Source organism: Lampetra planeri, chromosome 10, assembly GCF_965212315.1.
Source record: "Lampetra planeri chromosome 10, kcLamPlan1.2.h2, whole genome shotgun sequence".
In the NCBI taxonomy this organism is placed as follows: domain Eukaryota; kingdom Metazoa; phylum Chordata; class Hyperoartia; order Petromyzontiformes; family Petromyzontidae; genus Lampetra; species Lampetra planeri.
Genome location: NC_136116.1, coordinates 13,799,740 through 13,943,918, shown reverse-complemented (window position 1 = coordinate 13,943,918; position 144,179 = coordinate 13,799,740). Strand labels below are relative to the sequence as shown.

The window sequence follows — 144,179 nt, the reverse complement described above, 5'->3', positions numbered from 1 at the left end:
GGGGGGAGGGTTTGAGGACGTTAAACACCCTGTGACATTGTCCACTGAAGCAGAGGTCATTTCCGGTGTTACGAACGGGAGATTTGAAAAATCTGCGTCAGAAGAGAGAGAGAGAAGAAAGAAAAAGCCACCAACCAACAACACCGATGATCGTCGCCAAATAAAAGAACGTTTCATTGAACGCACATTGTACGCGGAGGGCGGTCAAACCGCGTTGGGAACGACTGCGCTGACCCAACGCTGAGCTTATTTGACGGCCTCGTCTTTACGTGCCAGTCTTAAAATAAGTGCACTGATTGTCTCGGGGTGCTGACTGTATATTAAAACAAAAATAGGAATAAAGAAAGATGTGTGGGTGTTTCTCTTTTTTGCTTCTGGCCTGCAGCACTCACGGGTTGTATCGCATGTCCGACGTTTCGCTCCCAGGAGCTGGAAGCTTCAATTCACTTTCACGATTCAGTTCCTGAAGAAGCTCCGAGCACTTGGATCGAAGTGTCGGACATCGTGCCGAACAACACGCAGCATCAACCCAACACATCTGCGCACATTCATGACATATCATGGGAAGAATATGTCTCAATATCTTCTGGCAGAGAGGGGAGTTGCGTGTAAATTAATTGACTTAGCAGTGCATTATGACTGTGCCGACATCAGCAAGGACGTTCAATGTTCCGGGAAGATTTACAGATTTCACAGCCACAGCACAACAAGAGGACGGTGCAGGGAAACAAGGACAGGTGGCAACCGTAGTCCTAGACCCTGTCACAACAATTTTCAAGAAAAAGCAATTGCGTGTGGCAGTGTTGTTAGCGACCAAACTATAACATAATTGTCCTTGTCAGTGGCTGCAATCACCGCATTAGAGGAATAAATGAGATGTATAGAATCAGTCAATGACCTATGAGCCATTTGGTTCTTATTCAAAACTTCAATCATGTTTTGGTCCCCCCCCGCCCCCCCAATGTATTCCAATTGCGCTATCACCAGCAATGTCATGGGACAGATAATCCATTTTGAGACCTTACAGGGCAGAGGCACCCTACGTGTTGGGGAAAGGCTATGGGAGACATTTGTTTGAGGGATTCTGAAATTATCTTCAAGTGACCCCCCTCCCCGATCGACAGCATGGCCGGCCCTCTCCCCCACACTCTGCTCTGAGAAGGTCACGTGACGCTTACGCCGAATTTCGTTCTCAGCTGGAGTTCCACCGGAGAAAGTTTAAGACGGAAAGTATTTTTATTTTGCCATCGCTGGCGACTGAGCTGAGACAATGGACTCACCACACCTGACCAGCCGGTTCAGTTGTGGGTGCCTGACCAGGTTTAAACCGAGGTTCTCCCAGCTGTTTGTTTTTATATCATCTGAAACGAAAGCACATTTATACTTTTGGTTGTCTTGTACATATCTTAATTGTTGTTTTACGCTGCCCATGTGACACATTAAGAAACACGCTTCATGCTCGAACATGTTACCTCAGAGGACGTTGATGTAACATTCACAATGCACTTTTAGACAATGCGTGTAGGCCATCCACCATCTTGCATAGTCATCTTCAACACAAAGTTGTTTTTTTATGAACGTCATGCCAGTATTTTTGTAACCATATTTCATATGTGAGCAAATGTTTGTTGTGCTTTTCGTTGGAATGTTTACCAAGTTTACACATTTTCTCTTGTAAACTACAGCCTCAGACTTGTTTTTAATCCCCTTGCTTCACAATGCAATATTCATGTCGTGTGTTGTAAAAACAGTTTGGGTTTTAATACAAATAGGCACGCAAGTGATCTTATTTGTTCTGGAGCATTCAATTCTTTTTTATTGATTAAAGTTCGCATTCGGGTTTCTTGAAACTTGATGATGAAAAACATAATATTCGCCACACAATATTTGCCACGTCTGCAAATGCATGATTTTAATCGGTTTTTCCATTTCTCAATTCAGAGATGACACCATTAGAATTAATGGTTTTCCTATCAGAATGTCTGAGATTGTATGTACATACACGGACAAACCTGTTTTAATGACCCCGTTATAAGCAGAAACTAATGCGAATTTCACGTGCATATGGAGCTTTGTATTGTGAAAGGTTGATTTAAAAAAAAACACATTGGAATGCGTGCAGATATATCAAGGCAATTCCATGGCATGGGTTGCACGTTCTCCCACGATGTTACTGACGCACACTTAACACAACAACAACAACAACGACGCTTGTGTGTGATGTTCCAATCATCATACCTCCATGTGTGTGTCTTGTTTTGCACAACGCTGTTCTAATTGTGCCAGCGGTGTCACGTCACGACATGAAGTGTCCATTCCGAACTCTCATAAAGCACAGGGTCACCCCGGGCCCTGTGGAAGAAGTCACCATAGAACTACTTCTGAGGTCCCATCAAGTGACCCTTTTGACCCATACACTTCCCCCCAGGCGCTGCTGTAGACAAATTCCTTGCGAAGAGGCAGCGCAATTTTTTTATTCTCAGCGATGGAATTTTTGTCAGAGTCAACTAAACATCGACACGATAGTGCGTTGTTTTTGTGCTGTACGCCTTTTGGCGTCCTCTGGTCTAACACCCTTTGAGACTAGGCTCCAAAAAAAGCTGTCTCTGTTGTGGACTAATTCGTTTCAAAAACTGCATATATTATCGGAGTATGTGTTTTGTTTGCATTCTGACCACAAGTATTGTGGTTAATGCAGACATGATTCCTTGTAAAATGTTTCAGTTTGGTGTTTTAACATCTTAACACCTGTTTTGTTGCCAGAGACTATACACTCGATATTATCGTGGCATCAGAGTTGGCTATCGGAGTTAGAACTCAGGATCTCGGCAGTATTGGCGAAGTGCCTTTGCCCCTTTCAGTTGGATTAAGGCATCGTTGATATTAAAAAAATAAACGTGTCTCCGAATTTGCACATCATCTATATTTAAACCGAAGCTCATTCGCAACAATGAGCTCATACGATTACTTAAATGTCTACGTATCAATTATCGTCGGTGGAAAGAAAGTAATTTCATCTCCCTTTAAATGATTCCCTCTTAACGAAACATTTTCCAGGCTCGTGTCGACATATTCAAAAAACGCCCAACTGTTGAATAATACGTATTCCGCAGGCCCGATTGACACTGCCCACCTCATCCATCACTTGGCCGCGTCTTATTTATTAATATTTCCATGTGAGGACAGCACTGTCTGGTTCTCTAATTGCCATTCCCAACACGTGCTGCTTGTAACACAGTGGCGGGCCGAGGTCACGTGCTGGCATTCTCCTGGATGAGAGCACCACGTGGGACCGTGGGAGGAAAGGGTTAGGGTCGGATGGGAACACGTGTTTGGGTGAAGAACTGCCGTGCCTTAGGGACGTCCTCTTCAAGTCTACTTCGCTGCGTGCATCTGCAATCGTGAACCGACTCCCACACTCATAAATCCATCAGCCCACCTCCCGGCATACGAGAAGGAGGAATTCCTCTGTCGGTCGGTGGAGGGAGCGGGGCATCGGCGTCGGTTCGAGTCCGCCAATCATTGTTGGGGAGAAAGATGTCACGCGCAACCCATTGTAGTCGATGGAATTGTCAAAAAGCACGATTATTCATTAATCCAGCCGTTCCTGAAGAAGCTCCCCCTCCCCACCTTTAGCACGTGGAGTGAAACGTCGGACAATCGTGTCAAACAACGCACGGGACGACCCGACATCGCATTGGGCAGCTGTGGAGCGCCACCGCAAGGAGACGCAGACGCAGTTCCATTCGCAGCGCACCGTCGCCTTTCTGATGCTGGGCTAATCGCAGGTTGACCACACGAGTGTGCCTACTGTCCTATCATTAAACAATGAAACAATTTAAATACAAAAACACTGGACATTTTATTTGGTGGGTTGAGGCAGCAGCAGAAACCGCTCAGAGTTCACGCTATACATGACCAGCAATCACAGTGCTGCCGTATTCAAGTTTAAAGCAGCATAACTGATGTGATTTGGAACAAGTAATCATCGCGTGCTCGAGTGATCAGATTACATCGCCTTGAAAATGCAAAAATACGTTCATGCCGCTTCCTTTTTACAACTTCAAGCAGTAGTCAGACTTACGTGTAAACGCAACAGGAGCCCGTTGTGATGTCTACACACATAGTCACAATTAAATTGCACGGCCCTTTGCCAATCCACTGCTGGATGAACCCCCGCCTCCCTCCCTCTGTGCTGTGTCGATCATGAGGAGGTTTAATTTTCGATTTAAAGCTTTCGTGACTGCATGAATTCATCTTCTGAAGAACAGGTCTGTCGGAAAGACAGCGTCCAATGCAGATGCAGATTCAGACGCCGTCTTTCCGACAGACCTGTTCTTCACCTGAGGACGGCTGCTTGCGTTGTGGCCGAAACACCGTGAGAATTGTATTTTATTATGTTTTTTTTTATTTCCCTTCTACGTGACTTTACCGAAAGAACCAAGAAGATGAGGAGGTTTGTTTGACCTTCACACTTCACGTCGGTCAGAGGTCAAGTTGATGAGGATGGGCGGCTCCGCATCATCGCCATCGCTGCAGCCCAGCTACACGCATGTGTACTCGGTGATCGCTGAGTCCCGCTATCAATAAGAAACTATTTAAAACTATGAACGAAACAATGTTTAGTTTTTTTTATACCTGGTTAGACCCATTGAGCTATATAGCTCTTTTTCAGAAGCGACCTGGTCACCACAAGTGATAGTTCAATTAAGTCGCTTACCGTGTGAGAAAAATAATCTCAACGCGTGTTTCTGAATGTGGAGGGAAAACCGGGAGGACCCGGAGAAAAATTCCACGTGACCACGGGGAGAGAGAGGCATGCAAACTCCAAATATACAGCAGGTGTCAGGGTCGGGATCTAATCCACGATCTCCTATATACCTGGCGAGGGAGTTAACATCTCCTAGCCACCATGATGAGAGAGAGACACGCCACCATGATGAGAGAGAGAGAGACACGCAAACTCCAAATAGACGGCAGCAGGTGTCAGGGTCTGGATCTTATCCACGATCTCCTGTATACCTGGCGAGGGAGTTAACATCTCCTAGCCACCATGATGAGAGAGAGAGACACGCAAACTCCAAATAGACAGCAGCAGGCGTCAGGGTCGGGATCTAATCCACGACCCCCTGTATACCTGGCGAGGTAGTCAACATCTCACCAAGCCCTACGCCACGGATCTTCGACTCTCACCCCACCGCGTGGCTTGCCGCACCTGCGGTCAGCATGGTTGGCTATGTGCGGTTGCGAAAGAAGTTCAGACATAACAAGCGTTGTTTTCTAAACGTCTGAGCATGCATAAGAGCCGGCCGTATTATCAGTATTAAAAATACGAGTGGACAACAAGAGGATATCACTGCATATCATGGTTTGCCCCCCTCCCCCTCCTGATGTGTGACAACAGTGACGTGTCTGTTAACAATGCAATCCTCTCCCGCTGTTCTTACCGCAAGCAAATTTATTTAGGGAGATTTTCACCAGCCGAGCCATGAAAGGAATTCCTTGTCAGAGTCGGTGCACATCCAGCGAGCGATCTGACAGAGCGACTTTGTCCTCTGATATATGGGTAACATTGAGGAGCGAATGAGCGCCCGGCTTGTCGAGAACAAACGTTGTCCTTCGTAGCTGCGTGACACCGCTGAGAATCTACAACAAAAGGCCTTTATTTTTCTTTATTTTTTTTTATTTTTTTTTATTTTATTTTATTTCCCACAGTAGGGAGTCCCGCACTCCACTGCACTGGCCTGCGCTGCCAGTTCCATAAAAAAACAAATTATCTACCAAACAAAGTCTGGGTTTTGCAAACGGAAAGAACAAGGCATATCGCCATACGAAGCCCCACTCTATTGTTAGGTTCTGATATGTGTGTGCGTGTTTTTAAAGGGTCAGGCTCATGCCAAATGTCAGAGGAGTTCCCTGCTCAAGCTCACGTGGGGCGATGCCAATCTTGTGTTGGAGGCCCTCAGCAAGTGTTGGAAATTCCACAATCCCACGGCGGTTGTAAAGTCAGTCCGTAGTACAACAGCTGTTGACGACCCCCCAAAGAAATACTCATTTTGTCAACAACCCAGAGGCATGGAAGGACTGAGAGCCCTGACCACAGCATCGCTTAGCTCCGGGATTTTGGCAAAATCTTAAGGACCCCCTGGTCAGCTCTTGGCATTATCCACCGAATATAATTACTTCTCTATAAACAGTGGAGGTCATCGGTTTAAATTGCAGTGGAGTTTCCACTCAACCCATAATTTCTCCTGGATTGATACAATGAAATGAGTATCGCCTTGAGATAAGTCAGGAGAGGTGATCATATGGAGAAAGTGATCCCTGACATGAAACTGTGGGATTTCCACAACAAACTTGGGACCATAAATGCTACCCCGATGAAAGTAATACTTGTAATCACGAACCAACGTAGATTATGAATAGTCGTAAAATGTTTTTATTTACATTTGGCCTATATACAAATGTGGGACGAACGTTGCATCATCAAAAGTAACTGTTAACTCCCTGAGAAAATTGCGTTTTAGATTGAAAAATAAAACACTTCTAAAACATTAGGAAATGAAAATGACGATGCTTAATTCGCAAAAATAAGGCATTGCGAATCTGCCATGAAGAGCGCGACAGATCTACACTCAAGAGCAAACTTGTACATGGGATACAAAACCTCAATTAGCTCCCTGCTGATTCGATTCCTGAGGCAGACTCATCAGCTGAAATGTTGACACCTTCAAGTCCCTCCCCAGTGATAGGATTTTAAATACATTTATTATTTTTAATTCATCTCGTGCATTTGCAATTGAGTTTCAGAATCACTGGGGTCGCGGTGTGTGTGTGTGAGGGGTAGGATTGGTGCAGTTGTTAGCATGCTGCATGATGAGTTCAATTCCAGGGTGCGGTCAACATCATGAATGAGTGATAACTGAACTGATTCTGGGCCACCCTCCACCAACCTAACTTGACCAGCGTGGTGAAGTATGGTCAAACAACCCCCATGGTTGACGCCGAGTGGCGATGCCTTTAATCAGCAGTCAATGCTGACCCAGTGCCTTATTGTTGCACTATAAAACATGTTTCGCTGGATTACCAAGGAGAGCCTCACTGAGTCTCAATACTTGTTTTTGCAGGAGGGCCCTGCCAAGTTTGCGCAGGAGGAGGGGCTGTTGCTGTTGTACTCCCAACTGAGTTGCAGGCGATTTTTCAGCATTTGGATGTTTTGGCCACTACGAGTTACACCACGTGATCTCGTAGAGGTGGAAGGAGACCGGACAACCTGCAGCAGGAACACCAAGCAGAGCAGGCGAGAGCATTCACACTGGACGAGGAAAGGTGCCCGAGTCAGGCATCGAACCCAGGTTCTTCTTCCTGTGAGGTACAAGTGTCAGCGCCCTGCCCTGCCCCCCCCCCCCCCCCACCAAATGATGAGCACCCTGAGATGTGGGTATCGCTATCCCTGACAGCCACCGGCTCAGTGAGCATTCGTGTCAAATTCATTAAACTCTCCACTTGATGGGCTGACTGCTTGTTGTGCTTGGCGGCCTGCTAACGAGTCGTTGTCACTCACTTGTTACACATTGGTTTGGCACAAAGTGCCAATGTTGACAACTGACGTGCATTGATGAGGATTGCCAGTATTACATTTTTACATCACACCTATATAGCACAACCAATAGTTTGTGATTGATTTAGAAATGCAAATTCTAGCAATATTCTTGATGAGGTAAAGTCACAAATGTTATACTCAGGGTTTTGCTTTGCAGAATAATGTTAGAAATTATAACTAATCCTCAGAGGTAAACACATTGTGACTCATGTCAAGAAGGGATCGCATTCATCCAGCAGTGGATCGATAAATGGCCGATGATGATATGGGTAAGATGCAGCATTGAGCTTTGGGAATTGATTATCTACACGGGTGACCTTGGGCCAATTCCACATTCCTCGGGCAAGATCTCATCTTTACCGTACGATGACATGGCACTGTCCTCACTTAATTGACCCTTGGGCTGAGTTAAACTTCCTCTCAAATTGAAATTCAGTCCAATGGTCACCCAACTTACGCTAACCACAGCAACACCTGAGCAGATGGTGTTTCGTACATTATGTCATATTTTCAGTGTCAAGTGTACAAATGCAGCCCTGTGCAACGACTTGCTCATGCCACTGCTTTGTGGGAAGGCCTCCAGGGACTATTTGGCAAACTCTTCCACTGGCGACAACTCAACAAGGGGGAGCAGAGCCGTCGCTCAGGGTAAAGGCAAATCGGAGCGACCGCCCCGGGCCCCGCGCTTTGGGGGGCTCCCCGCGCTTCGGTTTAGTTTGAAGGCATCCGGGGGGGGGGGCACATGGTGTGAGTCGCCTCCTCTGGACGGCCCTGAGAGAGAGTACCCTCACTTTACACCGCCGCACGTGACCTGCCCATCGACTGGCTGCGGTGAAGCCGTCTCTGTACTGCTGCTGGGTGGACAGAGGTGCGGTGAGAGGAGCAAATTTCAGAAACTCGTCCCGGTCTTTACACTGCCACGCCGGGAGATTGAATCGGAGGTCTCTGGATTGTGAGTCCAACGTGTCATCCATTTACACCCCAGTAACATCCCAGTGTTATATAATGTGTAGTCAAAAGATGATGACTGATATACGAGCACCCTAGGAAACACGTACCAGCTGATCAAGTATTAAACTTCTGCGCCAAGAGTGTATGGGTTCTGAAAAAGGTTTTAGAAACGCGGGTTTATTTCACATTCGGCGTGTGTGTATGTATGTGTGTATATATATATCTGTGGTGAATGAACACACTGTTATACTTTTTACATTTACAGACAAGCCTAATTTCTTAGCCAATATACTGGCTGTGAAATTAATCACGTAAAAATTTGCAAAGATTTTTTGCTTACTCAGAATATTTTTTTTTTGGTACGCGCGCAAAGAGAAAAACACGGCTCGAAAAACCCACGTATGGCACACACGCGCACACACAACGTCTCTTTGGTGTTTTATTAATGCTGAAAAATCCCAAACGACACGTTAAATTATGGTGTTCGAGCTGAGCAGATGTTTGTGTTAACATAGAGCCAGTTGAGTTTCGCTTGAACAGAGAAAAGAAAAACATTCAGACGAGAAGTCTGCAACAGCGCCGTTTGTGAGCAGCGGCTTTTGTGGTATGTTTTTACCGTGCAGGTTATTGTGCATCCCTGCATGCACCTTGAATTAGTTTCCCATAACGTTTCTTTTTATTAATTCTTTTTTTTTACTTCCAGAAAATACTGCATGACGTTTGCAAATAGAAAAAAAATCTAAGTGGGATTACATTTTGTTTGGTTTGTTTATTATGAAGGTAAACCATTACGGAATATTTTCATTGAGAAAATAAAAAGGAGGAAATATCCTGAACAAATGTGTACCTTTTCAAGCATTCTCAGAGTGGAAAGTTAACATTTAAAAATATTTTCAAATCGCTTCACTGCCGTGAATTATTTACAATATTTATATTGATGTAGGCAACAGAAAGAAAAACACACCTCGAATATTTTTGCCAGAATGTTAAAACCACGTTTCAAAACCAACGAAAATTACTTTTTAAAATATATATATTCGGCAAAAAAAAATACAGAGAAAAGTAATAAATACAAAAATAAATTATGCCCGCTTGGGTAAAGTAAACAACTCATACGTTCAGGACAAAAAGGAAAAGAACAAGCACTGCAGATGTCATCCATGAGACTCTTTAGTGATGGGTAGGTCACGTGGGACAGCTGAGTGACACACCAGCACTCGCGTGACAGTCAGAGGTTGTAGTTGTAGTACGGAGTTAGACTCATAATATAGGTTTTTGGGTCAGATCGCGTTATTTATAAATGTGTCGTAACCCTCCACCATCCGACACGGCCAAACAGTAAAAAATGTGTCACGTTTTTCAAAGGACAAAATAATTCACTTCTTTAGCCCACCGGTGTGCTGAAGAGAGAATTATGTTGTCCTTAGGAAAACGTGACACATTTTTTACTGTTTGGCCGTGTCGGGTGGTGGAGGGTTGCGACACATTTATTAATCTCGCGATCTGACCCAAAAACCTATATTATGAATAATATTGGTCGCGAAAGCCTGCCACGTGTTAAATTGACGGAGCTAGACTGATGGCCTTAATCTAAGTTGTCTTGTGGTTCTTGGTGTTGTTGTTTGACTTGCATCCCACTCGGATATTTGCACACAGCGTTGGTGTACGGTGCTTCTTCTGCAATATTTTGCTGTCTTTTCTTGGATTTTCTGTTTGCACTCAGTCACATAGTCACTTTAAGATGTTTTCTTGTTCATGTTTTTGTTTTTTGTTTGTTGCGGTTGCACCCGATTCAAGAGCCAAATGGCTCACAGGGCTATACCAAATAAATTAAACTGAAACTGACCCAATGGGTGGTGGGTGGCGAGGCTGGAGGAGCCAGAGCCGGTGTGGTTGAGGGTCACGCAGAGAGGTGTCTGACACCGTCGGACGTGAACCGGAACGACTGACCGCGTTCACGCATTTTGCGAACACCGCAGACACTTGTCTCCACGTGGACCCTTCGTCCCGAAGTGTCAAAAGGAGCGGCTCTTCACCAGCTCAACTGGCCACTTTTACCATGGGTAGTTTTCTTTTTTACATGAACAGTAATAAAGTATGATAACAGCTTTCGGTCTTATTTCGTAATTTGTTATCTTGTTCAGTCGTTTGTTGTCGTACTCTTTAGCAATTTGGTCAGCTCGAATGATTGCGTCTTGCGTTATTTCCCCGAATGCTGCAGGTTTGCTCTAAAGCAGACTCTTTTATTGCCAGCAACATTGGCTCGTTAATTGTGTTTGAACAGTTTTAGGTTGAGATGCAATATCGATCAATCTTTATTTGACGTGCCAATTTCGCCCTCAATAAAGTCGTCAAGAGTGCACGGCAGAACGGCAGAACGGGAGCGGTGCAGGGGCCACAGAGCAACCGGCATGAGGCGATTAAACGGGCCACGGCCTCAGCGGTTGGCACCGGCTGAGCAACGTAAATTAAAACCGTGAGCAAAATAAAGTTCAACCGTGGTGGACGAATAGCGTAAAGAGGTACGTAGTACAAACAAACAAATACATGCAACAAATCGCGATTAAAGAAACTGTTTTCGTTTTTTTAAATTTTACGGGATGGCAAGTTTGAATGGATGTGTCTTTTGCGCAGATTATTTTCAACAATCCGTTGTACTGTGTCGAGATTTGGTCTGCGGTGAGAAGTGTCCAATCGCCACCGCATCTATCGTGCAGAGCCCGGAGCAGCAGTGAGCACCTCTCAGGGTGCATTTGCTCCCGCCCAGGGCACTTAGATTTTTTCAAAGCATGGTAGTAGTCGTAGTAAAAATAATAAATGACATATTTAATGTGCCCCTCTATGATGTGTATACGATGAGATGGGTTGAATAAAGACATACTTGGAAACACGGCAAAAACAAGATATTTTCCACTGCACGTTACACAATGCATATAAATTGGACTCGATTTGACATTGATCTAAAATCTATTTTCGTGTATTAATAAGCGAAATAAGTCGGGTGGGACTCGGCATCCCGTCTCGTAAAATAAGTGTATTAATACACCGGCAGTAACAGTGCTTTCACCTTGCTGAATATTTTATCTGACAGGTACAGGTGCAGCATAGCTTACTTTTTAATGTAATGAATGTACTTTTTATTAACCTGATTTTATTGAGATGTAAAAGGTAAGACTTGCACGCCACAATGTATTAGTAACATACATTTCGCTTGTTTTTCACTTACACATGTCAACGGCGACTGTCTTTACAAACAGAACGGCCCCCTGCCAGAGAAATGTGGAATATGTTGCACTGACTCACTGCGGCCAATGGAGATGAGCAATATCCATTGATTGTTTGTGTATGGATACCCTTCGTCTTCGTTTTTTGTTTTGAATGATTGAGTCATTATTCATATTTATTTTAAATCCCTCTTAAAATGCAATTCCTCCGCACGGTATTTCTGAACAAAGCTCATTGTTCTAAATCGATTGCAACAATCGTGGACAGCGGCTCACCGGAGTTCAGCGGAGTCAGCGAGCCCACGAGAACGATCGTGGACTGATGCGATGGAATTCGTGCTCAGGAGGGAGATGGATCGTGACATCGCGTGATGGTGAAGGATGTGGTTATGGAGTGGGGGAGGTTTTCAACCAGACAGTGGCTGCTGCTGCTGATGATGATTACGATGATGATGTTGATGATGATGAATCGTGGGAATCACAAGAACAGGTCTCCTCGGCTCGGAGCAGCAGTAGAGGCCACAATCCACCGCCACAACGCACAACACCGGCAAAGCTGCAGGAAATAAGTTAAATTACTCCTTGGGAGCAGGGATCAATGGAGAATATTGTTCAAATAAATGTTATAACTGCGGCACACACACACACACACGTGCGTGTAGAACGGTGCAAACGGTGCCTCGTTTCAGTTTTCTTAACGAGTATGTATTTTACCATTTCTCGTTAAGCGGTTCAAGCAGCACTCCACCTATTTTCAGTGCCGGATTATCCCAGAAGCACGAGGAGCATTTGCTACGGGCCCCGCACTTTCAAGGGCCCCGCGCTAAACGCTTCCAAGCTATAAATTCCGGTTCAGTGATTCTGCACTTGCTCTATTACTATAGTACTATACCACCTTCAACTTTTATGAACGACAGGGTGTTTAAGGTTAGCGATTTGTCGTATTATCTGGCTGTATAGAAAATGAAAAATACAATTACTTTACTATGCAAGTAAAAAAAAAATGTGTTTTAATATTTACGTGTTTTTATTTAGGGCCCCTTGATAACATCATGCTACAGGCCCCGCACTAGCTTAATCCGGCACCGCCTATCTTGCACATTTTTTTGTTTTAAATTAGCCGCTTTTCCGCTTGCGTTGCTCGCTCCCAAGTAATGTTACAATGAAAACGTTGAACACGTGCGCGAGAATAAGGCCAAAATAAAACAAACCAAGAAAAGGCCCACACCGTTCAATAGTACACATAATTTCAGAGTATTAAATTATGCGCATACATATGCAACAATAACAAACAAAAAAACTCGACGACAAATCTTAGCCCCGGTTTTTTTTTGTACGTAGCTTCGCGAACAATAGTTACTGTGTGTGTTTTTTTTTTGCAAACGGAATGTAATTTGGTGCAAGGAGGGGTGGGGGCCCACAATTGTGCGTACTCATTCGAGTTGTGGAGAATTTTCAAATTGCATTCACACGGCGGTGCATTCCTTGCTCGATGGCGGCAGTCGTGGCCGCGTGACTGCCATCTGAGCTGCGGGCACTTTTCCTCAAATGATTTCCCAACAACGGTCGATTTTGTTGCGCGTCAAAAGGAACAAAAATGCCCGGATGATGGTCGTGCAAGTGTCGACGATTTAAAGAAAAATTAAATCAACAGACGCATTTCACGGCGATGAGATGGACGGTGAAAAAGTTGCTCAACACCTTTTTGCGGATAACGCTGCGTAAATGACGTGCGCATGAGGCCAAGGCTTCGGGCAACGGTTCCTGTTCAGAGCGGAAAGGGTGACTTACAGCGGCAGAGTAAAATAATTTACAGCGGCGGTGTCTTGCAATTCTAAGTTTTGCTGTAGAAACTATTCCTCAAAGTGCCCTTCACGATTGCTGTAAACTTCGAAGACGTGGTGGAAATTCCATATTTTGATGGCGGCATTCGGTCTTTATCGGACAAATGCTAAGAGAAACATTGGTCAATTGTTGGCCAACGCTGATAAAAGCCATGAAGATCGCTGCCAATATAATTTTCGTTATTGTTTCATTGAAACATCGCTCTTTAATCGTTTAAATACGATTCTAGCTATGCTTTTGAATCCAATACGCATCATGATTGGTGTCATCTTTATTTAACACCTACCAACATCGTACCAAGGTCAAGAGGTCATCAGTCAATTGTGTTGATGCCACCACCGCTTGCCGTGGCTTCCTTCCTTCTGCTGTATCCCGTCGCTGTTGCACAGCTGACTCCTGACCCCCCAGGCTCGCCGTGACGGCGTCTCACCATCTGGCGTCGGGCCTCCCCCGAGGAGACCGACCTGTGGGTGAAACTCTGTCGGCTGCCCACCTCCACCCTGCCCAGGTGCCCCCATCACATCCTCCTCCTCCTCCTGTTCACCTCGACGATGCTTGATTGCTACATCCTGTGATAATTGGTTTTTTACCCTATTAAATGGCAACAAAACTGACAACTTTTTTTTACAAGGAGTCATGTTTGCATTGACCACATACCTGCATTCCGACTGCAGGTATTGTGGTCAATGCAAACATGACTCCTTGTAAAAAAAAGTGTCAGTTTTGTTGCCAGTTAAAAGGGTAAAAAAACAATTATCATATTTTGTTACTGGCAAATGAGGTTCCAATGGTGCTACATCCTAGTTGATGCCCCCAACGTGTTAATGCCGTCATGAAATTCCCTCCGTGCCATCAGACATGGCTCCGGATCGCCGTGTGTGTGTGCGCGCGTCGGGCTGATTATTATACATCAAGATAATTAAAGGCATGTTGGGATTCATCTATCCATTCGTTGTATGTATGTTGAACCTCTTTCGCACCGTACGTAGGCAATCGCGCTAATCAAAGGTGCGGGGGAAGGACAACAAACTAAATACAAAATGCAGTTCTAAAAAAATTAGTTTTCAATGTAGATATTAAAGCGCATAGCTCCAATGGCTTACTGATATCGGAAGGAAGAGCATTCCAGACTGCCGCAGAAGCGCATCTGAAAGCGCGCGCGATGCGGTGACCGTATTTGTTCGACGGCAGTAGCCAAAAGCCGATGCTGCGAGAAGGACCGGAGTCCGCGTGATGCTTTATACTCCCTGACGAGATCAACGAGCTATCGTGGTTCATTTGTGGCAAGCACTTAGTGTGCAGTGAGTGCGACCTTTGAATGCATTCGTTATTTAAATCATTCATCCATCCATTCATTGCATTCACACAGCAAAGGCGAAAAGTGTTTGTGAGACGGGCGTTTGAAAGAAAGGGGATGTGTTCAGTTGTGTCGAGCGTGGAAACCCCAGCCGTGACACCACGCGAAGCACTCCGACCCTTCGCCACGAACGGTTTGTCACTTTCAATTAAAGCCGGCGGAACATTTCTGAAGGTGACAGGGTCTGGACAGTGCCGTCATTGTGTTTGGCACGTGGTCTAACGAGGCCGTGTTCGTGGCGAGCGACGTGGCTGGTGCACACAGTGCTTACTGGTGTTACACGCGCGCACGCTCGCAACGCACATGTGGGGCGCGTTAGAATGTTTTTCCTACAACATCAGCTCAATTCATTTTTTCATTACGAAGGTTAATCTATTGCAGAAGCACATTTTTGTTTCTACTTGCTCCCAAAGTCACTTTGGTAAACAACGCGATTATGCGCTCGTGTGTGTGTGTGCAACGACTGTTGGGTGTGTCAACACGGGCATGTGTGTGTGTGGACTGCGGGGATCATGGGTATATAACGGAGTGTTATGTAACCGGGTGTGCATTTTCATATGTTAACCAATATCTATGTTTTTCGCTGCAACATAATAATAATAACAACGAGGAGAAATTGTCACAGCAAATGAAGGTGTGCCTTGCAGAGGCATTGCAACCCTTGCCATGGAAATGTAAAAGTCAAACGTCAGCGTCTCGGTGCCGAAACTCTTCCCGTTGGCAGCCCTGGAGGCCCATTGGCGGCGGGGGAGGGGGGAAGGGGGGAAGGGGGGGAGGGGGGGAGGGGGGAAGGGGGGGGAGGGGTTCCATGTTCTCATCGTGTGTGTCAGTCACGCCGCACGAACTGCCACAACGTCGACCCCTTTAAGAATTCACGGAGGTCGCCGAATCAGCACCCTGCCGCGGCAGTTGAAACAATGGAGGGCCAAGTTTCTACAGTCTCCCCCCCCCCTCGCCTCCTCCACCTCTGTTCACACAGCAGTACAAATGGGTATGTAGCAGATAATCTATCGGCAGCTCACGTGATGGTGGGGTAAGGCGTGGGTACTCTCACTTCTTTGTGAATATTTGGCCACCGTGGAAGCATAGGTCACAATACCCTCGAGAGAGAGGGCTCTCTGGAGATCAGAATCTTGATTTAGACTGGAGGAATCCGATGAGCTATGAAGCTCTTTTTCACAGATGTCCAGATCCCTCTATGGGACGGAGGACCCCCACATGGGATCGAACTTGCACTCTTCCTGGCTGAGAGTCGAGTGCTCGACAACTACCGCGCGACCACCACCTGTAACGCCCGGCAGAAAACATCAACGCGCGTTCATAAATCGAATTGTCAGAAATGGCTGCCGACCCAGGTGCAAAGAGCAATCGTGGGGCATTTGGCCTGCCGAGTGAAATATTCCTTCCCCCGATTTATGCACTTGAGCTGCTTTCCCCCAGGGAAGCGTCACAGGTGAACCAGAGAGGGGGGCAGGGGGGGCAAGGGGGGGGCAGGGGGGGGGGCATGACTCAACGTGCCGCTGTGGGAACGCAGTCCCCCCCCCCCCCGTGCCTCGCTGCGGCGGGGAGCCCTCGCCGGAGGCTTGGAGGTGAGGGCTATCAATCAGTCCTCCTCCTCAACCTCAGCCTCCGATAATGGAGCAATTACCATTCCGCAATTAGTCAAGCAAGGAAAACAAAATAAAACGGGGCCATTACTCATTGCGCTCTTGCGAACCGGGGGCCGCTTTTAGAATCCCTTTTTTAGTTGTTGGGTGGTTGCGTTACCTTGTTTCGCTTGTGTTTGTTTGTCCAGGACGGCCTCTCGAAAAGACGAGCATCGTCGGCTTGAGTGACTTCCGTCGGCCATCGCTACGATAACAAACCATGCATGGCTCACGCGACGTTGCTCACCCCAGCAACACGTGCTCTTGGTCTAGCGAGGCTGCGGTCATTTAGATCCAATATAGGAATCCCCTCCCCGCACCAAAATAAAACCAGACGTAACTTTTGTGTTTGTTTGTTTTTAATCCGTGGAACATCCGTCGGTTGGCGCTTTGGGTGCATGTCCAGTCCGCTTTGTCAATGCAGTTGCTGGGATTGAGGGCCTCCCCACGCCTACGTGAAGGGTGTTCAACCATACTTCACCACTCTGGTCAGTGCGACTTAGTGTATGTTGCTTCACTGCCCTCTACTGCCCACAGCGCCTACCACACCTGTGTTTGCCACATGGTGGTTACCCATCCGAGCACTCTCCAGGCTGAATTTTGCCTATTTCCGAGATATGCATTCTGGGTGATTTGTTCAGGGGCTGCTTATTTACGTGTGGATATATGGAAGGGGGGCAGGTTACTGAGACAGATATAATGAGCGGCACCCAGAGGTGATCTTCTGCTTTCATTGAGCAAACTTGACGAGCAACATTTCAATTTCCCGATTTGGCCACGTGGAGGGTCCCCTATGCGATTTCACCGCCAAGTGACGGTTTCGTGACATGTAGCCACGTGGTCTGGTCTGTATTGTCTGTGGTCAGCTCGTGAGTCTCCCCACAGTCTCCGCCGCTCGCCCTTTCTTTCTTTGCCGAGAGTCGTGATGTCTCTTTTGAGCGCTCCCCTCTTTTAATTGCACGGCGCGTTGCGAGACGATGGCCTCAGCACTCCCGCGACGATTCCAAAAAGGTCCCCGGCGCTGATCCCACGCCGGAGAGATTCGTCAGTTGCACGACGCCGCCCACGTGACCACGTAATATTCACCTGCCGAGAAGATAGTAATCCAAGGCGGCTCTTGCTTTCTCTGATGGATTTCCGTTCCCAAGTCGATGCCTTGGCAGCGGTCTTCATCGGATGTTGGCTGAGGAAGATGGAAACCTTCACGCGGCACGCCATCGCTGATTGATGCGCTTCCCGGTCCAAGCACCGGCAAAGGTGACGTCCTCAAGTCAAACAGCAGAGAAACACAGGCCCTCCCTTGCTGATGTGTTCACCAAGAAGCGAAGGGAAAACCTAGAGCAGGGTAGTAGAGGGAACCAAAGCCCCTGCACTTAAACTCAAGTATTCACGGTTTAAACTACTTGTTTTATTTGACCAGTTAAGGCCACACTGAGCTGTACAGCTCTTGTTTCAGAAGCGACCTGGCTATCACAAATGATAGCTCAACGAAGTGGCTTATCACGTGGACATTTATAGCAGCCAAATACTCTAAACAGGAGTCATGGTCGGGATCGAACCCACAACCTGCTGAATACCAGGCGAGGGAGTTAACATCTCGCCACCGTGGCACCCCTTAATGCCACCACACTTTGCCCACCCCTTCCATTCATCACGTTCAATATTTAACCTTCAAACTCCGCGTTCAAGGTGTTCCACCATCTGACTTTAAGAGTTATGACAATAAGGATACATATGTGCAGCGCTCTGGCACACGTGCCACTACTGGGTATTCAATGAATTAGGCACATGGTCTCACCCGGTTAAGTCAACGGTGACGATTGCAATTAATTCAGAAAGCCATGAATACGTATGCAGTACTCAAATACAACGGGTTAATGTGAAAGTGTCTGCATGCCCACGCGAATATTTGTATCAGTGGCAATGAGCCTTGCACTGTAAATGTCACAATCCCATGGCAGGAGCCAGACTTATCAGTCGAAACAACCACTCTTGATTTGCATATAAATTTGGAACTTATTTTTTTATCAAGCCCCAGAGGAGCGATTGGCTGAGTTGACCCTTAACTGGAATTTAAACTCAGAAGCACTTTACCACAGCAGCACACCCGACTGCTACAAATGTACTGCGTACATACACTGCCACATACATTATTAATTTCGTACTGATTTACAAACTACCAACGGTTAAGCCGACGCAGTTGGCAGCGGAATTTGGGAATGACGCCTATGCACTGGTGCTGCCAGAGGCCACCCGAGCGTACACACGTGGGGCTTCGATCTACAGGAATAGCATCTAGGCCAGCAAGATTCGGAATAGAGGCCTGATTTGCAACGACAATACCGCAAGAAAGAATTTGTTTTATTCAGTCTGACTAGGTGGTGCAGTGGCAGAGTGATCGACTCACAATCAGAAGGGTCATGAGTTACATTCCCGGCTCGAGGTCAACTTGTCCCCGTCGTACCCTGCGTTGTTCTGCTGCCGTGACGTCACGGGCGGTGGCGCGCTGGAGTTGCAATCCAAGGTTCGCCACTTCCATCTCCCGGCGCGGTGGCTGAAACAATCGGCGAGTTTCTTAAATCCCTCTGGCGTCTCTCCACCCAACAACAGCATTCATGTGAACACCGCCAGTTCGTCGGTTGACAGGCCACGCGTGGTTGTGGAGGGGCCTTTACGGAAATGCAGCGCAGTGAGCAAAAACAATACAGGGCTGCACATTTTCCACCTTTAGCACCCACTCGATGGGCAGTCAACACGGGGTTTGTCCTGTGGAGAATATGATCCACGCAATAGGAATGTGCAAGGCACGCGACCCGATCGGGGTCACTGACAGAGACGAGAAGCTACCTCGCGCTTTGTTGGGGTATGCGAACACGTTCACATTGTAACGAATACGGTCCCGTATATGGTACGAGAAACCAGCAACGGAGTGGCGCTCTTTAACAGGGAAGCCGCCAAAATGATCGGAAATGTAATTCACTCGTTGATTTTGCCGTTCTTCATCCAGCACTTCCAGCTGGAGATGCTTTGAAGGAATAACTTCAAAGCAAAAAAAATGTTGAAAAAATTCTGCCAACATTTTGGAGAGCTCACATTAAAATTATCTGGGATTTAGTTTTTTATGTCCTTCCCCAGCACCTCCGATGAGCACGGTTGGCTACGTACGGTGTGAAAGAAGATCAACATACGTCCAATTTCAGTTTTCTGTACCTTCTAGAACATCGCTACAATGCACGGTAGCCACCCCGTTATGATTGTCTACATCAGATACCGTTCAACCATTCACTGCTATTAATCCTTTTCTGGAAGCATGGCCATCAATCCGTGCAGAGCCTCCCACTCCTCCCTCCGTCCGTCTGTCTAATGCAACTTGCATGGGAATGCAGTAGCCTCAATGCCCCTTAATTAAAGAAGGTATTCCCAATCCCATCGGGGACGCATTGTGTCTTTGGGAACGTAAACGCGAGGACCTCGTATCCGTCGGCATGTTTTGTTCCTGATTAGTTAGCGGCTAATTTGTTTGTCGTTGGTAATGCAACGTTTTGAGTTGTGGCTATGGAACACAACGAGACGGACTCCTGCGCATGATATCGCAGGAATCCCTTAACAAGCCACTGCACAGCAGACGGCACACTTTCAGTCGAAATTATTGTTCTAAGGAATGTTGCTACGTGCAGTAATTATACTCAGTCCCAGGTTTCCTTTGCAAAATAATAAAAACAAAATATAAAAAAAAGAAAGAACATGAAATTAAGTAAGTGGAGTGAATGGTAAAAACTGTTAATGGTACATCTGGACTAAATCAATCAGTGTCATTGTGTTTGAGCTGATTTCTAATTGCTGCTATTATTTCATACTTATTAACATGTGTTCTAAATGAGTTGCCCTTTTCAGATTAACAATGGTTGGCTAAGCTGGCTATAAAACACAATGTGCAGCTGTATAGCAATTATTCCGTGGTACAATCTATGGAATAATTACAATCAAACTCACAGCTCCATTTCTTGCCCCCCCCCCCCAAAGCGTGTAAAACGCCGTGCACGCACTTCGGATAACAAAGTAATGCACTTCGACAAAAAAAAAGCCGTTAAAGTCAATGTCATTATATGCCCTCTATTTAAACAGGTGAGGGACCACTGCGTTCATTGTACAGGTGACCCAGGAAACAATAGTTACTTGAGGGCCATTCGTTCATTCAATCATTCGATTGTTCATAAAACAGGTGGATGCAAAAGGAGCAGCCCTGCAACCGCTTGCTCACGCCACTGCTGCCGGAAGGGCCTCGACGAGATGGAGCTCTCAGAGAGAGCCCCTCTAGATGGTGCTTTGGCCTACTCTTCCACTCTGGCCAGAAATCTTGAAAGGGGTGGGAAACACCCACATTTTTCACCACCCACACGTGACTGGCGATTGGCTAATTGTAATATACCCCAATCGAGTTTTTTTTTTGGTTTAGATCTCGTAAATATATTAATGTTGTGTCGTTAAAAACCCGCCACCACCCGACACAGCCAACTAGTAAGGGTTGTCACGTGACACATTTACATATTTACGCGATCTAACCACAAAAAAGCCCTCTTATGGATGATATTGGTCGCGAAAGCCGACTAGGTGTTAAACCGTGATGTGTACCCATTTATAATGCTGGGCGAACAGAGGGAGGCAGATGAGAACTGGGGGGAGGATCGGGAGTGAAGAAACTCGCATCGTCGCTTTAACTGCCACGCCAGGGGAATGAAGTGGAAAACCTCTGGGGTAAAAGTCCAGCGTGCACACTATCACAACCACATCAGCACCCCTGTCATTCGCATATCTCTGATTGATCGAAATCCAGCATGTACGCATGTGTGTTGAATTTCTTTTTCCACTAACATAGCCAACCGTGTTAATCAGAGGTGTGGGGGAAGGACAACGAACTAAACACATTAAAACAGTTCTACGGAAATGCCATTAGCTTCCTAATATCGGAAGGAAGAGCGTTCCAGACGGCCACAAAAGCGCATCTGAAAGCGGCGCGCGATGCGGTGACCGCCGCCTTTGTTCGATGCTGTTAGAGCACTCCACTCCTTCGCATGAATTCAAACCCTGGTCCGAGTCTACTCGACTCATCCATTGGGATCAATACAATAAGTGCGAGGGGTGGGTTGGCCCCTGACACGGCAATGTGGAATGTCCGTCGCTACCTCGGTTGCTGCGCGTGCGTGAGCGTGGTTTGGTGGCGACTGTTAAAGACGTCTTCGGTCAACTTAGACCCGGTGTGCATCCTGTCCACTACAGTGGACTGCTCAGACCTATAGGACTGCTCAAACCTATAGGACTGCTCAGACCTATAGGACTGCTCAAACCTATAGGACTGCTCAGACCTATAGGACTGCTCAAACCTATAGGACTGCTCAGACCTATAGGACTGCTCAAACCTATAGGACTGCTCAGACCTATAGAACTGCTCAAACCTATAGGACTGCTCAAACATATAGGACTGCTGAAACCTATAGGACTGCTCAAACCTATAGGATTGCTCAGACCTATAGGACTGCTCAGACCTATAGGATTGCTCAGACATTGCTCAGACCTATAGGACTGCTCAGACCTATAGGACTGCTCAAACATATAGGATTGCTCAGACCCACAGGAATGTTCAGACCTATAGGACTGATCTGACCTATAGTTGTGGGTGGAATGGGGGGGTTGGGGGTGGGGGGTGGGGTGGGGATTGCGTCGCCCCTTGGCTGTGGTCTTCCCCAAGTCGCCAGCGGAGGCGTCGTGGTGCCCGAGACGGTCTGTTTTGTTGCCGCCAGGGAGACGCCATGGCGCCGACTCCGACGCGGCGGCGTTGAAGACGTCTCTCTCTGGTGGTGCGTTTGACTTCACGCTCGCTCCGCCACCTGCCTAGCGCACAGGTGTAGCACACAACACCTGTACATGTCGCCTCGTGTTTGTTCAGGTGTAGCGCACAACACGTGTTCATGTCGCCTTGTGTTTGTCCAGGTGTAGTGCACAGCGCCTGTTCATGTCGCATTGTGTTTGTCCAGGTGTAGCACACAACACCTGTTCATGTCGCCTTGTGTTTGTCCAGGTGTAGCGCACAACACCTGCTCATGTCGCCTTGTGTTTGTCCAGGTGTAGCACACAACACCTGTTCATGTCGCCTTGTGTTTGTCCAGGTGTAGCGCACAACACCTGCCCATGTCGCCTTGTGTTTGTCCAGGTGTAGCACACAACACCTGTTCATGTCGCCTTGTGTTTGTCCAGGTGTAGCACACAACACCTGTTCATGTCGCCTTGTGTTTGTCCAGGTGTAGTGCACAACACCTGTTCATGTCGCCTTGTGTTTGTCCAGGTGTAGTGCACAACACCTGTTCAGGTCGCCTTGTGTTTGTCCAGGTGTAGCGCACAACACCTGCCCATGTCGCCTTGTGTTTGCCCAGGTGTTGCGCACAACACCTGTTCATGTTGCCTCGTGGTTGTCCAGGTGTAGCGCACAACACCTGTTCATGTCGCATTGTGTTTGTCCAGGTGTAACGCACAACGCCTGTGCATGTCGCCTTGTGTTTGTTCAGGTGTAGCACACAACACCTGAACATGTCACCTCGTGTTTGTTCTGGTGTAGCTCACAACACCTGTGCATGTCGCCTTGTGTTTGTCCAGGTGTAGTGCACAGCGCCTGTTCATGTCACCTTGTGTTTGTCCAGGTGTAGCGCACAACACCTGCCCATGTCGCCTTGTGTTTGCCCAGGTGTAGCACACAACACCTGTTCATGTTGCCTCGTGGTTGTCCAGGTGTAGCGCACAACACCTGTTCATGTCGCCTTGTGTTTGTCCAGGTGTAGTGACCACTATGTGTGCGTATGTCTCCCCCCCCCCATTTCTCTCCCTCTGGTACGAAGTGTGTTTGTCTTGCCGAAGCGGAATTATGGTCCCAAGCGTCTGCACGACTGGGTTATCCTGGGTTTTATAAACAAACTTTGAGTAATCATAATGAACCGGCAGCGCTATTTCTGTATGTCCTCACTTTGCGATCAATACATCTATTTTTTCTTTTTTACAAAATAACGTTTTACCCTTCCAAATTGTGTTCCTATTTGTCCTATCGGTATCGTGTCATGTGGTGAAGAAATTTCCATTCCTCATTTGAGCAGAGAGGCTATTTGTCTTAACTTGGCCAAACGGAGCATTCTCTCTGAATCGCATGAAACATAAGTCCCGAGAGAAAGCCTACGCAAGACAAGGGGATAGCAGTTCAACTTTATACGACTTGTATATTTGCTCTACTACCACCTCTGAGCACAGTTTGGGAGTCTCACAAACACAATAAAAAACACACATTACCTCTATAATTCTAATAATTCATGTCCATATTTCCATTACAATGTTGTCATTCTGGTTATAATTAACACCGAAACACTGCACGTCACAGACAGACGTATTCGCCTGATTGTGCGCCATGTGATTTGACACAATAAGTCACACAATTGGAATGCTGTGTTTTTCTTAAAGCATTTAATTTTCATTAGTATCCTTCCATTTCATTACGCAGACATGGAAAATGCCCAACAGTGAAACGTTCAAAAACAGATCTATTTTTTTTTGTTCAGCTCAACTGCGAATGCAGTTAAATCCTCCCGTTTCTCTATCTGGCCAAGCGCTGCTGTGGTTAAAACCGAGTTTGGGTTCACTCCTTTTATTAGCCCCAGACCACAAGATATGCTTCACGAGCCCGGACCAGATATTTCACTTGTCGGTCCCAACGAAGGTGGCACAACTTTCGTGATTGCAATTTCTATATGTGGCCAATAACAGTGAATTGTGCGATAATCGTTTGGAATGAATGGAATATCAAATAATTAGCCTCGCAAATAAATCAGCGTGACTAAAGTCGTAACAATTTCTGCGCTGGCCCATGGACTAATAGCCTGAGTACCTCTTTGTTGGATGTCATCATTAGTTGTTGTTGTTTTTGTTTAGAGGGTCTTACCCCAGCCATAGAAATGTGGAATTTACTATTGCTGGCTCAGGGCTGAAAGTGGGAGGTTCGCATCGCCTCACGTTCGCTTGAGCGTGATGACAGACAGTCACCCTTCCTGCTTTCCTGACTCTCGAAACCAAATGCCGCGGGCAATCCGTTGCCAATGTGCAAAAGACCAGGTTTGAATTCACAGCGGTAGTCCTGGCTCTTAACGGCCCATGAAAGCCCAGTAAATGTTATTGGGCACTTACCAAGAATGTGAGACAGCCGTTCAAACAGCCCAGAGGAGAGCCATTCCAAAGCACACGGGCATGAACAAAATTTCCACTAAGCCACCGTGAACTTCCAGCAAAGCACTGGCATAGACCATTGCGGAATATTTTCCATTTTCTGTAAATTCGTTTGTCTGCTAATCCAGTCGCTGTTCCGCTTAATGTCTTTTCTACAAGATACGTAAAAAAAATATCCACGGAGTTGTCAAAGGCAGGGCCTTATTTATCTTCAGTAAGATTACCAACTTCTCTTTCATAGACATATTTGCACCTATGCTGATTGGTAAGAATAATTTGACCATTGAGAAGCACGTGGCTATGGCAATCGTTCGTCGACAACAAAAACACAACTATTTCATTAATCGGTAAAAACAATCATGGGACACTGCTAATCTCTGCTGCAGGCCCTGAGTCGGCGTTGGAAAGTCTACGATATTATGTCAGGGGAGGGGGGGGGAGTCTCTCCATGAAATAACTACCGTTGACTTTCCATAAAGTGGTACCTATTTTATCTGAGGTATGATTGGCTTTCCCAGGATTCGAACCTCTAACCTTCTGGCCGTGAGTTGGGCACTCAAAGCACAGTGACACCGAGCGTTACGTAGCATTGCTCCTCTGAGCCAACTAATGCACTGGCATTGAGACGTATCATGGCATTTACACACACGACCCAGGTCCGTGGTTACACTTCAAATTTAAACCGCTTGCAAGGACCAACTATTGTTTACAGACGTTCATCATGTCAAAGTGTTATTGAAGAGCACAGCTCCACTCTGTCTCCATACTCAAATGCGCTTAAGGCACTGAGCCAAAGAGCTGCAAGTCCACTTTGCCGGAGTGGAAGTGACCTTGTTAGAGAACGACGATAACATTCACACTTTAAAGTGATGAAGATTCACACTTTAAGTGTGAATCTTTAAGTGTGAATCTGCATCATTTTAAAGGCACATCAGTTGCCCTTTGTACCCCTTCTCGTGACAGATCCACACATTTGTCAGTTCAGGTGTTTTGCATTGGCGTTCAGACATCATCTTCCGATGTTGTGTTCTTCTACACAGCGCTTTGGCAACCCACTGATTGATGAAGAGTTCCAAAATGTCGTGCCGGTCACGTGGTTGTTTGACCATACTTCACCGCGCTGGTCAGTGCTGGATTGTGAAAAATCGATCATTCGAGCCAATAAATAAAGCAATTTATCCGTGTATCTGACATCTCAGTGTGAGGATTTGGTCACAATATTTGGATCCTATGCCAGAGGGGATTTAGAGGATGTGGAGACACGATCTTGTTGTTGTGGGAAGACGGATCCTTGCATGATGTCAGACGTACACCTGGATTATCACTTAGAGGTCATGCCCCAATGTCATATGTGGCTCATTTGTAAATGATACATTTCTAAATAACAAGCCTGCAACAAGGTGATGCGAAGTGCAGCCCTTTGTATATCCACTGCTGGATGAAGGCCTCCCCCCCCCCGCCCCATGTCTTGTTGGTCAAGGGGACCATACTTCACCACGCTGGTCGGCGTGGCTTGTTGAAGTGGGAGGTGCTCAGGATCGGGAACGGTTCAGATGTCGTTAGCCATGGCTGGGAATTGAACTCATGTGGCCTGGTTCACTGTGCGGCGTGCTAACCATCGCGTGCGCAGTCACCGCTGAACCCAAATTCGTAAATCACATCACTGCATGAAATCATACCACCTTCATTCGTTTACACTGCAATTACAATTGTACGTTTGGTGTCATGTCATGACACGCATAAACTTTTATAAGGCCGGCGAGCAGTGTAATAACCACCCTGTGTCGGGGAACAGCAACTGAAGATGACTTCAGAGGACTGCTTCTGCATGCCAGTACACCTCGTAAATGCCCCCACAAAATGTGGTTTGACGTATGGCAATAAAACCAAAATAACAAGTCCTCGGTGCGGGAACCGGCCAAGTTATGTGATCAGTCAAACTTATCCAGATGGATTATTTCTTGTTTGTTTGTTTGTGAGGTCATTGGTGACTGGACTGAGACCATCAACCCACGGCAGTCGCGAAGCTGTACAATCACTCGTGGCTGATACCCCAGCGTAGAACCGATGATTTTAGCGGATCCGACTCGGGGAACTGACATCGTAATATGAGCGTCCCCCACCCCCCTGCCCCCCCCCCCCCCCCCAGCAGCCACCTCAAAGAAAAAAAACACATCTTCGTTTCCCCTACACATTCTCATTCCAGAAATATACACAGCAGACTACAGGTTCGGCAGACAATCCCACGGCACCACTTAAAACTATATTCCATTGCTTCGGCAATAGAATGCAATGCGTAAGAGACTCTGTGCATGTTTTTTTTTTAAATGTGCCGTACACATTCCAACGCAATGACTGCTCAAACATCCCATTAGCGTCTGCCTGCCTTCAAGTGACGGGGACAAAGGCAGTATCTGTGTAATGGGGCGACGCGAAATATTATTCATTTCCTTAAACGGGATAATTTAACTTTCCGTTTTTTTTTCCTTCACCGTGCCTAAATCTCAGCTAATATTTATCAAGTGAGTAATCTCGTAACAGATGTGATGCGTTTCGCAGAGAAAGGAGCCTAAATGAGAGTCAGACTTTCCAGACCTGTGTTTTGTAAAAGGGATTGACCATTGCCAATGCAGATGTCAGAGTTTTCCATCTGTGAAACATGCGAATTGTGTTTTAAAGATGCTCAAAGGAAACTTGAGAGCTCAGAGAAAAAATCTAATAAGTGCTAACCGTGTAGCGAGCCTGAAACCTCCGCTATATTACAGCATTAATATGCAATTCAAAAACGAACGTTTCAATTTGAGTGAAGGTACAATGCGGGCTCTCTCCGATTCTGCAAAGGCCAAAGTGAGGTGGAAACAAATCACTCACCTCACGATCTGAAGGAAAAGAGTGAGTGAGTGAATGAATGAATGAATGAAAGAGTGAGTGAATGAATGAGTGAATGAGTGAGTAAGTGAACGAATGAGTGAATACATGAGTGAATGAATGAACGAATGAGTGAATGAGTGAGTGAATGAATGAATGAGTGAATGAATGAGTGAATCAGTGAGTGTATTAATGAGTGAATGAGTGAGTGAGTGAATTAATGAGTGAATACATGAGTGAATGAATGACTGAGTGAGTGAATGAGTGAATAAATGAGTGAATAAATGAGTGAATGAATGTGTTAATTAATGAGTGAGTGAGTGAATAAATGAATGAATGAGTGAATGAATGAGTGAATGAGTGAGTGAATGAGTGGCCCACCGTTGCTATTCGGGCTGCCTGGCGTTGCTGTGACGCAGAACTTTGAGCCTTGCCCCGTGTGTCGAGAGGTCTATTTTAATCTGCAATTCTATTCGGGCACTTTAGTGCGCGTTGTCTTGGTGTGGTCTGGGACTGTTGTTGCTGTTGTTTTGCTGCTTTGCCCCAAGCTTGCATTTAGCGTTGAAACATCAGCAGGCATGTCTGTACTTACGCTATTTGGATTTATATTCTGTATTAGCTTTATTTATTTAGTTTTCGTAACTTGCTTACATCTTCTCTATTTTGCATTCCTCTCGGTTTTTCTTTCCGGCATTGTTTGTTGTTGCAACTTGCTGCCCCCCACCCTTACTGGTCAGCTGTTAAAGAGAAACAAGCTTTAGAGCTCATAGGATTCCTCCAGTACGAATAAAGAGTCTGATTCTGACGTCCGGCATGGTGTCCGACGTTTCGGCCCATGTGCTCGTGAGCTTGTTCCTGCAAAGGCGCGTGACACCGGGACACGTGTGACGCACGTGCCGAACAACGCGCGGCGCAACCCGAAATCACACGGCAGAGGCGCGCAGCACAGCGGCGAAAACCGACGCAGCAAAACCAAAAAGGGCACGAGTTCAAATTCCAGCCAGGGGTCGACAAAGTTCAACATCAGTCTGGCGTAGATAAAAACATTCGTCACATATTGGAAAGGCACCAAGAGGTTGGGGTAAAATGGGCCCCTGGCATAGAAATGTGGAATTTCTACCCCTGCATGACGGTCGCTAACGCCAAATGAGAACTCTGCTGCCGTATTCCTATAATCTATGGTTCACGTAGGTATAAAATAAAATAGATCACCTGCGTGACTTTACCGAAAGAACCAAAGAGTATGGATTCCTGCAGTCGCCAAAGCTTCAAATCAAGATTGCCGTATTCCTGTTTGAGCGTGGAGAGATTTTAAAGGTTTGGCAACTTTATTTTTGCGCAGGCATTGGTGGCTCTCAGAATCGGCATCTTTATCCTGGCTGAATCCAACGGGGCTGTGAAGTTCTTTCCCACAGACGTCCAGGAGGCGAGGCCGAGACCACCGACTCAGCACACGAGGGAACGAGAGTCTCTGCTGGTTGTCTACGTTTAAATACAGGATCTCAGTGGTGCTGACTTACATACCCAGGCACGTTTAGAAGTACGTCTGTGAATCACAAACGTGGTACATTATAGGCTATATGGTGCCGATGGTGCTATATTGTCTACAATAGCTAATTTGAAGTCCTTAAAGATCTTCATACGAAGAAACTGACAAAACCCCGTGCAAACCTGCAGGCAAGTCACTAAGAGACATGTTTCCACTCAGCCGCTACTGACAATGAGAATAAGCAAAAGCACATGGCAGTGCCTTTAACGAGCTCTCTGTAAACTTTGTGAAACGTTACTGCTATTATCTTTGGCCCAAGGTGTACGTGTGTGTGTTTTTTTTCTCTCTTCCTAAGCTATGTCATTATTTATTCCAAACAATAATGCCCTTGTGAAAGTGACTCCAAACTCCAATGAATGTGCTGCATCGTTTGCCTTCCTGAGCCAGCCGTGGAAATTCCCCGTGTCAGTGGCAGGGACGGTCTGTGCCGGGCCATCATCGGGATTATCACACGGAAAAACTGCGAATTTTCCAGTTGGAGATCATATCATGATTCAATTATACATGGAATAATCTTAATACGATTTTCAACATGTAACGCACACCAGTAGAGAGAATGACTCAGAGCCGCGAGGAACCACGGTCAAAGTGGGAACCCATGTACACAGTGTACGGTATGCCTATAGATTAACTTGCTGTTGGAACCCATGTACACAGGGTATGGTCTACCTATAGATACACTTACCGTTGGAACCCATGTACACAGTGTACAATAAAGCTATATATACACTTACTGATAGATACACTTACCGTTGGAACCCATGTACACAGGGTACAATAAACCTATAGATACACTTACTGATAGATACACTTACCGTTGGAACCCATGTACACAGGGTACAATAAACCTATAGATACACTTACTGTTGGAAGCCATGTACACAATGTACGGCATACTTATTGATACACTTACTTTTGGAACCCATGTACACAGGGTACAATACACCTATAGATACACTTACTGTTGGAAGCCATGTGCACAATGTACGGTACACTTATTCATACACTTAATTTTGGAACCCATGGCCAAAGAAAAGAGGGAATGCTTCCGCAAGGATGTCCACAGTGGAGGCAGAGCGATGCAATGAGCTCGTGCGCAGCCCATGGCACAGGGCGATGGCTGGGGGAGGCCTTCATTCAGCAGTAGATTGAACATGGCTGATGCTGATGACGACGACGGAACTCCATTGGAATCAGTTACACAATCTGTGGGCGTTGAATCAGTGACTTCACCGATGACTACGATCGCGTATCATAATTCGATGCCCACAATTTCAAAATAGGATTTCACTTTAGTTATGAGCATAGATTTCACTACATTTGTTGCCAAATGTTAAGTTTGCGGTTTACCATCATTATCAACAGCCTTGACCAATGACCGCTGATTAGCGGCACTCCACATCTCAATGCTCCACGTTTTCCACCTGTGTCTCTGTCTAGCGGTGTCTCTAGCGGTGTCTCTAGCGGTGTCTCTCTCATTTGAGACCGAGTCGAGTTTCAGATAATCATCGCCGGGTATTGGCCGTGAGTGGGATTCGAACTCGGGTTAGCGGGTTCCTAGCGCAGCGTAGCGCTAACCGCCGCACCACCGCTCCCCACACTCGTGCAGACACGCATCCACATGAGCCGTGAATGTAAATAACTAAAATGACGCATGCAGTGCAAGGAGCAGTGGGAGATACGGAGCACAACGCCGCGATGAGCGAGCGGCCCGCCGTTCCCTGCGTGCGCCACACGAACTCACGAAGCCCCTCGGCGGCTCCGCGTCCCCCGCTCGACTCCGACACGCGCAGCCCCCATGACAGAGCGTCTCTTCGGCCATTTCCAGACTGCAGCTTCCTGCCACGTTCACATCTTGCTTCAATAACCGCTGCGCACGTCACGGGCCAAGTGACTTTAATTTTGACAGATCGGGAACATTACGGAGGGCTGGTGTCAGAAACACAAACGTAACGTGCAGACAACAGATTATGCCTGCCTCGGCGCTTTCTTTTTTTCCGAAGAAGCGTCAAGTGCGGTGCAGGCCACGGGGTTTGGTGGTCGAAAGCTTTGGCTGCGTCGGAGCGCTGAGCAAGTGAGGTTTGAAGGTCTGGGCTGGGTGCGAATCCCAGGCATCCACCCATGTGAATCAACCTGCTGCTCTTGACTCTGCCAAGTGGCACTGTGGCTCGTGTGCTCGACTCACAGTCGGAAGGTTGAGAGTTCAAATCCCAGTCGGCGGTGGTCTCTGGCCGAACCATTCCCCGGGGACCAATAAAATTCGTCACACTCTGTGAGGAGTGAAGATGGATCTCGTGTTCGGAGTCGGTGGGAAAGTGTTGCTCACTATTGAGTGGAATGAGGGTCACTTAAATAGGTCTGAGAGGTAGCTCTGCAATATCCACTTCTGTGGGCTGTTCACAAACACAAAGGGTTGCACTGCTCCGTGAGAGATCCGACTGCATTATTCGTAGCACAGTGAGAAGGAAATTGGGAACATGTATTGTCAATGAAAGAAGAAACACGTTGAATGATTGAGCTGTGGCGGGCCACTCTTTATGAGAAGCCGATTGAATCGACTTCAGCGGCGGTTATGCGGTGTGGTTCTCCGGAGGCATTCCCTGACGCCATGTGGTGCTCTGCTGACTGAAGAAGTTCCAGAATGACATTTCATCTCCCTGCATTAGTACTGCGATCACACAACAGGGAGATGTTTGGATGCGGTGTGATCTGTGATCTCGTAGCGCAGGAGGCCAATGCGGTGGCTGGCTGTGTCAAGGCAGAACGCCAACTCCGTTGGGTTCCTCGGTTTAAAGTCAAGTCAGCTGTCAAGAGATGAAAATAAAATCGAGTTACAATGTGCAGTTAGTTGGTGGTCTAGGTCAGATCGCCAGTGTCTACGCAGCCATCACCCAGTGGCTATCAAATGTGGCTCTGGTGAATGTTACCGATTGTTCAACGTGTCTATATTTGAAAGGCAGATTCTTTGACAAATAACAGCAATTGTTACACTGCACTGTAGCTGTTTTCCCCATAACAAATGTGTCCGTAGAATCCAAGCATCACTCGGCGTGGCTTTTGAAAAGCAAAGCAGTCAACTGCTTCGTAGTCCCAACTATTTGAAGATAGTTTTTTCGATGTCGTTAACAGGAGTGGTCGTTTGGAGGGGTTCAACTGCACGGTGTTTAACCTTGCCATTGTTGACGGGTAAAACGCAGACAACATTCGCCCATCGAGTTCTAGGTGTGTTGGTGTCAGCAGAGTTTTGGAAGATTACTTAAATTGTTGATTCAGGTAGGGAGAAAACGTGTACTTTTAAATGTAATTATGATGAGTGAAATATGCTTTGCACCATGTATATGTTACTAATATAATTAGTAATTAAAAACAATAGTTTTATTGCTATTACTACAGGTAAATATTGTTAATGTCACGTATAATCACCGTAGAAAATAGGAAATGTTGGCTCAAATTATATCTGTAAATATAGAGGTATTTTATTTATTTATTCAAGTATGATTAATGTGTTATGTTCAGAGCTTGCAAAAGTGAAGACTGGGGCATTGAGTAGCAGGGCGGTGTTGTGGGGGTTTGTGCTGCCGCAGTGCCTCTTCGTCCCTTTCGCAGAGTTACGACAGCCGCCCAGGAGAGCACTTTTCAAGAGTCTTGCCGTCACGTGACTGGGTTGCCAACTCTGACTGAAGCTATTCCGGGAGACGTATTTTTTTCCCCACTGCTTTTCGTGTTTAGTTTGTTGTCCTTCCCCCCCACCACACCTCCGATTAGCACGGTTGGCTACGTACGGTAAGAAAGAAGTTCAACACGCACGCATACACGTAGGATTCCGCGAACAATATTGTCCATAATAAATGTTTTGTTGGGTTAAATCATCAGGCAACAATCGCCCGATGATGCTGGATGGAGTTACCAGCGAAACGTCACGGTGATACTCAAATGATAAATGTTGTGGGTTTACTCTCCAACACACAAGCGGTGTGTTGAAGTAGTAACTAATTGGCAAGTATTGTTTACGTAAGAAACCTTACTAATTGGCTGTGTCGGGTGGTGGTGGTGGGTTAACGACACATTTATATTTCCGCGATCTATCCCAAAAATCCTTCATTATGAATACATGCTAACATTAACATCTCTAGGATTGCTTTCAATAGTCACCGGAAAATCGATGCCAATGCCGGTAAAGATTCCCAGCCAATCAAGGCAGGTTGTCAACCCTACACGTGCCTCGCTTGTGTTCATGCTTTGTCGTGCAGTCATCTCAACCAGCCGTGTGATACGGAAAGGCACTGAAAAACAAAATGCTACTTTGCATCAAAAGTCCATCGAATGTTTTTTTTTTTGCCGGCTTGTTCTCTCATTCTGATCATGGCGGGAGAGAGACAGGTAAGGCCGGCTAATTCTCGGACCTGGTATCTGGGCTTCTCAACCGCACTCACGCCGGAACCTCTTGACCTCCACGGGTCATTCAACCACCAACTTGCTCCTCAAAACCTCGCTCTTTGTCCATGTGGCCTACTGCACATCACCTGACCTCGTGCCCAGGCCTCCTGGTTCTCCTTGGGCCTCAAAACTCCCTCCAACGAACCTCCTTAACACGATTGCTTTCAAACCTTTGGCCTAGGTTTCAAGGGCAGGCTTCTTGTACTTGAGTATGGTCTCCCCAACAACCTCAAGTCTCTTGACCTCGTGCCTTGGCCTACTACGAGGCAGTTCCTCGTAGGGGCAGCGTTTTAAACTCTTGCCAATGTCTGCGAAATGCCTCAATCCAGCCTCACGGGCAATAGTGTCTCAAGGGTTAGCTCCTGTTTCCTCAAATTGAGCACTTTTAATTTGCGATTAACCGCTGCACCTGCAAAACCCTGGAGAGAGCGAGAGAGAGATGACGTGAGGTTAGGAAGTGGCCACCTTATTGCTGCACCCACCTCCACCCACCTATGACGTTCCAGTGCTGTACTTGTGAGACCCAGAACTCGCGCTGTGCAACTGACCCCAAAGCGCCGTAATGTCTCGCACACGCGCACGTTGCAAACGGTGTGTCTGTGCACAGTCAACAAGCACTGCCTTTTCTCAATTGAAATGCGGTGTGAAGGGAAACAACTCCAATGCAATGGAGGGGGGGGGGGGGGTGGTGAAGAAATTAGCTTTTTGTTTGTTTTCAAGTAAAAACAATTAATATTGTGCTTCAGAACCCAAGGAAGGAAACACGCAACCTTGCATTTGTTTAAAAAAATATGTACACGTTCTTTAAGTTCCAATTGTAATTAGCAGTTAATTTTAGAATGAGTAACGTCATAATATTCGCATGCAAGCCTGTAAAAATATATATTTAATGGAGTGCGTCATTCATTCCTGCGAGTGCTTGCAAGAAGCAAATGGGAAATTGTATAAATATAGAATTGAAGAAAATGACTTCAACTTCTTTTCTAATTTTCATATCAAATATATATTTACCACCTTTAATTTCAGAATATATAACACGTATTTTACAAATAAATACATAACCGTGGGAATTTCAACAAAGTATCAATATTAAGTCTAAATATCAGTCTCCCTCTCAATCTCTGTGGTGATGAGTTGGAGACAATTCCACATTCCTATGCCAGGGACTATTTCATGAAAAGAGAACCAATATTGAATTCGAATAATCTGGTGCTCATCTTTAGAACCCCAGAGTGATGATGGGTTGAACTATCCACCAACATGATTTAGGTTTAGTATCAATACTGTTGAGGCTATGGGTTAGTGTTGAGTGTGTGGGTTAGTGTTTAGTGTGTGGGTTAGTGATGAGTGTGTGGGTTAGTGTTGAGTGTGTGGGTTAGTGATGAGTGCGTGGGTTAGTGTTGAGTTTGTGGGTTAGTGTTGAGTGTGTGGGTTAGTGTTGAGTGTGTGGGTTAGTGTTGAGGCTGTGGGTTAGTGTTGAGTGTGTGGGTTAGCAGAGGTGGGACAAAGTCATTGTTATGCAAGTCCAAGTCGAGTCGCAAGTCATCAAATTCATGACTCGAGTCTGACTCGAGTCCAAGTCACATGACTCGAGTCCACATCTCATAGGTGGGACAAAGTCATTGTTATGCAAGTCCAAGTCGAGTCGCAAGTCATCAAATTCATGACTCGAGTCTGACTCGAATCCAAGTCACATGACTCGAGTCCACACCTCTGTGGGTTAGTGTTGAGGCTGTGGGTTAGTGTTGAGTGTGTGGGTTAGTGATGAGTGTGTGGGTTAGTGTTGAATGTGTGGGTTAGTGTTGAGTGTGTGGGTTAGTGTTGAGTGTGTGGGTTAGTGTTCAGGCTGTGGGTTAGTGTTGAGTGTGTGGGTTAGTGTTCAGGCTGTGGGTTAGTGTTGAGTGTGTGGGTTAGTGTTGAGTGTGTGGGTTAGTGTTGAATGTGTGGGTTAGTGTTGAGTGTGTGGGTTAGTGTTGAGGCTGTGGGTTAGTGTTGAATGTGTGGGTTAGTGTTGAGTGTGTGGGTTAGTGTTGAGTGTGTGGGTTAGTGTTGAGTGTGTGGGTTAGTGTTGAGTGTGTGGGTTAGTGTTGAGGCTGTGGGTTAGTGTTGAGGCTGTGGGTTAGTGTTGAGTGTGTGGGTTAGTGTTGAGTGTGTGGGTTAGTGATGAGTGTGTGGGTTAGTGTTGAATGTGTGGGTTAGTGTTGAGTGTGTGGGTTAGTGTTGAGTGTGTGGGTTAGTGTTGAGTGTGTGGGTTAGTGTTCAGGCTGTGGGTTAGTGTTGAGTGTGTGGGTTAGTGTTGAATGTGTGGGTTAGTGTTGAGTGTGTGGGTTAGTGTTGAGTGTGTGGGTTAGTGTTCAGGCTGTGGGTTAGTGTTGAGTGTGTGGGTTAGTGTTGAGTGTGTGGGTTAGTGTTGAGTGTGTGGGTTAGTGTTGAGGCTGTGGGTTAGTGTTGAGTGTGTGGGTTAGTGTTGAGTGTGTGGGTTAGTGATGAGTGTGTGGGTTAGTGTTGAATGTGTGGGTTAGTGTTGAGTGTGTGGGTTAGTGTTGAGTGTGTGGGTTAGTGTTCAGGCTGTGGGTTAGTGTTGAGTGTGTGGGTTAGTGTTGAGTGTGTGGGTTAGTGTTGAGTGTGTGGGTTAGTGTTGAGTGTGTGGGTTAGTGTTGAGTGTGTGGGCTAGTGTTGAGTGTGTGGGTTAGTGTTGAGTGTGTGGGTTAGGGATGAGTGTGTGGGTTAGTGTTGAGGCTGTGGATGGAGACCGGGACATAAGCAAGTCTAAGGTTATCATCCGGAGGGACGGTTTACAGCGTCATCAGTACGCCGATGACACCCAGACACAAGCCCTCTTCTCAGGTGACCCAGATGCAGCTCTCGCCTGCTTAGCAGACTGCCTGGCAGAGCGAGCCTGCGTGGATGCAACAGAACTGGCTGAGGCTGAATCCTGACAAGACGGAGCTGACGGTTGAGGATGGGTTAGGGGGAGCTTGAGCCTCCATTAATTAATTGAGTTACGCCCTCTCATCTGTAACAGTGGCGCACTACCTGGGTGTGATTGTTCAATCGTAGCTTGACCATGCCCCCTTGCGTTGCAGCTGTGGCCAGAGCGAGGTTCTCTCGCCGAAGAGTGCTCCTAGGGCTGCGGCTCTTCTTACGAGTGATCTCGTCTTTGTGTCAACGCGTCCGGATTGCGGGAATGTTTTGTGTGCCGAGCTGCCTCGTGGACTGGTCCTGAAACTGCGGCTGGTGCAGAATGCGGCAGCCCCGCATGCGGAGACGCGTTCGCCGTCTCGAGCGCATAAAACCCATCCTCTGTGATATGCACTGGCTACCAGTCAGATATCGCGTGCAATTTAAGCTTGCTGATAATGACTTAAAAAGCTCAAAACGGCCTTGGTCCTCAGTACCTGCAGTCCTGTCTGTCCCCCACCCAAGCGTCTGGTAGATAGATACACACCTTGCACTGCTCAGGCCAGGCCCTGCTAGCTCAACCTCGACGTCTGCATTCTACGCCGGGTGGTGGTAGTAGGGGCCGTCTCCAGTGTGGTGCCGAAGATCTGCAACTCTCATCCACAGGCCCTCAGATTGCCTCCGAGCACCGAACAGTTCAGGAAACTTTGCAAGTTTATTTTAGTTTTTCCTTTTAGCTTTTCCTCGAGTATGTCCCCTTTATTTTGATATTTTTATATGTGTCTTGATTTCAGAGGTAGGATTACCTTGCTTTAATTCACACTTTAGGGGGGGTGAGTTTTTACTCAAAAAGTAATTTGAATGAATGAATGGCACGAGAAAAAATATGGCAATGATCCTGGGAGTCAAAATTTCATGAAAGAAATATATTTCCTCATTAACAAAGACTAATATTTATGTTGGATAGCATCTTGATGCTCAGCTTAGGTACATAACCACAGCATAACAGATGTTTATTCTTTGGACTAAGTCTTCGTTGGCAGTTGTGTGGTGTGCACTTAAGTGCAGACTATACACAGCATTACATTCGGTGATTAACCACTTTTACAGGACAGCATTAAAAAAAAGTTTTTAACTTCTTTAGGATATATCGCTCATGGCGGAGATATGTCATCCCGTTAGAATCGAGAGACAATATTATATTCTGGCATTTAAAATACACGAGTTTGCCTCTTAGAACTGCCAGTCAGGTGCAGTGCCAACTTTCCAGGTTTTGCGTATCATGCCTGGCCAAATGTGTACGAATGAAGCATCTGGCAGCCCTTGATGACAACTCCCACTTCAAATATCATAGATGCACCTGTGCACACAGTCAAAGCGGAACGTGTGCATGGTCGTTTGGAATTTAAAAGATGCTGGTTATGCCTGCAATCTGCCAAATCAAAGACAACGTGTCTTTACGCTCCAAACGAGCGTTTGTTGTTGTTAAGTTCCACCGACGGTCCTGAGCCAGTGATGGAAATTCCACATTAATTTGGCAGAGTCCAGGCCCTTCGTAGGACTGCGCTACAACGTGAGCTCACTACCAGACTGAGTCAGCCTCTCCCCACATGTCAGCGGACGCCACGGTGGCGAGATGTTGCCTACCTCGCCTGGTATATAGGAAGTCGTGGGTTCGACCCCGACCCTGACACCTGCTGTATATTTGGAGTTTGTATGCTCTCCCCGTGGTCGCGTGGATTTTTCTCCGGGTCCTTCGGGTTTTTCCCTCCACATTTAGAAACATGCGTTCAGAGTGTTTGGCTGCAATATATTTCCACGTGATAAGCCACTTAGTTGAGCCATCATTTTTTGCCAGGTCGCTTCTGAAAAGAGCTACATAGTTCAGTGGACCTTACCTGATAAAATAAGATATAGTTTTAGTTTAATTTAATCGTCATTGTGGTGGCAGTTACCATCATCAACGTTGGCCCCCTTGAGCCAGCTGCAGAAATCAAACATTTCCGAAGGCACAAGCATTGTTGCTTTTCCACAAAGTGGTACTCACTTTAATCATCCACCCCACAAGGATGATGAGCAGAGTTGACCGAGGAACAGGATTTCAACTCGTGACTTTCTCGATCTTGGTCGCGTGCACGAACTGCAGCCGCCTCCAGGCTGAGAGAACCGCAATGCAAGGCTCTGACTTCCAGAGTGAGGAGAGCCTCGTGAAACAAAAACATTACATCATCGTCCAGGCCCGCACATGTCTACCGCTGTCGGGAGCGAATAGACATCAACGCGACCCCCTCGGTCACAAACTGGAAATGATGTCACACCGCACGACGACAACACAAGTTTTCCGTCCAAAATATCCCAGCAGCGCCGGAGAAATGGGCACACGCGCACGCATGCATTGCGTAAAGGTAAGGCGGTATTGGTCACGGAGCTCGAATTTCTTTTAAAAAAACGATCTCCGATAAGTAGCAGCTGGTAAGGATACGTGTTGCGTATTCCTCTTGTTACAACGCTGGCAAACGGCTCGGCTATTACAGCATAGAGTCCCAGTTCTAATCCCATGCAAGGGAACTATGAAAATAAGTAATATTTTGTGAGAAGTCAACGGTGATTGCCATGTGGAGATATTGGTCCCCGTTATGAGAATGTGGAAATCCCATAAATGTCTCCAATGACCATTGACAATTGTGTGCACAAAGGAGACGGTACAATGTCATCATCATGGCTGTCCACTGCTGGATGAAGACATCCCAATGTCATAACTACCCCTCCTGGTGCATCAAAGTGTAATGGGTATATAGTTGTACAAGGGTGTCTGGGCTAAAATGATCTCATCACACCAACCAAAGAATCTGATTCTAATTATCTAGGAGTTGCGACCACTTATTCAAAAAATTACGTCCGTGTCTGTGCTATGCTGAAAAAAAAGATTTCACTTAAAAATTCCCAAAAATGACAACCACACTCGAAACATCAATAGGCATATACCGGTGCTTCATTTTCACTGGCACACAATTTTTCCCTCCCAGTAGTTACAGTAGCAGCGATATTTCAACTTGGCAGTCGTGCACCTATTTTGTGGAAACAAATAATTTCGGAAATATTCACAGCCGCAACAGAAAAAAAAGGTAGGCGGAATAAATGTCACAATTTTGAACTGTCGTCTCAGAATAATTTTGGCTGAAAAGTAATACCTTAATGAAAACTAAATATACTCACAAAGAACGACGTGGTTGTGTTTGCTTAAATTAATGTGGGCATTTGGAGAATAGTGACATTTTACACATGCATGGCAAGTACATATATATATACACTATGTATAATGCTACCATGGTGTAATGGTTTGCATACTGGACTTGCAACCGAAAGGTCCCAGGTTTGCTCTCCACGTAGAGCAGTCGAAACAATGGGGCAAGTTCCTGTAACCATTTGCAGAACCACTGGGTACAGCAGTTAGTCGATCGACACGTTTCGCGTGGCGGGGTAAACCGCGGAAACTTCCAACTCTTCCAACTTGTGGAAGAGTCGGAGATATCTCGTCTCGGCAAGTAAGTCAGAACACGTGTTATCGGGCACGCTTGTGAGGTCCAGTCCATCACGAAATGCGCCGTGATGCTCAACTTGCAGTGAGCTCATCTTCTTGGTTCTTTCGGTAAAGTCACGTAGAAGGGAAATAATAAAATAATACAAATAAAACAGACCTGGTCTTCACCTGAGGACGGCTGCTTGCGTTGTGGCCGAAACGTCGTGAGAATTATTTTATAATGTTTTATTTTTATTATTTTATTATTTCCCTTCTACGTGACTTTACCGAAAGAACCAAGAAGATGAATCCCTGCAGTCACGAAAGCTTTAAATCGAAATCACAGTGAGCTCTTTGAAACAGCACTGCTTTAAAGTCCGTTGCAAAACTGGCTCAGACTCGAGGATGGACCACGAGTATCTGCCGCCGGTAAGCGGCTGCAGGTCTTACGGCTGGAGAAGCCTCCACCCCGGTGAACTCTGTGCTGGCCGTATGGCCACACGAGGTTGCACTGTGCTTCTATGCTCCCGTGTCTATGTTCACACGCAGGCTTATGTACAAGGGTAAAACAGTCTATTGATTGAGATAAGGAGTAGTGCTTGCCAGCAAGGGACAGTCTGTACACTTAAAAACATGTGTTTGAATAACAATGACCAAATTTCATAGCAACGGATTAAGGCGTTGAATACATTTATTTTGAATGGGTACAAAAAAGAATGATGATTGTGTGTTAACTAAAACATGGATACACGAAATAAACAGAAGAAGTCTGGGCGTCAATAACCACACTCTGCAGCTCCCACGTGTTTCCACATTTAAAGAGCAGCACTTGTGGCGAAAGGAACAGCGTTCTGAGTGATAACGAAGGCGAGCGATGATGGGGGCTCTGAGCAGGGGGTTTGAGAAGCGAAACAGAATTCTTCTGGGCCAGAGAACAAGAGCCGGCAGCATGAAAGGGTCCCGATGCACTGGCATGGGACTCCGTAGACAAGCATCGCATTCCTCGCGGTCCCCCAGTGCTTTCCATCTCAGTCCGCAGACTTGTCAATGACCCCTTGGATATAGATGTACACATACCGTGTTACCCGAAATAATAACAGACCTTTATTTACCCAGGAAAGCCTCAAAATAGTTTTTTTTCCTACATTGGTGTTTTGGGCAGCTGCATTGTTATGGAATTGTTTTTTTTTTATATGTGGGAGGAACGTGGAGTGCCAGGGGAAACCCGAAGCTTTCTGAGAGGGGATAACGACAGATGGGTCATCGACCCATTTGGTGTGCCGCCACCACCTGGCCACCTTGCAGCGGAGACGGCTTGGTGTGGGGCCACAGATGGATGCAGGAAGATTCAACAGCCACGTTTCTACATTGGTAGGACATCTCTCCCGTGCGTTGTTCGGGTTGAACCGCGTGTTGCTCGGGCACGAAGTCCAACGTTCCACTCGCAGCATGACACCTCGCGTCACGTTCTGGGACCCTTCCTGAAGCTCCCGGCACGTGGGGCAAAACGTCGGACATCGTGCCGAACAACACCCCCCCCCCCCCCAACCTAACAACACGAAAAGGCACATCGGAGCGCTGCACAGCACAACTACGCAAACCGCCGCTGTGCTGCAGTAGAAATAGTCGACGTTTTAAAACAGATCGTACGCAGGAAGTGCAGGGGAAACTTACTGCAGTCCAAAGTTCCAAACCACGTCGGGCACAATTCTTAAAGTGAAAATATTTTTTGGAAATTTCTTGAAATTTGTGGAGTTTTTTTTCTCCCACCGCCACCACCGCCGCACGCCCCCCGTAAGTTAACGTGGACGCGGGGAGCGCTCCGATCGCGACCGGCTCCAAATGTTCTGCAAGCTGGGATAACAAAACCCAGTCGCGCCAGCCGGCGCACACACAAACTAAAAACCCATAAAGTTGAATCCCCACTCGGAGAAAACACATATCAGGTAAATCAATTTAGGAGTAATAAGATAATTTTTTGAGGCCCGAATTCTGATGAAACGGGTAAATTTGCAGAAAATTCCACTCGCGTCTCTTGCCATTTGTATCACAGCTGGAATGCTAAGTGGAACTTTCTTAAAGGAAACCTGAACAGCAACTACTTAATACAATAATGCATTTCTGTCTGACATCCTTCAAGGTTGTATTGTACCAAAACCCACACAGTTCAGATGAGTAATGAGTTACAAATAATGAGTTGCTACAGTTGGGTTATTAAAAGCAGGAGCTAGGAATCTGTGATGCTTTCAGGATTACGGCTCGCTTTTAGATGTGTAAGTATTCATAGTACATTGGCCATGTATCAGTTGATAATATTTATGGATTTAAATGTGAAAAGGATGTTTTTTTTTGTTTTCATAAGTGTGGTAAACGACAGTGTTGGGAGCTCAGCTTGTGTGGCAGCACAGTCGTGACACTTGTGCCTCACAGCAATACTCTCCTGGGTTCGATCCCTGACTCCTTCATGTGTGGAGTGTGTGTGTTCTCTCCCTGGTTTCCTCTCGGACAGTGTTCTTCACTCATTTTCAGAAGTGGGGGCCACTTTCGCCAATAGGACATCACGGTGTGAGGGCCGCCACACTGCCTGCAGATGGTTGTTTTCACATGTGGTGTCTTGTCGGGGGCCGCATTAAAGTTTTGACCAGAAGTTTATGATCTGAGAGAGACCTGGGTTATTAATAAGTAAAGCAAAACAGCAGATTCCAATTTGTAAGCAACACACAATCTATGTAAATGTAAATATATGTGAATATTTAATAGCATTGCGATTAGAAAGCATGAAGCACTGTAAACAATCATTACTGTAAACTGTAACAATAATGACTGTAAACGGTCCTGTAAACAGTAATTAATTAGTAATATAATACACGTAAAAAATATACAAACCTGTGTGCCTCTCATGTCGAATTGTTCATGCTGCAGAGCAATGCACCACGGCACAGGTTGACATTGATGCCTTCAGTCCCAAGGACAAATTGACTCCATCAGTGCAAAATTTAAGACGCATAAAAGTAATGAAGACATCACATTACAGTATTTAACGTTTACATACCTAACATGAAATGTATTTATTTCCATATATGTTTTCATGAATAAGTAGTCAGGCTGATAACTATTCATATTAAACATTGGTAATACGCGGTACTACCTTCCTCCTGCTGGTCTTCAGAGCATTATAAACATCTTGTTATTTTAGACCCACTAAACTATATAATAGGGGTTTTCCCGATTTTTTCTGGCAACAAAACTGAAACCTTGTTACAAGGAATCATGTCTGCATTAACCACAATGCTTGTGGTCAAAATGCAAACAAGAAACACACTCTGATAATATATGGTTAATGCAGTAACATGATTCCTTGTAAAAATGTTTAAGTTTTGTTGCCAGAAAAAAGGGGGAAAACCCTATTATTATATTTCGGTACTGGCAAAGGAGTTCTAATGATATATAGCTCTTTTTTAGAAGCGACCTGGTCACAAATGATAGCTCACCGAAGTGGCTTATCATGTGTAGATGTAAAGCAGCCAAATACTCTAAACGCGTTTATAAATGTTGAGGGGAAAACTGGAGGACCCGGGTAAAAATCCACACGACCACGGGGAGAGAGAGAGACATGCAAACTCCAAATATACAGCAGCAGGCGTCAGGGTTGGTATCGAACCCACGACCTCCTGTGTACCAGGTGAGGTAGTTAACATCTCCTAGCCACCGTGATGATGATGACAGAGAGACACGCAAACTCCAAATATACAGCAGCAGGCGTCAGGGTTGGGATCGAACCCACGACCTCCTGTGTACCAGGCGAGGTAGTCAACATCTCCTAGCCACCGTGGAGCCCCTGGCTTCCCCGTCGTTCAGCCAGGTGGCTCCGCGCTTGGATCGGAAGGTCGCGAGTTCAAAACCTGGGTGGGGGGCCGGGGGGAGGTTGACGCAAACCACGATCCCTCTGGGAGTCAAACTCAATTTTTGTGGGATAGCCGACCCACCCCCCCCCCCCCCCCGTTAAACTCGCAGCCCATCATATGAACGTGGAATTTCCACGTCTGGCCCAGGGGGCACCGCGCGTGAATTCTCTCGCGAGACGGACGTTGCCGAGGCTATTTAACTAATTTCATAGCGGTGTCCTTTACAAGCAGAGGATCGCCTGTCCCCTAAGTGCTCTTGACAACGCGGGCAGGTCTTGCTGCTTCAGTTTGGACAACCGCACGAAGAAAACCGCGCAGCGTTCTAAAACACACATTACACGTCGTTACATTTAATTACCTCTGGCAGCTGAACCATCTGTCTTTATTTTCTAATTTGCTTCGTTATTACAGTCCAAGTAGGTTTATTTAAAGGTTGACGTGCAGCAGAAGCAGCGCCAATGAAGGTAACAATAACGGGCGCGTGCCGCTCGGCTGGAAACTCGCGCACGTGACGCCATGGGCGCTGTCCAAGTGACGGGGGGTTTCAGCAAGGCGGAAACACGCGGCGGCGGTGGTGGCCCAGCTTAACAAACAACACGGTACGCACCGGATGCCCACACATTAGCGGATGTGTATGCTAACAAAACAAAGTAAGGGTTGCAGCCCGTGCAATTCCTTTGCTCGCACCACTGCTGATGGAGAGACCTCCCACTGAAGAGCTGCTCCAAGAGGTTGTTCTGCCTGCTCTGCCACAATGGGCAGACATCTGGGAAGAGGCGAGAGTGCCCACGCTCTACCCCACCCACGCTCTACGCCACCACATTTCACCCCACCACGCTCTACCCCACCGCGCTCTACCCCACCGCGCTCTACCCCACCGCGCTCTACCCCACCACACTCTACCCCACCACGCTTCACCCCACCCACACTCTACCCCACCACACTCTACCCCACCACACTCTACCCCACCGCGCTTCACCCCACCGCGCTCTACCCCACCGCGCTCTACCCCACCACACTCTACCCCACCACGCTTCACCCCACCCACACTCTACCCCACCGCACTCTACCCCACCGCACTCTACCCCACCGCGCTCTACCCCACCGCGCTCTACCCCACCGCGCTCTACCCCACCACGCTTCACCCCACCCACACTCTACCCCACCGCACTCTACCCCACCGCGCTCTACCCCACCGCGCTCTACCCCACCGCGCTCTACCCCACCGCGCTCTACCCCACCGCGCTCTACCCCACCACTCTCTACCCCACCGCGCTCTACCCCACCGCGCTCTACCCCACCCCGCTCTACCCCACCGCGCTCTACCCCACCGCGCTCTACCCCACCGCGCTCTACCCCACCACGCTCTACCCCACCCCGCTCTACTCCACCACGCTCTACCCCACCCACACTCTACCCCACCGCGCTCTACCCCACCACGCTCTACTCCACCACGCTCTACCCCACCCACACTCTACTCCACCACGCTCTACTCCAACACGCTCTACTGCAACACGCTCTACCCCACCACGCTCTACCCCACCCACACTCTACCCCACCGCGCTCTACCCCACCGCGCTCTACCCCACCACTCTCTACCCCACCACGCTATACCCACCACGCTCTACCCCACCCACGCTCTACTCCACCACGCTCTACCCCACCCACACTCTACCCCACCGCGCTCTACCCCACCACTCTCTACCCCACCACGCTATACCCACCACGCTCTACCCCACCACGCTCTACCCCACCACGCTCTACCCCACCACGCTCTACCCCACCACGCTCTACCCCACCACGCTCTACCCCACCACACTCTACCCCACCACTCTCTACCCCACCACACTCTACCCCACCACACTCTACCCCACCACTCTCTACCCCACCACACTCTACCCCACCACACTCTACCCCACCACTCTCTACCCCACCACTCTCTACCCCACCACTCTCTACCCCACCACTCTCTACCCCACCACTCTCTACCCCACCACGCTCTACCCCACCACGCTCTACCCCACCACGCTCTACCCCACCACGCTCTACCCCACCACGCTCTACCCCACCCACACTCTACCCCACCACACTCTACCCCACCCACACTCTACCCCACCACTCTCTACCCCACCACGCTCTACCCCACCACGCTCTACCCCACCACGCTCTACCCCACCACGCTCTACCCCACCACGCTCTACCCCACCACACTCTACCCCACCACACTCTACCCCACCACACTCTACCCCACCACTCTCTACCCCACCACGCTCTACCCCACCACGCTCTACCCCACCACGCTCTACCCCAACACGCTCTACCCCACCACGCTCTACCCCACCACGCTCTACCCCACCACGCTCTACCCCACCACGCTCTACCCCACCACGCTCTACCCCACCACTCTCTACCCCACCACGCTCTACCCCACCACGCTCTACCCCACCACACTCTACCCCACCACTCTCTACCCCACCACACTCTACCCCACCACACTCTACCCCACCACTCTCTACCCCACCACTCTCTACCCCAGCACACTCTACCCCACCACACTCTACCCCACCACTCTACCCCACCACTCTCTACCCCACCACTCTCTACCCCAGCACGCTCTACCCCACCACGCTCTACCCCACCACACTCTACCCCACCACGCTTCACCCCACCACGCTCTACCCCACCACACTCTACCCCACCACGCTTCACCCCACCACGCTCTACCCCACCACACTCTACCCCACCACGCTTCACCCCACCACGCTCTACCCCACCACACTCTACCCCACCGCGCTATACCCACCACGCTCTACCCCACCACACTCTACCCCACCACACTCTACCCCACCACACTCTACCCCACCACGCTTCACCCCACCACGCTCTACCCCACCACACTCTACCCCACCGCGCTATACCCACCACGCTCTACCCCACCACGCTCTACCCCACCACGCTCTACCCCACCACGCTCTACCCCACCACGCTCTACCCCACCACACTCTACCCCACCACACTCTACCCCACCACACTCTACCCCACCGCGCTATACCCACCACGCTCTACCCCACCACACTCTACCCCACCACACTCTACCCCACCACGCTTCACCCCACCACGCTCTACCCCACCACGCTCTACCCCACCGCGCTATACCCACCACGCTCTACCCCACCACACTCTACCCCACCACACTCTACCCCACCGCGCTATACCCACCACGCTCTACCCCACCACGCTCTACCCCACCACGCTCTACCCCACCACACTCTACCCCACCACGCTCTACCCCACCACGCTCTACCCCACCACACTCTACCCCACCACACTCTACCCCACCACGCTCTACCCCACCACGCTCTACCCCACCACGCTCTACCCCACCACGCTCTACCCCACCACTCTCTACCCCACCACGCTCTACCCCACCACGCTCTACCCCACCACACTCTACCCCACCACTCTCTACCCCACCACACTCTACCCCACCACACTCTACCCCACCACTCTCTACCCCACCACTCTCTACCCCAGCACACTCTACCCCACCACACTCTACCCCACCACTCTACCCCACCACTCTCTACCCCACCACTCTCTACCCCAGCACGCTCTACCCCACCACGCTCTACCCCACCACACTCTACCCCACCACGCTTCACCCCACCACGCTCTACCCCACCACACTCTACCCCACCACACTCTACCCCACCACGCTTCACCCCACCACGCTCTACCCCACCACACTCTACCCCACCACGCTTCACCCCACCGCGCTCTACCCCACCGCACTCTACCCCACCGCGCTATACCCACCACGCTCTACCCCACCACGCTCTACCCCACCACGCTCTACCCCACCACTCTCTACCCCACCACGCTCTACCCCACCACGCTCTACCCCACCACACTCTACCCCACCACTCTCTACCCCACCACACTCTACCCCACCACACTCTACCCCACCACTCTCTACCCCACCACTCTCTACCCCAGCACACTCTACCCCACCACACTCTACCCCACCACTCTACCCCACCACTCTCTACCCCACCACTCTCTACCCCAGCACGCTCTACCCCACCACGCTCTACCCCACCACACTCTACCCCACCACGCTTCACCCCACCACGCTCTACCCCACCACACTCTACCCCACCACACTCTACCCCACCACGCTTCACCCCACCACGCTCTACCCCACCACACTCTACCCCACCACGCTTCACCCCACCGCGCTCTACCCCACCGCACTCTACCCCACCGCGCTATACCCACCACGCTCTACCCCACCACACTCTACCCCACCGCGCTATACCCACCACGCTCTACCCCACCACACTCTACCCCACCACGCTCTACCCCACCACGCTCTACCCCACCACGCTCTACCCCACCACACTCTACCCCACCACACTCTACCCCACCACACTCTACCCCACCGCGCTATACCCACCACGCTCTACCCCACCACACTCTACCCCACCACACTCTACCCCACCACGCTTCACCCCACCACGCTCTACCCCACCACGCTCTACCCCACCGCGCTATACCCACCACGCTCTACCCCACCACACTCTACCCCACCACACTCTACCCCACCGCGCTATACCCACCACGCTCTACCCCACCACGCTCTACCCCACCACGCTCTACCCCACCACACTCTACCCCACCACGCTCTACCCCACCACGCTCTACCCCACCACACTCTACCCCACCACACTCTACCCCACCACGCTTCACCCCACCACACTCTACCCCACCACGCTCTACCCCACCACACTCTACCCCACCGCGCTATACCCACCACGCTCTACCCCACCACACTCTACCCCACCACGCTTCACCCCACCACGCTCTACCCCACCACACTCTACCCCACCGCGCTATACCCACCACGCTCTACCCCACCACGCTCTACCCCACCACACTCTACCCCACCACGCTTCACCCCACCACGCTCTACCCCACCACACTCTACCCCACCGCGCTATACCCACCACGCTCTACCCCACCACACTCTACCCCACCACACTCTACCCCACCACTCTCTACCCCACCACTCTCTACCCCACCACGCTCTACCCCACCACGCTCTACCCCACCACTCTCTACCCCACCGCGCTATACCCACCACGCTCTACCCCACCACACTCTACCCCACCACGCTTCACCCCACCACGCTCTACCCCACCACACTCTACCCCACCGCGCTATACCCACCACGCTCTACCCCACCACGCTCTACCCCACCACACTCTACCCCACCACGCTTCACCCCACCACGCTCTACCCCACCACACTCTACCCCACCACACTCAACCCCACCACACTCTACCCCACCACGCTTCACCCCACCACGCTCTACCCCACCACGCTCTACCCCACCACGCTCTACCCCACCACACTCTACCCCACCACACTCTACCCCACCACACTCTACCCCACCACACTCTACCCCACCACGCTCTACCCCACCGCGCTATACCCACCACGCTCTACCCCACCACTCTCTACCCCACCACGCTCTACCCCACCACGCTCTACCCCACCACACTCTACCCCACCACTCTCTACCCCACCACGCTCTACCCCACCACTCTCTACCCCACCACGCTCTACCCCACCACACTCTACCCCACCACGCTCTACCCCACCACACTCTACCCCACCACACGTACTAATAGACGACAGTGCCCACGGGGTGCCCATTCTCACCGTTGGGTGGACAGAGGCCGGAGGGTGCAAGTAAAGTTCCCATTGTTTCAGCCGCCACGCCACGAGGTTGGATCGAGCCGGTAACCTCTGCATTGCAAATCGTGTGTGCTCACCATGAAATACATCGCTTGCAGTTATCAGTGACCTTGATTTGAACCACCAAATGTGTAACCCCAATGTTATCACCGTCATGAAAGTAATTCCGCATTGTGTCTACTAATAATAAATTACACCTTAAAATTTCGATTTAAAGCTTTCGTGACTGCAGGGATTCATCTTCTTGGTTCTTTCGGTAAAGTCACGTAGAATGGAAATAATAAAATATTACTTAAGATAATTCTCACGACGTTTCGGCCACAACGCAAGCAGCCGTCCTCAGGTGAAGACAGCGTCTCCCCGACAGACCTGGTCTTCACCTGAGGACGGCTGCTTGCGTTGCGGCCGAAACGTCGTGAGAACTATATTATTATGTTTTATTTTATTATTTCCATTCTACGTGACTTTACCGAAAGAACCAAGAAGATACACCTTAAAAGGCAAGGTGGCTCAGCGTGATGGTGAAGTCAGAGCAATGCCCATTAAGAACTTGGAATCAAATCCACGTTATAACCACTTGTGATTTAATAGGGTTCTCAAGTATCGGGAGATGATTTTCCCAACCTGTCAGCAATGAATGCATCAGAATGTAAACGAACATGGAGTAGTGCTCATTTCAATTGATGATTGAAAATTGGTGTAAAGTTCCACTTTCCTTTCTGACAGAAGCTTGCCTCTCAATCGGACAATCAAGGACATCCTCCCACAAAGTATTCATCATTTTATCGGCCCCTTAAAGATGATGGGCCAAGAACACCCCCCGACTGGCATTTGAACCAAGAACCCACGACACTCCAATAATGGTGTGAGCACTCTGCCACTGCAGCACTGCCAGATTGTAAGCCAATTCCTTTCATACCTCTCACAGCAGGCAATACATCACATCATTTCAGAGTACAAGAAAACATACTTCACATTTGTTTTTGCGATTAATCTCAGCACATTGCAAGAACCAAGCACGGTCTTATAGAATGATGGGTTTACATGTAGACAAGTAGTGAAGATTTTTCTTGAGACAGAGTTAATGTCCTTATTTAGTCTGAAGACATTCTTAATTCGTGAGTATTTGGAATGTGGGAGGAAACCAGAATACTGGGATGAAACCTATTCTTATAACACGCAAAGTTCCACACAGTTTCCAGCCATTGCTGTACCGCATCTCCGGGACACCTTGCAGCCTAAGCCTACAGCAACCTATATACCCTGGCAGTCTCTCATCCAAACATTAACCAGGGCCAATTCTCCTTAGCTTCCAAGATCAGACGAGATCGGCCACATTTAGAGTCATTTGGTTGTAGTTCTGTAACACCGTTCAGGAGCAATTATCTGATACTATGTCTAGTGAGATAGAATAGGTCACTACGGCGCCTAGCGCCAGTTACTGATCGAGATGGGAACTGGGAGTGTAGTAGCCCTCTCTGCCAGTAGGGCATGCAATTTCACGGAACGGGTCCCTAGGGGGCGTAGTGCTAGTGGCTGGCAGAGAGGGGGGCATCTGAGGACGTAGCAGCCCGGTTGGCTGGCAAGGGCACGTGATAGGCCAGGGTAAGGATGTGGGCCAAAGGTGACAGAAGGGACACGTGGGGTATGGCCCAGAACCTTCTGGTGGTCCAGAAGGGGGTGTGGCCGAGGGCGGAGCCAGGCCACGCTGGGCGGCAAAAAAGGGAGGTCCCAAGGCTGGGTCGGGGCTGTCTGCTGGAATGCAGTCCTCCCCTGGTTCTTCGGTGTTCGGTCTTCGTGCTCGGCATCGTGGGTCAGGCAGTGTGCCGACTGTCCTGACCCAGTTTATGTCGTTATCCCGTTGTGGTCTATAGAATAAGCATATTGCCTCCTGAGTTAGTGTGTGTCTCTAAGTAAAGCCACTGCATATGCCATGTTACTCTGTTCCCTGAGAATGCTATGAAAGCATCAATGAATTGGCTACTACTGAGGGCATATGCAGCAGAGATCAATGTGGATGAATGCAATGAACCCCAGCCGTTCATGTCAACTGACGGACTGACATGTTTATTGCACGACTTGGAGGGGAAAAAAACGTATTTAACGAAGCTGAGAATTTTATTTTTAAAAAACCCACAAAAAATTAACGTTATGCATTTGCAAAAGTAGAGACAATATGTACAACTTGCGTCAATGAACAAAGCTCACAGATGCCAAAGCGCTCCGTCAGTTTAAGTCCAGCGAAAAAGCATGAAAACACGTGTGTGTGTGTGAATCAATTGAACGATATATGGGTTGCATTTCAAAACATCGCATAAAATATAAACTGCAGCTCGTGATTTGTGTTTATTGCATTTTCGCAACTCTGATGACCAAAGCGGGCGTTGGTTTTTCTGGTGTAGATCTGGGCTTGTGGTGGGGGGGGTTCGCATACTGACCTTTGTCGAGGACCAGTGTTCACGCTTTGGTTCAATACAGCGCCAGTGTAAATTGGTGTCTAAACCGGCTTATGGCCAGGGCCTCAATGTCTCTCCATTAAAAGTGCACTGGACAGTCCTCTTCTCTCGAGGGGCTTGAAATTCAAGCCAGTGGTGGCAATTCCATATTCCTATCGCGGGGACCAGCCGATTGATACAAAGTCGTCGTTTTGACTTTCCATAAAGTGGCACTTTGTTTCGGCAGCAGAGGGATGATGGCGGGAGGGGGAGTGTATCAACCTCCCACCAAGATTTTAACTCGGATTGACCCAATTTCAGTTAAGTGCTCTGTTATAGTGCAACTTGGCTTCAACTCCCCAGATTGACTCGCGGTAGGTAAGCCTTAAAAATGAATACCTCGTGCGGAGTGTCAATCTCGTGATGGGGAGACAAAGCTGGCCAGACGTGCTGCGTGTTGCTGCCCACTGCAAGCCTCCCCGGTGCTCTGCCGGCACTCTCAGATGTCTGAAAAACAGCACTCGCCCCATCGGGCTAGACGGCTACATGGGGGACCTTTGTAATTGTTTGATACATTATTTACAGTACTGTAAAGACTATTTTATACATGGTATGGTGGCACGCAAATATGTCTACCGTTTACCACATATATATACAATATTTTGGTTTGTATACACAGTATCGCAGCAATATACAGCAATATATATAAAACTGTACACAAGTTAGTGCACAATGTATACAATAATACGTACTTGATTATATACATCATATAACGCAACTAACTTCATGAAGGAAGATGCAAGTAGTCAAGGTGTGTTAAATAAACTTGCACCACTGCGAACACGTCGGCACAGAAACAGGCGGTGTCTTCGTAACAACGTGGCTGGGTGGACCGCGTCCCACACGCACGGTCAAGGGAACTCACTGGCAATGGACTTCGACGTTGGATCCGCGTGCAAGGTGCCGGGGGCAGTTTCCCCATGCATCGTGGTGGTTACGACTGCGACTCCACAGGAAGCGTTGGACGTTCGTTTCGAAATTGGATTGTGAATTTCAGTGGCTTCATCCTTTTTATCACTTTATTATGTTGTTATACTATAAAAGTCTATATAAATAATATTACTAGCTCTAAAGGGGCTACATTTGGTCTTCGTAGAATTATCTCGGTACCCCACTCCAGAATTGGCTCGGTATTTCTAGAACACCATTGATGTTCTCAAACTATTTTTGACTTCGAATTTGCATACACAGTATCTTCGATTGTTGATAATACAAATTATTATATGCAGAATATGTAAGTATCCTGGCACATTAACGCTGCGTTTCAAACGTCAATATCCTTGTTTTTTGGAGCGATGCTTGTTGATCTCAATTGTTAGTGCTGAGCCAGTGGAAAAAATTCCACGTGGCTTTGAACAGGGTACTGAAGTCCAGAGGACAGCTGCTGGTGATAGATGCGGACAACTTGACCCAAACTGGGATTTTAACTCAGAAATGTTATCTAACCCAAATCTCTCCCAAATTTACCCACTTCCAATTGTATTCAGTCTACACAGGAAAAAATATGAAATGTTATTAATAAGCATGCGTATTATTAATCTGGCTGAATGGCACTGTGGCAGAGCGAACGACTCGGCAGCTTGAAAGTTCTATGTGCAGTCAGTGCCCAACTCTCCTTCCTATGGACAGCCTGGCCCCTGCCACAGGAATGTCGAATTTCCACGGTGAGGAGCGCCACCCCACGCTCAATCGAGCAAGCTGACATTTGAGTATTTTAACGCACGATAGACATACGAATCGAAAAGGTGGACGCTGGAAAATAAATTGAAAAGTGCATGGAGGGACGTGAGCGGGCAAGTAGTGGAACTCAATAACCAGAAAATCTATGCAAATTACTGAGATATCGTATTGACTGCTAAGAAGCTTAAGTGGCCTCGAGCAGGAGAGATGGACAGAAAGGATGATGGCCAATGGAGGAGGCTGGTGATGCATTGGCAGCCAACAGAAGGGACACGCGCATGGGACACGAACGCCGCAGGGATGGGGGCGATGAGCCAAGCCCGTGTACGGCAGGTAGCAGCGAGGTGTATCACTCGCAAGGCCGTGACGGATGGTCACAATGTGGTTGAGGCCTTCATTCAGCAGGAGGCTGGTAATGGATGCTGTGATGATTAGTTAAACCTTCAGTTCACCCCTTCTTGCATCAGGCCTTTAATCTGTTAAACGATTTAAGGGTAACGTAACATGTGTTGATGCCCCCCCCCCCCCCCCATAACATGTGGAATTTAATCCGCGTGGTCAGGGTCGCGCCAATGGATATGACCATCACCCCATGCTCACTTCAGCAGGGAGACACTTCTATTTTACTTTTGAAAGTGTTCCCATGTCACATTCAGTAGCCCAGTATCATTTAGAATTCCCATTGAAACACGTGAATTGCGGTTTCCCCACAGGTAAGGACTGGAAAACAGATTCACAGGAACGCAGGTTTCAATGCCGACACTTGAGGCTTAACCCGTGTGCATGAATACATACGCAGCTTCCCAATGTATACTCCAAGTGCATAGTGAGTCCACTTTTCAAGTACGCTTTCAGTTCATTTTAATATTCACAATTCGGCCTCATTGTTTCAAAAAGTGCATACTGTACTACTCTACCAACTGTCTGCATCTGCTATCATAAACATTCCCTTCGCTTTTATCAAAGTAAAAACATGTTGAGTGGCATCATTTAACACCAAGCGACAAAGGATTCAATGTTATAAGCACAACTGGCAATAAAGCTTTAAATTCCTTTTGAGCACATATACATTATTTGTTAAATATGTACATATTATATACACTTTATACAACGTACACGGGGGGGATGGCACCATGTTAGTGGCGCATCGCACATAAACAGAGGGCCTTTAGCAAGCTCGCTGAGAAGTCTCTGATCCTCTCGCTCCCACCTTGGTCTCTCTCGGCTGACCGTAACAAGCTGTCCCTTGTCGAGTGTAGCGAGGCGGCCCCTTCGCCGACCGATATCAACGATGGCCTTCACCGTGAACGCTAATTTTGCTGCACCAGCACGTGTCTCGTCCGGAGACTCGCCACGTGGCCATGGACGTGGATGCAAGCAGCAGCTTCATCTACCTCAAGGGGAACATTGCCCAGGCTTTCCCATCCTCGGCCGATGCAGGCTTCACCATGCATTACAAGGATTTCGATGATGACATTCATCGCATTCTCCAGTGACCAGGACGTTACGGAAGCTCTGGGAAACCTTTCCGAGGATGTGTTCCGCGTGTACATCAAACTCGATCAGGGTGCACGGCGTGGGCACGGTGGGCACAGCGAGCACGGACGGAACGGAGGGCACGGAGGGCATCCCCTTCCCTAACTGGCAGCAGCAAGGGCCTCGCGCCTTGGGGTGGGTTCGCGCCTCAGGGTGGCATGGTGCCCCTTGGCCACATGGTGCCTCTGGGCCACATGGACGACACGGATGCCGTGGCTCCCATGGGTCCTCGCATTCCTTTAATTTTGGCTGCCATGCATGTTGGGGGTTGTGCTATCCCATGGGGGGATTTAACACAAGTGTTGGGGCCTCTACAAGCTTTGGGAACCTCTATGCAAACAAGCTAAACAAAAATTTGAGCCACCCAGGCTGGAGAACCAGGTGCTGAAGGAGAGCAGCCAAAACCCTGCAGCGGACTTCCTGCAGAAAATCGGAGAGAACGTGGTGGCCATGCTGGGCCCTCTTGGTACTGACGTGAGCGTCGACGTAGAGCACGGCGGGCAACGATGTCGCTGTGGCGCTCATGCCGGCTGTGGGACTCGGGAGACCAGCGGGGCCATGCACAGGAAAGCAGAAGGCCAAGGGTGAGAAGGAGGAGGATCCCAAGGGGCAGGGAAAGGGAGATGAGGCCAAGGGGCAGGGTTCCGTCCAAGGACGTTGAACTTGGGATGGAAACCGCCGAACAAGTCGCCGACAATGACAAAGCCACGTCCCTGGCTCGGGACTGGGAGACTGGTGCGGGGCCAATGGGGCAGAGGTGCCGCCACGGCGAAGGTTGACAACGCCAGAGACAGCATGCAGGGCTCACGGGCAGGGGGGCAGCAGGCGGGGGGGGCGACAATGCGATGATGAGTGGACCAATGTGACACCAGGGGATGACGCGCGGAGGACGACGGAGGACCGAGGGAGGCCGCCGCTTACCCCATCCTCCCTAACGACGCCGAGTCACGTCCGGTCGAAAAGCTCTGCCGCAGACACTTTCCACGGGCTTCTCGAGACGAGGGCGCATGGCTCGTCCGTCCGCTTCAGACCAAGGATGGTGATATTTCACGCGCACTCGATGTCCTGCAGCCGGGCCAGGCCACAAGCCCCAGTGACAACCACGAGTGGTCACTTCCGACTCATTCCCATGACCAGTTTTAGGCAGCCAATTAAAAATGGGTCACCTTGGCTGTTTACCCGAACAGCACCAGCGTGGGTTATTCGAATGGTAGGCAAAGTTGTGTTTGTATTTACTAGGTGAGAAGCACAAGTTTACCACGTCGTTCAATAACCACATTTCTTTTAAAACGGCAACAAATGGAGAAAAAAAATTTAGATTTTAAAATTGTAAACTCAACCTTAATATATGAGAGTTTTTTTTTGTCTTAGTTCATAGTGTAAGGTTTAGACCTAATTAAGGAATTACTTGCAAAACGACAACCCGCCATACATCACCGCACCTAACCTCACAATCTTTCCACCAAAGGGATTGGGGAATTGACACCAACAGGCTGCACAGTTCATGGAAGCCTAAACCAGTGTGAAGTGTGTCAGTTTAAAACTGGTCGTAGCAAGGTGTTAATTATCTGCTGATTCAACACCTCTGCGTTATCTTAGTCTCACTCGCATTTCCTGCTGTCACGCTGTCTCGCATATGCAGGACAGCTCATTCTTGTTTTCCCCTCCCATGAACACTGCTCTGTTTGACCAACTATTAAAATGCTTTTCTCCATCATACTCTTCCTCGCTGTCTCTTTTTGTATCTCGAGTTCTTCAAACCTTAGATTGTATGATTTTCCTGGCCTCATCCTAGTTCCATTTCCCATGCGAGCACTTATCCTGGCAATAATCCATAACCTTGGCTGGATGGCACTCGGAGTCAATGGTGTCCTTTGTTCTTTGCATGTTGCATTCAGCTTAAAACCACACCGTCTTCTACAGTTTGGGATGCACGGTGTTGGGTGTTAAAATAGTTCCCGATTTAACATGTGTGGTGGATAATTTATAGATGTAATGCGCTGCATGTTTTCTGTGCATCGCAGAAAAATAACATTGATTTTTAAGGTGGCTGTGATGTTGAAAGTAATGATATGTTAAAGTGCTGATGTTAAAGGTGTCTTCTGCTTACAACTATAGCGATGCACATAAGCTGACGGTGTTTATGGAAGCTCTGTAAACTCAAATAGTGTATCCAGGGTGATTATAAAAACGTGCTTTGTGTAACTCTACCAGATGAGAAAATAAAAGTTATAAAAAAAAATGTACATATATACAAGCAAAACGAAGACATACACCTGTACAACCACACCCGCTATACATATTCAAGTGCAATATGGAACAAACGATGTACATGAAAATCGCAGTCGTCCTTGTTTTGTTCTTAACTTTTGGTATTTAAATGCAATCCGAACACACTTGTTAACTGTGTTAACTACACAACAACTGCCGTAACAATGCACCAATCAAAGGCCGTTTTCATCCATGCAATATACCAATTGCGTTTCATTATAATACAGTGAGGCACACGATATATTTACACAGTGCATTCTGCGTGGGTCATTACGCACACTTCAGTTGCTCGCATCGCCGAGATCGCTTGTTAGAGTTCCATGATCCCAGCCAGCCCTGGAGGGCTGGTCTGCGGGGGAGACCTTCCCCCCATCAACACCGCGCTGTTCAGGCTCAGAGACCGCTTCATCCCGTGCCTAGACACTGGCTTTTCGGCCGACTTGCTGTTCACCAAGTCACACTCAACGTTCCAACGGTCGGCTCGGTCGTCATCTCCAAAAGCCCCGCGCAAGTGGACCCGTCCAGGCTCGCTGCTATCCGTGAACCCCAGTGCGCAGGCCAGTCCAACGGCTGCCACCTTTAACTCGCGCGATTCAACTTCGTCGGGTCGGACAGCGGACCTCTTGAGGCCACCGCACGGCACTTCGGGGCTGATGACACGACGGCAGGCGTCGGGATCCATAATTTCCCTGCCCGTGCAACTATCGTGGTCTCCGCTGCTGTGATGATGTCCGCACTTGCTCTCGCCAGCTCCGCGAATCGAATCCGTCATGCCCGCAAGAGCAGGTCGCAGCCGTCCGGCGAATGACTGCGTGAGTCGCTCCAGTACCTGCACGTACTTTGCAGCCAAGGGCTTGGCAACCGCTGATGCTGATGTAGCAGCGGCAGCACCATCGCAGCCATCGCCATCACGACTACGACCGCTGTCGGCATCACCACCGTCATCGCCACCACTGCTTGCGCTACCACCGCCGCGCACGCCCACGTTCGACGAGCCGATGCCCAGCTTCCTCAGCCTCTGCACCAGAGTGAAGTGGTTGGCACTGAGCTCCGTCTGGCTTCCCGTGTTGCTCGTCAGCCTCTGTTGACCCATGACCTCCTTGAGGACGGCCGTGGCCGGCTTGGAGGCCAGGAACACCTCGGCCGGCTGTCCCAGAGGCGGGAAAGCGAGCGGCGACAAGAGCGGAGAGGGCAAGTCGGCACGCAAAGGCGAGTTGGGCGGTGTCGCCGTGGCCAGGGGCAACGTTCGGGGGCGGCTCGTCATGCCGTGCGCGGCGGCCAACTGCTGCCGCTGCTCTGCCAGCGGTGGCGGCGGCGGCGACGCGGCAGAGATGCCGCGCTCCTGGAGCAGCTCCGGCAGGCGCAGGGTGGCGCTGCAGGTCCGGGTCGACTCGCGGGCGTTGGTGAAGGACTCGGCGAGGCTGGCACGGCGGGACGGCACAGGGCTGGACGCTACGCTGTCAAACAGCCTCGTGGCGGGGCTGCCAGATCCGCTGCGGGGAAGAGGAGCGCGCGACAAGATCAATGCGGGAAGCAAAGCCCGTGATACGATGGGCAGCCAGGAGTTGCTATTAAGATTATTTAGATTATTTTACTTTTAGAAATTTCCACGTGGTAAGCCACTTTGTTGAGCTATCATTTCTGGCCGGGTCACTTCTGAAAAATAAGTTCATAGTTCAAAGGGCTTTATCTTGTGAGATAAAAATAGTTTATCTTACCAGCTGTTGTAACGTTCTGACCCGCCCCTACTGGACATCTGAGAAAAAGAGCTTTAAAGTTCATCGGATTCCTCCGGTATAAATATTCTGATTCTGTAGTTGTGCAGCCAAGGGAGTCAAGCTCAAATTGTCTGCATGCCCGAAACATAGCGAGTTGAGCGCTACACGCACAATGCCACTGAGCCAGAGAGAGAGCGCATTGTGTGGTTAACAACGTCAAGACGACGTGGTTTCTCACTCGCATGAGCATGGGGTGACGCTCATCTCCTGTTTCAACCCTGAGCCAGTCATGGAAATGTCACTCGCTGATAACAGGGGGCAAGTCTTTCCACAGAACAACCACCGTGGACCTCTGTGAACGATGTAGCACTAATTTTTTATCAAGCCTAGAGGGATGAAGGGCTGATTTTATCCCTGATTAAATATCGCCACACAGCTGGATCTGAGTAATAATCATAAATGTCCATTAATTGGTCTGGTAATAAGAGACTCACAACCAGAAAGTTGCGTGTTATCATCCCAATTGTGGCTTCACTTAACATATCATCCCTCCGCATTCAATAAACCTGAGTACCATTTTGTGGGAAGTCAACGGTGATTATATTATGGGGAGAAAAAACTGGTCCCCCTGCCAAGGGAATGTAGACTTTCCATGACTGGCTTGGAATTGGAAGGAGATTATTGCTGCCCCATTTCTCGCGTGAGCAGAGACACCGGCTTCATTGGCTAGACTCACCATAGGCGCACATCCACACGTATATACACATTTAATTGAGCATTGTCCTCCAAGAAAAAGATTCATACTCTTTGGTTGTTTCGGTAAAGTCACGTAGGTAAAAAATACAATAAAAGAAAACAACTCCATTAAATCACGACGTTTCGGGCGCAACACAAGCGTCCTTCTTCAGGTGGGGACAACGTAGTGAAAGCACAACCGCTTAAGTGTGTCGCGTCTATATAATTTCTCGTCACAGCCATCTCTTAGGCACACTTAAGCGGTTGTGCTTTCGCTACGTTGGCCCCACCTGAAAAAGGACGCTTGTGTTGCGCCCGAAACGTCGTGATTTAATTTATTTGTTTTCATTTATTTTATTTCATTTTTTACCTACGTGACTTTACCGAAAAAACCAAAGAGTATGAATCCTTACAGTCGCGAAAGCTTCAAATCTAGAAAGAAAAAGATTGCAATGATTTTTCATCATCCACAGAGTTGTGCCGCAATAAGTGAAGCAGATTGCTCTGGCACCCTGAGCCCAAGATCAGAGACGGTCATTTTCAACCAAGCTGACCTCTACTTGCGAGAGAAGTGGAGTTAATTCATTGTAAATCACGGCACCAAAGAATTACAGTCCATAAAAATCAGCATTAATGAGCGTAGATTTTTAAAAGCAGAAGATCTAAAGGCATATTTAAACAGGATTGTTTCCATAACCGTGTTAGTAGAGGTCTACCGACAGCACACACTACAGGAAGGGTTATAATTGCTTGTTCTAAAGCTACGCTCGGGCGGAGTTGAATGTAGCAGTGTCTTACTGTTCGTTGTTGACCGTTTATAATTTAGACGGCTTCATGAAACATTTCAGCCAAAGCCTGAGTATAACAAAACAGTGAAGCGCATCAAAGATAACGTCGTGCAGAAAAGGCTACAAGACGACGCACAGTCAGTTTTAAATAAAATAAAGTGTGACCTTCCTTAACACACGAAGATGACAATTCCCCCATCCAGCGTTAGCAGCAAGTGCTGTTAGTGAGCACGTGATAATGGCCGGCATGGCACACGATGGGGAAGGGTGGCCATGGACCATGCCCTTTGCCAGGAATTCAACTCCGGTTGAGTCAATCGGGGGTAGGCCTCCGGCAGGCTCGTATTACAACTGTTAAAGGCAATGTGCATCACAGGAGGCAGCATTCGCTGAGATCTTAGTTTAGTGGATTAACCACTGCAACGTTGTTCGTCAGACAGATACATGCATATGTGACAAAGCCAAACATCGCGTGTATACCCATGAATAGACTGTTGGAGTAAGTGCTGTTAGCAAGCATCAATGGAAGCTCAGCATGGCGTGGGTGGGTGGCTAACACCATGCCCGGCTGCTTTTGTTTCTCCGGCGTTGATGTTCACACATGGTGCCGGGTACTCATTTAATGTCCAATCGACCTCGAGAGAGGCCCAGGGCCAGTTCATATAATAACCACTGCACATAAATATATACAAAACACACACACACCCTGTATAACCAGAACAGCGCTCATTGCAGAAACAAATCGTTTTTCAAAATACCCGTAATTTAGTTTATGGAATATACCGGAGTGTTTCATGCAGCTATAAAGCCATTAATAAAGAACACTAAGGTTCTTAAAGTGTTAATTGTGCTTCTCTGAACCTCAGATATTAAATCATGAAACCAATACATCCCAAAGTTGTGTTGTACTCTTCCCAAAAAACTTTAGTAAGTGAGCATCTCACACAGTGACGTGCTGATTTGCATGTGCTCTACTAACGGAGAGCTTGCACTTGAAGAATGTGGTGATAACGGAACACTTTGCACAGTTAGGTGTAAATTAGGCGAATAATGATTCACCATCTCAATGAATTGTCACAATATGTGGTGTCACATTTAAACTCGTGATTAACTGATTATTTGTGTTGTCCTTGTGGCTCATGGGCAAACCTACCACAAACAATACACATTAATAGAATATTGAATTATTCAATGTTTTGCATGCAATTGAGACAGATATGACGAGGAAAATACTCGATTTTTATGATTTTTTTACATTCTTAGTACATATCCTGTAGACACGTATGCTGTGCATGTCAGCTTACTTATCTATTACAGAAATATTCATTTGCAGCCAATTGTACTCATTGCCATTAATGTAATTTTTTTACATACCTTTATATATCTACTAATTTTAAGAACTCCACGTAATGTCCAAATGTCCCATTATCAAATCTGTAATTGTGTCTTGGAGAATTGACGCTTGACCAAATCTTCACCAATAAGCAGAGGTCGAGGCGTCTTCATCAACGACTGAACTGGAATAACACTGACCCCTAGAGGTGGGTTGCCGTGTGTGGTAGGGGTGGGTTTCATCATTGTGGCTTCACTCAGCCCATCATACTCATTAAGTCAGTATTGTGAGACTACTTTGTGGGAAGTCCATGGTGGTGATGGTACAACAAGACTGGCCCCCACCATGGGAATGTGGAATTTGCACCACTGGTTCAAGGCCACCTAAAAGGTCTTCCTGACAATTTGAGCAGGAAAACACAATTTCATGTTATTATTTTTTATAATTACTATTTACGTTTGTGAGATATAATACATTCATTTGAAATATTCATCTTATTTAAACCGATTTATTTAATTTAATTGGAGCCCATTTGATCGAAATTATATTCCTATATTTATTCCTATTTGCAAATTAAAAGATATTCCATGAGAAGCTCCCTCAAAGTAAAGCCTTTTTCCTAGAGGTGACATCACTGGCTTCTAGCTGTCATCCTTCATGATCCACATCGCAGAGCCACTACAGCTGTGCTCTCTCTTTGGTTGTACACCTCGTGAAATGGCGTTAAGACTCAATTATTAATGTGCTTTTGTGCAGACGTTGGTGACGTCACTGAGGCCATCAAACTCACTAAACATGAGAACATGCATTACGGTTTGTGAAATGCGGACTCCGATTTGAATTAACGATCTTCGTGGCTTTTGTTGAGCACTCTAAAATGACTTTAATGTCATCGAGTTAACTAAGTGACAGCCTATTGACACACACGAGCAAGTCTGCAATGGAAGTGTAGGTGACCGCAGTAACGTATTGACAATTGTGACAGTTTCTAAATTACAGAAGGTGAATTTAACATTCGTGGCTGATGTTTCTACACCGACGCTTCATAGCGTCCTCTTCTTGTTCAACATGCCACACGGTCAAGAGCACCGCACTACAAGGGGACTATGCAGAACAACAACAACACCACAACAACAACACGGTTACATTGCCAGCCATCCCTCTCTATACCAGGCCGCAGGCTCATTCACAATGGCAAATGCAAGAGCGGCGAGGCATCTTTGGGACGGCACAACAGCAGCATCATCCGACACCAAGTCCCGAGCATCATGGCGAGTGCAAGGGCTCACCTGGTGGTGATGGCCGTCACATCCGAGGGGTGCATGATTCGACACGTGGTGAGCGTATACGTGTAGTTGGTCTGGGACACGCACTTGCTGGGGAAGTACACTGGGGGCAGAACGGGGGGAACAAACGGTGGGGGGAGGGGGGGGGAAGGTCAGGGACGGGAGGTAAGGGATAGCAGTGGGTGTGAAACACATTAATTGTGCTCACCCGGGACCTCACGCAAGCATTGGACAATGGTGGGGAAATGTGCCAGGCAGCCCCTGGTTACCATCAATCGCTACACTGAAGGTCACGGTGCAGAGGTCGTTAGGGTCTATGTTAATTATTATGGCCAACCTTGTCATAACTTGATTCCTCATGCTAGATCTCACTTCTGTTGCATAGACGTGAGATGACACCTCTTCACTGTTCTTTCAGCATCCCGCCATCCAGCTTCACATCCCCTCCTGGGTCGTCAGCCTCTCGGTGTCACCACCAGAAATCAGATTGCAATACTTTTTTTAAAATACCAACCACGTAATCAGCTGTCAGAGACTGGTTGATGACTTTGAGAATGCTTACTTTCCAAGTCACCCTCTTGAAGTGGGTTCCTGGAATAAAACTGCCTATTTTTCCCCGCACACGTAAAGTGGATCTGTGTCACCCGAGATGATGAAGGATACGCGAGGGATTTGATGAGACCAGGGGTTGACATCACGGCAGGACAAAGTAAAATGGAACTTGGGCTACGGGCATGTGCACTCGTAAAGTGTTTATACACAAACACGTCTTAAGACGGCATAACGAAGGGCAATGTGGAGTAGGCAAGGTAAGGAAAGAGACAATGTTTGAAAGGGACTGTTAAGTGGGAAGGAAGGTGTAGAGTATGATGGTACCAGGCACCAAGTAAAGAACACCATCGTAGCGTGTAAATGAAAAGAAAATGGATGAGGAGGAGGGGAACGTCTTGGCCTTGAACTTGAACTACAAGGGCAAGAGACCGGCAGATGGAAAGATATTTCAATTGAGATTGCCCAGGGGATTTGACAGGTTGGTTGTTGGAGCCACTGACACGTGGACGGGAGAAGAAATTGAGCAATTCACCGGCTGAAGTCAATCGTTACGCACACGATACATGCATCGAACAGTGCATGTAAACATCTATTTTTTTTTTTACTCATATACATGTAGAAGTTGTTTTATTTTAAGCTGCCAAAATAAGAATTGAGTCATGAATAGACTCGTGGCACTGAATAATGGCAATTCATTGGAGGATCTTGAAGACGGCGCAGGGGCGATCCTGTCACCAGTGGAGAGACGTGAGGACTGGAGCGATGTGGTCTGTGCTCGAGGACACGAGCAAGAAGTCTGGCAGCAGCACTTCTGAGTCATCTGGAGTTTTTGGGTGGGGGACGAGGTCGCAGGGGAGAGATTTGCGGTATCCAAGGCGAGAAGACACGGGCCTCCGCAAGCGGATGCACCGCGGCAGGGGGGACGGGCGGCCGGTGAGATGGCCACAAAGCGGCCTCACCTGGCTCGTCCTCCTCGTAGTCGCTCATCCGGTAGATGGGATGACCCCACGAGGGCGGGGGGAGGGTAGGCCACGAGTCCTTGGTGATGACGCCGGGGCGTGCGTCCAGGATCCCGCCCAGGTGCGGCTGGGCCAGCTGCTGCCACTGCTGCAGCGTCATGGAGCCTGCTCGAGCACGGCAAAGGGCGACACGCGCGCGGAATCCCCCGCTTAGCCCCGCGGGACGCCGCCCTGCCAGAGCAAGCGCTGCTGGAGAGTCGCCGCACAGACCCCGCCGCCCCCCCCACGACCCCCACCCATCGAGGGTGGGCACAGCAAAACGGTGGCCACGTTCGTCTGCCCGGCGCCGACGGTGGAAATACTGCGGAAAGTATTCATTTGTTTGGGATGACGCTGACCCAGACCACGTTCAGATATGGATTGCCGCGTGTGTTACCCACGGCTGAATCAGGGCGGCTGGGATTACAGTGTTGAACTCAAACCTCCAGTTGGCCTACAGATGTATTCACACACAATACACGTGCAAATGACTGTAAGAGCAAATGGTGTTGGTAGACACCTATGAATGCTTGCATGGAAATTTAGTGGTTGTGTGGCCAGCACCACAAGCGTCAGCCTTTGTCTCCACAGCGCCACGGGTTGCACTGAGCCGGGCTAAGTTGACCTATAACACGACCAAGACAGGTTCGGACACCATCTGCCAATTATGAAATTGAATCGACATTTCCAGGTTCATACCACAATACCACTGCTCCCCAAGCACACAAAAATTACAAATATTCCACCCCCCCCCCCCCTTGTGTAGCCTTTAACAAACTGATGGGACAAATAGTTTAACAGACGGAATTGAGTGAAGCACCTATTAGGACCAGCACAGTGCATGAGTGTAGCCAGCGTCATGCCTGCCCACCATCGTCTCCCCACTGTCGATGTTTACACGTCGCACCAAGCACTCGTGTACGGAGGAACTGTCCTCGCCCGTGACGTAGGCCATAGCCGGGAACTCCAACGAGGTCATTGGGTTTGTTGCAGATTGCACTAGCCACTGCACCACCGCTTCCCACATGGACCACACATGCACACACGTGTGTCGTCAGATGGACTAAAAAAAAAACTACCGGTGCAGAGTCAAGCTGGGCCACAAAAACGATGTGGTGAAAGTGCCTGTTATGAACTTTGTGTAAAGTTAACGCTTCACGTAACCAGTCGTGTTGGATGTGGAGGGCAGGAAGTAATGCAGGCAGTCAAGCTCACGACAGTCGATCTCTTACCAAGGTTTTGTTCTGGACATACACACACACACACACACGTGTTCATATGTAATGCCTGGTCAGGTGGCATTGTGGTCGTGTGTTTAATTCACAAAAGGAGGGCTGTAAGATCCATTGGAGGTCAACTCAGCCCAACTTCCCTCTGGTGTAGATGAAATGGGAATCGCTTTGTGAAATGTGAACATATGGAGAGAGATCAGACACTGCCGCTGGAACTGTGAATATCCACATCTCTGCAGGTTACTCAGACAATGATGTTTGCATGATTCAAGAGGATTGCCCCCCCCCCAACTGAATATTTCCAGTTTTTCTAAATAACATTTTCTTTGCGTATTAAAACAGTGAGATTTCTGAGAAAAAGCAGCGCGTAAAAATCATGTCTCACATATAACGCTATTGATTGGAGATGGACAAAATGTATAGAGTACCAGACAGTGGCTGAGGCATAATTTTTAATAAGAAATTAATGATAAAGAAGCCAAAAATAAGGTACAGAAATCAAAAACACACAAATTAAACAAAGAATGCTTTCAGGCTGAAAAGGACATATCTTAACATCTTTACAAGATGTATGATTTAAAAATGTTTATCAGCAACTGAAATGTCATAATTTTGATTGCAAAAATGTAAACAAAATAATCCATAGCCAAGGCCTTTCAGGATGTGTAATATTACATAGCTTCCAACTTTCAAAAGTCAAAGGCAACACTGATTTTTGGCCATAATAGCACTCTTAATTTTGTTGAATTTTGTCTCAGACCAATGAGTGAGCGAATGTTCATAGCAGAGGGGACGGCAAAGGAGCAGACACTGAGCCTCAGTGATTCTGCGACTAAACCGAGATCACGATCGAAAATGTAATATTCGAGGAAGGTGCCAGACTCATCCAGCCAGGTTGGCACTTTGGTTCCATCATCCAACTCACAACCAAAATGCAATAAGTTCAACTCCTGGTTGGGGATCGACTTGGGACACCATCCTCCCATGCCGACAACCGCTCTTTTATAGTCAAGAGCGGTTTTCCTCGCCGTCATCTTGAGAATGTGGAATTTCCTTGAGAGGCTCGGGGTCACTAATGGAGATGAGCACTACTGCTCTATTCTCATGGTAAAAAAATAACGAATTATCTCCAATTTTCTTCAATGCATGATATACATATAATAACAAAACAATTAGAGCTCAAAGCATTCCTGTATATATCAAATAATGCACCGTCAATTAAAAACAGTTGGCAGCTACAAATAGGTGATTAAATAATATTAAAATAAAACAATGCAACAAAAGACACTCAAAGAAGTTCAAGCGATAGGCAAGAAAGACAAAATCACATTGCTAAGAAAATCCAAAGACGATTTAAAGAGAAAAACAAGAGATGAAGAATGCATTTACAGATGGACATGGCGAGTGGTTTCAAACGTGATTGGTGAACAACAAAAAAGCTTCACATATTCATGTGACAGCGACGAACGACACACAAGCACATCAGACGCAATCATCAGCAGCAAAAGCTTTCACTGACCAATGTGATTCCTTTACCAATTTTAGTGCAAAAACGGTCGTATCATTTTAAAACAGCCGTAATATATACAGGTACATTTTAAACCATCTTCATAACAAAAAAGATGTTTACGATATAAATATATTTTTCTAATTTGTAATTTTGCATGTTCCTGTTTGGCATACGAAACCTTGGCTTGTTTAGAAGAGTTGATGAGAAATTTCAAGTGCTCATGTGTATGAAGTCAACAGCAGTTGTGCCATGGATAGACTGCCCTTGCCATAGTAATGGCAACCACTGGCTCAGAGAAGCCGATGCAGAGGAGCAATGCCCAATGCATAATTGAGCGAGAAGACGCTTCTGTTTAAACTCCTTACATGTGTGAATCATGATTAGTGCTCAGGCAATACGTACGGGTGATGGTCTACTCATCATGTGAATGATACAAAAGGGTCTCGAGCAGTCATTTAGTAACTCATAATTTACTGTGCGGCTGCGTTCATTGAACAGTTGACTTCATGAGCACAGCTCAGCGATGAGTGAGCTGGACACTGGCTTAAAGATTCAAAGTGTCTCCGAGCACACACGAGCACTGGGGAAACACTCATCTCTCCACCGCTCGTCCAGTGGTGGAAATTCCACATTCCTATTTCCCGGAATGAACAAACTCCACCTCAGTTTTTCTAGTCTCAGGCAACGTGCAAGTACGTGGGATGGTTGCGTCATCGAGGTTTCTCTGCCAGCCAGATACATAATTATCATTATGCACCGTCTTGGCAGGTCATGGGTAACCAACAAAACAAACGCATAGAAACTCGCACTGACGCGAGGGCGGGAGGTGCGGTGTCTACTCGTCTGACCCGCACGAGGAAGCACGGACAAACGCGGATAAATAGGATGCATTGGCAGCTACGTCAGAGTTATCTTATCTGTGCAAGATCGTGAATAATATAAAGAAGCGATGCATGGATAATTCGAATCTCCACGGATAGATTTTAGCGAATCGATAAGCTGGTATTTGGGAGCGCAGACGAGAGGAGTTGCACATGTCTTACGCTTGCGCACTCCAAACATCAACGGCTGCATGTACACGATTCATCTGGAACTGGAAAAACCGAGGCAGAATTTCGTTGACTCTTCAAACTGGAGGGGGGGGGGGCACCACCTCCTGTCTCTAAAGCTGACAGCGAGCGCCGCTCGTGGCCCACGGAGACGGAGCCCCGGTACCAACGCGCCGCGTCAGAGGATCTCAAAGAGGCAGCCGAGCGTGCTGTCCTTAAAGAAGAACGTGCGGTGCGTGGGGAGGCCGTGCGTGGCGCGCGCGGGCCGGCTAAGGGGGGGCGGCCGCAGCCGGAGCAGCAGGAAGGACAGGAGGGAGCGTCGCCCCGCGCGCGGCGCGTCACCTTCCAGCGGCTTGACGATCTGCAGCTTGTCCGGCAGGTACGAGCGGAACGCCAGCGACATGGACGAGTGCGAGTCGACCGACGCCGACGAGGCGGACGACGAGTGAGCGCCGTCCGACAGTCGACCGCCGTCGCCGTCGTTGCCGCTGCCGCAGCCCGGCGTCGGGGGGCGACCGCTTCCGCCACCGGCGCTGCCGGCGCCGTCGCGGCCCGAGGCCAGCTCGGCGAGACGGCGCTCCCACTCCTCCTCCATGAAGCGCCGCTCGCTCAGGTAGGCCTCGCGCCGCAACGACAGGCGGTGCAGAGCAGTCTCCAGGTCGTGCGAGCCTGGCGTGCCCGGCTGGCCCGGCCGCCTGTCGTCGCTGGGCGGGGGGGAGGGAGGGAGGGGAGGGAGGGAAGGAGGGGGGGAGGGGGAGGGAGGTGTGGGCACGCGACTCGCTACGCTCGAGGGGAATGACCCGAACAAAAAATACGAGCTCCAAGGGAGCGTGCCAAGCTGCGAGATGCAATATCGAAGCTTCGTTAAAAGATAAAAAAAGACAAACCTCCAGCAATCAATGAACGTACGAAAGAACACGTGCATGAACGAAACGATACTGCTTTTTGGAACCCATGACTGCTGCTGGCGGAAGGTTCTGTGTGAACGCTGAAAGAAGCTCGGGGGAAGGGGGCGGCAGAGGCGGGCGCAGGAGGCTGACGAGGGGCAGCACTGACTTGTGGTTGAGGGCGTCGACGTCCAGAAGGAGGCTGCGCATGCGGTTGTCGAGCAGCGCCGCGGAGGAGAAGTCCGAGCCGTAGAGGCCGGACCGCGGCGACGCCGTGCCGCTGTGGGGCCGCGACGCTCGCGCCGAAGTCTGGTTCGAGCCCGGGATGGGGAGCGGAGAGAGGCAGCACGAGGCGGAGCGCCGCGCCGTCTGGTTGACGATGCGCACCGTGTCGAACACGCGCTTCTGGTGGCCCCTGCGAGAGAGCGACGAGCCAGGGTTTGGCACCGAACTGGAAGTTTTGGCAACCAGGCATTTTGCCCGCAAGCCAGTCGTTGAGTTGACTCACCACACATTCGGATTTAAATCATTTGCCGGCTGACTAAAGCTGACGTTTATGTTGCGAAACGTGCGTGATAAGACTAGCCGCAAGATTGGCTTGTGGGTCAAATGTTTGGTTGCCCGGCAGCCAAGTCTAATCCTGCTGCCTAGATCCCAAGTTGCAGCCAGTGCTTAAATTACTCTTTGGGAAGGGTTCGGTTTGGCATAAAGGTTCATCATCTCATAGCAATGACCCAGCTCCAAATAGATCCTGGCTTTATCATGCCGGTTTCAGACATCCACAATAAACTTGGGTTCTCAAGAGTAGCCAGTTGACAGTCTCAGTCTGGTCACAGAAGGACTCCTAAAAATGGCATTGTATTAATTTTAACATGTCAATTATGTCGATATATTACACCTCTAACAAGTAAAAAAAAAACCGGGTTAATCTCAATGTGGCAAGCACAATGTGCCAGACATTTAATAATACGGAGCACCAAGCGTGGAAAAGAGGCCTAGTGAAGCCACTGCAGGAGTAGTTCTGTAACGTCACCTTCCAGGGGCCTTTTTTCTTGTTACGCTGGACATCAACGTTCACTTTGAGGTTTCCATGCTAAAATTACAATGTCTCATTATAAAATTACACCATTAGTTTAACCTGAATATGATATGGAGCAAAAAATAAAACCTTCTCCTATCAATGGCATTGATATGGGCAAGTCTGCTGGCACGCGGGTCTCTCTTGCAAAGCAGCCTTTGGCTGAATGTTACTTGGCCGTGTCACCAAGTAAATCTGAACTGAACTGGCACGCAACTCTACAGCAGCACTTTGAGAGCCGAGCCCAGCGTGAGCTATGATACTCGCAAACTGCTGCACCGCGATGTGGCCAGGAGGTGTCAGTACAGCGAAAGAGCTCATACCCCGTGTGAACACAGAGTTTCTTTCCCTGGCGTGCGTTGGTTTCCGTGGGTACGCACATTACCTGCTAATTTTTAAATGCACCTTAACAATGGATTGGCAAAATTTCCGCTGCAGGGATATTCTTGAAATAAAGTTCATAAATCTGCATGAGCCCCCAGCTGTTGCATCCATAGCACTCGATCAAAGGCACGTGCCACCAAGCCGAGCCTTCGACAGAGTCATTCTATGGACCCTGAGGGAATTAATAATTCAGCCAAAACCAGAGTAGAACATTTCTCATTGTAAGTCAAAAGCTCTCTCAACAAGCCTCTGGAAATTAGGCGCTGGTGGTGCAGCTGTTAGTGCCAAGTTGATGCTGGTGTGCATGCAGTCAGCGATGTAGAATGGCTGCGGGGTGCGTACTTGTGACCCAGCTCGTCCCATCGCAACTCCTTTCTCATGGTGCCCTCGATTTCAGCCGCCAACGAGTCCTGCAGCATCATCAACAGCTCCATCATCATCATCAGCTCCATCATCATCAGCTCCATCATCATCATCAGCTCCATCATCATCAGCTCCATCATCATCATCATCATCAGCTCCATCATCATCATCATCAGCTCCATCATTATCATCAACAGCTCCATCATCATCAACAGCTCCATCATCATCAACAGCTCCATCCTCATCATCAGCTCCATCATCATCATCATCATCAACAGCTCCATCATCATCATCAGCTCCATCATGATCATCAACAGCTCCATCATCATCAACAGCTCCATCATCATCATCAGCTCCATCATCATCATCAACAGCTCCATCATCATCAACAGCTCCATCATCATCAACAGCTCCATCATCATCATCAGCTCCATCATCATCATCATCAACAGCTCCATCATCATCATCAGCTCCATCATGATCATCAACAGCTCCATCATCATCAACAGCTCCATCATCATCATCAGCTCCATCATCATCATCAACAGCTCCATCATCATCATCAACAGCTCCATCATCATCAACAGCTCCATCATCATCATCAGCTCCATCATCATCATCATCATCAACAGCTCCATCATCATCATCAGCTCCATCATCATCATCAGCTCCATCATCATCAACAGCTCCATCATCATCATCATCAACAGCTCCATCATCATCATCATCAACAGCTCCATCATCATCATCATCAACAGCTCCATCATCATCATCATCAACAGCTCCATCATCATCATCATCAACAGCTCCATCATCATCATCATCAACAGCTCCATCATCATCATCAACAGCTCCATCATCATCATCATCAACAGCTCCATCATCATCATCATCAACAGCTCCATCATCATCATCATCATCAACAGCTCCATCATCATCATCATCAGCTCCATCATCATCATCATCATCAACAGCTCCATCATCATCATCATCATCAACAGCTCCATCATCATCATCAACAGCTCCATCGTCATCATCATCATCAACTCCATCATCATCATCAACAGCTCCATCATCATCATCAACAGCTCCATCATCAACAGCTCCATCATCATCATCAACAGCTCCATCATCATCATCAACAGCTCCATCATCATCATCAACACTGCATGTAGCAGACAAACCCGAAGCATCAGTACAAATTCACGAGAAAAAAATCATCACCGTCAGCATGAGCCTCTTTAGTATCAGTGACAGCACCATCATTGTCATCAACACAAGCATTAGAAATGGCGCAAAGACCAGATTTAATATCGACAGACGAGTCTACAGCAGACAGCATCATCAGCAACAACAACATCACTAAGCAGCAAAAGCATCAATCATAATGTCTCCATGCTCGAATGAGCAATGGGTGGTCCTTACTCGATTGATGCTCAAAGCTAGTAGTGGAAATTCTACCTTTCTATGACAAGGCAAAGTCTCTCCAAAATACAATCAGCGTTGAACCAAATAAAATGATGCTCCTTTAATAATTCCATGTTTATAAAGCAGCTTCTTTAAAGTTAAACCTTGATTTGTAGAGTCAAAATCCCGGTTCAGATCGACGCAGCCAATCATTCCTTCTCAATATTCGTACCACTTTGTAGGAAGTTCAGAGTGGTTTTACTGAGAGTAAAGGGTCCATCGCAATGGGAATGAACAATTTTCTACACTGGCTCAGGGTCTAAAGTATAGATAAACACTACCCATGGGAACATTTTGATTATGACTACTATTATTACATCTGAATTCCTCATCTATGCCACAAAATAATGTGAGCGTCTGCTGGCAGGCCACGTGACGTCGCATGTCACATGCACAGGAACGATAATTCACGTGGCATTGTAATGCCATGACGGCTGTACGGGTGATCACCAATCATCATCCCTTGTCTGCAGATCTCTCGTCTCTATCCCTTGTGAATCTCTCTTTCATCGCACCGATCTGCATGGCTCGATGCGGCCATTCCACCAGGGGAAAAACCCTGATCAATATCAAAGTCAGTGCTTTCCCGCTCAAATAAACATGGGGTGCCTGCGGCTCTCTTTACAGCTTACAACCAGCTGTGCTAATTCCATATTCCAATGGTAGATTATAGAATCGTTGTCGAATTCTCACAAAACTGTAGCCAATTTTATCTACTCCGAGCGATGATGGGGCTGCGTCCGTGCCCACTTCAAGACCACAATCTTAACGGAACCTGTCTCACGTGAATAGCTAGACGGGGCCACAGCGAAGGAGCTGAAGGGGGAGAGAGAGGCGTGTTGTTTCTCTGCGATGCCGTTACCCGGGGGAACTGAGCGAGCGGGTGGAACCAGCGGTACGGGGTGGTGCTCGGGGCGATCTGGTTGCGCAGATTTTTCGCGTCCTCCTGCGCCTCGTGCAGCATGTCCGTGCACTCCGCCAGCTTCTCCTGCAGCTCCCGCACCTGGGCGACAAACGCGCACACACACACACACGTTTACAAAGACGAAGATAAAACCCCCCGTACACCTTTAACAGGGTGTTGGGGCAAGTGCTGGTATCACAACAAATTGACATTGAGTGGACTAATACATCAGGGTGTCTGTTTGCTAGGCTAGATGCACTTTGAGGCCACGGGAGGTATCGAAGGCGTGCTGACAGGAGATCATGGGACAGGCCCAGGTGTTATGGGTTGACAGACCGAGATAACTGGCAGATGCAGACACACACATGTGTATAAGACTCACGTACGCACACAGGCACACAAAGCATTTCACTTCCCTTCGTGATATCCTTTGTGCTACGAGCATGGTGCACAATCTGGAGAACCGGCTCACGCGAAGGGTTGCCGTGCCCTCTGCTCTACGGCTCGCGCAGAGAGAAAGTGGCGGTGGTGGCGGTAGCATGGTCACATGACAGGGCACCTCGCCTGGGAGCGCGCCCTCGTTTTGGCGTTGTCCTCTCTGCAGAGGGCGGCTGCCACCGTGGGAAGGCGCTACACATCCAGGTCATCTACCCTGTGCAGGCTCCAACATTGATAACTAAGAACTGAGGATCCAAATGCGCAGAGGTGATGGTCTCTGCCTGGTTTCCAATGCACAAAAAAACATCACATTTAACATTTGGTGTTTTGCTTGGTTTTACATATTCTGCCTTTGAAAATAATATATTTTTAAATGTTACCATCAGAGATTACTGTGTCACATGGTGTGGATAAAGAGACCAATTGAAGTTATTTCAGAAGTAGTTGTCACATCTTCCAGAGGCCATTCCTCGGTATGACGTGATGTGTACACTGCTCGCTATGACTCTGAAACGAATAAGAAACTTTGAATACAACTTGTGTATAAAATGCACGTGCAAAAGCAATGTCTAAGTGTGGTTAAGGGGACGTTCGCTGTGTGTGCAGAAGGTACAGACCTCAGCTGTGAGCTGTCTCTGAGCGTCCTTAGCTGCTCCCAGATGCTGTGACAACTCCTCATTTTCGGCCGAGTACTGCAACGACACAAACCAGCAGGCTGCAATGCAGTGCAATAACACAAACAGGATAGAGAATACCTGACCGCAGAGCGGTGTGGTTGATGCCAATGCAGAGCCAACGACTACCATTTCAAGACGACCACTGCTGAATTTACACCAAGTGGTACTCAGCGAAGGGTCAAGAGATGATTTGGCAAATACGTTGAGATGAGAATAAAATTTCAGTAGATATTTGTCAATCGGGAATTCCGTCGCTGTTGGTTGAAAGCCCAACAGAATGGAGTTCAATTCCCCGTTAGGAGTCCACCAAGCCCATCGTCTCTACATGGCTGATATAATAAATATGTTGTAGGAAGGAAAAACTCGCCCCAGCCATATCACTGTGGACTTCGCACCAATACCTCAGACGGCTGTAAAGAGGAGGTGGCTTCCACCCCACACTCATTTAATCTGTAAACTGCTTTCATAAAAAAACAATTATCTAGTTACCATTCTGCATAACACTATGATATGACATTTAAGGATACCGTAAAGACAAGAAAATAATGAAGGTGTGTACGAGCGCTTGTGCCATTTCCCTGCCAGATCCTCCAAACTGTTGCAAAGTCAATTCTAGACCACCAAGATTTGCTTCAGGGTCTCATCACCACCATCTGTTGCTCAGTCTTCTCCTCGGTCTTCGACTTTTGGATGCCCCCGCTGCTGCCTTTCCTGGTTGACATGGCAACTTGCTTCCTCCAGTCTAAAAGAAGAGTCCCATTCCGCTCACGTGCCATCCCACTCGTCACTTTTTTGTTTCGCTCTTCAGCAATTGTACTCGCGCTGTTGCCATGCCGTCACGAGGTGGATACTTTCCATTCAAAACTCTCGCAGCCATGGTCCTGTGTTGTACCACAGCCACCACAAGATGGCATCACGGAACCACTTCTGAAGTGCCTTCCACACGAGGCGGCTCTCCTCTTAAAGGTCCCAAACAGAAGTTCAACTGAATATTTGAATCTACAGAGCTGGAATATGCCGCAAAAAGTGACTTTAACAAAACATTGTGTATTCTTGGTTCTTTCGGTAAAGTCACGTAGAAGGGAAATAATAAAATAGTATTAATAAACGTGACTTTACCGAAGGAACCAAGAATATGAATCCCTCAAGTCACGAAAGCTTTAAAAATCAAAACATCGTGTGTGCAGCGATCAGTGGACGGGGCTTCACACCACCAACCGAAACCGCCGCCAGGATTCAAACCCTCGGCTTCACAAGTGGCGGCTTCAACGCCCTTGGACGACATCAGTTCCGGCGAACCAGCCGGCCGCCTCTTCATTCCCGGTGCCACTCACCGTTTTGACCTTCTTCTGCAGGTCGACGATCTGGGAGAGCAGCTGAGTGATTTCCTCCTGCTGCCTCAGCGCGTCCTCGCTGCGCCGTGACAGATCCTCTGTGAGCTGCGCGATGTGCGCGCTCGACGCTCCTGCAGGGGTTGCGGACGCACGCGCAAGCAGCGCCGTGAGCGCTCAAGCCGGGACGCAACGCACGGTCGGGCTGCCGACTGCCGTGGCACGTGTCAGAGGGAAAGGAAGTGATGGTGGCGGTGTTTAGCGGCAACCACAGCATTGGCCGCTATTACCTCCTGATCGACACCATAAACCTAACAGCAGGTGGATGGGTGTGCATTGGTATTCTCAGTGTATGTTGGTCCTAAGCCTAACAATACGTTGGTAAGATTGTTTTTGTTATCATCAGCAGTCTCAGCAGATATAACCCACGAAGCAATGCAAATAAAAAGAGAAAGCCAGGAAGATAAATTATAGACAGGCAGATAAGTGTAATTCATATAATGATTTACAAGTAAATTCCTCTGAATACATTTACCATTCTAGATTTGAAGTTTTCATGACTGCAAGGATTCATACTCTTTGGTTTTTTCAGTAAAGTCACGTCGATAAATAATTAAGTTGTTTTTCATTTATTTATTTTTTACCTACGTGACTTTACCGAAAAAACCAAATAGTACATTTACCATATTCATTAAATTGACTTGATTCTACAGCTGTTGTACACAACTAGAGCAGGATCGTGAGTTTCCTTGGGACAACCAGGGTGCTACGATGGGAATACGGATGGTTTAGTGAACCTCAGCAAATGAATAAATGAGAAAAAAGCCAAAAAAACCAAAAGGCAGCATGCAATGGGCACGCAGGATGACACACTCACGCATTTCCTCCTGGAACATACTTAGTTCCCGCACACAGTCCGTCACCAGCTGCTGCTCTTTCTCCTCGTAGTCCAGAGTCTCATTCTTCAAATGAGAGGCCTATTAAACAACAACGAAAAGTGGCATCATGTATTGTATAGGGGAAAGTCACCCTCAGGTCTCAAGACTCACTATCTAGAGCGTACTGAATTGGAATGTTTGGGTAATTCATTTTTTATGAAGTGTTATCCTTGTGTGGGAGGAGTACTCAGTAAAAATTGTTTAACTAAACTGATATTCCGTGTAGAAGTGCACTAAGGTATCAAATCTGTACCATTTAGAGGGACTGGCCCTCGATAAGAATGTTTAATTTCAACCACCGGCTCAAGGCCGCAATGGGGATTAGTGTGGCAGAATGTTAAAATGAGCAGGGAGAGCACGATGGCACATCAGTGGCATGACAACTCGGCGCGTCACTTGAGTTCTCAGATGAACAAACAAATAAACTTGTCTTGACCGGTGGCCCCTGCAAAACTGTGCAGCTGAGCTAAAGTGACTCAATGGCAAGTGTTGCAAACCACACAGTTATCCGACTATTCATTTCGTTACCGTAATTTTTTCTATCAGAGCCCATTTACAATTTGCAAACCACGTGGTAATCCAATTGTCTATTTTGTTTCCTTATTTTTTTTGTTCCATCACAGAAAACGTTTGTAATTAATGCAGCAAGTCGCATATGCATGGTAGGACCTCCGGGTCCTCACGTTGTGAGTGTCACGCAATGGAACGAAGCCAGGCTTCCTTGCCAGCGGAAGAGAGGATGAGTGACGGCGATTGTAAGGCACCCCCCCTCCCACCTCTGAGAGCAGTGAAAAGTTCTCATCCTCCAGCTCCTTGAGCTTGCGGTGGAAGCTGTCCATGTGCAGAACATTCTGACCGATGGACAGCGAGCAGCCAGAGCTCTCCATCCTGCACCACCCACACACACAGGTTGTTATTATTGTTTTGTTGTTGTTGTTGTTATTACACGTGTTTACCCAGGAAAGCCTCATTGAGTCTCAAAATTATTTTTCAATAGGGTAGTGTCAATTTTTTTTTAGCAGTAGGGGGGCAATGTTGCGATGGATAATCCTAATCGACTAGTTTTCAGATATATATTTTGGTAGCATTGGGATGTTTGGCCAATACCAGTTACATTGTATTTGATTGTTTTTAGCAATGGGAGGAAACCCCTGCATAACACGGGGAGAATATACAAACTCCACACAGAAAGGCACTCAAGTGGGAATCGAACCCAGCCCGTGATTGCTGCGAGGCCCCAGTGTGACCGCTGCGCAACCTTGCCGCCCAACTAAATGCCACAACCACAACAGGGAAGTTTGCCAGGTCCGAGAAGGTTTTACCCCCAGCTTTTAAAGCTACTAAACCACACACTTGTGCACACATCATGAGCCAATGAGGATACTTGCTTTGTGCTATAACCCTTATGTTTACGACATAAGGTGGTAGCAACAGACTTGAGAATACATTTAACGAAGAATTAACCAGCGGCCGTTTACACGATGAAAAAAAATCAAAGAGTTCTCAGCAAGGTTTGTGTCCATGATGACAAGGTCAAAGGTCATCACTGGCAATGCTGGTGCTGCCACCACACGTGACCATCGCTTGCTTCCTACTACCAAATCCCCGAGCTGTTGCACAGCCAACAAGTGATCTCCCTGGAGCACACCTATAGTTCACACATCTGGCTTTAGGTATTCTCTTTGGTCACCAATCTATGGGTGCCACTCGATTGCCATCGAGTAGGTCAATGGCATCCATGAAAAAGACTTAAATTGTAGACGGGTTGGCCGTTGCTAAGTGTCTGACCAGGCACCAACTACCACACCGTCAACATGAGCTCTCAGTGACAATTGAAGCAGATTAAAACAAATTAACTCCACAACCAAACATCATTGTCAAGTCGATATAAAAAATAAATGCCAAACAGTGAAACACACCACCTTTTAAAGACACAACCCCGATAGAGCGGACAGGTTTTATTTCTAGCCTGCAAACCTCTCCTGGGTTCCCCAGATTGTGTAACACAAGCGACAAAGAAGAAATTACTGATTGAACTCTGAATGCGAGGACACTTGGCACGCGCACAGTGTATGCTGCGAGCCCGCCACGTGAAGTCAATCGGGATGTGCCAGAGATTTAGTCGATTAGACGATTAGACGGTGTTTCATTCGAGGTGGTTTGTCAAACGGCTGTGGGACAATGTTGATTTGAAAAGGAAATAACAAAAAATACATTTGGTTTGTTTTGGGGTTGCATATTCAATTAAATCTAGAACATTCTGGAATCACGTTTCCCAGCAGATTATGATTTTTGGTGTGATTTGCTTACCTTTCCTTTAATGTGCACTCCTATCGTATTTTTATATCGTCGTTGGTAAAAGCTCTCTGACCTGCCCCGACTGAACATCTGTGGAAAAGAGCTTTAGAGCTCATCAGATTCCTTTCGCAGTATAAATACAGATTCCGATTCCTTCCCGTTTCGAGTCTTGCATGCACCACGCACGCGCTCCCACGCCACAGCACGTGCGTTCCGTCAGGGTGGCGAGATGTTAACTCCCTTGCCTGGTACGCAGGAAGTCGTTGGTTCGATTCCGACCCCGACGCCTGTATATTTAGAGTTTTTCCGTCTCTCTCCCCGTTGTCACGTGGATTTTTCTCTGGGTCCTCCAGTTTTCCCCTCCACATTTAGAAACATGCCCTTCGAGTATTTGGCTGCAATACATTTCTAAGTGATGAGCCACTTTGTTGAGGTATCAACTGTGGCCAGGTCGCTTCTGAAAAAGACCAATATGGTTGAATAGTTGAGTGCTTACGGCGGCGGCGAGGACTCCTCCGTGTCGTTGTCATTCTCGTCGGCCGTGCTCGTGTAGATGTGCAGGAGCTCCTCCTTCAAGGCCAAGTCGTGGCGCAGCTGCGCCACCTGGGGAGGCAGGGTTCTGGCTAAGTCGCGCGCTCGCAATTACCCACGCAGTCAAAGTCAAACGGCAAAGTCCAAACCGGAGTAGGCCAAGTGTGGTCGCTGTTGATCGTGATCCAGTGGTGGAAGTTCCACCTTCTTCTTAACGATGGAACCGGCATAAAGCAAGGGACGTCTGTATTTATGGAGTCACTTAAATGAGTACCTATTGCCTAACACGGGACAGAACTACTCCATCTTGATATCTAAAGTTTAGCTTGTAAAATACCATTCATCAGATATACGCATGCATTTTAATCAACGGAGTTGAGCTGCAGCAAATAGATAAATACACTGCATACTCGGCATGGGCTCGAGAACAGATGGGCAGATGTGTGGTACTGGAGGACATGACACTAATTGGACTTGCCAAAAGTGGGTACAGACAATCTCAAGATAGCCCTCCGTGGAGGAGGAGGCAGCAGGCTCCAGCAACAACAACAGGAGGTGACGGAGCAACTAAAACCACGTGATTCAGCACATTTGGGGGCGCAGGTGGAACACTTTACGGTCACCGCTGTCTGTTAACCCACAATACCTGTGAAAAAGAGCTTCATAGCTCATCGGATTCCTCTTCCAGTCGAAATAAAGATTCTGATTCCTGGTCCTGTCACGCGACCTCCTGTCAGCGAGCAATCCACACTTCACGCAGCCTCAGAGTGCACCTAGTTTGGCACAAGCCAACGTGGTGACCGCCACCGCCGCTTGGTGGAAAGTTGGCTGCCGTTGTCGAGGTCGCTCGTCGTAGGGGGGTGGGGGGGGGGGCGCCCCCTTACCTCCTCCGTGGTGTGCTCGATCTGCTCCTCCAGGATCTCATTGCGCTCCGTGAGCACTTTGATCTTCTTGAGGAGCGACTGCCCGATGCGTGCTGCCAGCTCCAGGTCACGCTCTTTCTGCACGGCAACAATGGTCGCGCGCCACCACCACCACACCCCGCATCACCAAAAGGTAAAGGTGCAGTCCTGCAATGTCCTCCTCGTGCCACTACTGGTAGAAGGACCTCAGGAGGACAATTTTTGGCCAGTTCTTCTATGCTAGTTCGACGGTCTTTAACAGAGGTGAGGGTACCCACACTTTACCCCACCGCACTCGACGTACCGATGTACTAAAGTGCCCGCAGAGTGCCCATGGGTGGACAGAGGTAGTTGAATTGAAGAAATGTTCCCACTGGGTCACCTGCCACACCAGGAGGAGACTGAAGCGGACTCGGTGAGATCTCCTTAAATAAAGTGAGCTAACAAATGTACTTTTTCTTAAAACACTCATCATAGGACATGGCAATCACCAGCTTACACAACCCACGTGCACCATGTTATGTGTGTGTACACTGTGTTAATACAGTGTACACACACACAACACATACACGGTGGACAACAACCCTCAGTGGCATGCTGCTGCTGTGTGGACTGTCAAGCCTGGCTGTGTCGTGTTTCATGGATTCAACACAATCGCCATGAAGCACACATTCTGCCATGACGTAAGCGGCCCTAATGATGCGGACTGTTTACACAATACACATGCATGTCTAAAGACAAAGATCCCCCATATAGCCTGTAAAAGACTGTTGGGGCAAGTGCTGTTAGCGAGCACCTGTGAAGGCCGGCACGGCACCCGAGGGGGTGGGTACCCAACACCACGCCCGGCCGCCTTTGTCTTCCCACTGGCGATGTTTACACACCACACCAGGTACTCACTTGAGGCTGAGTCGACCTAGGGGAGTCGACGTTTATACAACACAGCAGGTACTGCTTCAAGGTTAAGTCAAATGAGGGGAGACCCAGGGCAGGTTCAGATAACACTTGGTACTGATGATATCCAAGGCTGGGAATTTAAGCCATATAACTGGGTTCGAAGTCCGGTCTCTATCCAAAGCATCACACACACACTCACACCAACTAACACGTACATACACGCACACACAAATACGCACACATACATCAATGCACAAACACAAATGCCTTCCAATGTACGCACATGCACAAAAGTATGCGTACGGTAACATGCGTTCACACACAAACAAACCCATTGACATGCACACAAAAACCCACACACACACATGCACCCTCTGGGGTGACTTTAGAGATGAATGATTATAATAATTCTGCACTTCAACAGAATATTCCAATTATTTTCATTATGCAGCATGATCAATGTTCCTCATCGTATCCATTGCAGTGTCAGCTATCGTCATTTAGGGAAATAGCAGCGAGATGCAATATGAGATGCGTTACAGTATTGGTATACAAACACCCCTGTAAAAACCAAGTTACAGGAACATTAAGATCTGTCTTGCAAACTCCCAAACAGCTGCGAAGACAAATAACGATAATAAAAAAAATGTTTGCCAATTACTTATCAATTTTCCATACAGGAAAAATCTGGAATATCTGCAGAAAGTCGACGCATTAAGGATAACTTAGTGGCAACGTTTAATTTGGTAGTATTGGCTGACACTCACTGAGGCAAAGGGATCTTAATGGGACAACATTTTTGTCGTGCAACGATCAATACCTCTCATAATAGAGTTTTTTTTGGGTTAGATCGTGTAAATAGAAATGTGTCGTTAAACCCGCCACCACCCGACACAGCCAACTTGTAAGGGTTGTCACGTAAACAGAACGTGGCCAATTTGTCACTAGTACAGCACTAACCGGTGTGTTGGAGAGCCAAGCCACAACATTTACAATCTGAGTACGACGTTTCGCCAGTAACTACATCTAGCATCATCAGGCGACAGCCAGATTTACCGCTACACTTGAGCGCATGTCACTCGGACTGTAGCGCATCGTGCAACTACTGTGCCACAACGGCAGAAAACACACACAAAAATCCCCTGTATGGAATTTACACACATTTGAGGCAAGTGATGTTAGCAAGCACCTATGAAAGATGGCACGGTACATGAGGAGTTGGGTGGTTAGCACCACGCCCAGCTGCCTTGGTCTCCACGGTGGCGATGTTTATACACCACACCAGGTACTAATTTGAGGCTAAGTCGACCTAGGGGAGGCCCAGGATAGGTTTAGATAAACGTCACTGGTGTTGGCCGTGAACAGGAGTCGGACTCAGGTCACCTGGTTTGTAGCACAGTGCGCTAACCACTCTTCTACCAATGTCACAACGCCACACACTCTCGCACATACAGACATACGTGCAAACACGCACATGCACATGTATAATGTATCTAATTGTCAATGCGCCTCAAGACGCTGTACAAATATTGCGAAACGATATAAATGTGCGAACTCATATACGTGTGTGCGCACACGCAAACCCACACTTACATATAAAATGAATGAAAAACTAATTATTTACTTGCTCAAACAAGCCAGTAATATTTTACCTCCCAGAGTCAGTGATATAAATTCCACATTCTTATGGCTTGGGCCAGCGTGATCAATGGACACCCACGAGCGAGTTCGCACAGAGTGGTACCAATAACAACGACCACAAAAGGATGAAGGGCCAAGTCGACCGTGACTTGGGTCTCAAGTCGTGGCCTTTATATTTTCAGTGGGACGCTCCAACCAGTGCCACTTGGGTGGATGTTACCAACACAATAATATCACGAGCCGTATACATTTATAGAGGGAATTTAATGTTCCAATGCGTTGAAGCAAAACTGTTTATAGAAACAAGCAGAGTGTTTAACCAAAAACAGACTCGGGCATTTCGTAACCGCTGTGACGAACACTCACACTCAGGAATAGAGTCAAGGTGTCACATCTTTAATGTGCGGGTAAACGAGGCAATTTGTATTCATAAAAATACACGGTTATCATCATTAGCCATCTCACGGAACATACCAAATATTCAACTCGTGACAGATTTGCTTCCTAAACGGTGCACTTTGCATTGTGGTAAGCTACTGCCGGACCACAAATCCTCGAGGTTATTATCCATCACTGGGTGACTCCTCTTATCTACAAGTCAAGAATTGCGTGACTCTAATGCTTCCAGGAGACCACTTCCAAACTACGGATAGCACGAACAATATAATACATTCCTCGCTCCACTGCCATGATCTACAACAACCCCCAGAAATAATAGTCTGCATTTAGGACTTCAAGGGACCACTTCTAGAGATTGATTGGTGGAACAAGTATCAGCAAGAGTGGATAAGAGGATCATGATTGCAGGAAATATCAAAGTGCCTTAAATTCATACATTTAGAGCGCCGATTCAGATGTCAGCAATATTTGGACACCCACACAGCAGCTTTCTCTTATGAATGACATCACAGGGTAATGCGTACATTACATCATACCCACATCCAGCAGGACGCTGCTGCAGTCGGAGTGCTTGACTCACAATTGCAATGTCGCAAGTTCAAAACTCTGGCCAGTGGTAAACTTAGTTCGTCATTCCTTGAAGTTCAATAAAGCGAGAATCAATGTGGGATGCTGTCCTATCGCGGTTGTCCTCTTGGAGAGACTGAGCCTTGCCAGGGGACTGTGGAATTTCCAGGAGAGGTTATGGTTCTAAAGAAATGAGCACCGTCTCACTGCTTGTTTGGGCAGAGGGACTTTGAGGCCTTTTGATTTACAACCAATAGTGGAAAACATCAATGCAGTGGGAAACTGAATGCTGTGCATATTGTGTGTTATGTATGTTGGACTTCTTTTTTGCATTATAACTAAGCCAACAGTGCTAATTGGAGGTGCAGGGGAAGGAAGAGCAAATGATAAACACAAAAATCAGTTATTACTGAAAAAACCTAATTAAACTAAATGTTTACCACTAGTTTGTACTGAATCGTACAGCCCTTTGTCAATACATTGCTGGATGAAGACTTCTTTACTTCCTTGGGGTTCAAGGTGTTATTTGACCATACTTCACCACGTATATATCACACCTTAGCAGCCACCGTCACAGTACCGGCGCATTGCTTTTTAATTTATTTAAAATTCATAACCACGCAAAAAATGTAACCATGCAGAAGCACCGCAGCAGACCTCATATCCAAAGGCGAACGCGTGAGCAAACTGGTGGCTATTTCCACATTCCCACTACGAGGACCAGTCCTCTTTATACGATTGCCGCTGTTGACTTTCCACAAGACGGTAAACATTTTATGAAACCCAGAAGGATGATGAGACATTCAAGGTGTGGCCGTGTAGGACCTGATAGGAGAGTTTTGCGCAATCCGCAGAGTGGATGGCCGTTGAAGCGAGGCGGTGTTGGTGCGGACGTGCCTACCTCCTCCAGCAAGCGCGTCACTGCGTCGATATCGCTGTAGGTCTTGGTCATCTGCCCCACCCTCTCGGAACACAGCACTGAAGGAGAAAAAACAGCAGCAACAGCAGCATACCGCGCATGTCAGCCAGGACCTCGAGCAGAAAAAAAATTAACCCGTAAAAACAAAGTTTTTCACTATAAATCCTTTATATGCGTGTCGGCTAGAGTCCTCTCGTCCTCTGGCTTGAGATGGCTGCCACCTATGGGTCAGATGATTGCCTGGCACCATTAAGCAATTGGTAATTAGATATTTTAAAAAATTCCTAAAAAGTGTAAAATTTTGGAAAAACATTTTCACGAAAATTAATTGTCACGCACAACGAGTCTGTGTGGAAAATGTCAGCTCGATTGGATCACGGGAAGTGGGTTAAAAAACGACCGAAAGATTTGCACGGTCGTAAGCGCGCAAGCAAGCAAGCAAGTGAACTTAATATAAAGGATTTAATCACACGCCTGTGGAATCAGAGAACATTCGTAACAAGCGTTCACACTTAGATATGCTTACCTGACGAACAGTAGTGGAGGTTCATAGACAAATGGATGTCTGAGAATGGCCATTCCCCAACACGTCACACCTCTTTATTGGCGGTGTTGTTGACGAGCGTGTTGAGTCTTTGTTCATAGTTCGGCACGGTTCAAATATAAGTGACGGTCGACTTTCAAAGCTATGTTAATGGTGAACATAAACCAATTTACAAGTAAAGAGGAAAGCGAATGATTATGGCACTCCTGTGAAATGACTGTAACATCACTCCCGTACATTTCAACAACGACTCTAAATGCAGTGACGTCACCACAGCAGGGTGACAGAGTGCCTGATGGTGGTCCTCATTGTTTTTCGATTTAAAGCTTTCGTGACTGCAGGGATTCATATTCTTGGTTCTTTCGGTAAAATCACGTAGAAGGGAAATAAGAAAATAATAATAAAAAATGTTATTGTTTTGTTTTTATTATTTTATTATTTCCATTATACGTGACTTTATCGAAAGAACCAATAATATAAGTGGTCCTCATTATCAAAGCTCCAAACTCATTCGGGACAGCCAGGAGCTGCGTCTTCACCGAAGCGATCAATACAATTCACCAGGTGTTTTACGCGTGTGCTGTCATGGGGGACTGGGGTGTGCTTCTAAATACTGCCACACCTAAAAACTGCTTTGGTCTTGGAAGCTTGGGATTCGAACACATGGTCACAGAAGTATAGTGTGTGGACTTTTAAATAAGCTCGGAATCGCATTTTTAGTCATCACGTGAAATTGACAGCGATTTGAAAACACGACGAGATATTTAGGAACATACCACGATTACAACCGTAACCTATCCTCAATCCCCAACACTTCACCGAATTCTTAGAACCTAACCCTAATCCCTATTCCTAATCCATAACTCCGAAGCGCTAATACAACCCCAACACCAAATCTCTAACCCTTAACCCCTATTCCAGGCCTTGCACTATCAAGCAACATTGCATGCAGTGTGTGCTAGGAGAAGCCACGGTGACACATGTCCCTTATGCAGATCCCCAGTCCCTTGCGGCAAATAATAGATTTTTGTAATGTAGGCAAGTCCTGTGTACAGGATTAATCCTGGGCTGATTGCACTGATTGCATTGACAAGGGGCAGTTTGTAGCCACGAGCCCAGCCACGAAGGGCAATCTGCTCGTGAGCGTAGGGTGACAGAGGAACTGAGCCAAGCAATGGAAAGAGTAACCTTGAGGCATCCTTCAGACAGCCTGCTGTTTCAAAATCATCACCCAACGTGAAAACGTTGCGTTCACCTATGTACAAAAAAAAGACAAACCCCCCCCCCATCACCGTATAGCCTTCAGAGACTGTTGGGGCAAGTGCTGTAAGCGAGCACCTACGAAGGCCAGAACGGCACACGATGGGGTGGGTGGCCAACACCACGCCCGTTTGAGGCTGAGTCGACCTAGGGGAGGCCCAAGACCGGTTTAGATAATCGTCACCGGTGTTGACCGTGAGCGGGAATCAAACTCGTGTTGCCAGCTTCGTAGCACAGCGCGCTAACCGCTACACTAGCGCTCCCCACCTATGCACAGGCACACACACACAAAGACAGAACAGTTCAGCTTAGCCCTGAAGACTGTCAGGTCAAACGCTGGTCAGGTCAAAGTGCCTCCCAGTTCAAAACAAGCAACAACTCATCACTCATCTCCACTGGCAGCCCTGGGCAAGTGGTGGAAATGACACATTCCCAAGACACAAGCAACAGGATACACAGAACAGCCCCTGTTGACGAGAGTAACGATGGGCTGATCTGGTCCCTGACGGTGATTTCAAATCTCGCCGACTGGCATGTTCTAATTACACTGATCCCTGGGCGTATGGATGCTCTAGGAAGCACCTGCTTAGGCTGCCATGGCACGTGACAAGAGGGTGAGAATCAAATTATTGAAATCTAAAAAGAAATGTACTTTTTTTTGTCAGAGAAAATCAATAGAAATCGAAAGCTGAGAATAATACTGACTGTACATTTAAAGGCACAAAAAACTAACTGGGTGCTTATTTGATTTAATTTGTGTTACCCAACCAAAGATTCGTGGACAACATTGCGGCAGTTAAACATCTTATGCTGTGAATAAAATTAAAATAAATAATTATGGTACACGTCAGAGAGAGAGTGGCTCACAGCTGCTGGTGTGTATGTGTGTACGTCAAACTTCTTTCGCACCGTACGTAGCCAACCGCGCTAATCGTAGGTACGGGGGAAGGACAACGAACTAAACACATAGCAGTTTTAATTAAATAAGTTTTCAAACTAGATTTCAAAGTGCATAGCTCCAGTGGCTTCCTCATATCGGAAGGAAGAACGTTCCAGACGGCCGCAGAAGCGCTTCTGGAAAGCGCGCGATGCGGTGACCACCACCGTCTTTGTTCGATCGCCAGCCAAACGCCGCTGCTGCGTGGATGACCACCACTGGAGTTCGCGCGATGGTTTCTGCTCCTCAACGAGATCAGCGAGGTGTCGTGGCTCATTTGCGGCAAGCACTTTGCGTGTAGTGAGCGCGGCGTCTTCATATACTCGTTCAGCAAACCGGAAGCCAATGTCGCCATCGCAGGATTTTGAACCCCGCTCCGTGCACGCGCAACACGAACGGCTCTCGGCGCGCGTGCCGAGCGAGCGACACGCTTGCCGGGTCGTCGTCTTCCTCAGCAATCACAAGCACGAATATTGACAAACGTGCAAAATGTGTACACTATTAAAACATTCACAAAGGGAGTAAATGTGAACGATATGAAAGGTAGTGAATGTGTATAATAGACCGAGGGTTGAGTGATTATAATGCGTGAATGCTCTTTAGAGTATATGGATGTGAAGAGGCCTTTGGTGGAGGACGTTTTATTCAGCGTGACTGGAGTGTACGTGCTGGAAGGCCACACGGATGACCTCAGAGCCTGGGGGTCATTGTACACTGTGGACTGTCGGGTGACGGTGTGTCAGGAAATGTTTAACAAGGCAGGTAACGTAACAAGGTCTGGTAAACACAAGGCTCGGTGTAAACCTTATCATCATTCCAAGATTTGACGCGTCGAAAGATAGCCAATGCAGTGCGTCAACAGCAACAACCTCATGGTCAAGTGCATCACCTTCGTGCGCTTCAATGGCACGAGGCTTAAGTCGGGGTGACGGGATCCTCACGGTGGACATGTGTGGGCGAGGGGCTGCCAGCCTGGCTCTGGACTCACGCTCGGCCTGCGAGGACGCTTCACTGTGCAGTTGTGTGATGCGGTGTAATTAAACGGGATTACAATGAAGTCGAATTGACGATAATACGTGTAAATTAATCAGGGGGGCATGGTGCCAAGAATATCCAAGCGGCAGTCAACCGTATGTGCACCGAATACTAATAAAGCCAGACCGAATACTAATAACGGCAGACTAATTAAATACGGTGGAGCAGCGGAACAAAACAGTGCGTTTGCACGTTGCGCGATGGACCCGGTCATCTCATTTTGATTCCTGGCAACGGCTGACATCAGGGGCAGATGATATTAGAACCGGTCCTACCCTCGCCTCGCTTCACCAGCCCATACTGACCAGTGTGGTGAAGAACAGGATGTTTTTTTTTGTTAAAAACCTCATGACCGATATTGCGTGGGCAGGCCTCCACTGGCGGATTGAGAATGGCAGGATTTTGTTTGTGACACTCGGATGACAAGTGCATCCCAATCACACCACGAGGAAGCAATTTGGCAATGCTCCGATAACTCATGTTTTGACACTACGGACATTTGTTTTCTCATGAACAGAGCTTTAATGTACACGATGACAGCTACTAAATGTGCGTTCACGGGCTGCGTTTGCCTTCAAAGCAACGCCGTCACGCAAATCACGACAGACAGGATTAGAGACGAGATGTTACGCTGTGTTCAAGGCTAAGCCCATTCTGGTTTAATCGCCATACTTAATGACGTAAATGCTTCCCAGCATCGTAAGCGCACCTCGCCAACTGGTGTTTTGTGAACATTTCACCTTATCTTATTTTATATTTATAGGGCACCTTAGCTCTATAAATATAAGCGATGTAGATTCCAAAATCTCATACAGGTAGTTTTCTGCAAAAACTAGATTTAAGTAGCCGATTTTTATCTGAGTAACTCAAAGACAAGAATGCTGTTATGTCATGGAAATTATATCACAAACACAAAAAAGCATATGCCTTGGAAAAAGATTCTACCGATCGCACCAATACACCACACATTCTGTCTCTTACAACATCGACAGCATGAATGGTAATATTTTGTCTTTTCAGGTTCAACGTCTTCTTCGACTTTGGTCTTGCATATGGCAACAATTTCGGGAGCTAAATGTCAACGTGGTCTGCTTAGCCACGTGAAGGCTTCAACAGAGAGTTGGTGTCGTTTTGCTATTCCTCCTTCGATGAAGGAGCAAAGACTACAGTGGTTTACTCCGTGGTCTTCCCGACTGTAATTTCGTCAGGGTGCAGCTTAAAATACTTCCTATGTCATCGCCGCTAGCTCACACTCCTGCAATGAGCGAGTGAATAATCACATTCTGTGCTCACTAAACGGCATTGTAGTGGGCCCTTTCACTAGGAATTACATGTTATATTCCTGAATAACCACGTTTCTCTTAACTGTAACGAATGAATTAAATCCGTATCGTATGTATGTTGAACTTCTTTCGCACCGTTCGTTGCCAGCCATGCTAATCGGAGGTGCGAATTGGTATCTTAACATGAGCAGCTCAAAGCCCGCTCATTATTTAAATAACCATTTTGCACAGAGACCACCGTTCTAACTGCATATTTACAGCTGTGTGTGATTTATAATCTTTTTGGATTTTGTTCTATAAAGCTGGCAAGAGTGTTCTACTCTTGCGTGTTACATCACAGGGTCTTCATTAATCCACTTACAACCACACGGGAAATTCAGGTAGTCTTCTGCAAACATCACCAGGCTGCTCACACTCGTCGAAATCAAGCTGTCAATTCCATTCTAAATGGGTAAGCTATAAGCACACTGACCACCAGGCTATTCAGCCATGTAAAGATGCCCGATTAACCCTTTCTAATCCCAATGACGTACGCGTACATCATCAATCAGGTCGGAAGACGTACCGAGGCTTCCACAAGGTCACGCGGGGGAGGGCGTATGGCACAGTTTGTCGTCAACTATCGTAGAGTGTGGTCGTGTCGCTACAGTTCTCCGCGGTGATTACAGCGTCTTTAAAAACAGCGACGCTACGCCTCTATTAATTATTTAACGCTGAGCCGTTTGCGCGTTCCGAGATTCAGCGGTGAATGGGACACCCACCCCGCAACTTGCAGACGTCTCGTGCCATTCATTATAAATTTATACACCACATGCCCATCTGCACGAACAGACTTGCGGACACACGGTCGTGTAAGCGGCAGCTCAATTGGCAGTGGGAGCAAGCGCGAATGCTGCCTGCCTCATTAATCGGAGGGGTCCATGCTGTGGCACAATCAACTGCTACCACTGTGCAATGAAGCAAGGAATATCAAAACAATTGGGGACGAAAATGAAGAGAGAAATTCCGTTCCCATTGTTATAGGTCGACACACACTCAAGAGTCTCAGGAATCCTTTGGAAAACCAAACACAATTTTTCGAGGAAATATTTGTGAATGTGCTCCATGAGTATTTAAACATGTTACCATTTCAGTGGCGGTATAACCGAGGACGCCAGTTAATCGATCGGCAAGTCGCAGCGGTATCATGCGTTCTTGCACAGTCTCACAGTGGCATTGAATAGAACGCACGACATTTGCGAAAGTTGTGTTGACAATTCTTACGCAGCAAGAAAACAACATGTACAGTTAAACTAGACAAACATTAACACGAGTTCAACAAACAGCCTGCTTCAGTTTCCTGAATGAAAAAAAAACTGTTCACACTTCGAAAAGGAGGACAGCTCATTGAGAAACCACAGACTAAAGCAATGCTGTGTGAGGTATGCAGCCTATGAGATGTTAACAAACGGCCTGCAGTGCACTACATGGTAAGATTTCCGGTTTTCCCAACTGGTAATAAAATGTACCAAACGAACCACAAGACAATGTGGTAAGGATGACCGTGTGAAGCAACTGAACTTGCCCGCATTGACAAATGTGACTAAAGTCTGAGATTGCCATATTAACCTGGTGGTTACCAACATCTGTGATGGCTTCGCATGCCGCACGTTATCATTTCCACCACGATTAAACATTTCTAGATTTGAAGTTTTCGTGACTGCAAGGATTCATACTCTTTGGTTTTTGTTCGGTAAAGTCACGTAGGTAAAAAATTCAAATAAATTAAATCACGACGTTTCGGGCGCAACACAAGCACACACTTAAGCGGTTGTGCTTTCGCTACGTTGTCCCCACCTGAAGAAGGACGCTTGTGTTGCGCCCGAAACGTCGTGATTTAATTTATTTAAACATTTTTACCTACGTGACTTTACCGATTAAACAGTTACCGTCTTGCCAATTCACCGACACAGACACACCCCGAAATCGTCTCGCCCCACCTCACACGAACAACCCAAGAGTAACGGGCTGTGTCCAGCAGCGCCCCTTCGTGACGCCGACGACGCAAACAACGGCGTCACGATGGAGGGTGGAGACGGGGCGACACTCACGGCTGCTATGAACCTTGGACCGGCGAACCCTGCATCGTTAGACCCACATCACCCCATCCTCTCCGCAGTCACGGAAGCAGGGGTAATCCTGGCACATTGATACAAACTGGTGCCGTGTGGACTCACAGGGGGGGGGGGTGTGTTTACAAATCACGGTGGTGGCTATGGTGTCCGGTAGACACTGGGGGGGCTTTGCTCGGAGATGACACAATGTGCTGCAGGCTGTCACAACCAATTACGACTACAGGCAGACCCCCCCCCCCCGTTATCTAACAACTATTTACACGTCAACTATTGTGTTCACACACACAACCAAGCAAGGTATTGTCGTGTTTTCACAATGTACTGTAGTGTATGTTACCCGTGTGTATACAAAGTAAAAATGTTAAGTAGAAAAGGATAATCAGGGAACGCTGTGTCCCTCTTTCTGGAAATTACAAACAAATTGAATAACTCTGTTCACATTGTTCGTGCTGTATTGCATAGTTGTACACGTGTGCAACAGCACGTTGCAATGCCACACAATAGATCCACGACCATTCACAAGCTGTCCACTTCCTCGTGTTCACCAAGGGGCTGCTCGCTGTCGGACTGAGTCACGGTGGCAAGATGTTAACTACCTCTCCTCGTATGCAGGAGATCGTGAGTTCGATTCCAACCCTGACACCTGCTATATATTTGGAGTTTGCGTGTCTCTCTCTCTTTCTCTCCCCGTGGTCGCGTGAATGTTTTCTCCGGGTCCTCCAGTTTTTCCCTCCACATTTAGCATCATGTGTTTAGAGTATTTGGCTGCTATACATTTCCACATAAGCCACTTCGTTGAGCTATAATTTGTGGCCAGGTCGCTTCTGAAAAAGAGCTGTCTAGCTCAGTGGGCCTTCCCTGGTGAAATAAAAAAAATGTTTAGTTCATAGTTTGGAGCCGGTGAGCCTTGCGCGTTTTATGCGCGCTGAAGCTCACGTCGATTTTACTCAGGTCAGGCCGATGGCACCAGCTTCACGTCATATTCGCATCGCAGAAGCGTCTGCGTGCTCAGCAACCGTGGCCAGCGCTAATCGCCAGCCGGCGGAGGAAATTCCACGCCGCTGGTTGCGGTCGCCGGCGGTCACTCCGAAGGGACACCCCCAAGTGTTCACCTCTCACAAGGTGCGACCCTCGTGTCATCACTCGCAGGGGAACGGTGGGGCCGAGTTAAGAAGCCAGCATCAGGATCAAAAGTTGAGCACCCTAAGCACAGCGTCACCCCTGCCAGATAATGTGAGAATTACAGAATACCAAACAACAATTAACGGGGCTAGTAGTATCCAATATATAAAATCTGATTTAACATTATATTTTGGTCAATATATAAGTACGGTTATATCTAAAGAATATTATTTTGGTTAATAATTCTGCATGCTACCAGGATTTACAGGAACCATTCGCCATAATGGATTCTCACACACAAATAATTTGTTGCATGAATCGTGAGCGTTAATTTGTGTTTTCATCGATAATTACCGGATGAATAAACAACTAGGAAGTTGGGAATAGAATGCCATGAAAACAGAAAGTCATAGAAATAGAATGTCGTCGAAATGGTAATCAGGAAAATGAGATTGTCATGGGTGAGACACTGGTTCCGAATTGAGGGAAGAAAGTAATTGGAGACAGGCATTGGACTGGCAGGCAGAAGTCGGTGATAAAGAGGAAGACGAAGCCAGATGGTCGATCTTGTAAGAGTAGATCTTGGAGGTCCGAGTATCGACTGTTCAACAGTTGCAGCATGAGCAGAAGGAGGGGTGGCAAGTTCTGGTGGTTTATATGAGAATGTCCATGATGACCTGTTGCTGCCTAGATGTTCTAGCTTGGCTTTGTACATATCTCCCCTAGGTTGAGTGGAACACTTTAACATTCATGCAGGAATTACGCCGTGTGAAAAAGTTTAAAACAATCCTGATGCTGCTGTCCGCATTGACGATGACATTGATGGTACTGCTGCTGCTAATGATACCACTTCGATTGATGACGAAGGTGATGATTCTGATTCTGACAACGATGATGCTCACGAAGCCGCTGATGGCGTGAACAAGATTACTGCTGCAGCTTACGATTCATCTGCGACATCTGCCACCGAAGCTACAGTTAACACTGATGCTGACCCCAAAAGAAAATACACAAAGCCTTCAAAGCTCCTCCAACGACATTTCAATAATCACTCGGTCTGATGCAGTCTGCTGAAAAACGGTCTTCTTGGTGACTGCTCCCTCATTTTGGAATGCTGCTGGATTACACTTGGGACCTGAATCGTTGCCAACCAGGAGATACCTCTGTTGACTCCTGGAGCTCCAGTTCCTTCGTAGATGTAGTGGTAGTAAATACATTGGCAAAGAAGTGTAAGCTCAAGTCTACGTGGATCATACTTTAGGTTTTCGGTTGTTGCCTTTGCTTTGTTACGTGACTTTTATTTTTCATGAAAGAATGTTTTCATGTTTTTTAAGACCTGTTTACCATTTACATAACATGCAAAGCACATACCGATACTTACAATTTGTATCGTGACCTATGATAATGTGGCTTTAACTAAGATCTGGACTGTATAACATCTGTACCATCGCAGGACACCCATGAAAAAGAGCCTTACATGACACTGGGCCCTTCGTGCTAAGATGTTCAAAAAATCTAAAATCTGAAATCTGAAATCCGATACGCATGTTGAACTTCTTTCGCACCTAAATTTGAAGCTTTCGTGACTGCAAGGATTCATACACACACAGTGTGTCTAACAGAAGCCATCTCTTAGACACACTTAAGCGGTTGTGCTTTCGCTACATTGTCCCCACCTGAAGAAGGACGCTTGTGTTGCGCCCGAAACGTCGTGATTTAATTTAGTTGTTTTTATTTATTTCATTAGATTTTTTACCTACGTGACTTTACCGAAAAAACCACCGTACGTAGCCAAACATGCTAATCGGTGGTGCGGGGAAGGACAATAAACTAAACACAAAAAGCAGTCCCAAATAAATAACTTTTCAATCTACAATTACAAGTGCAGACCTCCAGTGACTTCCTAAAATCAGAACAGCATTCCAGACGGCCGCAGAAGTGCATCCGAAGGCGCACGATGCGGTGACTGCCTTTGTTCGACGGCCAGCCAAAAGAAACATCGTTAAGCATCATCGTCAGATGCTTAACGCTGTTGCCGAAGACGATGACGACGACGACATCCCCAACGGTTGAAATGGGAGAGAGGCCCTCACCTTCGTTTAGCAGATGCAATGGAATTTCGTCATTTTCAGCGGCTTCGCGGCACCCTTCGTCGGCTGGGCACGGGGAGCTGCGCACCTCAGTTAGGGTGCCCTCGTCTCCGCTGTCACTCGGGTCAAACACGCGACCCCAACGCTTGCCGCCACCGCCACCGCCATCAGCCGCCCCCTCTCCTTCGCTCTCGTACGACGCCGTGTCGGACCACTCGGCCGAGGAGACGTGCTGCATGGCGACTCCGCAGAGAGGCTCATGCCAGCCCCTGGCCAGCCCGGCGCACGCGCTGAGTCTCACGACGCTGCTCGTGCCGGGCGCGCGCGTTATCGCCGATTTAGCCGCGAGCTGTCCAGGTGCCCGGGCGATGTCGCTCAATGGCAAGAAGAACGGTGCTCCGTATCATGCGAAATACACAGGTCCAGCGTGTATGTCCGCGTGCGGCCAAGTTTGTATGCCTTGAGAAAACACCGCCCGCGTGCTCTTAGCCTGTGCCACCCACGCCGCGCCAGCTCGCTCTGCTAAAAGAAAGCAGCGCGCGAGGAAGGCGTCCGCTTGCTCGGTAAGAGCAAGCGAGCGCTGCATTCCCGGCCACACGCACGTACTGAGCAGCGTGCGTGCGTTGTGGAGGCTGACGAACTGCTGGCCACATTGGGAGCACGACACCAGGCCGAGCCTGGGCTTTTAACCCTACACACGCAGCAACGAAGAAGGTGCGGATTACAGCCTAACCCCGATCGGCGGTAACCCTTCGTCGCGGCGATGCAAACCGACCGTGCACTCATAATGAGCGTCAGTGGAACTGCCGGCTGCTGAGGTTACACCTGGAAGAATCCATCTCGCTGGTTAGGGCGTGGGTGGGGAGCGGGTAGACTTGCTCTGACACTGAATGGGTCGTACCACTTGGTACGAGCGAGACTATTTGGTGGTATTATGAAAGAATGAAAGATTATGGAATGATGATTGTTTCATCTTCTTGGTTCTTTCGGTAAAGTCACAAAGAAGGGAAATAATAAAATAATAAAAATAAAACATAATAAAATACATTCGATTTTTTTATTTTTATTTTCTTTTATTATGTTTAAATTGTATTACTTTATTATTTCCCTTCTACGTGACTTTACCGAAAGAACCAAAAAGATGAATCCCTGCAGTCACGAAAGCTTTAAATTGATGAATGTTTATCAAGCATCCGCTTTAGGAAGGGTTTCCGATATGAGAGTGCTATTTGAGTGTTGCATGTATAGATGTTTACAAATTAGGTGCACATTAAGGAATGCAACGTGTTGTGGTGTTAATGTCTAACGAATGCTGCTGTCATCAATTTTTTTTATATATAAATGGTTTAGCACTCACTTCCCTTCTTTTCTAATGTTAACATGCAATATATGAACACAATCGTGGTGCACTGTCGAGAAATTATTGTGAAAGTATACACTTTTTAAATGGAATGGTTTACATTCATTTACAGACAAATGTCCACCTGTACAAACCCAGGTTGGCGCTGATCTTCATTGGTGGGTGCAGCCTCTCAAAAAAAACACAACCACCGCAAAATGCCAAAAATGTGAAACTGATCCAAGGCTGTAATTATAATATATATTGGGGGGGACACATTCCCCCCCCCCCCAATATTCAAATATGCTCAAAATATCCCCCCGAATATATTGCTATAAAATAGATTTCTGTTGATACGATTGTGGTTATGGTTGTACTTTATTAATCCATAATCTCTGCCATTACATACAATGAAACAAGAAAAGGTAAAAAAAACTGAGCAATGTAATACAAAACACCATTAGACATTATTGTAAAAAATAAATAAAAAGTCCATCTTTTGTGTTAGTGAATTTTTAAATATTTTAGGTAGGAAATTAGTTTTCAAATTTAGATATTTTTTCTGGGGGGGGGGGGGACCCCTAGACCCCTGGAGCATTTGCCCCCCCCCCCAATGTTGACTCCATGGCTACGGCCTTGAACTGATCTACTCTGCAGAAAGTAGATTAGCCACGTCCAAGCTTACAACTTGAAGGCTATCTTTAACTACACCATATTTTAGCAAAGTGGTTAACTTACAACCCCCATTAAGGGTATATAGCGCGAGAAGCAACCCTACCGAGAAGTGCAGGCCGGGCGGTACAAGAATAACAACCGTGCTCGACACATCTGAAAGTCATGTGACACCAGGAGAGGTGGCACCATCAGCTGCGAGGACACGGTGTCGCATTCCGAAATGAAACGCGTTCCTCCGTCGGTTGTACGGCAGCTACGGCACCACAGAGAGCCAAAAACGTCCGAGTGTCTCTCTGCTCAAAACTAGCAAGAGGTCACAGCACCTGAGCCAGCAGCAGCAACTCCACGTTGCCATGGCAGAGACCGGACGGTACGATTGCTGGGGACCTTATATCGTGCAATAAAACACTAAATCAATGGTAACCTTAGCACTAACCCTAAACTAATGGTAACCTTACCACTATCCGTAACCCTAACTGCGTGTTCTCGGCCTGATGCTCGTCAAGGTCCAAGGGTGAACACCAACCTTCAATGCCCAAAACGTAACCCGAACGCTAGGCAGGGCACTACTGCAGCAGACGCCTTGACTCGTATTCAAAATACAATGCAGTTAAAATTCTCGTTGGTAGTCAGACAGGGCTATATGGTGAACCCCAGTGGAAATGAGCACAATCCCACACAGCTGCTTGAGCAGTCGGACCACTTTGACTCGTGATAGGTTACGCCAAAATGGTTGCGTCAATTATTTTACTGTACTTTCAAACGTAGACCCCCTTTAATTAATCCATGGCGTGCGATATAATCATCCTATCAGTGTGTTACTGACAGCCACGATAAACACCAGAACGAGTGACGGGCGTGTCGACCACTTTCGCTTCGCACTTGTCGCCTATGTTCACCTTGGCAGCCCTGCTCCAACGCCGCCATGCAGAGCGCGCAAGCAAGATGCTTCCTTGCAAAATGCCCTAAATCGGAGTCGAGCGAACCCGTAGGACCGGCGAGTGAGCAACGTGGATCCGGATAACCTCCTGTCTGGTCTAGAACTAGCGGCTTGGGGTCAGCTGTGGTCAGTGGCCCACATGCACAGCTGTTTGGGCACATGTGACTGCTGTAGTAAGGTAGGAGGTGGGGTGGGGGGGGTTACTTATGATAAGCCACCATGGCTTCTTAGAGGCCAGATAGACCAGAGAATTCCAGCTCTCACTGCTCGTAGTGGTCGCGCCACCCTGCCTGGTCCAAGGGAATGCACAAAATAAACCCCCTTCACCTGCACTGCGGTCAAGGTCGGCTTGAGGTGCTATCCCCTAATCACAGCTCTAAATCGAGAGTCCTTATGAATAATAATTATATTTATGACGTCAAGAACACGTCACTGAGTCTCTGCAATCTTTTTCAGGAGGGTCCGGCAATTCCATGTGAAGGGAGAATTTAATTTGTGGGGGGAAAGCAGCGTACCCATAAACATCTACGTACCTGACCTCTGTGATTGCCAACAAGGGTTTTGCCACCAAGTACTAAGTCATGTTTTGCAGAGGGGTCAAATACTTATTTCCCTCATTAAAATGCAAATCAATTTATAACATTTTTGACATGCGTTTTTCTGGATGTTTTAGTTGTTATTCTGTCTCTCACTGTTCAAATAAACCTACCATTAAAATTATAGACTGATCATTTCTTTGTCAATGGGCAAACGTACAAAATCAGTAGGGGATCAAATACTTTTTTCCCTCACTGTATAGGAGGGGAAACCGCGAATTGGTCTGTATATATGGGTGACAATCGACTTGCTGTACTGCCCTCCCTTGGCCATCTCAGTGTTTTTGTAAAACATAATTTGAATACATAATGAAAAAAGCAGTGACATGCTGTTAGGTCGGTACCAGTAATCTTGTATATTAAAAAAAGAGGAGGAATAATATGTGATTTCGTAATATAATTTCACTAATGTGTGGCAATACTGTAACCCCAACGCGAGAAGCAATATTGGTCACCAATGCTGGAGAATAAAGGAAGACAAAAGGTGAAATGGTGTGTCACATGAGGCAGAGAATCATACTTTATAATACATTTGGACAAATCTCCGCTTTTGTGCCTTCCATCGCAAGGATTCATTCGCTGACTCGGCAAAGTCGACAATACAAGACAATTCTTGAAATTGCCTCGTCTAAAAAGAACCAGAAAAAGCCAAATTCAAACCTATCCAAGAAATCACTGCGCTGAAAGCCCCAACTCAAGTCTATTCTCGCACACCATTATAAACCTGTGCCGGCTGACAATCTCTAAAAGGATAAGGCCCGTCCTGCCTGCTCCCAGCGCGTGACAATGCAGCTAAAACCCACGTGTCATGGTCACGTGCCTTGCGCAAGCCCCTGTGCATGTCGCTGCACTAATGGCCATCCAATGGCTGAAACAATGCATTCTCGGAGGGATTACTTTAAATCAAGTTGTGGTCCACAGAGAAAATGCTGTAAAAATAGAGTGTTCTAAATCTATTTGAATAATTCCGTGTGTAGGTGCCAGGTGGATTATTCCAGCGTAGGAAAGTAAGAGTCGGTGGTGGCTTCGGGAGGTCTTTATCCAGCAGTGGGTTGACCATGGCTGATGATGAAATAGATTAAATGCATTAACTATCACCGATACAAATTTAAAGCACGAGACAATTAACCGTGTAAACAACCATTGTTTAAAAAAGGAGATGGATATTAAACATGAATCAAATCTGAAATGTCAAATTTCAATGTCACCTTGGCTCAAATGTGCAGGCTTTGTCTCATAGGCAGCCCTGAGCAAGAAGTGGAAATCCACATTCCTACAGAGAAGGCCAGACGCAACCCTGTTGAAGATAAGCCGAGCTGTGACTCACGACCACGATTTGAACCCCGTGACTTTCCAAAACTGAATCGTTATGAGCCGAGTGGCACCTAGCGAGTTATTGAGGATAGCAGATCAATTATAATCAGCAAACGTACAAAGATTCTCCCCCCACATGGGCTCATGAAATGTCAGCGCAAGTTCTGTTTGTGAGAATCACCTCGAGCTCGCAGAGGTGAGGAAGGCGACTGTGGCCAGGACCACGCCTCGCGCCACACCCAGTCTGCCCACTGCTGAGACGCTCACGCACTGCACCATGTCCTAATTTACAGCTGAGATGACCTAGATATACCCCACGATCAGCTCAGGCACCAATTTACAGAACCCTGGGTGACCGTCATCACAGTACAGTGCACCAATCCGCTTAAATTATACATGATCAATTTCAACATTTTCCACACTACGCTATAAAACCCAATGCTGTATTATAAATGATAGAAACACATGCATGCATGTAGATACGATAATAATGAGCTCATTAAACATACATGGGGAAAAATCATTAATAAATGCAATATTTCATGGGTATAATCCAGGCTTCCTTTCGCTGTTTAAAGCAGGTCTGCGATTAAAGAGCACCGTCACGTAGCTACATCAATGGCAGAACAATGCCACGTCTACTCGTGAAAAAGCGGCAAACATCAATAATATGCCGAGCAGCATGACCGATTTGGTTCAGATTAAATCACAGGCAGCCTACTGATAACACTACAATTAAAGTTAGACGCGTCTGAGACTATGGATGCAGGTTCAATCTATTCCATCAACATTGCAAGTGGATTTCTCAATAAGCACATGAACAGCGAGCCAAACAAATTCACGCGACCTCAATAAGCTTCGGAAATTAACACAGAAATATAGTCATGCATTGGTACTTTAGTCCAGATGTGACCTTGGACTCTACAAATTCAAAAGAAGCCCAGGACTGGATATCCAAAGCTCGGTTATTAAAAGTAACATTATGAATGTCGTAAATTGTGTTTCTTCTGGCAAGGTCAGTCTTAGAAATGACTCTGCAGGACAGATTCCGACGGCAGTATTAGTCAGTCTGGTGCTTTGAGCCTCGGGCATTATCACCAAACCCCAAGAATCATAAAATAACTGAAGTCTGGTGTTCTGAATCTCAGAATTTGAGGTGTCAGAGAATTTTGGATATTGACAATCACGAAGGCTTTACTGACGCAATTTTTATTTTTAGGACAAACTTAATGAGGTATTTTTTTACTGTGAAAGTTGATGTAAAATGACATGCACTTAATTTTTACATTTTTACATTAACATTTAATAATAAATACAACAACCACGGGCATGACAACAGCTGTTGCAACGTTTGGCAGGTTCAGTTCATGAAGGCTCATTGTTCTTAGCGCTATATTTTGTACATTTTAAAATGAGCATCTGCATAAAGTGAAAGGTTATTTAAACCTATGACTCATTGCAAGTATTACTTATATCATACATAACCACCGAACAGACTGTGTCTTAAGGATTGCGTCATCCACAACCCTTTCACTGCAGGACACTGATCGCCACATTCCAACACAGCCACGTGATTATTCACTGCCTCCTCCACTTCACATCCCAATCGGATGTCCGTGCGTGCACGTACGAGCTTAATCTAACAAAATCCAAGATCAAATTACCGCGGCAAATAACAATATAACTCGAAACGCCAAAATGTAGCAATATTCAAACGTGACGAGGTGTGCCCCCATGGTGAAATAAACCTGATGATGGCCCTCGGCACATGGTGGAAATTCCACATTACTGTGGTATGGGCAAATCTCCACATAGATCGGCGACTGTTGAATTCCTAGTGGTACTGATTGTATTCACAATGCAGGGATGACAGGGCTGAAATGCCAACCAACTAAGGATTTGAACTCATTCCCTTCAGATTGAGCCGAGCACTACCCAGTCAAAAACCAATAATACGATTTCTTTAAGTCACATGTTGTCCCTATCTTGAGCGTGGTACAGTGCTCATAACCGAGCTAATGGTGGAAATTCCACATTCCTATGACATGCTTCATTTCACTCCACGCACGAACTGTTGACATTTTCCACGACTAGCAATTTTAATTATCGTTAAAATAATAACGAGCGCCGCCACGATGCGGCACACGCGATCGCGCGCTGCATTTACCCTCCAGATATTCGTAGTAGTAGTCAAGGTCCTCCACCTCCCACGGCTCATCGTCCTCTCCATCCTGCATGGTCATCTTCCCGCACGCCACCCGGTACCGTGGCGCTGCCAGCGCGGGGGGGGAGCGGGGGGCACCTCGCCACGCACGGAACGGCAATTGCACGAAACACAAGAGCCGCGGCGAGGGCAGGCAAGGCAGGGATGCGAGATGATGCGGGATGCGACGACGTGGGATGCGCGCCCGGGCTTCGAGGGAGGGGGTAGAGGCGGGAGGGTGTGGCTGGCGGCCGCAACGATTTTGCACCGTTCCCACAAAGCGCCGTCGAGATCCGCTAGCCTAGGGGCGGATGGGACGCCGGGACCGCTGTGCCGCTGGGCATAGCTGCTGCTGGGAGCGCGGGCGGACGCTGGTACGTGGGGGCGCAGCCGTGGGCACACGCGGGCGCACGAGGCACGTGAGCATCGCCTGTGCTGGTCTCAGCCACTGAGGAAAGCAGCCCCACCAGACCCCACGGGTGGGGGGAAATCGTGTAAACCAATGGATGAAAACCTTTCGTGGTTTTTTTTATTAAGAAATTACCCCAAGAGACTGTTAGGTTGATGCTTTCTTTAATGTAAGATTCCTATTTTTTTCAATGTATATAAAAAAAATCCAAGGTCAGCTGTCCAAACCCCAACCCAGCATTATAATACACGAGCTTGCAAATTATGAATATACTTACGTTAAGACATATTATTTATTTCATCATATTCCATTATTAATAAGATTAAAACAAAGATGCATGTTTTGTCACGTATTAAAACGTTTTAATTAAGGTAATTCGTGAGCAAGTATTTTTCTTTACAGGTAAAATCTCGTTTGTAAGTTTTGATTCTTCTGGCCAGAAAAACATGTCCGCAACAATTCCTTCTTAAGCTGAATTTGGGAATCAGTGAATCTGTACGTGATTAATGCTGTGTGATGCTCGGAGCATTTAAACTAGCTCATTGTGTCAATTTTAAAATATACTCTCGACACCAAAAGGTAAAATCCCTGATCTGGCATCAGAGACTCCAACATCCGTTCCTGCTGACGTCAAAATCCCGCGTGGGACCGTTTAATTTTTTTCCCTTCTCTGCAGCCAGTGAATGCAAAGAATGAAAGAACAAAACCCGCCCTGAATCGATTGGACGGGTGCATTGCCATGGAAACGGTATCCTAGCAACAAGGCAGCAGAACATGCAGCGTAGGTGGAGAGAGCCTTGAGATTATTGGCCATTATTATTACTACGCTGATGTGGATTTTCCTGGACATTCCTTTAGAGGCCATCAACGCCACGATACGACGAGCAGTACAAAATAAATCACCCGTCTTTGTACGTGAAAGTGTACGCGTCGTTGAGATTCCGGCATGCAATATGGCACGGCTACATCATTATAAATACTGCGGCTACAGTTTTTTTTCCCTTTCAGAGCCACTGGGGCTTTGCATTTTTTGCAGTAATGAAAATGTTCAAAGCAGAGCGATATAAATTGCGCATTCCTACATTTGGGCGCTTTGCAATATGCATGTATGCAATTAAATGTAATTCGCTGCAAACTAAAAATTGCAATATGCAATGTGCCAACAAAAGACTGCAGTCAATCAGGAATTGGATGTTGAATTTGATATAAAAAATCAGCTGAGAAAAAAATATAATCTGACAAAGCCAATGCTTGCTACAGTGAAAATGTAACCCGAGATGAAAATGCTATTAAACATTTTGCTGCTGCTATGGCAAATTCAGTTCGCTGAAATGATTATACAAAATACTGAAAAAACACAGTAAAACTGAGAAAGTGACAACACTGATAACAATGAGTAATCTGCACTCATTAACTCAGCACGAGTCATCAAGCCAGCCGACACAGTGGCAAAGTGGTTGACTCACAATTGCAGTCTCATGAGTTTAAATCCAGATTATGGGTGAACTCCAACCACCCATGCACACCAGCAAAACTTTTTGGAAAAACCAAGAGTAGTTGACCTCCAGAGAGAAACTGGTCTCCATGGCAGGAATGTTGAAATTCCACCACTGGTGAATCCCGGAACACTTTTCATATAGACCGAATTTCCAGCCCTGGCTCAGGACCACCAACATAAATACAGCACTGATCAATTGAGTAGAGAGACACTTTTAAATCCTAAACATTAGGTCAACTGTCATATATCTGTCACAAGGTTTCTCATTTTGAGGCCTGGAATTTTGCATCCCTGATGACCCTTTGGCATATTTCCAAACAAAACGCCACCTCGAATACTAAAATTGTTGGTGAGAATGTTGCTTCTCAGCTTGCCGGTGAGCTGAAACGATAACAATTGCCGATTAACAGCGCTGGTACACCACGTGACAATTTAACTTGTTTGGCTGGGTCGTCGTGGTGGGTGAAGAGTTTCACGGCAATTATTTGGTCAGATCTTTTAGGTGGCCCAACCCAAAAATATATTATGTATGTTGTGTACGTACACACATGCACGCACCCTGACCCAACCACAAAGATGCACTTCTGATCATGAACTAAAGGCTGCTTGACTGTAAACCAGCTCAGAAGTCAACTTGCATGTATTCCAAAATAAAAAAAAACATCCTAAAGGTTAAGCATCACTGACATTCTTTTGCGAAACTAAAATCAAAAACACCGTTTAAAAATGTGCCAAAGGCTTGCTGTGTGCGATTGTAAAATGAACGGTAAAAAAATACTCTTTCACCGAGGACATAAACAACACCTCAAGCTACAACAGTAAACCTTGGAAGTGAACGGAGGTGCACCGCTGCACATGACTCAGCAGTTCGTGCATCTCCAGGGAGTGTTAAAACTACCGCTCAAACTCAACAGGACAAGGCCCCTTCAGAGGATAACATTGCCCATCGGATAATAAAATATAGACGCAGAGGCAAAGATATACATCCACAATGGAGTATAAGCTGCATGGCATTTGGGATAACACCCACAATACCTTGCAAACCACACAACAGTACAGTACATAGGGTATATACCAAAAGAAAGATTCCTGTAGAGTACACATCATTCAGGACTCTTTCTTCTTAACTGCTCGCAATGATGCTGCCGCGGAAGAATACGCACGCCATCGTCATCATCGTCATTCATAGTAAAAGTCGTTTTAGTTTATACTTTTTTACACTGTGTATTTACTGTACATGTGTGTGTACTGTTCATCTATCTACCCACTAGTTTACAAATTGTGAAAGTGTGGCTCTTTAAAACTTAGCGGAGGATGATTCAGTGCAATGCGGCTGTGGTTTTGTGAAGGAATCACATTTGGAAGGCTGTGGATACAACTCCCTTGTCAAAGGTCAATTCACGCCATCATTACTCCAAAGCCAATGAATGGGTATCACTTTGTGGAAAGCCAACAGTGGCCACCTTGTGGCTAAACTGGCCCCCAAAACGCGAACGAGGTTTTTTCACTAACGGCTCAGGTACACGTTCGTGGCCTCGTGGGAATATACCAATGCATAGGATAAAAAAAAATCCCGTGGACCGCGGCAATGACGTAGACAAATGGGCACTGCCCCTTAGCTCATTTGATAAGGGCAGTGCACTGTTTTTATTTGAGACTGTAACATCACTTGCAAGATGAGGCTACTACCAACTCACCCAGCACGTCAACCCAGGATTAGCGGCACAGACATGTCACGTGCATAGCAGGGTGTGCGGTTGTAGATTGGTCACAATGTGCCAGAATATAACCTTGCACCTTTACTAAGACCACTGAAGGTTCGTTGGCCGCATGTGACGAGACAGAAAGCTTCATTTGTTTTCTGCAGGACAAGACACATTCTCGTGACACGAAATCCATAAACTGTCTCTTTATAGGCCAGTAAGCAAGACTTGACATAAAATAAAACGTTTGGGCTCAGAGTATGGCTGTAGTCAGATTCTAGGAATTCTTCAGCAATAGAGGTTATAAAACTTAATATTAAGGATAGAATGAGGCAGAAAAGGCAAAGCAAACATGATAAAGCTGTGATAGGTAGAACACAAGTTCAAGAAGAAAGAGAGCAGGTGACTGAGACAGGCAATGGAGTGGCACCTCGAGGTCCTTGACGAAGAGAAAGATCAGACGGTGAGACACCAGTAACTACAGACCTTGCAGGTCAGCTGTTGACTGTGCAAGAGCGGCGACGTGTGATGCCATTAGCTGCACTGGCCGTGATAACATGTTGATCTTTGCTTTGATCGATGGAAAACCAAAAATCCTCATGTCCTCACAAGACGACGATGCACAATGTGTTTGTTTCCCATTCAAAAGGCTCTGTTCTGAGTAGGGCACACTGCTGAGCTGTCTGTATCCGGCCCCGGCCAGCTGTCTAGCCCACATGTTGCTCACAAGCGGCGGATTACAGCGAAGCTTCCGTCTCAATCCCCGCTTAGCGCGGCCAACAGAGGTCAGATGAGAAAACAGGACACGGTGAGTATGGTACACCAACACAGCAATGGTAGTAATACAGGACAGGCAAATACACCTCTAGAGACAAACACCCGTTTTCCAACAAGGAGCACTATCCATGTTGGACGTGCATATCCAAACAAAATAAATACAAAGTACACAAATGTTTCCCACAGTCAAAATCAAGAGGGTTGTTGATTAACTTTAAAGTAAATGCTCATAATTGCAGGTGGCCATAAGCTAGTGATGGAAATCTGGAGATAGCACAGACTTCGGGCAGGGTCCTTGTCTCTCCGTACGAGGGATGACCAGTGCTGACGTCCCAGAAAGTGCCAGTCATTTTATCAGCTCTGTAGGAGTGATAACGATGGGCTGAGTCAGCCTTTGTATGTACGCTGAACTTATTTCGCATCATGCGTGGCCAACCGTGCTAAAACGTAGGTGCGAACTGAGATATGAACTCTCAATCTCTCGATTTTGAGACAAGTGCTTTAAGCACAGCGCCGCTGGGCTGGATACTACATGCCAATTCGTTACTAGTACAGCACATCGGTGTGTTTGAGAGTAAACCCACAATATTGGTTGCAAAAGCCAACGTGTTAAAGTGAAATGAACAATGCTTGTCATTTTTCTTATTACGTTGGCATAAATCAAAGACACCTGCTACGTGTACTTGCCCATATTTATGGCCAGGTGTGTACGCGCGGTCTCATTATTCATTAATTTGGGCTTTAGAGCTTGTTCTGCACTTGGCATCACAACAACAGCAAATAGTCTCACCTTGCCACGTATTGTGACATCTGTATTGCCTTGAGCTATGTTTGCAGGGTGCATAGCTTCTTCCTTCAAAGGCCAACGAGCTTGGTGTATTTAAAACAACTATTGTGGATGTAAAACTATTGAACCTTGAACCCAATGGTTAGTTATAGTCTGCCAAATCTGCTGAGATTTGTTCCCATCTGTCACACGTGAGGACAGGTTCACTTGGAGACAACGGGCTGGCTAAGAGGGATAATGCTGCATCAGCATGCTGAGCCAGCGGCGTTTAAACCCTGAATTCTAATCCAGGTTCCAGCCATGCATCGATAAACCTGGTTCTCAAGTTGAGATAGCGGATCATCTCAGCCTGGTTACCAACGACTACGCAATAATACACCGCAATAAATGTGGGTGTGCACTATATTTGAAACATTTCTTAGATATGAATATTTGAACATTGGCAAGTGTAACGCGGTTACACATTTCACTGCAACCAGGATTTGTATTGTCTATAAGCAGGTCCCCAATGGGCATTCATTGCCCAATGAGTGTTACCTGTGCGCAAAATAAACCAACAGGTAAAATGTGACGAACACTCATTTCAAGGCATGTAAAACGGTTTAGATGGCTAGAGGCCTGCCGAGTGGAGGGGCTTCAGAAGTATCGATGTCCTCTTCCATGGCCAATCTGAGACAAGGTGGTTGCGCACTGCTTGCTGCATGGGTTTGAGATGGAAACTCCTGCGTGGAACTGCCCTACGCTCGTCGTTTAACCCATCTGAATTTTTACTTTGTGCAAATGGGTCAACTCCTCGATATCAAAAAGACAGCATCACAAATACATTTCTCGCAATAAAACACACCAGACGAATAACGTTGTGTTTTCTGGAGTAGAATTATTCTTAAACACCAAGTGGTTACAACAAATAAAACAGCCCATTTGACGCTGAGGTCGGACATGCCTTCATTATTCACATAATTGCATTCCTGTGTAACCGCCCAATTACATTCTATACTCTCGTCAAACTCGACAGTTGTCTAAATCCCCCACAGTGCCACTTTCACAAACAGGCGATGATCATAACTCCGATGGAAAGGGCAAATCGGGGCGGCTTGAGGGGGCGGCCCGGGGTTTTTGTTTTCCAGCGCCGCTGTCGCCGCTCCACGCCCCAGCCTCGACGCGCTCGGGTCACGGCTCTGCCAATCTGTCAGCAGCTCGGGGCCACTACGTGGCGAGTGCCGCATCCCCAATGGCGGCGAGCGGCAGCATTCACAGGGCAAGGTACGGCCAGGCGCGGCATCGACACTGCGCCCTGTTGACGGGCTATTAATAGCCGGCACTCTGGGCCAACATTGGTGTCGCTAGAGCTGTGGGACTGCCGCTGTACTTTGAGCAGAACTCTACGAGGTGGGGGGGGGGGGTAGCCCCCCCCCCCCGTACGTAGCCATATTTTAATAAATGACCCAAAACCAAACATTGCCTGCCCACATTGGAATTCTTCTTCAGTTTACCCGTGGTGTCGATCAAGCTAATGTCACCGTCTCCGTGCTAAACGAGCACTCAACTGCGTTGCTCGACAAGAGCCAACACTCGAACTTGCGTTTGATGAGGGCAGTCATTCCATAGCGCAAGAAGTATGGAATTCACATGACAGAGTACTCATCAACTCCAGCAAACACAAAACACTGAAACTCACAACCTTTGATCGGAGTTCAACTGTCGATCTTGTAAGCATCCATAAAGTGCTCCGATCAACAACACCTCGTCAATTAATAATTATGAATAAGCGACTATTCAAATGCCATTCATGACTAATATGATACACTTAACCCTAAATGCAAAAACGTTTCACCATAGTTATTGTCACGTACGTAAGCCAAGAGTCCGAGTGCACTGTTCTTGATGCACATTTAACTGTCGGTGTTCGTTTTCACCTGTTTAATTAGTTTGGAGCTGTGATTTAGCCATCACTGTCATCTTTCCAAACACTCACACATGCCTGTCAACCCCTGATGAATGCCCTGCCTTATTACAGACCAATTCGGACCTTAGTGGTCACCCCGTGCCCTTATAAATATCAACGTTCATCCTACAAAGTCCCATCGCAAGGCAGAAACACACAATTATTATGTTTTACTCAATCTCTCATTTTATGACCCAGTTGACAGATATGCTCACAGCAAGCAGTGTACTACCTCGTGCAATTCCGACCAACCTAAGTTCATTCACACAGATGCAAATGTCATCGGAAGTACTATCCTTGCTTGTACCTCAGATGACAAATACAATTGATCTGACTCGTGAATAGAGAATCCTTACAAAATAGAACCGTAACTCTTGTATCATTTGTGCTGTGAATTATTTTCCCATTTGAACGAATAACCGCATTCTTGGGCATTATCAGACAGGTAAGGTCTCATTTTATGACCCAGTCAAGTTCACGAAGGGATCTTGCACCCAACGAATGTTTACCAAGCAGAGCTCTGATAATGAATACCAAATCATTTATTGCATACACCGCACCACATTCTGCCACTTTGTAAGCAGAGTTAAATGTCGACTTCAAGAGTGTGCAGTCCGATTTTCCCAGTCAAAAATGCATTGCATTTACCAATCTGGGGTTGCATGCATCTACAATACTCTTTCAGGAAAGTCATGCATTGGGAAAAAAAACAATTACCAGCTAAGGCCCACTGACCTATATAGCTCTTTTTCAGAAGCGACCTGGCTACAAATGATAGCTCAACGAAGTGGCTTATCACGTGGAAATTAGAGCAGCCAAACATTATAAAACACATGTTGATTCAAAATATGGAGGTAAAAACTGGAGGACCTGGAGAAAAATCCATGCGACCACGGGGACAACGTGCAAACCACAAATATACAGGCATCAGGGTCGAGATCGAACCCACGACCTCCTGTATACCAAGTGAGGTAGTTAACATGTCTCCAACGTAGCGCTCACATTTCAGGGAACATTCAATTTGAGAGAAAACCAAAGAACTATGGGAAAACCCACACATGAAAATAAATAAGTCAAAGATGCACACATACAGGCCCAGAAACACCTCTTCTGACCTGCCAAATCCTGAACATCTCACAGCCCAGCGAGTGTACGTGCTTTACAGTTCAACATTATCTACCGATCTTTGCCTCCACAGCACTTCGTTTGCTTTTGTCAAAATAGAGCCCTTCAAAATGCATCTTATTTACTCTGCAAACATAGCAACTGGAAAACTGCTTACCCCCCTGCACAATGCAAAGGCACACCCTGTAAATAGTGGTAAGTCCAATACGCCATTACTCCTTTTTTCTCCAGCAAATATTTTATGTTATGCAGGAAAGCCCCAGCCCACGTCTCAAGCTGTTTTTCAGGAGGTTCCTGCTTGGGATGGTTTTTTCATTCCTTGAACATGCATTACTTATTTGAAAAATATCACAATTTCACCGCCATATGGTAAGATCATGCTAAGTGAAAGTGCTCAACAAACAATAGGAAGGTTATATGATCTTGACTTAAAGCTTTCGTGACTGCAGGAATTCACACTCTTTGGGTCTTTCGGTAAAGTCACGTGACTTTACCGTGACTATACCAAAAGACCCAAAGAGTAGGTTATATGATCTTGAATTTCGATTTAAAGCTTTCGTGACTGCAGAGATTCATATAAAGTGTCACTTTTTAAAAAAAAATTCGTGCTGTGGTTTTCACACCTGATGATGATTGCTTGTGTTGCAATCGAAACGTCGTGAGAATTGAATTGTTTTATTTTTAAAAAGATTATTTTATTATTTCCCTTCTACGTGCTTTTACCGAAAGAATCAAGAATATATATGATCTTGCTTGGAAGTCGACTCAGCCCACCATCCCTCTCAGGCACTGGTTCTTCACCTGGGGTGCACGCTGCACCCCCTGGGGGTGTGAGATGCCCTTTCTGGGGGTGCGAGACATGGCCACATTTCTTTAGAAGGTAAATAATAAAAAACATACAAAACGTAAGTACAACTACTTTGTTTTTATCGAACCTATGTATTTATTAACATTAAAAACAAATTCTCGATTGAGAACCAAAGGGGTGCAAGGCTGCAGTAAAGGTTAAGAACCACTGCTCTAAGGTCAGTACAATCAAAGGTTAGCCAAGAGAAAGTGGCTCTTGTCAACAGAATGTAAAATTGCTTCCACTGGCTCAGGACCCCACGCATTGCTTTGAGCAGACAGACACTTTGACTCGATGATTTTTCACAATTGTTTAATCTCTGGTGGGTGACCACAGTTCAAACCACTGTATCCAATGCTGCTGCTTGAGATGGCAGCTTTCATTGTACATTGTCAGCTTCAAAATCAGTGCCAGATTGTGAATGTATCACTGCGGAGCAGGAAGCACGGGATGAACGTGCAGGTGAATATCGCAGAGCTGGGAGACTCTGTCAGGCGTGTAATCTCTGTGGTCTCGAGGCTGTCCCTTAAATAAAGACGCGGCGAGTGGGGGTTTTTCATCCCAGCAGCCACGTGGTGGATCCTGTGGCATCAACTCCAAAGACAAAGATCCCCCGTGTAGCCTTAACAGACTGTCGAAGCAAGTGCTGTTAAGCGAGCACCTATGAAGGCCGGCACAGCACACGAGGGGGTGGGTGGCCAGCACCACGCCCGGCCGCCATTGTCTCCCCAGTGGCGATGTTTACGCAAGCCACAAGGTACTCATTGGAGGCTGAGTGGAAATAGGGGGGGCCCAAGGCCGGTTCAGATACTGGTGTTTTCCATGAGCGTGAATCAAACTCGAGTAGTCGGGTTCGTAGGGCAGCGCAGCACTAACCGCAACACTGCCACTGCCCCCGCATGAACTCCACACACACACAAACCTCTGATTAGCACGTACGATGCGAAAGAAGATCAACATACCATACAAACCTCGGTGTTTCAAGTCAGATCGAACCCAAAAAATACACATTGGCTGTATGCCTATGCTGAATGTTTGAGGTTGTCTGACATGAAGGCAAAGTTACTAATAAAAAAACACTTTAAAATCATGGTCAAATGCTTTGGTCATAACACTCAAGGGTTGTCACTGCACTGATGTTTTATTAATAATGTATTGCAATGATTCAAAGTGATGCCACAAAAGTGCTGAAATTGCATCATGGACTGTGTTTGTGTGCTTTAAAGACTGTTGTTTTAGTTTCCCATTGAATAACCTTCAAACTCCTTCAGGTCAGCCTGGGACACGCGACAGATGTGCTGCTCTACACGATCAGAGTGATTACGTTGTTTTTGGTCACAACTCCAACAGATCAAATATACTCAAGCATTGCGCTGCGTATAATGCTGCAGTGCAAACACCTTGAATGGGCATGGGCACTCCGGCTCACCTATCTACAATACACCCTTTGGGTAAGCTGGATAGATGTCAGCATACACTCACACGGGTATTCTACAGATATATCTGAGCAAAGCATGTTCACTGGGCTTCTTTAGTACATGTGACTCCCGTGTAGCAGCACTATGTGTCGCTATGTGCGGGGCTATATTGGCTGGGTTATGTGATAGGCAAGGATGAAATAGTCATCGCCAATCGAGAAAACCGCACGTTGAAGAGTGAAACTTGAACACGTGTGAAGGCTGCCACTTAATTGGGAAAGTGACGACTCATGCGAATATATTGCCATACACAAGAATAGAATGACCCACGTGAAAGACATCGGTTTCACCGCTGATGTTACACCCTAAATCACACTCTTAAGTATCGTTGCAAATTTTTCAAATTGTTCACAAGCAAAACGAAATTCTACATGTTACTCTAGCGATCAGGTACAGATAGTCCCCGAGTTACGATGGTCCGATTTACGATATTTCGATCTTACGATGGCGATAGTGATACGACAAGATGTATGTTAAAATTATTTATAGCAGATAGGATTGTTTCCTGAAAAAACTTTCTATTAAATTGCAGTTCATATAGGTAGGCTAAGAATTGACCTTGTTTTTTTACTTTACATTTTACTGCGCAATACAGTATTGTAATTAATAAATACATACAGTATATAGTTTATACAGTACGCTACTGTAAATTGCTCTGTTTTGCTAAATTATCACCATTCTTTAAGACTCCTGGGTAGGCAAGGCCATCTTCGACTTACGATATTTTCGACTTACGATGGGGTCGTCGTAATGCATCTCCATTGTAAGAAGAGGACTACCCGTATAGAGTCACAGCAGTGACACTGTCACCATTTGTAGTGCATTACACCGTAGTTTATTGCATTGCAAATAAAGCGTAACATATAACTTTCCTTCTTGTGGTTATATCATTCATCTACTGGGCGGGAATAGGTTGAACTTTTCTCAGCAATATGGGGAACTACTAATTTTGGGGCCAAAGTCAAAGATCCCCCGTATAGCCTTAGCATACTTTTGGGGCAAGTGCAATTCGCAGGAACCTATGAAGGTCGGTGCGGCACACGAGGGGGTGGGTGGCCAGCACCACGCCCGGCCGTCTTTGTCTCCCGAGTGGCAATGCATACATACCACACCAGTTACTCATTTGAGGCCGAGTCGACGTAGGGGTAATTGAATACACTACACGAGTAGTTAAAAGCACGCAGTTTTCGGTAGCCATGGCAACCACCGCCCATCTGTTGCCAAGTCCAGGGGAGGGAGTATGTGTACTTTGTATCCGTGCGTATTTATTATATTGTCTGTACATGCGTATGTATGTGTGTTACCCCCAGTTAAATTGTGATCAATAGTTTACAGCCGTCTGTCAATCCACGCATGATAAAAGCCTTCCAACACATGACATGGCAAAAAAAAAAATCTTGCTGTGGTTGTCACACCTGATGATGATTGCTTGTGTTGCAATCGAAACGTCGTGATTAAATGTATTTTTTTAAATCATATTTTTCCACCTACGTTACTTTACCGAAAGAACCAAAGAGTATGGATCCTTGCAGTCACGAAAACTTCAAATCTAGAATGGCATGGCAGTTGTGTGTTAGTTCCCATGCTTCACCCTACTAGGCCGTGGTGGTTGGTGAAGGGGGGGGAGGTGGCCAACGTCCGGAAATTGAACTCTGATGGCTGCAAGTTTTCCAAGTCAAACCAGGATCATGTTAGACATCTCAAGATTCAATGTGCATTCGAACTGAATCAGCCCAATAAAAGCAACTCATTGAAATTCCTAAGAGTGGGGGGAAAAATTACTCCTACCATAGGAATGTGGAATTGTGACTCTTGGCTGAGGGCCTAAAGGAGATGAATGCCACGCTATAGCTCTCTTAAAGGGGACAATGCCTTTACCTTGAAAAAAAAATGCAAAAAAAGTGTCCATCTTGTCGGTAAATACCCGCGCTGTGTATACCGGGGCTGTAAAACACGGGCGTAAAGCTTCGTTTTTGAGAAACGTATCTTTAAATGTAATTCCAGACTCAGCGCCATAGCACTTTTGCAGCGGCGTTGCATTACAAACGACGGGAGCGACGTCACACGATATCACTCCCACATTCAAGTCCATATTCTCAAAAACAAAGCTTGAAACCAAAAAAATGAAAGAGGACTCAGAGGTGCGCGAGGACAAACAGACAAGCGGCGGAAAGGCAGCCAGGCGGCGGCGAGCCGGTGGCAACATTCGCCCAAGCCCTGCGTGTCTGCGTGTCCGTGCGCCCGCGCACGGCGGCCGTGACTCACGCATGTACTTGAGCGTCTCCTCGATGAGCTCCAGGCTCAGCTCGAGGTCGGCATCTGCCGGCTCCTGCAGCAGCGGTGTGTGGAGCCAATCGTCGTGGTCGTAGCCGAGCGCCGTGTCCGCCCGCAGCCGGTACAGAGGCAGCTGCTCCTCGATCAGGCTCACGATCTCCACCTCGGCCAGCTCCTCGCTGCTGCACACGTCTGCGACGGCATCGGCCGGGTCAGTGTTCTTCACAGCAAGGCCCCGCTGGCCACTGGCGGGGCCCCTGGTGGCCTTTTGTGCGGCCCCGGACAATAGACAAATGTGAAAATACCCCCCATCGTGATGTCGAACCCCAATGGCTTCAAATGTGTGGCAGCCCTCACACTGACGATGTCTTATTAATGTAAGTGGCCCCCCTCTGAAAATCAGTGAACAACACTGGGCCAAACCGTCAACCGTGTTGGCACCGAGCAGTTGTACGTGGTCAAGGTCAAGGGAGCATCAGACAATGCCACCGATGGCAACATACGCCACCGTCATTCCCTTCCCTTGTGCCAGTTCATCTCCGAGTTTCCAAGGTCTGCTCTTACAGGATCCCACCACCTGGTTTTAGGTGTTATACGAATTAATAAATATAAATGTGGGTAAAAATAGGTTCCAAAGTCTCGCTCGCGAACAAGGTCACAAGTCTTCAAATGGGCACTTACATGCAGATTGACATAAATGTACAAGGTCAGAAGACGCTCGCCTTTGTATTTGAGGCAAGAATGAGATCATTGGCTTATACCACGCACACCACCAGAACAATCTGGCTCTCAGAGTCTGCCATCTGCTGGTTTAAATCATAAATGGCTCTGATTCAGCTGGCAGTGTCCCACCCCACCATCTGGCTTTTGGTCTTCTCCCTGGTTGCAGTCCTCTAGGTGCCACTCCAGTGCCAGTGTTGGTAACCTGCCATGCTCAATCCTGCATAGGTAACTTCACTATCACAACTTCTAATTGACGTCTGCAATGTGATCCGTGCTTCCATTTGTTCAAGTGCCTACCTGATCTGCAAACTTGCTGACCCAGCCACCATGGTCCACTGACTGTTACAGTATCCCCACAACCTCGCATTGCGATTTACCCTTTGCATACAAAACACGACATCCTGGACCCCATTGGCCCAGCAGTCATAAACGTTTTACACTCCAAACTAAATGGTGCGGAGGGACTCCGTGGGTCTGGCGGTTCCCGGCACCACCACTTCCCCGTGGGGGATGAGGGGGCCGGGTCTCCCACCCGGCCCCAAGGGACTGATCTGTCAACACTTTTGATTGACTTTTAACCATTTTTATTTTACCAGCTAAGGCCCACTGAGCTCTGTAGCTCATTTTCAGAAGCGACCTGGCCAAATATGATAGCTGAACGAAGTGGCTTATCAACGTGGAAATGTATTGTGAAGCGTCTGGCACAGGATGGAGATCAATGGTGATCAACTGGATGGAGCATGATGGTGACTTCCATGGAAACAACATCTTAACACACTCACCACCTGGCAGCCTTTCCATGTGTCTGTTTTTCCTCACACCTGAGTCGTTCTCTCCGTTTGAGAGGGAGGGAAAACTGCACGTGTCACATGTCTGAATAATAACCATTATTACTGTGCTTATTGTAAATAGCAAATGTTCTAGATGTTGAATGATTCGGTCCATGTTAGCACCACCTATCTGCCATTTCTGACAAATGCCTTTCCAAACGCGTAGCAATGGTGCCACACAGTGGCAGAGAATGTTAACTGCAATCACGAGCAATACACAGAGATTTCATATGTTAAACCTCTACAGCATCATGCAGGAAAAAGAAAATTAGTCTCACAAAAATAAACACATATACACGATAGCCAGACAACAATGTAAATTGTGAAAGTATAGTCGTTCACATTTTTCACTGCTAGAACACCATCGTATGTGCGTACCAGTTTAATCGCTACGAGCAGCCTTGCGCTATCCTGCTGTCAAAGATCCACAGGGATATAAACTTATAATGGCTAATCATATCAGATACAAGGATCAGATGTGACTGGTTGGCGCTAGGGTTAGAGCACGCAGCTCGCAATCAGGTTGCGAGTTAAAATTTGGCCAGACATTGACTCAAGACGTTCAGCCAAGTAAGCTAATTACGGCGGCAATATAAGTACTTGGTAGGAAGTCGATAGCCATGGTCGTATGGATGAACTCTCCACAACTATAGTAACGAGGAATGTCCACCACTGGCTCAGAGCTGTGAATGGTAGATGAGAAATTCCCCATTCTCATTTGGACGTATGAGGGATGATAGATGCGAGGTTGAATATATGATAGTCTAAAATGGAACTGCAGCAAGCCTGCCAAACACCAGGTAATGCAACCACTGCTGTAACATCATCAAACGAGTGTACCACTACAGTTACAGGATATAGCCAGAGTGCAGAACAACACAACACAGCTTTGCTCTGTGTAAACAACATCAAATGGGGGGGGGGGGGGGAGTGGTTATAAAACTTGTATCTCAGCAAAGAAACTCCTCAACACTTGGCATGTTGCGCATGCGAGTTGCGTACTTGTCACTCGAACATTACGACATAGAAGCCAGTGGTCAATATGAAAGTCAGATCTGTTCGGTAACACTGTGAAACAATATAAATTGCTAAAGGTGAGAAAGGCTGTAAAGATCAACGCAACCGATCCTATCGCACCGAGCTCTCACGGCCTTCTGTCTGCCAAAGCCCACGACCGTCGCACAGTGAACACCAAACCTCCATTGCACCCCCTCACGGTATCCCAACATCTGGCTTTAGCTATTTCCCGTGCTCTCTGAACTCTGGGCACCAATCCACTGGCTGTCTCTCTAACTTTCCCTCCTGTGTCTCCCTCCCCTGCACAACCTCATTTTATATGATCACATCTGCGAGGCATTCCCGTGTCATTCTAAACCAAAATTCCAAGATGCTTTCTAAGCATATTTAAATCATTAGATCGATACATGTATTGAATTGTAAGTGTGCGAATGGATTTTTTCAAAAATTCAAATATGTTCTTTGTAAAGGGTTCATGTAAACACAGCAGCCAATAAGAGGCACTACATTCATTGTCAGCATATAAAAGTGCATTCTTGAATTAAAACAAAACCTCTAATCAAGACAATTGGTGATGGTGAACCATTACATTGTTAAATGAACATCGCTTGCCCTATATTTTTGTTCATAATGACAATTGGCATTGCACGTGTAACAAATGTAACATCATGCCATTACCTATAATGATACCAATTTAAACATACGCCATCAATGTAACCGTACAGAAGCTGGACCAATCGTTGCGGGGTGACCTCGCCCGATCGCACGACCCCAAAAACAAGAGGGGGGGGGGGTGGGAGGAGGGCTTTACCCGTGATGGTGCTGGCATCTCTGAGCGTCGTCCGTCGCGGCTCATTCCCCACGAGCGTGCCATAGCGCCGCTCCGGCTCGCACCACGCGCCCTCTCCTCTGCTCGGCGTCTCGGCGGGGCACTCCAGCTTGCCCTGCGTCACCGCGCCGCCACCACCGCTGGGGCACAGCCCATGGGTCGCACAGGACCTGGGCGGACTGTCGGGCAGGCAGAAGAGCCGACCAGGAGGACAGAGCTCGCCGCCGGTCAGCTGCTCATCAGGGCACCTGCAAGACAGGTGGTCATCGCTGTTATCGCCATTATCGTCGTCGTCAGTCAAGGTCAAGAGGTCATCACACGGAATGCGACTGAAGCCAGCACACCCCGCTTTTGCATTCTTCTGCGAGATCAAGTCGCCACTGGACAATTGACAACTGACCCCCTAGCTCTGTTCTCACAGTATCACATTGTCTGTCGCCTTGGTCACCAACCTCTGGATGCCACTACAATACCATAATTCTTATTAATGTCAAGGTCAAGTGGTATTCATGACCAGTGGTGGTTCAGTGGACTAATGCACATGCCAGAATGGTGGGTTGGCCCTGCCGAGGTTCTAGGGTTAAATCCAGGTTTTAGCCACCTGTGATTAAACCAGGATCTCTGGTGAAATGAAATGATCACTTTTGCAGTCACGGATATATGCACAAAATGTACAATATTAAAGTTGTATAATTCAATTAATTAGTAATCTTGATGTTTTGAGAACTATACAAGTTATCCTATTGCTTCCAAGTGAGTTCCATCACCAAGCATTACGGACCTCATCGACCAGGATTTTTTCAGACTTTGTTGTAAATGTCAATATTTTGGAAAAAAAGGCCTTTCAGCTGACATGTTGAGATCTTGCCTTTTCTCTGAGTGACAGTAAAAAGAAAACTGTTCACCATCCAAACGTACATTCACGCCTTCTAGGACTGTCCCACCATCAGGACATTCGTTGATAAAATAATCGATCTGTACAACGTGGTGATGTCTGGCACAGAGATACTACCTAGCATTGAATCCTCCGTCCTGGGCATTAAACCCCAAGGTATCACCAGGCACCAACATGCCCTTCTCCAAGCATTTAACATTTCGGTTAGAAAGACCATGCTGAGCTCATGGAAGAATCATGGGGCCCACTCATTCACCCTCTGGCATAACTCCCGAATCGCCCTTGCAGCTTTAGAACACCTGAGCCTGAAACGGAAGAATAGGGAAGGGGAGTTCACCCAAATCTGGGGCTCCCTCGTGAATTCCACTCCAGAGACCCTCAGTTTACTTGACTGAACTTGAAATGTCACTGACCCCCCTCCCCCCTTTCCCCCCTTCCTTTCCCGAAGGGATCTGACGCACGTACCACATAACGCTCTGGTCCTACACGTCCGCGTTGGTTGTCTGTACGAGCTGTCTATCCCGCTATGCATCACTCACCTGTCGCGGAAGTTGTACAACCCCCCCCCCCCCCGTGGTTGGATCAATACAAAAATATTTACAACAAAATGTTGTTTTTATTAACCTGTTATTTTATGACAAACGTATGTTTTTGTTTGATTATCAAAACGCAGTGCATTCTATAAACACGGTGCATGAGAGGACTTGTTCCTACGACGGTTACCAGGCCATATATAGAGGCAGGCAGACCACGGAACACCACTGTGAACATTCCACGGGACAGTCATAACTGCAAGTTCTAAACAAGCCATGACTGATTGTGTGCAGAAATGCCTTAAAAGTCACAACGTTATTTAGCAACGGCAAAAACAATTTTTTTTTACTAAAAGTGAGGAGGTTGGGTGGCTCTGGATTGCTTTTCTATATTCGTGTCAGAGTGCCAAGCCAGGAACGCCGAGGCCCTGGGTTTGAATTCCAGGCAAGAGACTGACATTCGGTCACGTGGTCATGCGGTGTGGATTTGACATCGACCATGGTATAAAAGTGGTTTAAACAAAACTGTAAGCATGCAAAAAAAGCTATCATTTAGCTACAGAGTACCGGTGTAAAAATGTGTTGATCGTTTAACCTTCTACAGCATCACTCGTCTGTACACGTGCGGGCCTTTTTGTCAATCCCCTGTTGGATGAGGCCCTCGCCCACACCGCGCAGATTGTGGGGGTTTTCATTGTACCATACTTCACCACGCTGGTCAGTGCGGGTTGGCGAAGGTAGGGAGCAAAGATGTTGCAGCATAGTACACTACAATTGATATTTGCTGTACTGCCCTCTGGTCATGCTGAAATATGTATAGCATGCTGGGGAACTTGGGGCACAATTTAATGACAGTGCTTTGAATATGAGGCTGCTGCATTGTGCAGAGATGACTGTGCTACCCACTTGCAGAGATGTAGCAAGAAATATGGTAAGTGGGTTGCCAACATATCGATGGTTATTTTGAGCGGTATTCCATCATATACATCGGTTTTCTCTGGGATTTCTGGTTTATTCCCACACGCACGACTACATAAAGGAAATTGTCCAAACATTCCAAGTAGGAGGACCTCCTGAAAAGCATTGCTATGACTTAGTTGAGGCTTTTCCAGGTTAAAAGATAACCACTATAATATCCTGCAGAGTGGCACTGTGACTGAATAATGCACTCACAACCTGAAAAATAAATCAATACGAATACCATGTTGTGCTTTGTGAATATTTAACATGTAGTTTTCTCATGGAACTTGCCACAGGAACGTGGAATTTACACCAATGGTTAGGGCCTTCAACAGAGATGATTGCCTCTGAACAAAAGGAAATAATCCATAATAAAGTTTTTTTTAGGTTAGATCGTGTAAATATATAAATACTCTTTGGTTCTTTCGGTAAAGTCACGTAGGTATAAAATAAAATAAATCACGACATTTCGGGCGCAACACAAGCGTCCGTCATCAGGTGGGAAAGCACAACGGACGCTTGTGTTGCGCCCGAAACGTCGTGATTTATTATATTCTATACCTACGGGACTTTATCGAAAGAACCAAATAGTATGGATTCCTGCAGTCACGAAAGCTTCAAATCAAAATATATAAATGTGTTGTTAAACCCGCCACCACCCGATACAGTCAACTAGTAAGGTTTGTCACGTAAACAGAACGTGGCCAATTCGTCACTAGTACAACAAACCGATGTGTTGGAGAGCCAAGCCACAACATTTACAATCTGAGTACGTTTCGCCAGTAATTACAACTAGCATCAGTTAAACAAATGGAAATAAATTGGATAAAGAAAATTTGCTCCTTCAAGCAGAACAAGGTAATCCCAAGCTGCTGCACGCACAAACTGCACTGCTGTGCACATTATTTTAAATCCCACAATTATATTCCACTTGTGTCATAGGGATTATGAGCAGTGGCAGCGCAGTGCATCGTGCCAGATAGCGCAGGCCAAAAGAGGACTTCCAGAACTACTTCTGAAGTAGCTTAAACAAGCCGCTCGTTCACTAGAACTTTTGATGTGCCCTGCTAATTGCATTTAGTGCACGGTGATTAAACCAATCATTTTCAACTCTCCATGTTAGAAATTGCCGAATTAAGTAAAAATCAAACTGCAGCATCAAGGATTTTCTCGTGCGATCTTTGGTGGCTGGGCTGATGCCACCAACTCACGGCACTTCAGAACCACGTTTAACTATGGTAGATTCAAACCCGGTTTCGAACCTAGTTACTAAGAATCACTGTCGGCCTCGTGTTATGTGACCTGAGTATTGGTCCCTTCCTGGCACACGTGCAGACAATTGAAAACTCATTTCTTTATAAATCCGCTCAGCACAGTTGGCTTCGTACAGTGTGAACGAATTTCAACACGCACACAGAACTGCTTTTTGTATTTAGATAATTGCCCTTCTTCCACACCTCCGATTAGCACGGTTATCTACGTACGGTGCGCAAGAAGTTCAGCGTGCATACGTACTTACGAAGCCCATGACAGCAACTGCAGCCTCCGCTTGCCTATAGCTGCTGAGAACAAACGAAGGGAGGCTGGAGCCGAGATGTGGAGGCTGGTGAAGTACGTATTGCATACACAGTGGGCGGGGGGTGGGGCTGCTTGGCAGACTGCCAGCAGGATGGAGAGAAAGGGCTGCCTAATCAAAATGCCACACACAAGCCTGCTCCCCCCACCACACTCACATCCGCTGCAAAGCGTTTGACGAAAGGTACCTTATGCCACCTCGACATGGGCCCCGAATTACCAGAGGCGCTTTTTGAACGTCGTGTTTATGAGACGCTAAATTCATCTGCGGGCCCCCTCTGATTGGGGACGCCCAGCTCGCGATCGAACGAACTGTCACTAATTTGACACACTACTAGAGACCATTGGAACCTCATTTGCCAGTAACAAAATATGATAATTGTTTTTTTACCCTTTTATCTGGCAACAAAACTGACACATTTTTTACGAGGAGTCATGTTTGCATAGACCACAATACCTGCAGTCATAAGAGTTATGTTTAACTCTGATAATGTGCACTGTCCTTGAAGTTGATTGGTCCACACCCGAGACAGCTTTCTTTAGAGCCTAGTCTCACATGGTGGTGGAACAGATGACGCCAAAGGGCGCACAACTCAAAGACAATGCACCATCAGAGTATGAGAGCTCGGGGTAAGCATATATGTTATTTGTTTGCATTATGACTGCAGGTATTGTGGTCTATGCAAACATGACTCCTCGTAAAAAAGGTGTCAGTTTTGTTGCCAGATAAAAGGGTAAAAAACCGATTATCACACTACTAGAGAGTTTACTCGGCCCATTGTTCATTCAGGGTCGATAAAGTGACTTTCACTTTGTGCAAATTAAAATGCTGTTGTCCTGTGTGTCATGAACTCGGTTACCCGAGCGAAATTCTCCAGCCACGGCTAACATCAATGTCGAGTGTTATTGAAACTGGTCCCAACATTTCACATACCCGAGCTAAAGGACATATCGAAGTATGGTCAAACAACACCCAAGATCAGCAAAGCATGGGGTGCCTTCATCCAGCAGTGGATTGACCAAGAGCTGCAAATTATTGCTGCTACTAACAATAAGCACGAGAATAATTTTTATTCAGGTTATAAGAAGCTACAGAGTGGTCGTTAACATTTTAGCTCTCTGGAATAACCATATATGTATCTGTGAAAACCTACTGGACATCTGGGAAAAGGGCTTCATAGGTCATCGGATTCCCCCAGTGTTAATAAAGATTCTGATGTTGATATATTGCTGGATTAATTCACTGATTTAGTTATTATTCCTAAACTCGTGACACGTGCATCAAAGTGCCTTTGTAAAAAAAAATCTATGTTTTTGCTTCATATATGTTGCAAAATACTAGACAAAGGCACAACATCGTTGTGACGTGGACCAAAAAATCACGTAAACTTTAACTGGAGGAGGCCAATTCTCGAGAAACCATGTTCTTAGTTCCTTCCACATGTTTCCACAGGAAGAAAAATGCATCGCGGGGGAATTAAGTTTACCCTCGACCGTGACGTGTGGTTTGATTTGAGGAGTGGTTTGAGGAACAAGACAAAGAGTTCTTCCAGGGAGGGTTTAAAACCCCAGAACGCCGATGGACAAAGCGCAACGCACTGCAAGGGGACCTTGCAAAAGCACAACGCATCGCCATCACAGTCGTCATTGTTTGCTATGTGAGACCGTACGCTTTTTACATCACCCCTCGTAACAGCAGCACAACCACTTTATGTAAAGTTAACAAGGGTTGTATTATGCGGAAACGGTCTGTGCCAGAGTCACCGGTGGAGATGAGCAAAGGACAATGCACATTTGAGCTGGGATATCCTTGGGCTTGTTTGTCGATTGGGGAAAAAAAGTGACGAATATTGATGATCGCCGATTCCCAAAACGCCGTACGACTTATCAACAATAGAAAATGTCATCATTTACTTCAAAACATCCGTCTAGGTGCTTGATATCCTCACCGGAGCAGCGCGCAGCGCGCCAACCACTGCGTGGACACACCGACCTGAGAGAGGAGTAGAGCATGATTAATCCCCGCGGCGATTCCCGAATCAGCGCGAGCCCCTTCCGAGCATCGGAGGCCGAGTGTGCGGCTCCCTGCCACGTGCGTCTGGGACGCGCGATTTAAATGGTCTCCGCAGCAGCTGCGCTCCGAAGGCAAAGTGGGCACCGCTGTGAAGAGGGCTTCCACATCACTCCGCTAATTATTCCGCTCTCGGCCAATGGGGTCTCGGCGCACCGAAGTACTTTTCATGCAAATCGTGCGGCCCGTGCTTACGTGCGGGTTTGCACACGCGCACGCAGCACAGAGAGGGGGGGGGGAGACAGAGAGAGGGGGGGGGGAGAGAGGGGGGGGGGAGACAGAGAGAGGGGGGGCGGGAGAAAAAACCACTGCTGCTGCATGAACTTGACTCGAGCCGTTTTGGAGCTGCAGATTTTTTGCGCCGCGTTTTGTTCCTTTTCATCCCCTCTGCCGCATTCCCCAGACCCTTGGCAACGAACATGGAAGAAGCGTTAGTGGGTGGACGGTGATGCTGCTAAAATTGGACACTTGCATTCGGACTTGTGCGCGCTCTCACCACGTCTCCGTCAGCCTCGTGACCGCTTGTTTTTAATGATGACGGCAATGGTGGTGGTGGTTATGATCACATAATGTAGTTGTGTGAGCAGAAGGCGCATCTAATATATGATGAGAATGCATGAAAAAATCCATAAGCATACGTTTAAAACCCCTCCACATTTTATATAAAATGAGTATAATGACAATGGCCATGTATATTACCAGTAAGCTTATAAGTGTTCCCAATCTTAAGGATTTATTCATTTTAACAACAGAGATTTAGCAGTTTTGCCCTCTCTCTTGTGGTGGTATGAAATTGCATTTGTGCTCATTGCTATGGTGGGGCCACTCTGGTTAGAGTGTGTGACGTGCCATCGAAATGTTGCGAGGTGAAATCTTGATCGGAAGCGATTCCCTTGGTATGGGAATCTGTAATTTCTACCGCTGGTTCAGTGCCACCAATATTGATGAGCATCATCCAACGCACATTCGAGCAGGGAGACACTTTTACTTTTAACAATCGGATTGGCAAGAAACTTGATATACAGAGAGGGCATAAAGCAAACTTGGTAAACATTCACACTAAATTCTGACTTGAGAATTACAGAAAGCTATTGCTGGGGCACTAACATCCACTTACATCCTCAATCAATTCCACTCACTATGCACTTGTAAGTTGAACACTGCTGGAATAACCAGTCACAGTAAACCACTACACATGCACACTCCATAATTTGTCGTCCTTCCCCCGCACCTCCGATAAGCAAGGTTGGCTACGTACTGTGCGAAAGAAGTTCAACATACATACAAAACGGCAGTCATCACAGAATGCGTAAATAAATCTGGGAAATGATCTAAATTTAACCAGGGAAGATGACATCCAGGTTATTTTTATTGCCTGGCTAACAGCAGCCATGCGGAGATTTTATTTTTAAAAGTAAAAAAAAGTGTCCCTGCTAAAACTAGCTTTGAGCAACTACTCCTCTGCATTGATGGTGCCGAGCACAAGGTGGAAATTCCACGTGATTATAGTCGGGGTGAGTCTATCCGTCAGGATGACAACCACTGTTGCTTCCCACAAAGTGACACTCATTTTATTAACCGAATAAGTTCTCTGGGTTTCATTTTCGTGGTTCTTTCGGTAAAGTCACGTAGAAGGGAAGTAATAAAATAATAAAAATAAAACATAATAAAATAATTCTCACGACGTTTCGGCCACAACGCAAGCAGCCGACAGACCTGGTCTTCACCTGAGGACGGCTGCTTGCGTTGTGGCCGAAACGTCGTGAGAATTATTTTATTGTTTTATTTTTATTCTTTTATTACTTCCCTTCTAAGTGACTTTACCGAAAGAACCAAGAAGATGAATCCCTGCAGTCACGAAAGCTTTAAATCAAAAGTTCTCTGGGGTCAACTAAATGAGTACCACTTGGTAGGAAGCCAACTGTGGTTGTCCTGTCATAGTATCACGGAATGTTTACAATTGACAACATATACGAGCACCCCACCATATTCACTCGAGCAAGGAGACACGGAATCAAACCCAGGTCCCCGGAGGTCTTAGTGCAATACACGACCGGTCACCCAGTCTCCACAAAGACAAAAATCCCCCGGATAGCCTTAACAGACTGTTGGGGCAAGTCTTGTTAGCGAGCATCTATGAAAGCCTGCATGGCACACGAGGGGGTGGGTGGCCAGCATCACACCCGGGCCCCTTTGTCTCCCCAGTGGCGATGTTTACACACCGCATCAGGTACTCATTTGACGCTGAGTCGACCTAGGAAACGCCCAGTCTCCACACACACACACACAAGCCAAGCGTACGGAGCACATTCAATACTGAATACAGCAGGAACTTCAAAACTGTACACACAACGGCTGAGCGGGACCACTGCTAAGCAGCAGGTGAAACATAACACTGGGATACTTACAGTGGCTGGGAGCGAACGTGTCGCGTGTCGTCCGCAGAACAATTCGGCGAACTCATGACACCGCTTCTCTACGCCGGTCACCGCTCTCGCCGTTTACCTCTTTGCAACAGAAACGAGGTCATCGGTAGATAGCCAGCGTGCACAGCTTGATAACTCAGCCTATTAATATCACGCTCTGGCCTGGCGCTCGAAAAATTGCAATAGCGAGATAACTTCTGCCAGGACAGTTAAATCAAGTCTGCATTGCAGACCCAAAAGTCCAAGTCAGTGTCCCTCTGCTCAACGCAGCCACCGGATGGCACTCATCACTGCGGATGAGCTGTCATCCCCGGCAGTGGAAATTCCACGTTATGATGGCAGGAGCCATACCCATCACCTAAATACTACAGACTAACCTTGAAGTGGTATTTATGTAATCTATAACTTTGCAGGTAAAGGCCTGCAGTTGTTGTTGATTAGTAAAACTCCCAAACTCACAGAGCTGTCAGGTGTCCATATGATAGCAGTGCATCAATCGGGATCATGAATTTAATTGATGCAGACCTTTGAATGTTGTCGTCACCACATCTGCCGCCAATTGACTACTGCAAATCTCTCCTCGATAGCCTCCCTATATTGCTCACGTACATACCCCTGATGATGCAGAATGCTGTCGCTAAACGTGTCGTTTGTACGAAACCACATCACCCCAAAAAAACCCTCCATTATGGATAATAGTGGTCGCGAAAGCCTTCGTGTTAAACTAACTAACTCAGATCTCTCCATTGGCTCCTGAGACCACATCGCCCTCACCGTTGTTCCAGATGTCCCAAAGACTTGACCCCACCTTCCTCTTCCCCATTTATCTCCCTCTGCTCCAGCAACCGAGCATTCTGATAACGCTGTTAATAAAAGAAACAACACAGCCGGCAGGAGTTCAGACCCCCAAGTAGACGAGGGCTGGAGCAAATGTTATGGTTCTGGGGATAAACTCAAGTTATTTTTGCCGATTGATTCTGTTTCACTAGGACAGGACGTGAGTAACGGATACAACTCTGTAAATGGAAGCAAGGATCTTGGCAAGAGGGATTTGTTTAATATATATAGAAAAAGTTCAACACACATGGGGCAAATCATGTGGTTTGGTACATTTTTCCTTTTGCATGAAAATTACTGTGAATACATTTGCTCAATATGTCTTTGTGAGAATTGTTCATTGGGAAGTGTCCATTATTAAAATGTTTGTGGAGTAATATGAATTAATGCATGAATTTAAAAAAATACATTTTTTATGTATGCAATGCAATAACCGGCAATGCATGAACAGTATATGAGAAGATGATGTACATTGTGCAACTCAACTTATATCTGAGTTTTTTTAGTAACATTTTTTCAAAAAGTTGCACAACACCAGTGAGAGTTGGAATCCAAACATGTCTTAGACCTCACTTAGGTTGACTCTTTTCCAAAATGAGTACCTCGTTTGGTATGTATACACACACCGTGGGGGTGGCTATTTTGGTCAGACATGGCGCCCGCAATGCATTGACCTTGTGTGATGTGCTGGCATTAACTAATGTGCACCTCAAGCGCTTAAGTATATATCTTTGTCTTTACGTGTGTGTGTGTGTGTGCGCGTGTGTAAGTGGTAATGGAGTGGTAATGGATTGGTTAGCGCTAAGCCACGCTACGAACCCAGCGACCAACACCAGTGACGATTATCTGAATCGGCCCAGGGCCTCCCCTCGGTCAACTCAGCCTCAAATGAGTACCTGGTGTGGTGTGTAGACATCACCACTGGGGAGACAAAGGCGGTCGGGCGTGGTGCTGGCCACCCACCCCCTCGTGTACCATTCCGGCCTTCATAGGTGCTCGCTAACAGCACTTGCTCTTACAGTCTGTTAAGACTATGCGAGGATCTTTGTCTTTGTATGTGTGGTGGCATCGTGGTGAGTACATTGCGTTACAAACTCAGTGACCTGAGCTTGATTTTCAGACCCAGCCAACATCAGTGGCTATTATCAGAACCGGTTCTGGGCCTCCCCTAGGTCAACTCAACCTTAAACGAGTACCAGGTGACTTATGTAAACATCAGCACTGAGCAAAGGCGGCCAGGCATGGTGCTAGCTACGCCAACACCTCGTGTGCCATACTCGGCTGCAGAAGGGCTTGCTAACAGCACTTGCCCCAACAGTCTGCATGACTATACGGTGTGTCTTTATCTTTGTGTGTGTGCACATCTGTGTGTGGGTATCTGTATATGTCTGTGCGTTTCAGGCATGATTGATTGAAGCACTATCATTCAGCCAGGTCAGCATGGTGACCGAGTTGCTTAAGTATTGTTTTGGCAACTCGGCATCAACATCACCGTCACAGGACAGTAACAGCGGCCAAGAACACATGCTGCGACCTAAAGAACAAGTCCAAGCTTCATAGCCGCTGTTGGCAGAATGTGGCCAAACTCACGTAAAAAATTGTAGCAATGAGGCGCACACAAAATCACTTAAAGAATATTCAAACATTATTTTTTGAAAAACAATGCATCGGATGCATGGCAGGGGGCATTATAAATGACAGTTACGCCAATACAAGAGACATGGCATACACAATACAGTAGTTTAAAATATCAAAGCAACTAAATGCATAAACGGATAGAAAACAGACAAACAGACCGAAAAAGAGGTTAACAACGACCTTTGTTTTTACAGAGATGGAAAATGCCAAAATTATGGCTGCCAAACGAAGAGCCCTACACAGTTTTACCGTCACAGTCACAAGCCAAATTTACCATAATGTCAGCCAACAATCTTGCCAAAACTACACCCCTACCTCGAGCGTCCTCGACACGACTTACAATGTACTACCAAGGTCCAGTGAACACGAGGCCTTCCGAATTCCGGTGTACATGACCAGCTGTGTGGCTGATAATATTATTCATGTCCTTTGTTTATCCAGGAAAGCCTTGCCGAGTCTCAAAAAAGCTTTTCAGGAGGGTCCTGCACTGGAATGCTTAGCCAATGCCATTTTAAGGAGTGTTGGGGTTTTTTGTGTGAGAGTATCTGGGGAAATCCCAAAAATATACTGGGGGCGAGCACAAATATATGGCTTAACATACAAGAAGTGGTGCCACAACACCGAGAAAAACAACTAAGTTTAAAGGTACAGAATGTTTAAGGGTTACCAATTACTATAGGCATTGATAAACACATTTTAAAACTGTTTAAAACACATGGCTTGTGTGTAAACTGAATTTTTTTTTTATAAATCTGAACAATACAACAATCCTGAGAAAATCCATACTCACGAACTAAACCTGGCCCCAAGTGACTTGCACATTTGACCACAGTGAAAGTCAATTGAGGTGAAAGCAATTTTGTATCAGCAACATGAGTGGTTTGAAGAATAACATGAAACAGTAATCCTGAGCAGGGATCAACGTTACATCAATGGGCCAAGTGCACAGCACTCGAAGGGCGTTCTGGAGAGCATTTACAAAGTTTCATGAAAGTCGGTCACCACTTTCTATATCACGAAATGGACCTATCCATCACCCCCTGTATACCGTGACAGCACTGGAAACAGAGGTGTAATCGTGACGAACTTCCTCATTGTGTTATTACGGAAATGTCCTCGTTGCCAAGAGAAACTATGACAGTCAACAAAATAAATGTGGAAATATGTCAATATGTTGTTCAGCAGTATTATATAACCATTAACATTACCCGGCCAGGTGATAGCCGCGGCAAAGTGGAAACCTCTCAATCCAGGTTTGTGAATACTAATCTCAGTCTAGTCAACTCGGCGCACCGTTACTCCAGGCTTGATACTATTAACGTCCTCAATATGTGGGCAGTCAAGAGTGGTGGAATTATAGGGAGAATTTCCACCACTGGCTCAGAACTAAGGAAAGTTGTGCACACTTCAAATTGTCTTTGCCTCTATCAAAAAACACATACAGTATACTTATGAGAAATATTATGAATGTTAAAAACGTTGCTCTGCATGTCTTAAGTTACTCATAACCATTTGAGATAACTGAATATGCATCTGGTTATCAGTGGTGACCAGTTGATAAATATATTGGCGGGGCAGGGAAGGGGATAGGGGGAGAACGGAGGTTGGGGATTGAGAAAGGGGCATGTAAATGTTTATCATAAGCAGGTATGTGTCGTTCAAGTTTGTTAAAATTATTTCGTCACGAGTTGGGGGCCCGGTCCCACCGTCGCCGCTGGCCCCACTGGCTCCCAATGGCGAGACGCCACCGCTGCCTATGTCCAGACTTACCTTGGCTGCTGCTGCTGCTTCACTGCTTGCGGTTGCACAGGAACAGGGTGTGGCGTTTTGTTTCCTGCACTTGCGCTGCAGAGGCGAGAGAAATTAGACCTGTGACACGCAGCATACCACAAAATGGAAACATTGGTCAACAAGAGCGTAGAGAAAACAACACAATGCCCCCTTTCCTTCCAGCAGACTGGGTAAGAGGTTCCTAGGTGTTGCCGTGTCACACGTGTGGCCCAATGCAATGTGACCAACCAGCATGGTCCAATAGAAGATGGCTGATTAAAATGAACGATCCAACACTACTGCATTGTATATGCCATTGTGTGATTATGTATTATTTAGCAACCACAGCCATGCTGTGTATACGTTATAAAGCAGGGCCAATGTGCCTGCTGCTCAGCAGTTTTTGTAAATCTATGGTTTATCCATAACGCACTTGGAAAAGGGCTATGAATTGCAAACAGGCCAAAATGTATACAATACAATGCAATGATTGGTTACTTGGTTTACCACGCAGGCTTTCGCGAACATCCCATCTACGCCTCTATTTTAGGAATGAAACAGGTGGACTTTTCCACAAATCTGGCTGTTGCCTAATGAAGCTAGTTGTAATTATTGGCGAAACGTCGTACTGAGATTGTAAACGTTGTGGCTTAGATCTCCAACACACCGGCGTGCTGTACTAGTGACGAATTGGCACGTTCTGTTTACGTGACAAACCTTACTAGTTGGCTGTGTCGGGTGATGGCGGGTTTAACAACACATTTATATATTTACGAGATCTAACCCAAAAAAAAACCTGTATTATGGATTGCTTACTTGACTGGAACACATCCCTGCGCATATTGAAAGACACACACACACGTGTTACTTTCACCACCACACATGCAAGTTTCAACTGACCAGAGACCACGCTTGTGCACTGCCATGAGTCACAGAGTAACAGACAAGTGCGGACATGTGTTCAGTGAGCACGGGTGCATCTGCCATGCCAAGGGGACGTGCAACAGAGACACTGACATTATCCGTCCGGTTGGGCACGTGGTGGAAGCCCCAGCGATCGTAGAACAAAAGCTCTGGCGAGTATGTAGTACGCTGCTGGCAGAAGGGACGAGTTTATTGCGTGCCAAAGCCATCTTTGCCTTAGCAATCACTGGCTTTGCTCGCTCATGCATAATCATCCTTAACAGCTCTAATTAAAGAGAGACCAGACCCCCTTTTGTCATCATTATTTTGCAATTTACTCAGCCGGGTGGCCATGTCGTGAGAGTGCTAGAGTCGCACTCAAATCGAGGTAATGGGATTAATCAGTGTGTCAGGCCTCTGTGGGCAAGAAAAATATCACCACTTTGTGGGAAGCTATCAGTGGTCTTCCTGCTATGGGAATGCGGTAGTCTCATTTCTGGCATGAAACTGCCGATGGAGATGAGTTTTGCTTCATTACTCATCTGAAAAAATCTCAAGTTTTGATACACATTTTAATTGTTCCCTAGCTGTGTTGCCACGAGATGATAACGCAATGCAATTCAGAGCTCTAACGCCAGGACATGTAACATCACCTGTTAGAGAATGGTACCAGAATGTCATGATTATTTCTAAAATCTCTCTTCAGCCCACTCATACACACTCAGCGGCATACTCTTATATACCCAGGCATGTTTGTTGTATGGAAGTTAAACATAAGGTGTTCATTCATTATAAGTAGAATATATTGAACTAAGTGAAAAGTCAAGCAGTATATACAAATGTTGAGTGGTCATTGAAGACTGGGCTGAGAGCTCATAAAGCTTTGCCAATTATGATCTTTAATTTATTCACGTAAAATTAAAAAATAATATAAACATAAGTGTGAACTATAATATACAGAATATTATTCACGTGTGCATTTAGTGGTGAGCTGGCTGAGAGCATTAATTACTCTTACTGTACATAGGACCATTCACTTGGACGGGCATCAAAATGAGGTCAAACTTTTTATAATCTCAAAGGAACACAAGACAGTGTTCATATACGTAGACTGTTCGTGTCGAGCCAGGAATGGAACTTCAACATTCCTATGTGAGGCATCAGTCTACCCATATAATAAGTATTGGATTTCCACAAAGTAGCAGTAATTTTAGCAACTTCCAAGGAGTCATAGGCCAAGTCGACCTCCAACCAGGGCTTTGAACTTGTGACCTTCTGAGAGTAAAAGTGCTCTGCCAGGATGTCACCTGGCCACACCGTGCAGGTGCTATAGGATGTGAACCCCATCCCTCAGCAATGCTGGCGGCTCAATGTCTTGCTGTGAGCAGTCACTTTCTGAGTCACTCGAACACGGACCATTTCCTTCACGTAAACTCACCCGGTTGAGCAATGTGAAATGTTAATGGAGTTCAGGCCATCACATGAGTTTAGACATGACTTGCTTTGGTCTAATGTCTGAGGCTGTATTGTTTATTCATATTAATACAAATTGTTTGAAGTACACCGTGTAAGCCAATGTGGCATGCAAGTGTTGCTCTAGCGTTGCCATTGACACACATCGTACTGTGTTGCTGTGGCGAAGCGCTCAGCTTTGTGTTGAGCGCTGCTCATCACCATTGTTGGGTCTAAACCACTGGTAGGAATTCCACATTCGTATGCTGGGCACTGGTTAATCCGTGACAATGTTGAATACTGATCTTGTTTTATCAGCTCCAGAGATACTGTAATATGATTAGTTTATTCTCAAGTGAGATTTAAAACTCGCAAGCTTGAAATATGCTCGATATTTTAATACTGACGATACCCAATACAAGTTCAAGCAGTATAACATTGGAATATGTTCTGCCGCAATACTTTAAACAACCACATTCTCAGCTGAACCTGGTAAGCAGATCAGGCTATGGCACACAATACAGTGCACGTCTAACCTCATCACAATGGTGGAAGACTATTGTTGCTATTCCCATAATTCCGTGCAACCTAAGTCAATTTATTTGACATTATCTGATTAACATTTTACTTACCAAAGAGCTCATTTATGTGTGTCTATGTATTCAGCAATACGAGCCGACTGCAGTGTTTGATAAAGAGATCTGCACAGAATAAGATTTCAGCATACAACCAGTTTATTATCTACTTGTGCGAAATGGTGCGCGGGTCCAAATAACTCGATTAAATGGCTTAGCTTCTTCACCTGGCAAGATCGGTGCTCTTCTAGAGGGCTAGAGGCAGTGCTTCTGTGACATAGGCGGCTTAGAGTGTGACTTATCATTAGGATCAGCAGGGTAATCCTACTAGAGCAATCAAGATGTGTTTTTTTTCCTTTCTGTGGCGCATTACCAGTCAATAATGCTTGGCACAGGTTGCTGTAAATAACATCGCCACCTAGAAACGTGTCATATGAAGCCGGTTCATTTTCTCAAGTGTTTCATGAATAATATATCGTTTTTGGTGCGTAGAGATGACAGGTGGCCACATAGCCTAGCAGCGAGAAGCTCACAACGGAGCCAGAATTCGTGGGTGTGAACATTGTATTCCTATCGCAGGCTACGTGACGGTGGATTACCCTCCATAAGAGGTTTTTTTCGGTTAGATCGCGTAAATATAGAAATGTGTCGTTAAAACCCGCCACCACCCGACACAGCCAGATTTGGCCAGATGTGGCTGTCGCCTGATGAAGCTAGTTGTAATTACTGGCGAAACGTCGTACTCAGATTGTAAATGTTGTGGCTTGAACAATTTATTTTAGGTTCAGCCAGGTTAAAAGGGTGGTGGGGTAATTCGTAATCACTGCCACATCCTCGCTAAGAAGCAGAGGCACCACGCCTTGGCTTACACATGTACACACACACATAGTCCCTATGCAAACCCGTCATGTGCACACACACACACAGCAATACTTTCGCTGTAACCATTGTTGCCCAGGCACAGGAAAACGAGCACCCAGAGACTTAGGTCCGTCATGCTCTGGTCTGGTTGGCACACAGGTGCCAAACATTGGCATGCTCATGGCCACCCTCCAGCCGTTCCATACAGCAGACCCCCTTCGTCTGCTGGATGCTACAGCGGCCACTTCTCCACGCTCACCTTGAGAGTGGACAGCAACTCCCACTGTACACTAGCAGCAGCACTAGCAGCACTTGCAGCAGATGTGCACCACACAGCAGCAGGATGGGTCCACTACACAGCAGCGGCACGAGCAGTCGGAAGCAGACTGGGTTGCGGCAAGCAGCAGAGGCGCCTGTTTGCGCACTGAAGGACGTCGACTTTCAAAGCAGTCCACCACCACCACCACCCACCAAGTGACCAGGCGACCTATGCGTGTGGTCTAATTAGGAGCACGGTTTACATGGGCACCGGAGGTCAGTGCACCAACATCCATTGTTGGACTGTATTCTGGCCCAAACGCTGTGCTTCCCACCTGTACGGATCTGCACTGCAGCGTGAAGTGAGTGAGGGATGAACAAAGTAATGGCAGAACCCACGGACCGCACGTGCACGAGTATTGTCCTTCCCTGCCCGTTGTTACAAACCGCGCCGTTTAAACAAACCCCGAAATCCCGGCGTTCAGCTTCTCGTCGTGAAAAGTTTGCAACAAAAACAACGTCAGATGCTCGAAACACGAACAACGCAACGTGGCTCGAACGCTGTTGTTCAGCCACTCAAGTGCCCCCCCCCATCCCTCCACCACTGAAATATCACAGCAGTCACGGAAGTGCCATACCGACCAACTTTAATCATAAGAGTCTAGATGTGTCGATTTAAAGCTTTCGTGACTGCAGGGATTCATATTCTTGGTTCTTTCGGAAAAGTCACGTAGAAGGGAAATAATAAAATAATACAAATAAAACAATAAAATTCTCAGAATAATAAAAATAATACAATTAAATTCTAATAATTGTATTGCTTTATTTTTATTATTTCCCTTCGACGCGACTTTGCCGAAAGAACCAAGAATAAGAGTCTTAGATGTGTTTTTGTTGCGCATCAACTCGCGTTGTTGCGCACAGACCCAGCGCGTGCAACGCGCAAGCCCCGGTCCGTGTGACACCCGCCGGCTTCATTACCTTCACAACTCCACACAACTCCACGCGTTATCATCACCATCATCATCATTATAACGGGGGGCACTTCCGTTCCTGCCCCCCACCCCCCGGGGTAGTTTCAAAGCGGCAGTCCCAGAGTCGCGTCTCGCTCTCATCCGGCGCGTACGATCATCGGGCACCAAAACGCCGCGCGTCCAGCAACCGCCAGCACCATCGTGGTTGTAACAGATCAAGGGCCGTGGTGTAAGACGTCGAGACACACGGACGGAGCACGGCTACAAGCGCATGGGGGGTGCGTCTTACTTTCCGGTGCGCGTCTTAGAATCCGGAGTCTGCGACCCCCCTCCCCCCCGTCAGGCGGGGCCCGTGGGTGGCTCCTGGGGACCGTCAACTTCACGCGACTTCTTTACGCGGCCTGAGGGAGGCAAAGTGTCGACGACGACTTGCTAACAACAACAACAGCAGCAGCAGCAGAAGAAGTAGTAGTGAGCGTGACTGAACAAGGGGGGTGGTGATGGTGGTGAACGCCCTGGGACCTAACGGGACCCCCTCTCGTGGGGCACAGCTGTGCGCCTCGTGACGTCAGCCCGCTTCCGTTGTATTTCCCACGCTTGATAAGCCGAGCGCAGATGCGCCTTTGGCCCCGCCCTCACCACTCTTCCCTCTCCCCCCTCCCACCTTGTCGGAGTTGACCAATCGCGTTCGGTCATTTAGGCGGGTGACACCTGTCCGCGCTGGGGATTGTAAACAGTGGGCGTGGATGAGTTGTGAGATGACGTCACGCCACAGCCCCTCCCCCCTCTCCCCTGTGATGTTCAGAATCAGAATCTGTTTAAACTTAATTTGGAGCTTCTGTTTCCTGCAGCAGGAATCCGATTAGCTGTAAAGATATTTTTCAGAGACGTGCAGTAGTTTTCACAGATGTCCAGTATTTGAAACATATCAATATTGTATATGGTTTGCCTAAAGAGAGACCAATCCCCACCACGGGGAGATGGTTCCCAAAAGCTCTTGGGCTTAAATGGAGTTTTTTTTTTTAGCCAGCCCTGATCATAGCAGCTCCTCATATGCAGACAAGAGGTTTGAGTTGGGTGACAGAAGAGAGATTGAAACAACATTGGGACGAGAAAGACGCATTCCCTGTTTACGTTCCATGCATTCACGTTTCAATTTGATGAGGATTTAAATTTGAGCTGATATTTTCTCCACCCTTTAACTAATGAATCCGTGGGAGGGGGGAGGGGCACGTTAGCTGATTGGGACCCTAAGCCTGAGTGGCGCTGCCACCACCACTACCAGTGCCGGATGGAGCTCGTTCGGGGCCTGTAGCAGATGTTCTAAAGGGTCCCTAAATTAAAAAAAACACACACACATACATATGAAAACACTTTTTTTTACTTGCACAATAAATTAATTGTATTTTATCATTTGCTATACCGCCAGACACTACGACAAATCTCTAACCTTAAACACTCAGTCGTTCGTAAAAGTTGAAGGCAGTATAGTAGTATAGTAATAGAGCAAGTGCAGATTCACTGAACCGGAATTAATAGTTATATTCTTAGGTTTTTTCCGATAAAGTCACGTAGGTAAAAAATTAAAATTAATAAAAGTAAAATAAAAAAAAATCACGACGTTTCGGAGGCAACGGAATTGATAGCTTGAAAGCATTTAGCGCGGGGCCCTTGAAAGGGCGTGGCCCGTAGCTACTTTTGCTACCACGATAATCCGGCACTGACCACTGGGCCCGGCCCGGCTCTGCACAAGACAGCAAAGCCCCCTGAGTCGGCTCCTCGCCAAGTGGCGCCGAGCTCCACGCTCCGAGCGCCGCACGCGCGCGGGACGATTTCGTGCTGGACGACAAGAGACGGGGGGTGGGTGACACGCGCACGGAGGTCACGCGCACTCGTTCGCGTGTAGGGCTGAACGATTTTGGGGGATCTAATAGCGATTTTTCTGACAGATGTTGCGATTTGATTTGATTTGCGATTACATTTTTTTAAGTCAAGCTTCAGTTCAATATTCGCCGTGTAATAGATTTAAAACATGTGATGGAGCATTAACACATGATACCATCAAAATATGAACTGCTCGATATATTCTAATGCAAGGATGAGAACTTAAAATATATTAATTGCTTCCAACAAGTATTTACTAAAATGTTTTAGTTGAAATAAAACAATCAAACGTAGAACAATTGTTATGTTAAATAAATAATGTTATAATAATAAAACAAATTAAAATTCCAATAACAAAGTAAAAGGACTTTTCAAATCGCTAAAAATCGAAGCCTTTGCGAATTGCTAATCGCATTGTTTCAAATTGCGATTTCGATTTGAAATCGATTAATCGTTCAGCCTAATCGCGTCTGTCCCTCCACGTACAAAATAAAATAGTTTTTTTTATATTTCGTGCACATCCCAAAAGCCACGCGGCCATCTGGGAGTGCATCATGTCAACGGCTTTCGTTCAAGGCAACTCACTCAGTCTCTCTCCAGCAGTCAGATCTCAACCAGAGCTGGGGAACTGTTCAAGTTCAAGTTCATTTATTAGGCATAGCCCTGTGAGCCATTCGGCTCTTGAATCGGGTGCAACCGCAACAAACAAAAAACATGAACAAGAAAACATCTTAAAGTGACGATGTGACTATGTGCAAAACTGAAAATCCAGGAAAAAACCCAGCAAAAATTCCAGAAAAAAATCACCGTACACCAGATGCGTGTCGACTTGAGATGTCTGTGGTGGTTATGTTGTGAGTACTGCAGTTAATTAATGAGTGCTGTGCTGTCGTTGAACGTGAATCTGGCTTCACGTCGCCCTGGAAGTGTGACCGAGAGGCGAGAACCCCGCGCGCATTCAATGCGAAGTTCATTTCATTGTGGGATGCCTACACCACTGACGTGGAGCCAGCCGGTGGCGCCACTGAACCATAAAACAAGCACGTATGTGTTATTATTATACAAATACAAGACGAATGCAATACGCTTTTGTTCTATACTGTAACGTAATTATTACCTGATGAGACTCAATGGGAAACAGTAAAGCATAATGTCTGTAATGATTTCACAATCATTAAGCAGTTTAAAGCTAAATCAAACCCGCACTGACCTGTAAAATGAAGTACTGTATATTCAAACAACCCCTCAATGTGGAGAGGACTTCATCTAGCAGTGGATTTAGAAACGGCTGAACATTTTTTTGTCATGATTAAAGGATCCTTAAATAGGTTCATACAAATCTCCCTGCTCAAACAACTGTGAAGTGGTGCTCATTTCCATTGGAAAACTCGGCGATAAAAGCGGAATATCTACATTTCTGTGACAAAGCGAGTCCATCCATGAATGGTTATCCTAATGGACTTACAATATTGAATTCGCTGGTTCGACTCTATCTTCCGGCACAGAAAGTGAAACAATGGGCAAGGCTATTCATCAAACAAGCGATGTTCTGAAGCGAAAAAAATCTCGATTGAAAGAGGCAACGCCGCGGACATCCAGAGGTTGGCAGCCAAAACCTGATTGGTGGGGATGCTACGGAAGCAGTCCTTGGAGATTTGGTGGCAACTGCACAAAAATTGCAGTCTGACAGAAGAGACGAATGAATGGCGAGTAGTGCTGGGTGATATCAGCGACGCTGGTCGTGAATACTTCGTAATCTTGAGTCCCGAGTGTTTAGGCCTGCGTATGAGAATGGGGTTCATGCAAAACGCAGAGCAGTTTGAGGCGGTCATGCAGCTCGAAAGTCAGAGAGCTGAGTTGGCACTGCCGAGTTCCTGGTTTGAAATCCAGGTTGTGACTCATGGTTAAATTGGGTTCTCAACTTTGGTGATTTGATTATCTCATCTCAGCTGCTTCTGCACTAAAGTTGGATAAATTGCAGCCCTGACAATGAAAATAGTGTAGTGGTCATAAATATTCGTTTGACTGTCTCGCCTACTGTGTAAAGGATTAAAAAGCCACTTGAATGATTTTGTTTTTATTTATTTGAGACGTATCTTCCAACACAAGGGTGCACTGCCCCATGATATTTCCCAACGGATTCTTCATCATAGGGCATGGCACCATTTCCACCGTTGGAATATACTGTGTTGGAAACATCACAGAAATATGTTTAAACCGTGGTAATTTCTCTGCTGTGGAATGACACAGTCTCTTCTCATGAGCCAAAATTGCAAGCTGTAATTCCCTTAATTTAACGAATAATCAGTGAGCTACAGGTTACACCCTTGACATTTCAAAATGCATAATGCTGGCCTGTGATATCTTGCCCAGGCAACTGCCGAGTGTGCCCATGTGGGTACAATCCCAACTTCTAGTGACACAGGTGAATGGCTCCCTGCTCATATGAGCAGTGGGATTGAACTTATCTTCATCGGTAGTCGGGTTGCCACCTGTCCCGGACAGAATGGGAAGTGTCACCTTTGTCTGGGTGGCAGGAATTGATTTGTGCTAAGATTTGTTGGTATTGTGTTGAGGTTTATAAACAGCGCACTGCACAGTTTTGATAACACTCGGCTGACTGAGGAATATATCCGGGTTTGCTCTGTGGAAACGGTGACAATTGTAGTTTGCAGCCATTGGTGAAAATTCGCCATTTCTATGATGGGACCCAGTCTAAACATAGCGAAAATACTAACTCTGCAACGTATGAATAGAAAATTGCACTTCAAAGGCAATGAAATAAAACCAGGCTTGTTTGAGTTTCTGGGCATTCCTATATCCACCACATATTCCCTGCTCCTATTAACATTACATAATCGATGGAGATCCATGAACTACTGTTTTCTAAAGATCACCAACCATCCTCTGCCCCCAGCAACACCAATGCAGTGTAACTGCCAGGACTGTGTCTGCGTGTCCCAAGCATGCCCGGACAGACAGCGGATTTTCAGGGTAATCTGGCTGGCCAACCCGTCTGCATCATATGGGTGCGGCGACACGCACACACCCATGCCACCTGAGACTTGGAGAGTCATACTGGCAGCTAATTGCATAATACCCGGCCAGCTCAATGGAAGGTTAATGAGAACCACATAAACGGGGGGATTTTTTCATGCACAGTATGTATGTTGAACTTCTTTCGTACCATACGTAGCCAACCGTGCTAATCGGAGGTACGGGAGAATGCAAAAAGCAGTTCTAAAGAAAGTAGTCCCCTTACATTAATAAAGTAAATGTAAGGGGACCTGTTCGGATTATCTGAAAAGCAAATTGTATTCATCCTTGAATTAGCCTTTGCGGCATTGCTAATCTCTCTGGAAATTCCACATTCCTATAGCAGAAACTACTTAATTGAACGTCCGTTTCCTAGGCACAAAGTCAGTCCCTGACTGGGATTTTAAGTTAATCGTACAATTGTGAAATACTGTAATGAGAAATAGCAAAATATTCCAACGCTCGACTAGAAACATACGTTGCGGGGCACTTTATGTGAGAGTATGATATATTGGTTTGACTACTTGGGTGTTTTAAAATCATTGAGTAACAAGGGCATTGAGATGTTATTTTGAAGTCAATAAGATGAGCACCACTCACTGGAAAGTCAACAGGAGTTGTTCTCAAGTGAGACTGGCCCCCGCCATATGAATGTTGATTGTTCTGACAGTGGCACAAGGCTCGAAGCCAGAGATGAGTGCCACCCCATCAACAGAGTCGGCACGCATATCTACAAGGTAAAGGTGCAGTTCTGCAATTGCCTTCTCGTGCCACTCCTAGCAGAAAGCACTCCACCAACCTTGCTAATCGCACCTCCGATTACCCGAGTTGGCTATGTACGGTGCGAAAGAAGTTCAACATACATACATACAAAGCCGTGTAGTGGGTGTTTGGCCTACTCTTCCACGCTGGCCAAAAATATTGAAAAAGGGTTGGAGTACACACATTTTACCCCATCACACACGGCCTGACAATTGCCTCTGCGGTACCCAACCTCTGTATTGCAAGCCCAGTGTGCCGACCATCACACCTCGGCGGCATCTTGTACGCTGCGCACACGTTTTGCACTTAATTGAGCCACGTGACATTCCGTGCCCTTGTGTCTGCTGCGTCGGGCGTAATGCAAAACCGTGCGCTGCAAAGTCACACAAATGTGGCATCCGCTGAGAAGGCTGCCTAATGAAAAACACTGCCGCTGTCTTGCACCGCACAATAATCCAGCCTCCAGCAGCCCATTGCATCCTTTTTCCAAGCTCCCCCCTGCAGAGCCATTGATGTATCTTCCCATTACGAATATCCGGTACAGCTGTGCTGGTGACCTTGGTCGATGTCTTACAGGTGACCGGGTGAGGTAAGGATGACATTTAATGGCACAGGCTTAGAAGCAAAGGTCGGCACGAGGCCCATTCTTTAAGATCCCATCCCTGTTTGGATGTCTCAGGGCCTCAATTAAAGTGACCTTGATAAATAAAAACTGTTGTTTTTCTGCACCGTTACCTTGAAGCGCAATGCACTTGGTTGGTCGATGTTACGAAAATTGCGTGAAAGAACCCTTCGTCTCGCCCTTCAAACCACTCATTCGCACGTCCCACACTATCATCACCGTACCCCACAGGTGATTGTCTTTTTTTTGCTGTACACGGAACAAAGACGGTCACCGCATCGCGCGCTTTCAGATGCTCTTCCTTTCGATATTGGGAAGCCACTGGAGCTCGGCACTTTTAAATCGATGTTGAAAACGGATTTATAACTGCTTTTGTTTGGAGTTGTTGTCCCCCCCCCCCCGCTTAGCAAGGTTGGCTACGTACGATGCGAAAGAAGCTCAACATACAGACTGTGGGAATGCGAGGAAGTGACTGGAAGCCATGTCTGGCGAGCATCGATTTTCTTCATATTGCTCTCAACTTACTTTTTTTTCGTCGGAGGCTGGGGGCTCATGGTTTTGTGATTATTAAGACTCTAAATCGAATATTTGATGACGAAAATAAAAAAATATATATATATAAAATAAAACACTAACAAGGTGGCTTCAAAGGGCTCTCACAAACTGCCAGTTTGGAACGGGCAATACCGTAATAGAAATGGCACCAGATGTCCTCACGGGCGTGCGCGCGCGTGCTCATTACGTGGCACATTCGACATCACACAGAGCGTCGGCTCTTTCATGTTTGGCTGGCGCGGGTCACGACTGCTCAGTGTGGCATCGGCGTG

At 46.9% G+C, this 144,179-nt stretch overlaps 2 protein-coding genes across 10 annotated transcripts; one reads left to right on the top strand and one right to left on the bottom strand.

Annotated features, from left to right (window-relative positions):
- Positions 1–51,921: 51,921 nt before the first annotated feature.
- Positions 51,922–137,355, bottom strand: LOC144721063 (trafficking kinesin-binding protein 1-like). 9 transcript variants are annotated; one of them, XM_078598394.1, is made up of 18 exons: positions 137,338–137,355; positions 132,026–132,100; positions 119,303–119,568; positions 115,913–116,113; positions 85,609–85,685; positions 81,186–81,302; positions 80,267–80,373; positions 78,249–78,360; positions 77,412–77,511; positions 76,538–76,668; positions 75,144–75,218; positions 74,047–74,187; positions 71,697–71,764; positions 70,062–70,307; positions 69,348–69,709; positions 65,176–65,340; positions 63,668–63,767; positions 51,922–59,297 (listed from the first exon to the last, which is right to left on the bottom strand). In XM_078598394.1, the coding sequence occupies exons 4-18, from the start codon at positions 115,914–115,916 to the stop codon at positions 58,115–58,117; spliced, it is 2,988 nt and encodes a 995-aa protein (XP_078454520.1). In that variant the 5' UTR covers positions 115,917–116,113; positions 119,303–119,568; positions 132,026–132,100; positions 137,338–137,355; the 3' UTR covers positions 51,922–58,114. The 9 variants fall into 9 exon arrangements, 8 of the variants coding, with proteins under 8 accessions (XP_078454520.1, XP_078454515.1, XP_078454516.1 ...); XM_078598397.1 differs by lacking the exons at positions 132,026–132,100; positions 137,338–137,355 and adding exons at positions 61,056–61,112; positions 125,277–125,514 and having other exon boundaries at positions 59,188–59,297; XR_013585833.1 differs by lacking the exons at positions 132,026–132,100; positions 137,338–137,355 and adding exons at positions 61,056–61,396; positions 125,277–125,515 and having other exon boundaries at positions 59,216–59,297.
- On the top strand, positions 55,532–56,676 carry LOC144721150 (sequestosome-1-like). The gene is given in 8 exon segments (XM_078598545.1): positions 55,532–55,855; positions 55,857–55,931; positions 55,933–56,082; positions 56,084–56,176; positions 56,178–56,284; positions 56,286–56,376; positions 56,378–56,414; positions 56,417–56,676. Coding segments are annotated over 8 exon segments (1,137 nt in total).
- Positions 137,356–144,179: the final 6,824 nt, after the last annotated feature.

Bases quoted from the DNA above. Each gene is read 5' to 3' on its own strand.
- LOC144721063 (XM_078598389.1), bottom strand. From the start codon at position 125,296: ATGCTCTACTCCTCTCTCAG. The intron at 74,188-75,143 runs GTCTGTACCTTC...TTTGTCGCCCAG, and splicing joins AGAGACAGCTCACAGCTGAG to GTGCGGGAGCTGCAGGAGAA. The intron at 71,765-74,046 runs GTAACGGCATCG...ATGATGCTGCAG, and splicing joins CGCTCGCTCAGTTCCCCCGG to GACTCGTTGGCGGCTGAAAT.